At 32.9% G+C, this 144,179-nt stretch overlaps 1 protein-coding gene across 1 annotated transcript; it reads right to left on the minus strand.

Annotated features, from left to right (window-relative positions):
- Positions 1-7,011: 7,011 nt before the first annotated feature.
- Positions 7,012-97,384, minus strand: Helz (Helicase with zinc finger). The gene is made up of 35 exons (XM_080151450.1): positions 97,200-97,384; positions 96,752-96,886; positions 95,963-96,037; positions 95,438-95,495; positions 94,396-94,510; positions 93,568-93,722; positions 92,892-93,098; positions 91,952-92,074; positions 90,575-90,694; positions 83,505-83,651; positions 82,738-82,810; positions 79,292-79,385; positions 78,822-78,997; positions 75,242-75,408; positions 67,204-67,295; positions 66,618-66,680; positions 66,436-66,514; positions 62,143-62,195; positions 56,493-56,581; positions 46,401-46,466; positions 44,633-44,763; positions 29,141-29,284; positions 28,626-28,701; positions 27,374-27,461; positions 26,519-26,623; positions 25,883-26,031; positions 24,225-24,952; positions 23,728-23,917; positions 23,370-23,539; positions 22,840-22,934; positions 22,357-22,505; positions 21,449-21,498; positions 19,718-20,100; positions 19,196-19,387; positions 7,012-8,378 (listed from the first exon to the last, which is right to left on the minus strand). The coding sequence occupies exons 1-35, from the start codon at positions 97,298-97,300 to the stop codon at positions 8,342-8,344; spliced, it is 4,875 nt and encodes a 1,624-aa protein (XP_080007576.1). The 5' UTR covers positions 97,301-97,384; the 3' UTR covers positions 7,012-8,341.
- Positions 97,385-144,179: the final 46,795 nt, after the last annotated feature.

Consider the following 144,179-nt stretch of genomic DNA (forward strand, 5'->3'; position numbering starts at 1 on the left):
ATAGACCACAAACACACTTTATGAGGGAAAAATCGTACTTTTCAGGCTTATAATAAGTTAGTGTGTGAATTAGGAAGGCCCCGCCAGGATAGGGACCCATATGGATTGGTACTGTAAAATGGAACAGAATAGTTATTTCTCGCATCGTATTATAAACGGCTTTCCGCTGATATGGAATGTACAAAAATGACCGAAGGCACCGGCTAAAAAAACTGGTTGTAATCTTATGATTGTACATTTTTATATTCGTAGAAAGCTGGATATAATACAATGCTAGACATAGTTTTTTTTCTATGGATGAGAACCGGTTTCTATCCACCGGATTCGAATGAATACGAGAAAAAAATTTCCAAGTTGGGTTTAAAAATATACTGAAAAATCATGTATAGCATCATATCACCGACAAATTTCCACGAATATTGATATAACAATTATATTATTAATACCAGTTTTGGTGGCCCGAGGGAATCTGCACTAGAAAAATCAGACCTCTATCTTTCATAGCAGCTGAGATAATCTCATTTTCTTATGGAGTGACGGACGACCAAAATTTTGTAATAGAGGAGCTGCGCTTCCATCAAAAGGTAAAACACTTATGCATATAATGCACACACAAAAAAAGATATATATATATTGTACTTTCATAGTCAAATATATTATGGTTCATCATTTAACACACCTCGTCTTAATTTCTTTTAACATTTTAAGTGTTAGAAACAATAGTCATCATATTATTGATGAATTTTATGCAGGGCTTTGCAGCCTTGCATTCTGTAAAAGAAAGAAATATGTAACTCTCCCAACAGAGTGGGGACCCTGTTCCAATTTTGTATTGGGCCTTTGAAATCAGTAATATCGTCGGAAATATAAACTAAATACAAAATAACAGAAATCAATTTGTTGGGGGCAGACGGAGAGGATCTCCACCACTTGGACCAGGTAGTTGTTTGATTATACATCTATACTTATGCATACATTTATTTCTTGGACTAAGGATCTTAGAAGGTTGGTGTACATATTCAATGATGATAAACAAAATAAACCCCTTCTGTAGAATAAATTATAGGTTGAAGAAATAGGACACTCCTTATTTGGAACCAACCAATCAATTTAAATTAAAGCACCTAAACTTTTTGAGCCAACGATTACCGAAAATGTGGATATAAAATTTTAGGTACCAGAGTGATTTTCTATGCAATGTCTCCTCCCTCCCTAAATTGGTAGGTCAAATATAGGAATAGTAGCTTATGCAGTAATCCGTAAAATTATGAGCAAGCTTCCAGTCAAATGGGCTTATTAAGTCTAACTGATCTTAATGTTGACGAAACGCATAGTATGATTAAACGCATATTTAAAAACAGTTTGACCTAATAAGTGCATTTGACTGGAATCTTACTTACAACTTTACGGATTATTGTGTAAGCTACTATTCCCTTTATAAGCTGTTAGAAAGAGGTGTGTAATATAATATGGTTGAATTATGAATATAATCAGGGAGGGAGGAGACAATGGGGTGTTTGTTTATTACACTAGTCCCAAAAGTGTTATAACAATGTTTTCTTATTCGTTGGGTTAACAACTTTATTTAATCTTGATTGGTTAATTAAGTTGAGTGTTCAAACATTTCAACCACTTATTTTAATCTACTGTAAGGGTAATTATGTGTATTATCATTGAGGATGTACATCAATTTATCAGCCATTGTCTTATCCCTTTATATCCCTGGAATATGATGTATAATAGTGTAATATTACAAGCAAAGGACACAAACACCAGGGGTAAAGAAAACGATAATAGTTGTTTATCGCATCGTATTTTAGACATTTTTCCGCGGAAATGAAAATGAAAGATTAAAACCCGTTTCGTTAACCGCAAGGAGACAAAGGCCCGGTCTAACATAACTGGTATTAATTTCAAGATCTTTATTTTATTATTCGTGGAAGATTGTCTGTAATACGATGTTGCACATGATTTTAGTGTATGACTGTGAACCGCTTCTAATCCAGCGGATATTAATCGGTTTCGAAGACATACTGGAAAAGCAACTTTAAAGTTTGCAATATGTAATTACTTAAAGAAATTTTCTAAGTTTCTCTAAAGTTCATAGTCAAGCACAGAACGCCTCTCATATTTTAAAATAAATCAAAATAAGGTTGGGTGGGAGTATGTGTGCGTTTGTCAGGTTAGGTGATGGTAGTAGACTGGTGGACTTTGCTGGTAGCTCTGATGTTGACTTCCAGGTAGTTGAACCTCGGACAGGCTCCACCGCGACAACCGTCAGGTTAGGTTATATTGCATGGTTACTCTATAGCCACGCAGGGTTGGGGCCCATGCAGGGTTTAGAAATAGAAGAAAAGCCTTCTCCCCCCCCCCCCTCAATAATTTTTGGCCTATCTATTCTTATTGGGCATACGAGATCTTGAGAGATAAATGGGAAAATTTATGTACACCCCCAATTCTGAAAATCAAAATTATCCCGTATATTCACTAAAATTATGGATATAAAGTTGTATGAACCAACAAATCAAGATTTATAAAACTTTGGGTACCGGTATAATTAAAAGTCCAGTATTCCCTTGAACTCTGATGGTACATTGTATGCATATGATTTATACAAAAAGATGACGATTACAGCATATAAATAGAAAATATCAATATACAATAGAACATCATTTACCAGGACATTTATTCATAGTGTTTGCTTTCCACTGATCTGAATTATGGATTAGACAATGGACGAAAAATTGATGTTAACACAAGCCTGTATATGATAGACAAAATTTACCCTTCTGTGGATTGCAAATAGTGGTTGAAACGTTTAAACACTCAACTTATGAACAAATCAATCGAAATTTAAATAAGTCCCTAAAGTTGTTAAGACAATGAGTAAGAAAACGTTGTTATAAAACTTTGGGGACTAGTGTAATAAACAGCCCATTGTCCCCTCACTCCCTGGTTTGGTTTCCAGGGATCTCAATGGATAAGACAATGGAGGATTAATTAATGCACTTGTACACAACCCCAATTTATTATGATACACTAAAGGTACGGATCAACTGCAGCTCACGATAAAATATTCCTGGTGAATATTTCCAAAAATCTATGAATTTTAATGGCTGCTAGCTGCCAAACGGCTGAACATGCCCGCACACCATTTTAAGCGGCATAAGAAGCCCTACACATAATCTGGAATAGCCAAGATCCAATGATGCACAGCGAAAGCTTCACTGAAGAAAAAACGCGTAAAATATGTATTTTTCGCGCATTTCTCTGCACTGTGAGATAATTGTGCATTACTGATTTATGGCTATTCCAGATTATTTGTAGACCTTCTTATGCCGCTTAAAATGATGTGCGGGAATGATTCAGCCGCAGGGTTGGTTATAAGGGGAAAAATTTTTGGGTACTTGCTTACATGTGGTAGACTGGAGCACCGAAAACCCCCCCCCCCCCCCCCGCTTAGTTTTGACAAAAATAAAAAATAAGGGGGGGGTAGTTTTTTAATGTCTGGAAAACGGCAAGGAGGCAAAAAGCACCGCAAGGCAAAGAATTAACCCCCCCCCTTAATTTTGAAGAAAATCAAAAATAAGGGGGGGGTAGTTTTTTCACTGTACAACACGCCAGAAAGTTGAGTGAGGTAAATCAAGTAAATCCAGTATACCAGAGGGGAAACCTTATTACGAGATATTCATGTTTTGGGGCGTAATTTCCTTATTTATTGACTTTGGCCAGTAAAAGGTTTTAATTTTGCGCAAAATTAAAACCTTTTACTGGCCAAAGTCAATAAATAAGGAAATTATGCCCCAAAACATGAATATCCCTGTAATAAGGTTTCCCCTTTGGTATACTGGATTTTCTTGATTTACCTCACTCAACTTTCTGGCGTGAAAAAACTACCCCCCCCCCTTATTTTTGATTTTCTTCAAAATTAAGGGGGGGGTTAATTCTTTGCCTTGCGGTGCTTTTTTCCTCCTTGCCGTTTTCCAGACATTAAAAAACTACCCCCCCCTTATTTTTGATTTTTGTCAAAACTAAGCGGGGGGGGGGGGGTTTTCGGTGCTCCGGTCTTCACATGTAAGCAAGCACCAATTTTTGAAAAAAAAATAACATGGTCTCAAATGATTCCAAATTGCCTAATTCGGCGAGAAATGCAAAAAAAAAATTTTTCGGCGGCGGAAAATGGCGGTGAACCATAAAAAAAGCAAAATTAATGTACAGGGTGGCCACAGACTTTTTTTCAAAATAGCATAAAATAGTATGCAGAAAAAAAGTGAATAGTATGTACAAATTCCATAAAATAGTATGAAATAGCATGCATTTAAAACAACTTAATGCCTTAAAATGCAGGCAGGGGAGGAAGGGGGTTGGGGTCATCAGGTGTTGATTCTTGCATAAACTATCGCTCATGACTCTGACAGCTTTAGTCCAAAAAAACTGCTCTGATGATCGAATGGTTTAAGAGATACCTAACTAGGGTTAGGTTAATCTTAAGGTCTTTTTGAGCCACGGAGGGCTAGGGGGGAGGGGGCATTAGATTGACTTCTAGACTAAAAGTTGGTTGATACCAATGAAAGCCAAAATATCTGCATGGTAAAATAGGGGATTCCAGGTCATTTTTAGAGTTTTAAAAAGCCATAAAAGGCTGGAGGCATGGGGGGGGGGTCAGGGGGAATGACTCTTAAACTTAAAAGTTATTTTATACAAATGTGATCCAAGAGAAAACTAAGGTTTGGTCAATTTTTAAGGTTTCATAAAGTCCCAGAGTGCTAGGGGGATTGGGGCTAAGGTGTTGCTTCTTGCTAAAATTATAACTGATGCCTCTGATAACTTAAATTTTAAAAAATCTGCTTTTATGATTAAATGGCTTGTGGATAATAAGGGTCAGGTTCATTTTAGGGTTTTATTGAGCCTCGGAGGGCTAGGGGAGGGGAGAATGACTTTTAAACTAAAAGTTGGTCTGCACTAATAAAAGCTTAAGTCCAAAATATCTGCACGGTTTATTAAGTGGTTTTAGAGAAAACTGAGGTTAGAGGTTTTATTGAGTCTCGGAGGGCTAGGGTGTGATGGCTGGGTAATTGCTTCTTGCTTAAACTATATATCATACCTCTGATAGCTTAAGTCCAAAAAAATCTGCTCTCATGATCAAATGGTTTATGAGATAGTTAAGGTTAGGTTCATTTAAAGGCTTTTTTTAACCCCCGCGGCCCGCGGGGCTAGGGAAATTGGAAGTGGGGTGACATCTAACTAAATGTTAATTTTCCAATAAAAACTTAAGTCCAAAAAATCTGCAAGGTTCATAATTTTGGTTCCTGAGACCCCCCCCCCCCCTTGATCTAATAGGCACCGAGTGACTTAAATAATGGGTCTGGGTATAACACTTAAGTGAGAGTAAGAATTTTATGTATGTATATCTCATTCCTAGCGGGTACAGGATGCCAGCAAACCTGGCAGGATCATCCAGGTAAACAGAAAAAATATTTAAGTTTAAGAAAGCATTTTATATTACCAAAATACTAAAATATCATATATATGTATATAGGCAACAATTTAAGGTTCCAGGTGTCCACATGAGGTAGGTATAAAAATTTCATAAATATCCACCGTCGTTTTCCTGCCGAGCCCCGGCTGGCAGCTGCCAAGTACAGCTTCCGCTGCTGAAATTTATGTTTTGAGATTCCTAACATAAAATTTACACACACAAAAACATTTTCTGAAAAAATTGGTCTTTTAGCTTCAAAATTACAGCCGTTTAAAATTGTTATGTGAAAAAGGACCTAAAACAGAGGATTTATATTAGTTAAGAGATAATAAACCTCAGTTACCTATAGGATCATTTAATAATAAAAGTACTCCTCAATGCCATTAAAATTTAAAAGGAGATATCTTTACATTGAATGTGGAAATACCAATAACTTTCAAAAAAGGTACAACAATCTGAACTGAAGAACTACTTTCTTCTGGAAACATTTCTAAAAAAAGTTTGCCGTATTTTCACAGTAGCATTTGATAAGTTATTTTAGGTTAGGTAAGTGGTAATGATTGCCCCGCAGGGTTAGAGCCCCCCGCAGGGGCTAGAAATAGGATAAAAGATGCTGTGAAAATGCGATAAAACCCACTACTTCGCTTTCTTTTCATGATCTAAAAAAATCTGTTCGTTTGAATTACCTAAAATATTGAAGATTTATCCGACATACAAATAAATAGTGGAAAATAGTAGGTATGCAGTTTTTGGAAAATAGTGGAAATAGTATGCAGTTTTGTACAATAGTGGAAATAGCATAATTTTTTAGAATAGTTTGCATAGCATGCAAAAATAGTGGAAATAGCGGAAATAGTGGAAATAGCATGTTTGTGGCCAGTCTGAATGTAAAAAGTTATGGGGTAATTTAAAGGAAAGTAAAGTGAGGCACTAAGCGCCGAAAAAATCTCACATCAACTACTTGAAAAAACATCTTAGTTATGCAAATTTTTTTTGGAATTTAAGAAATAATGAAAATACTGACTCATGAAAATTTCCAAAAACTGAAAAATACTGAATAAAATTTTCAAATACTGAATATTCAGTATTTACTGAAAATACTGAATTCCCAATTTCCAAATACTGAAGAATACTGAATATTTTCAGTATACTGAAAAATGTGGCCACGCTGTAGATTGGATCCAACGCATCAACATTCAAGAAATACCCAAAATTTTCAAGCCTACGATATTTTAAAACTAGAGGTTTAAATGGCCCCTCTACACCGGTTCTAATCTGTTCTGAAATAGCATTATCGTATCGTTTTGAACAATTCTCTACGAATAATAAAATAAAGATCATAATATTTCATTATTTAACTATCCGCAGAAAATTGTCTTTATTACGACGCAAAACAAAACTGTGATAATGCATTTGACAATGAAAATAAAATCCGATAAAAAGAAGGCTAAATTATGTTAAAACAGGCAGACACAAATACATCTATTACTATGGCAGATACTGAACTATTCAACAACATAAAACAACAAAGATATTATTTTTATATTTATTTTGTCAAATTTTTAGAACTACAAGGGAAAACCTCATCTCCAAAGCTTATAAAAACAAAACATGTTAGTATATACAAGAAAAGTTTTAAAAAAGGGGATAAAATATAAAAATTCTATAAGAAATATGGGTTAGTGTGTCTCTATAAGCGTTGTAGATCGGGACAAAAACCTCGAGTCCTTAATACATTATTTTTAACATCTAAAAAGCTACAGTAATACAATATAACATGGATTAGTTTTTACAGATTATCAGTTAAATGCAACGGTCATTAAAATATTTACAGTCAAATTTAGGATACAGTATTTATGGTAAATGATAAAATGTATGATTTAAAGTTTTGACTTTACGTTTTAGATCATTTGTTTAAAGACAGGCTGACAAAAAGCTTGCTTCAAGATAAATTTTTCATTGCTTGACTGTTTTAAATCTACTTTACTTTTGCTAAAAATGATAGGTTGTACACGTTTGCAGGGATCTTAAGGGATAAGACACTGGACGATAAATTGATATACATCCCCAATAATGATAAACAAAATTACCCCTTAAGTGAATTAAAATTTTTGGTTGAAAATTTAATAACCAGTTTTTGAACTAACAAAAAAGATAATATGGTTTTCTACGAATATTAAAATGTACAATCATAAGATTAAAACCAGTTTTTTAGCCGGTGCCTTCGGCTACTCGGGGCTAAAAAAACTAGTTTTAATCTTATAATTGTAAATTCTATATCCGCGGAAAGCCGTTTATAATACGATGCGAGAAATAACTATTAAAAACTTTGGGTAATTTCCAGTCCAATGTCCCCTCCCTCCCTCTTTGAACGAATGAATATGAAAGGATGAAAGAAATTATGACTTGCAGAAAGTACAAGAAAATAAATCTGATAAAAATCTTTTTCACTGCAGTCAAGTTCAAGGTTTAAAGGGAGTGATAACAGGGATGATAAAGTATAATATTTCATACTAGAAATTGTTAAAATTTTACAATTTTAGATGAAAAAATATTCATCTTTGTCTAGGTATAATTTAATTTTTTTTTTCATTTTTTCTTCAGTTTTTTACGGATTTTTTTCGATTTTTTTCTTTTTTTAAATTACATGTAAATTTTTGGATTAAACATTTATACATTATTCTCAGTAAACTTTTTGGATTTTATTCTTTTCTTCATTTTTTTGGCTTTTTAAATTCTTTTAGTTATTTTTCTTAGTTTTTAAATTTATGTTATGGGTTAAATAGAAGTTTAAAAACTAATTTAAAAGGATAAAAAGATTATTCTGTTATAATTATATATTAAAAGTTTGTTGTTGGAAGTTTATCCAAGATTCTGGAATCCAAAGGTGCCAAGATTTCTAAAAATTGCAATATTCATTCATCTTTCTAATAGAGTTATCCAAGAGACATATTGTCTTATTCCTCCAATAGGAGAATACTAAAGGAACATACACGAGATCTCATTGGTTTAAATTGTGTACACATTTTGTTACGCAAGGGCATAATTTAATCATTTCGTTTGTATTACCAGTCAGCTATAAATTTAAGGATTAAGCTTTTCTAGGGTAAATTAATTCGTGTAAAAAAATTCTTCCCTCGTATAATTTGAAGCATATGAAGAAACATATATTCAGTTATAAAATTCTTTTAATAAAGTTAGCTTTCTAAAAATGATATTGTGAAATAAATTCGTGTAAAATTTCGTCGCCCGTATCTAGTACAATTGACAAATTAAAAACAAAGGGTATGTCTGCAACAATTCCATTTTTAATTTTGACGAAAAATGGGGTCAGATGGGCTATCTAAATATACAACGTCTTTTACCTTTCTTAAGGCAAGATTTTGCACCACAGATAAAACTTGATTTAACACTATTTCTAGTATTTTGGCTTCCAAACCGACTAATATCCGCTGGATTAAAACCGGTTCTCAGCCTTACTGGTAAATCATGTATAGCATCGTATTACAGACAATTTTCATTTATATTACTTTTTCATCAATATATCCGTGGAAAGCTGTTTTTAATACGATGCGATAAATAACTATTTCCATTCTTATAAAATAGTTTGTAAATTAAAGCTTTTCTACAATTAGGGTTAGTCCGTCAATTTAATACTTTTAATATCTGTTTGTTTAACCCATTAGTGCCGAACCGGGTTTTAAAACCCGGTTCCAGAAAATGTAAAAAAAACGGTTTCCGGCTTCATAATTGCATCATTCTCAGTATGAATCCCCCCTCTACTACCCTGGCTTTCATTTCACCCTGGAGCAGGCAGTTTTGCTTACTTCCGTTTGCCGGTATAGATCAACAAAGTTTGAAAATCATGAAAATTCAAAATACCCCATCTAACTTTTTTGTTTTTAAAGTAAAGTCGCTGATTTTTTTCGTTAAATCTAAAGTTTATTGACAAGTACATCTATTTGTGAATTCGTTTTATTTAAATTATTATTTTTTATATGATTTTTTTATCGTTTTTTTACGCCCTATATAGGCCCGGTTCGGCATTTCCATTTGGAGTCTGAAATTTTTATTACCCGGTTTCACTAATAGATCTTTTTTGACAACAACAACAAAACAGGGTTTTTTTTTCCCGAAATCGCCGGCTAAACACGAAATTTGAAATAAATCGCTTCGATTATACTTGTAGCTCTATAGATTACATGAGGTTGTGTAGTTTTCAATTGCGGATCGTATCAAAGTTCTAAAAAGTGTTCATCTCACTTTTGGCGTTCAAAAATTACATTTTTCGATTTTTGGTCAAAATAACCGGGTTTTTACAGGAAAACCGGGTTTTAACGCCAGGGGAAAGCACCAAAAACGGGTAATAATGCCTGGTTGGTATTTATGGCCGAGCCGAACCGGTTTTTTTTGCAACTTTCCTGTGCACGCCAGCAAAACAAAAAAATACAAATTCCGTTTTGACCATTATAAAGCTTCCCTGAAACTTTCAGCTCGATCGAACCGATATGGTTCTCCTTTATAGGGTAGCATCTTAAAGGTCCTGGGAAGGTTTAAAACTATTTTTGGGAAAGGCAACACCACTCTCCCTCCCGAGAGAGAGAGAGGCCTCTAAGGGCAAAGCGCTAGTCTTATATAAAGTAGTATGGTGCTTTGCCTGAAGCTTACGATTTTGACAAGCACTACGCCAAAAAGAGTTATCCATTTTAGTGAAGCTTCACTTTAGTCCAATGATGGTTTTATGCTATTTTGTTTTAAATTTAAGTCCACAAGTTGAGTTTTTCTGTCCTTCTAAATCCTTTTGAAAAAAAGCCCTTATATGTTAGAGATGCAGCCGCTAATTATGTATATATACAAAAAATACATAATTCAAAGAGAAAAATTTTATTGAGTGAAAAAAAGAAATGAAAAGTAAAGTAATAGCAAAGCAATATATATTTTGTAGATATAATTTCTATATTTTACAACAAGTTGTAAACTGACATATTATGTCAAGTAACAGATGTGGTTAAGCAAGAATACAAATTTTCAAAGCTTTAAACGTAAAAACTCAGTACAGTGGCGTGCAGAGGATTTTGCCCGGAGTAGGGATGGCAATCCGTCAAATTTTTGGACCGGATTCGGATTCTTAGAAAGAATCCGTCAAAAAAATGGCGGATTCTCCGCAGAATCCGGATTCCAGCTATTTTTTAAAATTACATTAGTACATATGTCCTAAAAATTAATGTTCTTGGTGTTCTCTATAATTAACTTCCGAGAATCGAACCAGATTTTAAAAAATATTATATATAATGATGATAATCTTTGCCTTCAAAAAGAGCTAGTTGAAAGAAAACGGATTCCGGATTCCAAAATTGGCCAAAAAATGGGCTGATTCCAGATTCAGATTCGGATTGCCATCCCTAGTCAGGAGTTTGTCTTTATATAGGGGTGTATCAGGAGGGAGGGGTGTATCATCCAACCCCCATGCACTGAAAAAAATAATAAAGTAACTTTTCCAATAGAAAGTGCATTATGTACATTCTATTCCTAAATGATGATTGACAAAATAATAACCTTTTTCTTAGATCAAAATTAATTGTCAAACAGTTTGAGCTATTTCAAGATTTTAGTTTTAAGAATACGCCTCCCTCCAACATTAGAGTAAAACACTAGAGGGGGAAAGGGTTAAATAACTATTATGTCCCCATCTCAAGGACCTTGTTCTGACGATCAATTAGGTCTTTGAAAATCAACCAATAGTGTCGGGAATATTAACACAGCCAAGTAGCAGAAAACAATTTGCTAGAAGACAAAAAAGGTCATTGGAAAAGGTGGGCAGATGGTTATCTCTATATACATCTATACTATAGATCTATTCCTCCAACCAAAACCGCCGCTGTTCATTGAAAATGTCTCGAAATTTAAAAACTTAGGTAATTTAATAGAAGCTGCGCTTTTTGAAATAATAATAAAATGTATAAAATGAAAAATCATCTTGGTTAAAGTGAGGCAAAGTACAAAACAATAAATTAAATCCTTCATAAAAGCAGTTATATCATATATATATGCAAATTTTTTTTTATATAAATGAATACTTTGTTTTAAAAAGCAGAGGGGTAAAAAGAATTTAAAAAGAATTAAAGTAATACTAGTTTTCTATAATTATGATCCTCTTTAATTAAAATCTTCAATAATCCATTCTAATTCTTAATTATTAGGAACTAAATATTAAAACTTGTAATTAAGTTGGAAGGAAGAGATACTGAAAAATAGGTTGGTTCTCCATCCTTTCTGAAAATACGACAAAACGTTTTATTTTAAAATAAAAGACTTTTTTCAGTATTACATAATTTTAATTCGGGTTGATAAAAATACGTGCCATCGCCCTACAGCAAATTAAGTGATCAAAAACAATTCTGACCCCCCCTTTTTATTATTTAACGCCACGCCCCAAGAGTATGGAAGTAATCTTTCAGTAATGGAAATAGCACGGGATTTACTTTACCCCAGGGATATAAAGGGATAAGACAATGGTCTATAAATTGATACACATCCCCAATTATGCTACACAAAAGTATCCCTACTGTAAATTACAATTAGTTGTTGAAACATTCACTAAAAGTCCCCAAAGTTTTTAAACAAATTAATAAGAACATGTTAATATAAACTTTGGGGACTAGTGTAATAAAACAGGCCAATGTCCCCTCCCTCCCTCCCCAGAGATATTTACTAGAAAATAAGAAGACTGGTGGTAACAATGTTCCCCTCCCACCCTTCCTGACTCCTCCCTCCCCAGAGATATTTACTAGAAAATAAGAAGACTGGAGGTAACAATGTCCCCTCCCTCCCCAGAGATATTTACTAGAAAATAAGAAGACTGGTGGTAACAATGTTCCCCTCCCACCCTTCCTGACTCCTCCCTCCCCAGAGATATTTACTAGAAAATAAGAAGACTGGAGGTAACAATGTCCCCTCCCTCCCCAGAGATATTTACTAGAAAATAAGAAGACTGGTGGTAACAATGTTCCCCTCCCACCCTTCCTGACTCCTCCCTCCCCAGAGATATTTACTAGAAAATAAGAAGACTGGAGGTAACAATGTCCCCTCCCTCCCCAGAGATATTTACTAGAAAATAAGAAGACTGGTGGTAACAATGTTCCCCTCCCACCCTTCCTGACTCCTCCCTCCCCAGAGATATTTACTAGAAAATAAGAAGACTGGTGGTAACAATGTTCCCCTCCCACCCTTCCTGACTCCTCCCTCCCCAGAGATATTTACTAGAAAATAAGAAGACTGGAGGTAACAATGTCCCCTCCCTCCCCAGAGATATTTACTAGAAAATAAGAAGACTGGTGGTAACAATGTTCCCCTCCCACCCTTCCTGACTCCTCCCTCCCCAGAGATATTTACTAGAAAATAAGAAGACTGGTGGTAACAATGTTCCCCTCCCACCCTTCCTGACTCCTCCCTCCCCAGAGATATTTACTAGAAAATAAGAAGACTGGTGGTAACAATGTTCCCCTCCCACCCTTCCTGACTCCTCCCTCCCCAGAGATATTTACTAGAAAATAAGAAGACTGGAGGTAACAATGTTCCCCTCCCACCCCTCCTGACTCCTCCCTCCCCAGAGATATTTACTAGAAAATAAGAAGACTGGAGGTAACAATGTCCCCTCCCTCCCCAGAGATATTTACTAGAAAATAAGAAGACTGGTGGTAACAATGTTCCCCTCCCACCCTTCCTGACTCCTCCCTCCACAGAGATATTTACTAGAAAATAAGAAGACTGGTGGTAACAATGTTCCCCTCCCACCCTTCCTGACTCCTCCCTCCCCAGAGATATTTACTAGAAAATAAGAAGACTGGAGGTAACAATGTCCCCTCCCTCCCCAGAGATATTTACTAGAAAATAAGAAGACTGGTGGTAACAATGTTCCCCTCCCACCCTTCCTGACTCCTCCCTCCCCAGAGATATTTACTAGAAAATAAGAAGACTGGTGGTAACAATGTTCCCCTCCCACCCTTCCTGACTCCTCCCTCCCCAGAGATATTTACTAGAAAATAAGAAGACTGGAGGTAACAATGTCCCCTCCCTCCCCAGAGATATTTACTAGAAAATAAGAAGACTGGTGGTAACAATGTTCCCCTCCCACCCTTCCTGACTCCTCCCTCCCCAGAGATATTTACTAGAAAATAAGAAGACTGGAGGTAACAATGTCCCCTCCCTCCCCAGAGATATTTACTAGAAAATAAGAAGACTGGTGGTAACAATGTTCCCCTCCCACCCCTCCTGACTCCTCCCTCCCCAGAGATATTTACTAGAAAATAAGAAGACTGGAGGTAACAATGTCCCCTCCCTCCCCAGAGATATTTACTAGAAAATAAGAAGACTGGTGGTAACAATGTTCCCCTCCCACCCTTCCTGACTCCTCCCTCCCCAGAGATATTTACTAGAAAATAAGAAGACTGGTGGTAACAATGTTCCCCTCCCACCCTTCCTGACTCCTCCCTCCCCAGAGATATTTACTAGAAAATAAGAAGACTGGTGGTAACAATGTTCCCCTCCCACCCTTCCTGACTCCTCCCTCCCCAGAGATATTTACTAGAAAATAAGAAGACTGGAGGTAACAATGTCCCCTCCCTCCCCAGAGATATTTACTAGAAAATAAGAAGACTGGTGGTAACAATGTTCCCCTCCCACCCTTCCTGACTCCTCCCTCCCCAGAGATATTTACTAGAAAATAAGAAGACTGGTGGTAACAATGTTCCCCTCCCACCCTTCCTGACTCCTCCCTCCCCAGAGATATTTACTAGAAAATAAGAAGACTGGTGGTAACAATGTTCCCCTCCCACCCTTCCTGACTCCTCCCTCCCCAGAGATATTTACTAGAAAATAAGAAGACTGGAGGTAACAATGTCCCCTCCCTCCCCAGAGATATTTACTAGAAAATAAGAAGACTGGTGGTAACAATGTTCCCCTCCCACCCTTCCTGACTCCTCCCTCCCCAGAGATATTTACTAGAAAATAAGAAGACTGGAGGTAACAATGTCCCCTCCCTCCCCAGAGATATTTACTAGAAAATAAGAAGACTGGTGGTAACAATGTTCCCCTCCCACCCCTCCTGACTCCTCCCTCCCCAGAGATATTTACTAGAAAATAAGAAGACTGGAGGTAACAATGTCCCCTCCCTCCCCAGAGATATTTACTAGAAAATAAGAAGACTGGTGGTAACAATGTTCCCCTCCCACCCTTCCTGACTCCTCCCTCCCCAGAGATATTTACTAGAAAATAAGAAGACTGGTGGTAACAATGTTCCCCTCCCACCCTTCCTGACTCCTCCCTCCCCAGAGATATTTACTAGAAAATAAGAAGACTGGAGGTAACAATGTCCCCTCCCTCCCCAGAGATATTTACTAGAAAATAAGAAGACTGGTGGTAACAATGTTCCCCTCCCACCCTTCCTGACTCCTCCCTCCCCAGAGATATTTACTAGAAAATAAGAAGACTGGTGGTAACAATGTTCCCCTCCCACCCTTCCTGACTCCTCCCTCCCCAGAGATATTTACTAGAAAATAAGAAGACTGGAGGTAACAATGTCCCCTCCCTCCCCAGAGATATTTACTAGAAAATAAGAAGACTGGTGGTAACAATGTTCCCCTCCCACCCTTCCTGACTCCTCCCTCCCCAGAGATATTTACTAGAAAATAAGAAGACTGGAGGTAACAATGTCCCCTCCCTCCCCAGAGATATTTACTAGAAAATAAGAAGACTGGTGGTAACAATGTTCCCCTCCCACCCCTCCTGACTCCTCCCTCCCCAGAGATATTTACTAGAAAATAAGAAGACTGGAGGTAACAATGTCCCCTCCCTCCCCAGAGATATTTACTAGAAAATAAGAAGACTGGTGGTAACAATGTTCCCCTCCCACCCTTCCTGACTCCTCCCTCCCCAGAGATATTTACTAGAAAATAAGAAGACTGGTGGTAACAATGTTCCCCTCCCACCCTTCCTGACTCCTCCCTCCCCAGAGATATTTACTAGAAAATAAGAAGACTGGAGGTAACAATGTCCCCTCCCTCCCCAGAGATATTTACTAGAAAATAAGAAGACTGGTGGTAACAATGTTCCCCTCCCACCCTTCCTGACTCCTCCCTCCCCAGAGATATTTACTAGAAAATAAGAAGACTGGAGGTAACAATGTCCCCTCCCTCCCCAGAGATATTTACTAGAAAATAAGAAGACTGGTGGTAACAATGTTCCCCTCCCACCCCTCCTGACTCCTCCCTCCCCAGAGATATTTACTAGAAAATAAGAAGACTGGAGGTAACAATGTCCCCTCCCTCCCCAGAGATATTTACTAGAAAATAAGAAGACTGGTGGTAACAATGTTCCCCTCCCACCCCTCCTGACTCCTCCCTCCCCAGAGATATTTACTAGAAAATAAGAAGACTGGTGGTAACAATGTTCCCTCCCTCCCTGACTCCTCCCTCCCCAGAGATATTTACTAGAAAATAAGAAGACTGGTGGTAACAATGTTCCCTCCCTCCCTGACTCCTCCCTCCCTCCCCAGAGATATTTACTAGAAAATAAGAAGACTGGTGGTAACAATGTTCCCTCCCTCCTTGACTCCTCCCTCCCCAGAGATATTTACTTGAAATTAAGAAGACTGGTGGTAACAATGTTCCCTCCCTCCCTGACTCCTCCCTCCCCAGAGATATTTACTAGAAAATACGAAGACTGGAGGTAACAATGTCCCCTCCCTCCCCAGAGATATTTACTAGAAAATAAGAAGACTGGTGGTAACAATGTCCCCTCCCTCCCTGACTCCTCCCTCCCTCCCCAGAGATATTTACTAGAAAATAAGAAGACTGGTGGTTACAATGTTCCCTCCCTCCCTCCCTCCTCCCTCCCCAGAGATATTTACTAGAAAATAAGAATACTGGTGGTAACAATGTTCCCTCCCTCCCTGACTCCTCTCTCCCCAGAGATATTTACTAGAAAATAAGAATACTGGTGGTAACAATGTTCCCTCCCTCCCTGACTCCTCCCTCCCCAGAGATATTTACTAGAAAATAAGAAGACTGGTGGTAACAATGTTCCCTCCCTCCCTCCCTGACTCCTCCCTCCCAAGAGATATTTACTAGAATATAAGAAGACTGGTGGTAACAATGTTCCCTCCCTCCCTGACTCCTCCCTCCCCAGAGATATTTACTAGAAAATAAGAAGACTAGTTGTAACAATATCCCCTCCCTCCCTGACTCCTCCCTCCCCAGAGATATTTACTAGAAAATAAGAAGACTGGTGGTAACAATGTTCCCTCCCTCCCTGACTCCTCCCTCCCCAGAGATATTTACTAGAAAATAAGAAGACTGGTGGTAACAATGTTCCCTCCCTCCCTGACTCCTCCCTCCCCAGAGATATTTACAAGAAAATAAGAAGACTGGTGGTAACAATGTTCCCTCCCTCCCTGACTCCTCCCTCCCCAGAGATATTTACTAGAAAATAAGAAGACTAGTGGTAACAATGTTCCCTCCCTCCCTGACTCCTCCCTCCCCAGAGATATTTACTAGAAAATAAGAAGACTGGTTGTAACAATGAACAGGATATATAAATGGCCACCAGGATAAATTCAAAGATTTGAACATCATCAAAGGACAAATCACCAAAAATTAGAGTAAAATACTAGAGGGAGAAAGGGTTATATACTGTATCTCCCCATCGCACTGTCTTTGTACCGACTCTCAATTAGGTCATTGAAAATCAACCAATGCATGGTGTGGTGTGTATTAACACAGCCAAGTATAAGTAAACATATTGCTAACAGACCAAAATGGTCGTTGAAAAAGGGAGGGAGGTAGTTATCTGTATATATTTCTATACTATAGATCTGATGTTGGGGAGGTGAAAGGCCCAATAAAATTAATAACTTAAAATGAAAAAAGTTGTACCTACTGCTACTATGTCAGATGCGAAACATCAATATTTAAAGTAAGGGTGAATGCCTTAGCCCAAAACAGGCGCCACTTATTACTATGTACAGTTAGAATTCGTGCAATAAAAGTGTTAGCCGGTATCTTCAACTTTTTTTTTATTAACTTTAAAGACTTCTTTATTCCACCTGCAATACGGCTGTACATAGTTTGAAAGTACGTCTTACAAATACGAAAAGAAAACTAAGTTCAAGACCAAATTTAATCTAGCTTTAATAGAGTTTATGGGTCAAGTCTGCAGTAAGATTATATTTACAATACTATAGCGGCAGCACCCCTAGCATCTAGCGGCTTTGTATTCGAATGGGAAGAATAAAACCTTCCTTAAATCATAACAGGACTATACCAGATCAATGGTTAGCGAGATCTTTTGGGACAACAATATAAATCTTACTACTTAAAAACAAAACATTTTTTGCATGAAAATCAAATGCATTTTATATATATTTTATATATTATAGAATATATGGTGGTTTATTTTTAATATTCCTTTGTAAATATCTGGCGGCTATGTTTCCTATAAATATTCGAGTACCATCAGAGAGAAAGAGGGGACAATGGCCTGTTTATTACACTAGTCCCCAAAGTTTTATTATTCGTTGTTTTAACAACTTTGGGGACTTTGATTGGCTGATTCATTAAGTTGAGTGTTCAGACGTTTCGACCACTAATTTTAAACTACCGATGGGGTAATCTGGAATATAAATCAATTTATCAGCCTTTGTCTTATCCCTTTAGAACCCTGGAGTACTATCCACATAAGGATTTGTTTTCTTATATTATAGAAAATTGTAATAAGTAAGGCTACTCTTCAAATTAATTTGTCTCTTTCATATCAGTCCCTTAACCTGATATCCTATTATATAAAGTAGTAAGGTTTTTTTTTGTCTGAAGCTTAGGATCTAGCCCATTTATGACCATCTTAATAATAAAGAGCCTACAGACGCTAGGGGCTTAGTCGCTAGTTATACCTTAACAGTTTGTTTTTTCTTTGTACGTTAAGATCTTGCTAACCGCTGAACCGACCTATTTCTCCATTATAGTGAAACTATATAAAGGCCCGAGATGGTTTAAGTCAATAATGGGGAGGGTATCTCAACCCTCTTAAAACAAATTGCCCCTACGGAAAATTACAACTCCCACGACTTTCTTTTATCCTTCTCTCGAGTCTTATAAATTGCCCCTAAGAAGCCTCTAGAAGCGTAGCCGCTAGTATCTTTATAAACAGAAAAATGCAGAAGGAAAATGAAGAAAAACTTTGAAATTCTTTTAAACTATGACTGGGCAAAATAGTTTTTATTTTATTGCAGAATCATTCTACTTCTTGGAGATTAGATTTTAATTTAATTGAACTTCAAGAACTGGCAGCTTCGCCTCTAACCTCGCGGGAAATTGGTTACAATTATAGTTAATTGTTTTTTTTTGAATAATATTTTAGTAATTTTTCTCTATCCCTAATGGTTTTTAACGTTAAATAATAACATTTACGTATCCTTCAATATAAAGTAGTAAGAATTTTTTGTCTGAATCTTAAGATCTTAACAATTACTGAATCGATTTTAAATAAGCTTAATAAGGGTCCTGTGATGGTTTTAGGCTATTTTCAGATTTTAGTCTTCGGATGGTTTTAGGATATATTTCTGCCCTTTTCCTATCACTTTAAATTCAGACCCCTAGATGCTGTGGGCGTAGGTTAAAAAGTAAATGTTTAAAGATAATTTTTTATAATGAATATTGCAATTTCCTAATCTTAGTGAGTGTGTCCTCCTCCTGGTTTCTGTGTGCTGTTGTCTGTACCACCCTGGCATAGGTGGGAACCTGCTCCTGGTGCTGAGCCTGCCAAACTCTACCTGTATCCTCCGGGGCGGGTGCCAGCAAATCCAGTCGTTCCCCGGAAGGTTGGGGCGAATCTTTCCAGTCAATGTTTGTTGCAGGTCTAAAAGTTCAAGTAATTCATTATTACCTTCCCAAAATTAAATTTTGTTTTGTTACAACTTCTTACTTTTATTAATAGCCAGCTGATACGCCCTTAAAGACCTCTAGATGCACTTGAAAGTTTGGAAAGAAGTCGTCAATTTAAGTTTTAGAAAGTTGAGTAAAAAAAGATACCCTCCCCCATATTAGTTAAAAACCTTCCCATGACATATGAGAAACTACATTGAAAAGGAGAAACATATCGGTTTACCGATTAGCGAGATCCTTCGGTACAGACACACAGACACAGATCCTTTTAAATTTACATAAGGATTGTCATTGTTTCCAATACCTGAAAGTGGGCAGCTGATAAATATTTGCTTCAGCCTCATTACCATCATCAGCATTGTTGATAGCATCACTACCAACAGCAAGAGGCAGACCAACATCTCTTCTGTCCCAATTCATCCTACTGATGGCTTTCATCTCCCAGGAGTCCTCAGTGCTCCCCTCCTTCGAGTCCACCTCCCAATTAACCCCTGACGTTCGTCGCATCTGCCAGTTGTCCGCTGTTGAGCAGATCTGACTGCCCCAGGCCGCCAGGGAGGAGGTGGTAGCTGTCAGGTTGAATGATTGTTGCTGCTGATGGTGAATGATGTTGTTTTGTTGCATTTGCAGCAGCTGTTCTTTTATGGCTTTTTCGGCAGCTGCCGCCGCGGCCATTTCATTTGAAGCCTGAACACATTTTAAAGATATATCGTTATTTATACTGTTATATAAAGTAATTAGCTTTTTGTATGTAGCGAAGGATATCACTCACTAACCACTGAACCGATATGGTTCTCCTTTAAGGTGAAGCTTCTTATAGGTACATGGAAGATTTTCAACTATTTTTGGGGAGTCTATTATAAAACTTTAGGGGCTAGTCTAACAGCCTTCCCTCCTCCACCCCTCCCTGACTGATCCAAACTGCTGGAAATATGTTTAGACCGAACAAAACATTAATCCAAGCAGCTATTGTATTTCTATTTAAATTTAATTACACAAGCTGGGCCCAAATTGAATCAATGGAATTCAGAGAGAGGAGATAGAGAGTGGGGAGAAAGAAAGAGAGAGAGAGAAAGATAGAAAGGGAAGAGAAAGAGAGAGGAAGACTGAATGCAAAATTAGAGAAATGAAATAAATTTGGTTTAAGCCTTTAAGTTGATACCAAATGCATTTAAAGATTTCAGAGAAGAGTTATTTATAATAATGAAATTATTTGCAACACAATCTTCAATTTTCAATTTTCTTTTTTATTTAAATTTTTAACAGAAGATGTTTAGAACTTGATTATGGAAAAACGCCGCTTATAACATTGTACTATGTAGTCCTAGAAATCAGTAGTTCAAAAATCAGATGAATATGGTAATTAGGCTATAAAAGTTTTCCGGAATTTTAATAAATATAATAGATTTGAAATCTGCATAAAATTTTAAGGATTTTTTATAAAATTCGTTTTTTATATAATTGAATTCATTATTTAAAAGCGCAAATCCAATTTTAGTTAATAAATATTGACCAATAGGATAGGTGGATTGGAAACTACCTGCGCTGTAATTGGTTGAATGATGTACGTCACTTAAGCTTCTCCAATCAGAGCGCAGATAGTTTTCAATCCACCAATCACAGATGTCAAAATTATTTAACTTAATTTGTATTTGCGCTTATAGATAAAGAATTATACAAAAAACGAATTTTATAAAAATTCCTTAAAATTTTATGCAGATTTCAAATCTATTATATTTATTAAAATTCCGGAAAACTTTTATAGCCTAATGGTAATAGATGAAATATTACATAAAAATTTATTGCCATAAAGTAAATAATCAGCATGATTAAAATGGACGTACGGACTTTCTGGTACCTAACGATTGTGAGTTGCTACGCTTTCTTAATTGTAAATGTTTAAGGAATCATCCTGCAAAGTTTGAAATCAATAGGACATTTCTAACATGTCTAAATTAACGAAAAAAGCATACCGTTACGGACGGACGGGTCGACTCTAATTAAAGAAAAGCTTCGCTTTGTAAAAGATTGTCACCTGAATTTGTTTTGATCGTTCAGCAAAATATTCCGTTGTAAACTGTGGCTCCTAGTTTTATTTTAATTAGATTTATATCATTTTAGGTCAGTTCGTTCATTCAGTAGGAGGAGAGGGGATGGAGTAAAGGGGTTACATGATAATCCGGTGTAAGATCCAAGTAATAATTGGTTAAAACATTTTGGGGTAATTTCCTCTTAGGAATTTTTTTTATCAATTTCGAAAATTTGGCCCCCCCCCCCCCCCCCCAACAAAAAAATAATATTTTCTGTAAAATATTTTTATGTTGGACAGGAAGGAAGGGAGGGGTGGGAGGGGGGTAAGTGGAGTCATAAGCCTCATTAGTCTACCATGGCAACTGGTGAACAGAAACATAGTTCTTCACCACAAGCCGCGGAGGACTGCCATTAAAATCATCCATTCCGCTTATTTATATGCATCTAAAAAAGAATCTGCTTTGCTTTGTACCAAATTTTCAAACTTGATATAAAATGTCCTAAGAGGATAACGCCCATTTTGGAAATATGATTTTTACTTGGCCGTTATTCAAGATAAAGGGCTATTTTATTTTTTAGAATCCTCTTGTCAATTAGCATCTAGTAGACTAGTACACAATTCATTTAATTGGGGGGTTAGCTAAATAATAGCGTACCTACTTGATATCAGGTTAGAGTCTGGTCTACACTTCATAGAGACGCTAAAAATTGTACCTACTGCTGCTATGTCTGGCACGTGACACTAATAATTAGAGTAAGAGGAAAACCTTTATCCTAAAACAGGCGCAACTCATTACCCTGCCAAGTTAGAACTTCCAGACAAAGCCATGCAATCAAAAGGTTTAGTTGTCTGTTGTATGTTACCCCACCTAATGTTCTAATATTAAATGTAAATGATCTAATTAATCCATCCCTGATTATCCTTGGTTGTTTGCGCCACACTGTACAATAGACTAGGATTATTAGCCAGTATCATTTCACTCATAGTGTTGTGGAAACTATTTATATTCTGATGTTGTGATTGCTGTTGAAGTTGTTGTTGTTGTTGGTTGTTGGCCCGCCTTTAAGGTGAGTTTTCAAAAGATTTTCAATAGGTATGTTTGTTTCTGCTTTTTTTTTCTTTCTGTCGTCTCAATTTAAATCAATCAGTTTATTAGATTCAGTTTCTAAACCAAAAAGCGTTTGATTAACACGTGCATTTTAACATTTATCATTAAGTTGCCAACTAAAAATCAATAACGAGTAATAATTTAATACCCCATAATTTAAAACTATTGAAAAAATGATATATTTTGATTCTTAGTTTGGCAACTTCGTTATGAAATATAATGTCGTCGTTTTTAATTGTGCGAAAATGCCGCGAATTCTTTTTTTAAAAATCTCTTAAAAACTCGCCTCAGATAGAGAGGTTTATTTTCTTCCTCGTCCTGTTGTTCCGAGCCCGCCATTATATTCTCAAACATGGCAAACATCGCTATCTTATCAGACTCCTATATATAAAAAAAGTTACATTGAGAGTTTTTATAATGTTTATTACTCAAATATCACAGTAGATAGAGATTCTATCAATAAAATGATCATTTTTAAGAACCATCCAGAATAATTTAGTTTTATATGAATTTTCTTTTCTGCTAGAAATTTTGTAGATTATTTTCATTGATTTTTGTCTGCTAGGATCATAACAAATTTAGCGGCATTATGTGCGCTAGACCTTAAAGTCTTTAAAATTAACCAAAATAAGAAAAGTTGCATTAGTTCCAATTAGTTATAGTACCTAATGTCCAAAAAAAGCCAAGAAAGTGAATTTTAGATCCGTTGTACCATCCCTATATCCCTGGGTAGTTTTGTTTATCATCATTGGGCATAATCTTCTGGTCCATTGTCATCATCCTTAAGATCCTTTACTAAAACTAAACCTTGCTAACCTGATCATCTGCTTTAACAAGACCATTATCAACATGATTCTGACCATGATCATTATTCATATCATCAACCTTCGCATTATCATTGAACTCCATGCCGCCATTACCATTTCTTTCAGCACTGTCCCTGGCAACTTGTTGTTGTATACTTGGGGGAGATAGGGCCGACCCACCTTAATTAAAATCTGAATTATTGCTGTGAGGGATATTAGACTGTAAATTACTTTAGATCCCAAAGTTTTATAACTTTGGTTACTTCGGTGAATTCATTTCCTTCCGCATAATTATTATGCCCACAAATAACAGAACTTGAGTATGAAAATATTGAAATATATTTAATATACCGAAAATCTGAACTAACCTTCAGAAAGTATAAGTTCTTCAAATGCCTGGGCCTCCTGTAGCTTGCCAACAGAGCAAAGGAAGGTGAACCAGGACTCCTGCGCAGTTCTTCTCTCCAGGATGGTCTGCAAGTCCATCCCCTGGGGCAGGATACGCTCTGTAGCGTTCTCCAGCTTCATAGGCTTCCGTATAGCCAAGGATCTTTCAGCCTACAAATAAAGGGTGTTTCAAAACAACCTAATCATTCCCCACAGGGGCTAGGTCTCAAGATATGAGTAGATTCAAAGTTCAATATTTGTTTTCTTATTGCCATTGCATGAGCATAAATTAGTCTATTTTTTATTCAATTTTGACCAAAACTGTAGGATTTATATTGAAAGTCCCCTAAAATGTTAAACCAACGAATAAAAAAAAGTTAATAAAAAACTTTGGGGACATGTGAAATAAACAGCCCAATGTCCCCTCCCTCCCTTCGTTTTACCCCTATATTATTTAAAATGTGCTGTATTCGTTTACCTGATGGTTAAATTGAAAGTTGTCCTCTTGTCTGATCGCCAACTGATTCTGTTGATGCATGTTGGGTGGGGGAGGTGGCAGGGGAGGTATACCCGGTACTCCAGAAACAGGAGCCCTCAGGTGTCCTAAGGCCGCAGCCGCGGCTAGAGATATTGGAATCTCTCCATGGTGACTTAGCATGGGCAGCATTGGTGTCCTTAGGGGGGCGCCACTAAAGGGGGGCATAAAATGATGAGGTACAGTGCCCCCGCCGGGCAGATGTGGTGGGGGCGTGGGTGACAACATACCCCCGCCAACTCTTGCCGCCATGGCAGCTCTGAAAGGGTTAGGATTAAATCCAGCCGCATACAGCGCTGGACTTAAGATTGGATAGGCAGGACCTGGTCCTGCAGGCAGTCTTGATACAGGCAGCATACTAGTAGCTAAACTGGCAGCAGCAGCCGCGGCGGCAGCTTGTTCATGATTACCAACAATAGGTGCCAATGATGGGCGTGTTGAGCGGGGTAAAGGCGGGACGCCCAACAGGGAATGCGGTAAGGATACAGGGCGTTGGTGCGGATGATGGCCTGGGACACCTGCCATCAGTCCAGCAGACACTGGCACAGGTAGGTGGGTGGGGGGAAAGTGTGGGGGGCGCTGCAAGGGATGGTGAAGGGGAAGACGGGGAGGTGGGGGTGCATAGAACATGGGTGGCGGCTTGTAGCTTACCAACTGGGTAGAAGTTTGAACTAAAAAAATTATTAAATCTTGTAAAACCTTTATGTAGTGCAAAATATGTACAAAAATAAGCTAATCTTAAATTTATGTTCAGCATCCCTAATCAATAAATTTTCATTAACACTATCATAAGATAATGTAAGTATGATATTTACAAAATATCATATTACATCGCATAAATTATCTTCAATAAATCCTCAAGGCTTCAACCAAAACTTTTTATATTTTTAAGGGATAGGACAATGGACAATAAATTGATACATATCCCAATGATGTTCAATAAATTACCCTTTTTGCATATCAAGATTATTGGCTTAAAAGTAAAGACACTACTAGTTTAAGAGAGAGTGGATAATGGGCTGTTATTGCACTAGTCCCCAAAGTTTTATAATAAGTTGAGTGTTCAAACGTTACAACCACTAATCTTAATTAACAGAAGCGATAATTTTATGTATCAAAATTGTGGATGTTCATTAATTGTCTTATCCCTTTAGATCCCTGACTAGTTTAGAACAAAGCAATACAAAAACGAATAGATAACGTTGTTTTAAAACTTTGGGTACCAGAGTAATTTACAGTCCAATAAAACTTCCCTCCCTGGTATTTACAAATATGAAATTAAATGAATGAAAAGTGCTTCAAATAATATTTACCAAACTATATTATATTTCATGAATATTTGTGTAAATTGATATTGAATTTAAGTTTAAAATCATTCATCAACAATAAAAATAGTATATTTTTTGAAAGTACAAGTTTTTAAAATACTATCGGTCTTTGTTTTGTTAGCGTCAATACAATAAGGAGCAGAAGGCCTTAACCATCAAGTCTGATGTTGCTCTAATTGTGAAAATTTGTCCACGATACGAAACATACTGTTTCAGTATGGCTCAGAACCGGTTCTAAACTAGCGGATATTAATCCAGCGCAAAAAATCTTACCTCTCGGGATAAATTCCTTAGCCAAAGGATTGAGTCCATAGATATTCTTGAGTTCAATAGCGGCCAGGTTTGAGGCTAGTTCTTGCCAGGTGTAACCAAACAAACTCTCATTCGCAGAACATATCTCAAGATATCGTTGCCAGAGTGTTCTAAAATAATAATTAACTTTAACCCATCTACCTGGATAACATATCAGGGATCTAAAGGAATAAGACAATTGGCGATAAATTGATGTACTTCCCCAATGATTATACACAAAATTCGCTCCTCAGTAGATTACAACTATTTGTAAAAAACGTTTGGAAACTCAACTTAATGAATGAATCAATCAATATTGATTGGAAGTGCCCAATTCATACGAAAAAGAAATTGTTATTAAAAACTTTGGGGACTAGTAAAGTTAACAGCTAAATGTCCCCTCCCTCCCTGGTTGCTGGAGCAGGGGACGAGAAAAAGCGAAAATAATAAGGCGGTTTTCGGCCGCCATTTTTCACAAATCTACGTTATACCACAATTACCAACTGCCATGCGAAATTTTAGAGTTCTATATAAAGTCTTAAGAACCTCACCTTTAATAAAAATTCGCGAAAAAATAACCCACTTTGTTACAAAATGTACAAAATATGAAAAGTAGACCTGCAGCGTCCCACTGAGCACATAGTAACAGGATCTCCTACAACGGCCACCAAGCTTTGGGCTCGAGTCAAGGCTGTGTTCAATAACTTGGCACTTGACAAAAATCTAAACAAATTAAGGCTTGAAGGGAGAAGAGTTTTTTTTTCGTACAGATCCCGTAAAATAAGATATTAAAATGACACTTAAAAACTAAAATTTCATACATGGCTTTTTAGAAACCTAGACCCTCAAAAATAGCCACCTCGGTTATGTAACCATATGTTGCTAATAAGCTATGTATAGGTATAACCACCAACTATTTCGTTTCTTCAGCTGTTTTTGGGATACTACCTTAATAAATACTAAGACTGCATCCCAAAATCAGTTGAAATCACAATACTTTTTTCTTCAAAATTAATTAACTTATTAGTTGCAGCTTTTAATAGGCATTTGCGATTGTTAGTGGTCAAAGCATTCTCCCATCTACTAGTATGAATATATCCCCCACAGAAGATAGCATTTTAATAATCATTAGTATTAACTTACTTAAAGCCAATCTAATGAGTAAGTTTTTAAGTTTCTAATAAAAAATAAAGTTAAAGTCACAAAATTATCATCAAATGTTAAGTTAAAGTCAAACTGATATAAAATAAAATTTAAACTCTCAACACCTAACAGGAATTTTAAAGACAATGGACGATAAATTAATATGCATTCCCAATAATGATAAACAACATAATCCTTTTTTATAACAAAATTATTGTTTGAAAAGTTTTGAAAAAAACAATCAAAATTCTTTAAAGTATTTGAGCCTCAAAAAATAAATTATTGTGTTTATAAAACTTTGGGTACCCTTCTCTTCCGGGTATCACTTACCCAAAATCAGTTCTTCCCTTCTCCTCTCTCTGCATGCACGAGTCTCTGGTTCTAACAATTGATATGAATATTGCTCTGTATTGTTTACCCTGATTGCAACAATTAAATATTAATTTATAAACAAATTAATTGTTTTATGCATATACAATGGCGGATGCCTCCCTAGCCTAAAACCATCCCATTAATAACCTCGTAAAGGTGAGACTCTTCTTCGATTTTTAAGTGATCATCTAAAGAGTCCGGAACATCATCCACTTCTAATGGAATGCGATACACTAACACCCAAGGATATTAGGTTAAGTAACATTCAACAGACAAAAACTTATTGAGTCACGGTCGCGGGTATCTACATTCTACAATCTACATAGCCTAAAACCATCCCATTACTTATGTGAAGTTTCCCTAAAATGGGAAACCTTTCTACTTTAAACTACATATAAGCTTCCATTATAAGCAGCAAAACTTAACTATGCATGGGACATGTAAGTCTTTAAGTCTTAACTTTGGAAAGAAAAAGATATTAATTTCTTACTTACAAAGTTCATTGTTCTATATATTTCCTAAACGAATTCTTTTTATTCTATCTTTATTCTAGCATATTGTTCTTCTTAGCGTATTAAAGCTAAACTTGCTAAGAAATTAATCATACTTGTTTTTTAATGTTTCCTTAAACCTAAAGCAATGAAACTTTCATTTATAAAGAATTTAAAAGAAATAACTAGGGTAACAAATGTTGCAGATAAAAATAGAGAAGGGGGGATCTACTTAAATCTACAAATTTTTGAGAGCTTATAGTTAAATCATATAAAGCCAATTCATACATAGCTTCAAATTATTTCGAGTGAAATTTTTCCTTTGATAATTAGTAGAAAAAGAAAGGGCTGTAGATTAATTTGGGAGCTATTGTCCCATCCCTCCTTCCCTGTTAATTACACATAAAATTCATTATTACTCTTTCTTCCTAGCCTACATTATTTATATTTATTACAAAATTCAGGGATATAAAGGGATAAGACAATGCAATGGCCGATAAATTAATGTACATCCCCAATGATGATACACAAAATTATACCTTATGTAGATTTTAATTAGTGTTTGAAGCGTTTGGACACTCAACTTAATGAACCAACCAAACAAAATTTTAAAAGTCCCCAAAGAAAAATAAAAGTTTGGGGACTAGTGTAATAAACAGTCCAATGTCCCCTCCCTCCCTGCTACCATTATTCATGTTTTATTATAAAATTAATACATTCCTGAACATTCTGAACTCTTTCTACTGAAATATTATGCAGTCTCTTCTTTCTTAGCTCATTTCTCAGTCTTTGCACCTAATAACAAAATTTACATAATTTTGCAAGATTTTTTTCAAAAGAAATAAGAAAATTAATCATTCCTTTCAAAAATAGATTAAATTATACCTAGACGATAGCATTGTATTGTTGTGGAGTAATAAAATGTGAGAAAACATGAAAAAACTCTTTATAGAAAATACATTATAGGTTTTAAGTAGGTACATACATGAATTTTTAATGTTTATTCTCTTATAGTGCCTATTGGAGGGGGAGGGGGGAGGGGGAGTTTGGCACATATTGATTGAAAGCACCATAATTGCTGACCTAATAAATCTATAAATAAAGATTTATAACCAGACAATTACCTGGATCCCCTGTTTCATATACCCAATTGAAAATCAGCACAGGGTCCTCTGGGTGGGGATATACAGTTATCAAATCCCTTACCCCTTTATTATTCTACTCTAATGCTGACCTGATCATGGTAAGGGGTGACAACCCCAACTTCTACTTCCTCCTTCTTGCCCCAGACCTCGGGCCAGGTTTTCTTGAGCTCCATCAGCCTGTCTGCTATCTCTGCCACCTCGTAGTTGTTGTAATACGATGTCGAGTTTGGGTCCTAAAAAAAATAATCCTTATAATAAAGTAATCGGAAGTTTGCCAGTCTGTCTTTTAACGAAGGATCTGGCTAACCGCAGAACTGATATGGTTCTCATTACAGGGTAGCTTCTCATAGGTTCTGGGAAGGTTTATTATTATTGTTCTCCAAAGAGAATCCCCCCTAGAAAAAAATGACCCCCACCCATCTCGAGGGCCCCTAGAGGCCTCTAGGACCATAGCCGCTAGTTTCTAAATAAATTGTTATGAAGTAAGTGACTTTTAGAACATATTCTTCTAAGGAGGATACATTGGGCTACTTATTTTACTGGTTCCCAACATAATCTCTAATTTGTTGGCTTAAAAATTGATTGAGTCAAACAGCTGATAGAAATATAATATTTTATTATAAAAGTAACATGATGTCTGTCTTTCTGTGTGTAGCAAAATATCTCACCAACCACTGCACTGAACCGAATTTTTTTCACTTACAGTTCAACTTCTTATGGTTTTAGGAAATGTTTATAATTTGCTTACTAGATATCTTTCTCTCTTATTCTAAATAAAATATATGATGTGAAACCCAAGCCAAAATCTTGATATTTTCAACCTATCAGACATCCAAATTGCAATTTAAGAGGAAAAACACATAAAATATTTGCAAAATAGAAATTGTGCTGAAATAATATCTCCCGCTGAGAAGGTAAGACAGGGATCTAAAGAGATAAGACAATGGCCGATAAATTGATGTACATTTCCAATAATGATACATAAAATTACCCCTACAATAGATTACTATTAGTGGTTGAAACGTTTGGATACTGAACTAAATAATGCAATCAAATTTAAATAAAAGTCCCTAAAGTTGTAAAACGAATAGTAAAACATTATTATAAACTTTAAGGACTAGTGTAATAAACATCCCAATGTTCCCTCCCTTCCTGGATGGAAGGTAGACTATCTAAATGTGTAAAGATCTGCGAACTATTCAGTTTTTAAGCAGGGCGTACACTGAATGTATAAACCATACCATTAGGTACTAAATAAGTGATTTTTTTCAGGGATCAAAGGGGATAAGACAATTTATTATATATCAACAAATGTCTAAATAAAAAATCATTCTGTAGATTAATATTATTTGTGGAAATGTTTAGTCACTGCTACTTAGTACAACCCAAAGTTTTAAGCCAACAAATAAAAGAATGTGTTTGTTCATAAACCAACATAATTTTAATTCATAGTCTATGTCCCCTCCTTTTGAAATCTCCCCATGTTAACGCCCGAGTCTGAACCTAGAGTGGCTGCATTAAGGATTCCTCAGAGGCGTTGCAAAAAAAGTTGAGAATGAGATGATTTGGAAAATTGTTAAAATTCTTTTATTGGCTGCAAAGTTTTGGCATAAAATCATATTACCCTCAAGCATAATTGGACTGATAAAGGGCACAGGGATCTAAAGGGATAAGACAATGACCAAATATATTGATGTACATCCTCAATAATAAAACACAAAATTAACTCTTATGTAGATTAAAATAAGACGTTGAAATGTCTTGTGTAAAGGGCAGCAGTGCAAATTTTCATATTTTAATTTTTCCTCTATTAAGATTTTTAAAAAGCTGTCTTTTGTTTCCTTAAGAACATAGAAAATTGTGCCCCATAGCACATCAATTATAAAGTAATAGGATTTGTCTGCAGCTTAGGATCTCGCTGACCACTGAACCGATATGGTTCTTATCTATTGCAAACCCACTTTTAGGTCCAGGAAAGGTTTTTTGACAATCAAAAGTGAAATCGCCCATAAAGAAAAATTTCTTTTCATTTTTAAATTAAAAATTGGAGGGTTGGCTTAAACCCCCGCCTCCCAATTCTTCAAGTGCCAATAAAGGTCTTAAAAGGTTGGGGGGAGGGTTGAAGTCGACCCCCATTTTATTTTTTTTCTAGACGAATCTCTTGTAAGGGTAGTTTTATCCTTACCCAATAAAGTTATAATTCTTCCATGAACCCATTAGAAGCTACTTTGCAAAGGAGAACTATATCGGTTCAGTGGTTACCGAGGTCCTTCGGTACAAACAGAAAGACAGACAGACACACAGCCTCACAGACATCCTGTTCAGGATAATGAGATACATGAAATTCTACATGAATTTAATCTGTGTCAACAATATTCTGCGTTGAATGTGTAATCTGTGAGACAATACTTGGGACAAACCATTCACTCTAATCCCTTCCACATTTTCAATTCACATTTAGTATTATACACAATAATACATTTATATAATAGAGTATCTTTAGAGTTATATTTTTAGTACAAGTCTCATTTTCCCTGATTTATCATTATGCACAATAATAGATTTCTTTAATAGAGTAGGTATTTTTTAGAATTAGTGAATCTAATATTAACTATACAATCATATTAAGTCCAGCCTCCTATATAATATTATTACTCTATTGTTATATATATAATATTAACTATACAATAATATTATTGTATCTAAGTCTAGCCTCCTATATAATATTATTACTCTATTGTTGTATATCTAATATTAACTATACAATCATATGATTGTATCTAAGTCTAGCCTCCTATATAATATTATTACTCTATTGTTGTATATCTAATATTAACTATACAATAATATTATTGTATCTAAGTCTAGCCTCCTATATTATATTATTACTCTATTGTTGTATATCTAATATTAACTATACAATCATATGATTGTATCTAAGTCTAGCCTCCTATACATTATTATTACTCTATAGTTGTATATCTAATATTAACTATACAATCATATTATTGTATCTAAGTCTAGTCTCCTATATAATATTATTACTCTATTGTTGTATATCTAATATTAACTATACAATAATATTATTGTATCTAAGTCTAGCCTACTATATTATATTATTACTCTATTGTTGTATATCTAATATTAACTATACAATCATATGATTTTATCTAAGTCTAGCCTCCTATATAATATTATTACTCTATTGTTGTATATCTAATATTAACTATACAATAATATTATTGTATCTAAGTCTAGCCTCCTATACATTATTATTACTCTATAGTTGTATATCTAATATTAACTATACAATAATATTATTGTATCTAAGTCTAGCCTACTATATTATATTATTACTCTATTGTTGTATATCTAATATTAACTATACAATCATATGATTGTATCTAAGTCTAGCCTCCTATATAATATTATTACTCTATTGTTGTATATCTAATATTAACTATACTATCATATTATTGTATCTAAGTCTAGCCTCCTTCAAAATTAGAAAATATTCAACAGGATTAAATTCATACAGAAAAATAGATAAAAAGGGATAGAAAAGGACAATTCTGATTACTTTTTAATCAAAATTCCAAGTTACAAAGAAAGTTTACTACATATGTGATTTAACTTCAACTAGAGGATGCGCTCGTAGCATCTAGGGACTATACTCAATGGAATATTGAGGGCAAAAATAGCCTAAAGCTAAACCCATCTTATTTATAAAACAAAATGGCCAAAAACCATTCTGGGACATATGAGAATCTACCCTGTAACAGAGAAACATATAAGTTCAGCGGTTAGCGAGATCCTTCTCTTCAATAAATAGTTATAATCCTTTTCTATGAAAAGATCAGCAGCGGTTAGAGAGATCCTAGGGTACAGACAGACATTCTATTTCTTTTTTATAAGAATTGAATAGTAAAATAAATTCAAGATGCAAAAGACTAATCTGGAGAGATTCTTAGTGTATTTTTTTAAAATATCTTTTTGCATAATATTTGAAATTTTAAAAATTTCAATCTGCAGAAGGGGTATTTTTTTCTTTATCCTATCTGTACATCAATTCATCCCATAAGATCCTTAACAGCTAACCAAAAGTTGAATCTCCGTTTTTATGTTCTTAGAACCATCCCAGTTTTGTAATATGCTTTGCAAAAGTATTCATTGAGAATGCATGGAACAAAAAGCCAAGCTCACCAAAGCCATTTTCCCAGGGATCTAAAGGGATTAGACAATGGCCGATAAATTGTTATACATCCCAAATGATGATAAAAATAATTACACAGTCTAGTGATTAAAATTAGTTGTTAAAACGTTTGGACACTCAACTTAACGAATAAGAAAACGTTATCATAAAACTTTGGGGACTAGTGAATTAAACTCTCTGCATTTTCCAGTCCTATCATATCAGGAATCGTGATAGGACAAGGATAGTCAAAAAAAAACTTTCCCCAAAATAAAGTCAAAAAAATTTTGTAATAAAATGATAAATCTGTGGGTGGGTAATAGCATTAATATTTAATTTGCATGCCATTGTCCCCTCCCTTCCTGAATTAGATAAATTTCAACTAGGGATCATTTAAATTGCGATTGGATATGGAAAATTGGGCAATTCAATTCAGTTTTGCTGGAGTTTTAGAATTATTTTATCTTACTGGAGAAAGATAATGATTCTAAATTGTATGGGGACAATTAGATTTCATATTATGAAGGGATTGAAAACATTGATGATTTTGCATTGATGACGTAATTACCATAATCATTTTGGTATCACAGATTTTAAGTTTAAGACAATAACTTAACATTTGACTATAGAAATGTTTTACTCTTGTCAAAGATATAACTGTATATTAATGGGGAGGTGGTTATTTTGTTTAATAATTTGGATTAGTTCAGGCTTTGTTAGGTTAGGTACTGGTTAGCCCTGCAGGTAAAAGCCCCTAATGGTTAAGGCCCTCCGCAGTTGTTAGGTATGAAGAAAAGGCCACACACCCCCCTCTAAGAGGATGGGGTCAGTGTTCGTTAGGGAAAGTATAACACTATCGATAGCTTAATATTACTGGGTTAATTATGCACCTAATTTTCCTTGTTAGAACAAAATCAATCTTATACAACAACCTTTATATGATGATAATGCAATTATTAAAATATTTTAGAATCCTAATTGAAGAGGGTTTATTTGAGCTCCATGGTTTAGATCAAAGTGAATGCCTTAACATCCTTCCTTGGAAAATATTTCATGGTCAGTTAACAAACAAACAAAATCAAAACACAAGGCCGACTACATCCACAGAAGCAAAGATTGATAAACAAGTCATAAGTAATTTAAAGCAAACACTCTCACTTTATAAAGTTTTATGTGTTAAGAAGCAATACAAATGACGAAAATTGTTATAGTCGGAATAGACATAAAAGATGGTATTTTTTTTTACATATTTCTAAAAATTTTGGTGTTAGGTTGTAGTCAAATGCTCTTATTAAGTCACAGTGTTCTATATTTTGACAAAATATATCACTGTGGGCTACAATTAAATCAAGACAAAAGTAAGTGCCGAGCCCTGGGACCTATGTAGGGTGAAAATAGACATAAATCCTTGATGATTCCAGGTGGAGACAAAATATTTTAGCGGGGTCTTTTGTTTTTTTTTCAATTTAAAGTTCTGAAAAAAAATTGAAAAAAATATGAAAATCTTTAATAAAAAACAAACAAAAAATAATTTTCAATATTTTTTTTTACTAAAAGATACAAACAACTTATATAAATACTATAAGCTTTAAAAAAATCACAATTTTCAAATTTAGACTTTCAATATAAAGATTTGTAGAAAAAACCTAACAACAAATTCTAACATATTTCTGATCAACATAGCAATAAAACGTCTTTTGCAAAATCTTTATAATCAAAAATAAATAGCACTTACTAAAGACTTTTTTTCATTTAAACTTATACTTTTCACATTAATTAACTTTAAAGATTGATTTTTTCTAAAAGAAAGGTTGCGTGATTTTTTTATTCATAATTAATTGCCTAATTTTGAGATTCAGATAAAAAACCTTACTGCTTTATATCATTGGATACTCTACTAGCAGCGGCTACGCCTCTAGGGGCATATAGGGACGCTTAGGTTGGGGGGGAAGACGAACCCCCCCTTAAAATTACAGCTTTTTTTAATGAAAAAGTTAAAAACATTTATTTTGGAGAGTTAATTCTCTTGGGATAGTGATGGTACCCTTCCCCAAAATAGTTATAAACCTTACCAGGACATCTGAGAAGCTACCATGTAAAGGAGAACCATATTGGTTCAGTGGTTAGTGAGATCCCTTGGTGCACAAAGACTCACATAGAACGTGTTACTTTATTATAAAGATACATATATACACAGAAACTCTACAATCAGAGTATGTCTGTTTGTTCATCTGTCTGTATAAAAACATTACAGAATATATTTATTTGGTACTAGCGGCTACGTCCCTAGAGGCCTTTAGGGGCACTTGAGAGGGGAAGAAGTGGTTGAATTCTACAACTAGATTTTTATTTTAGACTTAAAAAGAAAAAGTTATTTTTTTGTGTGTGAAATGGGGTCCTTTTTTAGGGGTTGATTTCTCCTAGGATGGTGGAGGTACCCTCCCAAAATAAGTTATAAACCTTCCAAGAACCAATGAGAAGCTACATAGAAAAAAAAAGAACCATTGATCATTTTTAATTACTATTCAGGGATCTACAGGGATAAGACAATGACCGCTAAATTGATTTACATTCCCAAATATGATACATGGATAACCCTTCTGTATGTTTCAGTTAATGGTTGAAATGTTGGGCACTTAATTTAATAATCCAACCAAACAAAAATCGCAACAGGTCCCCTAAGTAGTTAAGCCAACGAATAACAAATTCCTATATTAAACTATGGGGACTAGTCTAATAAACAGACCATTGTCCCATCTCGCTCTGATTAATATATTTTTGCATCTGTATGTTACAATTGCTATTTTCTTTATTTGTATTCTTTTAAACTTAAGAGCTTTACTAATTATGGATGTTGTCTTTTTCCCTTGTTAAATCCAATTACCTAATTCTGGATATTCTTTGAGGTTGATAATTACAATTATATTTTATTAAATGGAAAAAGAACAATTTAATTATAATTTAAGATAAAAATTATTTTATCACTAGCGGTTTTGCCCCTAGAGGCATCTAGGGGCCCTTGACAAGTGGGGGGAAGTTGACCCCTCCCCTACTTTCAGTTTTAGTATGTAAAAGAAAAAGTTTTTTTTAAATGTTGGGTAGGAACTAATTTTTTCTAAACTCAAAACTTCTCAGGACCATGAAAAACTTGAACCAAGAAGAACTATATCAGTTAAGCGGTTACAAAGAATCTTCGGTACCGACAGACACCCTCACACACACAAACAGACAGACACAGTAACTGTTACTTTTATATAAGGATTAATAGACACTAAACTACTCCTTAATATGTTGACCCTATTATCAGTCTAAAAGATAGGTCAATAAAGAAGAACCAAATTGGTCCAGCGGTTAGCAAGAACTTTAGGCACAGACAGAAAAAACACACGGACATCCTATCTTTTTTATACAGGGATATAACTTTTAAACGATAGGAAAATTTTTTTTCCCAGATGATATTTCTCTCCCTACTTTAAAGCACTATTTATGATACAAAATAGATTGATGTCTGTTTGTCCATCTTTCTGATGCTTAAGAACTGATATGGTTCTTTTTTTACTTTACTATGTAGCTTCTCATTGGTCCTTGGAAGGTTTATAACTTCTTTTGAGAAAGAGAAGAGAAATCGCCCTTAAAAAAGGACCACAACACACAAAAAAAACGTTTTCTTTTTAAGCCTAAAATAAAAATATAGTTGTTGAATTAAACCCCTTCTTCACCTCTTAAGTGCCCCTATAGGCCTCTAAGGGCGTAGCCGCTATAGCAAAATAAATATGTTCTGTATTGTTTTTATACAGACGGATGAACAAACAGACATACTCTGATTGTAGAGTTTCTGTGTATATATGTATCTTTATAATAAAGTAACAGGTTCTATGTGAGTCTTTGTAAACTATGGTTCTCCTTTACATGGTAGCTTTTCATATGTCCTGGTAAGGTTTATAACTATTTTAGGAAAGGGTACCACCACTATCCCAAGAGAATTAACTCTCCAAAATAAATGTTTTTGACTTTTTCATTAAAAAAAGCTGTAATTTTAAGGGGGGGTTCGTCTTCCCCCCCAACCCAAGCGTCTGATTGTAGAGTTTCTGTGTATATATGTATCTTTATAATAAAGTAACACGTTCTATGTGAGTCTTTGTGCACCAAGGGATCTCACTAACCACTGAACCAATATGGTTCTCCTTTACATGGTAGCTTCTTAGATGTCCTGGTAAGGTTTATAACTATTTTGGGGAAGGGTACTATCACTATCCCAAGAGAAGTAACTCTCCAAAATAAATGTTTTTAACTTTTTCATTAAAAAAAGCTGTAATTTTAAGGGGGGGTTCGTCTTCCTTCCCAACCTAAGCATCCCTATATGCCTCTAGAGGCGTAGCCGCTGCTAGTAGAGTATCCAATGATATAAAGCAGTAAGGTTTTTTATCTGAATCTCAAAATTAGGCAATTAATTATGAATAAAAAAATCACGCAACCTTTCTTTTAGAAAAAATCAATCTTTAAAGTTAATTAATGTGAAAAGTATAAGTTTAAATGAAAAAAGTCTTTAGTAAGTGCTATTTATTTTTGATTAAAAAGATTTTGCAAAAGACGTTTTATTGCTATGTTGATCAGAAATATGTTAGAATTTGTTGTTAGGTTTTTTCTACAAATCTTTATATTGAAAGTCTAAATTTGAAAATTGTGATTTTTTTACAGCTTATAGTATTTATATAAGTTGTTTGTATCTTTTAGTAAAAAAAAATATTGAAAATTATTTTTTGTTTGTTTTTTATTAAAGATTTTCATATTTTTTTCAATTTTTTTTCAGAACTTTAAATTGAAAAAAAAACAAAAGACCCCGCTAAAATATTTTGTCTCCACCTGGAATCATCAAGGATTTATGTCTATTTTCACCCTACATAGGTCCCAGGGCTCGGCACTTACTTTTGTCTTGATTCAATTGTAGCCCACAGTGATATATGTTACTAGTGGTTTCGCCCCTAGCCTCTAGGGGCTTTGCCCCAAGAAGTATAATTACATCTTCTATTACCTAATACCTACCCAGCGGAAAAAAATGCGAATGAATCGCAAATTTTCGCGAATAAAAGATTATTCGCTAATTACTAATAAATAAAAGCTTCGCTTTAAGCAAACAAATTCACATCGTAAAACATTTAAAAGAATTTATTGAAGAAAGTTTTATTTACTTTGTACTTTTCCTTTTTTAGTTTTATTAGGCATTAAAAACTTGTAAACTTGAAAAAAAAGACCAATAAAATAGTTAATTAACCCAGAGTTCAATGTTAAGATTGTTGCAACAAATCATAAAGTAAGACATAAGTAAATATTTAAAAAGCGAAGCTTTTCCATAATAAAGGTCGATCCTTTCGTACATCCATCCGTAACGGTTAGCTCTTTTCATTCATATAGACATGTTAGAATTGTCCTATCGATTTCATGATGATTTCTAGGTACGATTTGGGAAACGTAGCAACTCAATTATCGTTACCAAAAAGTCCGTAGGTAAGTTCATTTATAACAAGCTGATTTTTTAAATAATGATTCCTAGGACAACAAGCGAAGAATCTCTAAAATCAAATGTAGTAGTGATGATGATGTAGTAATCCTTGTAGTAGAATTAAACTTCTAATAAAAATACTACAATGATTTACTAAACCTTGTAATTACTTTAACTGTCTGATAAATAATTCCCAATTAAACAAATTCTTTGCAAATAGGAATGTTGATATACTTATCACTTTAACCCAACAAATACTTATATTTAAAACATAAAAGGCTCCGTTATGCCTGCATGAAAAGTGCATTGCCGCGTTAATCAGTAAACTTTCATTGTAAAAAAAAACTTAAATTAAACAACATGCAAGTAATTAGATGTGTTCTGATTGTTTGTTTGCTATTTCCTTTACCTATACACAGGGAGTAGGGAATGCTATTTTGACAAACAAGTCTAAGTGAAAATTTCCCCACAACCCATTATATCTGCCTTGATTACCCACTTCCCTTCATTCAAAAGTCATAGAAGGTTTTTAAAAGAAAAAAAATGCAATTGTAAGCACATATGTATTTTCTTTGTAAAATAATACATATTTAAATTCTTTAATGCTGAAATATGATGAAAATTTTAAAAATGCATTTATAAGAAAATGTGTTGGTAAACTAAGATTTATTAGCAGAATTTCTGGTTCTTTCCCTTAAAATGTCTATTTAGCAATGAATCCGACCCCCTCCCCCCTCCTTACACGAGAATTGCGGGTCAGCTTATAACGTATCATAGAATACATCCAGCTATGCGCAAAGCTTACCAATCTATGATTGGCCAAAGGATTCTCACCTCCAATCTCCGTGTTCATCTGAATCCTAACTTCAGATAATCAGGGCTACAAACAACAACCATCCAACCCCATTTTGGCATTTTTGAAATTAAAAAAAATAGGGAGGTTCGTTTTCTTGTTTATTACTTTAGGTAAAGTTATTTTATTTTCTAAAAGCCCTTGCTAGCCCCACAGGGTTAGGGAACCGAGGGTTAGGCATAGAATAAAAAAAAACTAGACCTCCTCCCCTCCTTATTTTAGTTTTTATCAAAAATAAGGAGGGGGTTTCAATGCTTGATATGCACTATAAGAGAAAGAATCGAAATTCTATGCTAAAAAATTGAAAAGCTGGCTAGATCCAATTTTGTTGCCGCGTTGTGCTAAATCTTGAATCGACCTGATTTTTGCAACAAATAAATATGTAGGTAAGTATTTATCTTTATTTTTTAGATTAGAAGAAGCTACATGTTTTTATAATTAGAGTCGGTCCGTTTTTAGGCATGTAAGTTAGAATTGACTTATAAACTTTATGTTTGCATGATAATTCCTAAAGCAATTAAGTACAATTTAGAGAGAGTAGCAACTCTATAATAATTACCAGAAAATAATTAAGTTCATTTAAAGAATGTCGATTTATATCTTTTTCAGTGCTATAATTTTCCTGTTCCCTAATATTATAAATTTTCCATTGTACTACTGGCTTTAAATAAAATTGTTCTTGTTTCATATCCCGTCAATATGGCACGTTTTACAATTTGTGAAATAATCAATCTCCTTGAAATTGAGTTTTTACACTTATGTGTATGGATATAATACATTATACATATGTTCCTTCCAAATTCTAATACATAAAAGAATTTGGAAATATGGTAGTTCTAGGGGCACTCAAGGGAAGTAGGATGTGGTCTCCAAAATTAATAACAAAATTTCCATGCACCTAAAAAGCTTCAAATCGGTTCAACGGTTACCTAGCGAGATCCTTCACTACAGACAGATATCCTATGACTTTAATATGAGGATATAAATTTTCTTGTCTATATAACAGCTTTTCTGTATTAGAGGATTTTCTTCTGATGATCGTATTCTCTATTAGCTAATAACAACACAATAACTTGAATTAAAAGGTAAATTTGATGTGTTACCAATTTAGAAAAACGTTAATTTCATCTCAAAATCATAAAAAACTACCTTTACTAATTTTTGTCTAGTTTTTAAATTATTTAGACATTTTTTTTTACATATTACTATTTAAGACTGTAAAAAAAAATCCGCAAAAGAAAGATATAATAAAAATGGTGGAAAGTGAAAAAAGAGAAATGATGTAAAGTCTAAATGTTTGGTTAGGACACTTATTGTCAAGATTATAGAATTTGGCGGGGAGGAGGTATTCCTAGCTTTTCATGGATACAGCGATAGGTAAATTTATTCATATTATGTCAGGGAGGGAGGGAGGGGACATTGGGCTGTTTATTACACTAGTCCCCGAAGTTTTGTCGTAACTTTTTCTTATTCATTGGCTTTGGAGTCTTTTGGGAATTTTGGTTAGTTGGTTCATTAAGCTGAGTGTCCAAACGTCCTAACAACTAATTGTAATCTATTGTTATATTTCTGTCAATACACATACAGCCAACTTCTTTGTACTTACTTTTTCTTTAAAAAATAAGAGAATGGAAGGGAGGGACACTTGACTTAATATTTCTTGTTCCAGATATTTTTTTACATTTTTAATGGGTTTTAAAAACAAGTATTGTACACACTTTTCCATTGATAATTTTGTTATTTATAATTGAGGGTGTACTACATTTAGTCTTATTCCTTAAGATCCCTATTAAATGGTCTAAAATAAAAACATGTTTTAACTAATAATTCCAAACTTGTATCATCATATTCGTTTTTCCCTGGAGATTAGCGAAGATTAATTATTGTATCTGAAAGCTGAGGTTTCTTATATACTAGAGCAGCATAGCATAGTACCTTGTTCTAGTTAGTATTTAGGATTCAATTAAGTCTAATATCTAATAATAATCTTCTCTAAATGGATCTTTCCAAAACATTCATTCTCCTCTTGATTAAGGTTAATATAATATGCTGTATTCAACATCTAATGGCGGTTCGCCCCTAGCTTCTATTGGAGGGGGAAGGGGAGGTCGATTAAAAAGCCTAACACAACCCCAAGATATATACAGTGTTTTTTTAACGAAACAAAAGTATTGCTTAAGTTAACCCACTTAACATTTTTTTTTTAAAATATTTTATTCATTTAGTAAAATTATGCCTCAAAAAAACCTGTTTTTCCATAGCATATGATTTGGAAAAATTAATGGATTAAATCAAAAAAATTCCAAGGTCATTATTCTGACTGAATTACTTTATATGCAGCTATCCGGAATTGAAAGTTCTCAAACCAGCATGGTTGTTTGTTTAAAGAACTTTAAGATATTTAAAATGTCCTAAAGGTAATGCTTTCTAAAATATCAATATGTTTTGACAATTACAAAGAATACAAACTACCCAGCCTCATAAGTAGGTCAAAGTGTCATTATACAATATTTCTAAATAAATGTATGTCGCAGGATCTTAATGGATAAGACAAAGAAAGATAAATTGATATGCATCCCCAATGATTAAAACAAAATTACCCCTTCTATAGATTTAAATTTTCGTTTGACAAGTTGGAACTTATCAATCAAAATTTTAAAATAGTACCTATAGGTACCAACGAATAAGATAATTTACATGATTATAAAACTTTGGGTACCAGCGTAATATAAACAGTTCATTGTCACCTCCCACCCTGACCCCTTTCTCAGGCCAAGACTCGACTAAATTTGACATTGACGCGGATATTATTATTCAGCCATCTGGGCTAATATTACCCTGTCAGGAAAAATAAGTAAAAATAGTAAAAGGAAATGTGAAAAGTGTATGGTGCTTTCCCACCAAGCGCCGTTCGAGCCTTGGACCCCTCTTATTTGATAAATAATAAAATTAAAGAGGAGGTAATTCCTATAACTTAACCCTGCGGGGCTAACAATACTATTATATAAAGTAATACGTTTTTGCCTGTAGCTTAAGATTTCAATAACTACTAAACCGATTGTGTTCTCTTTTTTAAGTAAGCTTCACAAATGTCGTGTGATGGTTTTAGGCTATTTTATTTTCAGATTTTGGTTTTAAGCTATATTTCTAGCCCCTAGATGCTAGGTTTATATCCATAACTTAACCTAAAGTAATCAACAAACAAACAAAAAAGTAATGAATTTATTTTTAATATTTAAAAAAGATAAATTAAGGAAGGGAGGGGGGGGGGGTAATTATGCTGAACAAGACCCTTGAAGGGAAAACGCCAAGAATGTATACATCTAGAGAGTGGATGTAAGATAAGGGAGATAGGGAGAGAAAATAGGGTAGGCCCCTCGATTTCTTTAAATGGAGCTATATTTTTCTTTGCACAGATGACTACAATTACGGGAACAAGTGCAAAACATTTACAATATTGAATTGCAGATTTTATACCAATATTCAATTTGTAGAAAATTAGCTTTTCAAACATGATTTTATCTAAACAGAGAGGCATACAGATGAGAAAAAAATTGACGAAAAATAGATGAAATATACATGCCCAATTATGAAATACAAAATTACCCCTTCTGTAAGTTGAAACTATTTATTAAAAAGTCCGGAACATTGAAAGAAACCGAAGTGGCGGGTTTCGTCGGGGCAACCATTAACATTTACCTAACCTAACCTATCTACGACTACTGTGAAAATACAACGAAACCCGCTCCTTCGTTTTCTTTCCATGATCAAAATATTCTAAAAGTCAACTAACATTACAAAATGTAAAAGTACCCAAGTGGAAAACTTTGGGTGCCAACATAATTTACTTTCCGATGTCCTTTCTCACAGAAAAATTTGTTCCAAAAACTTAATGTTGAGAGCATAGTGTAAAAGTTATTGAAGGTGAATGCAATGAAAATGTTTGTCCAGATGTAAGTGCAAATGTTTTTCAGATCTTTACACACATACCAAGGGAGGGAGAGTGCATTAGAAGAATGAAAATGTTTGTCCAGATAGATATAAGTGCAAATAATTTTTCAGATCTTTACACACATACCAGAGAGGGAGGGAGGGTGCATTAGAAGGTATATTAATGCTACCCTGAGATATATAGAAACTCTCAAACGAAATGAATTGAGAAGAATTGAATAAAGCGAAATATATAAATTTTACTTAAAAATTTTGTACTTATTTGAGTTGTATAGCTCTATAGCGTTTTTTTAGACGAAGATTTAAAGTCTTAGTCTCTCATTCGCTGGCTTAAACTTATGGTTCTTTTTATTATCTATTGTCTTATACTTGAAGATCCCTGCTTACATACAGATAAACAAGGATCTAGGAAAAGGTAATCTTATCAATAAGGTTTCTTCACACATTGATAATTTGGTATCGGAAAGAGGGTTATCTTTTTCGCGTATTTTCTGTAAAGTTGTGTGTTAGCGTTTTGTCAACTGCGCTTATTAAGTCAAAATTTCTTAATTTTGACCAAACCATGACATTAAATCAATTAACATTATTTCATAGTTTGTTCTATAAGTAACCCATCCATATAATACTACGGACATTTATACAATTAAAATAAAAATATAAGTCCTGTAAGGAGGAAGGATTACTTTTAAAACCTAATACATTCCTATCCTATTTGGTGTATGTAGATTCATGTCATTTAGGCTTCAGTATTAAGGGGTAAGTCAATTAAACCAAATAAAAATCAGTGATTCTCCTGCTTTTAACATACTTTAATATAAAATCAGAAATAACCAGAGAAAGAGAAGACAATTGGCTGTTTATTACACCATTCCCCATGGTTATATAATAACGTTTTCTTATTGGTTTGCTTATCAACTTATGTGAATTTTGAATGTTTGGATCATTAAGTTGAGTGTTTCATTTTGACCACTAGTTTTAATCTACTAAAAGGGAATTTTGTGTATCATCATTGAGGACGTACATCATTTTATTGACCATTGTCTTATCCCTTTAGATCCCTTGAAATAACACAATTATATGCTAACCTGGATATCTTCTCCCCTCGCCGTGAAGAATGTAAGTGAGAACCATTTGGGATGTGGCGGCTGTTTGCCCGAGGAAACTAGTTTCTGTTCATAAAACAGCTGACTTGTAAAGTCAACTATTCCCTCGTGGCTCCTGTTTCGTTTAAACATAAATAAAAATAGGGTAAAAATATTTAAAAACTGTGTTGTGTATTTAATATTTCAATTCGAATCTTTAATCACATAAAATTAAATAAAAACTTATTACCTAATACCTAAAATCTTATAATGAATTGAGAACAACTCATAAAGAAAAACTTTTTCAGTATAAATTCGAAACAAATTAATAATCGCTGGAATATAATCGGAAAAATCTTATTATAGAAATAATTAAATTAATACCAGAAATGACAAACATGGGGTTTTAATATTAAACTTTTTCAATGTAATAGCCGCGGAAAGCTGTCTAAAATGTGTACAGTTTAGTTCCCAACCTAAATATGTTATATGTGGAGTGGGAGTATGATTTTCAGAACTACTTACAAGGCGCTTTTGCATAAATTTACTTGTAGAGCCCTGGCCCCTCCCTCCCCTCGACACTATTTCTAAATAATTTGAAATAATGGGGGGGGGGGGGGGGGCGTGTAGTTTTTGTTTTGATTCTTATTTTTGGCGGATTCCGGATTCGGATTCAGGATTCTAGCAATATTTTAAAGGCTTTTCTAAAAACTAAAAAATTTAAGTGATACATATGTCCTAAATTTTAATGTTCTTGGTGTTCTCTATAATTCACTTCCGAGAATCGAACAAGATTTTATAAGATTTTATATATAATGATGATAATCTTTGCCTTCAAAAAGGGGGAGTTGAAAGAAAAAACTGAAGACGCTAATTTTAGCCTACCAATTAAGAATCCGGATCCGCTATTAAAAAACGGATTCCGGATTCGGATTCCAAAATTGACCAAACATTGGGCGGATTCCGGATCCCGGATTCGGATTGCCAACCCTAGTAGGTACTGAGTTTAATTGATTTCCCTTCGTAGAGGTTAAGCATTGTAAAAAAAACTACCCCGATCTCACTCTTTTTTCCAATTGAATTGAAAAATAAGGGGGTAGGGGAGTTGTCAGTGCTCAACATGCACTTTATGTGAATTCACCACTTATACTTTCAACATTCTCAAGTGTTTGGCTTATTTAGGGATATGGTTCAATTTTACAAACCATTATCTGTTTAAAATCAACAAATAAAACAGTCCGCCCAAAATTTGTAACAATTGTAAATAAAAAATCGTATGACCTATCTTATATTTATATCCACAAACCTTTTTAACCAAACAATTCCCTTAAGTATGATACTTTTTCAGTTCATTTTTCTCCTAAGATACCATTTTTAAAGTGGGAGTAATATTTAGGCCAAATGAATAATGAAAGATAGTGAGAACCCTTTACATGGGAGAGAAAGTTACACTTGACAAATCCTTAACATTCATTTTCAAGGTGAGCCATCTGAATCAAAAAGCTTTTTTAAAAAGTGGGTAAAATGGCAATCCACTAAAATCAAATGTTAAGTAGGTACAGTTAGCAACATCCTAAAAATGTATTCATATGTAAAGCTTGAATCAAAATATTGATTCAATTTTCGTAAGCCCGACCCTAAAGTCCCCCGAGCCAAACAAAACTAAATCAAATTAATTTTATATTACATTATTTATTTACTATCCGCGGATAACTATCTATAATACGTAGCGATAATAAATAACCATTAGAATTTTTTTTAAATTATGTTTTCCTGTAGTTTTCACAGAGGAGAATCTTGCAAGGATGATTGCTGGGATAGTGGTCGTACAGACGTTCTAGTTCATTTTTATGCATTTTAGAAGCTAGTTAAATCAGAAGCTGATAACTTCAAATTTCTAATAATCTTCATCCTATATGCAACAATAGCGAATAAGCCACTAGAGGCCTCAAGGCACGTAAAATGTTTTTTTTTTCAATCTATTTTAAGATTAGCAGTTAGCCAAAAATGGGATTTATATATTTTTTTCGATTTATCTTGGGAGGTTGGTGGTATCCTCCCCCCAAAAGAGTTACATGTCTTCCCAGGAACAATGAGAAGATACCCTGTTAAGGAGAACCATATTGGTTCAGTGGTTAGCGATATTCTTCGGTAAAGACAGGGATCCTGTTACTCTTTATATAAGGATATCATGAGAGTATGCACATTATTACAAAAACACACTTCAATAAAATAATTGCCAGCCTTACCAAGAGAACCTTTAACAATGATAACAACATTGCGTTTTCTAACAGACAGACATTTCGAATTATAGAGCAGCTTCGCTACTAAAAATCATTATTGTTTATTGATCACTTTAACTTTTAAATCCTATTATTCGAAGTAGTAAGGGATTTTTGTCTGGAGCTTAAGATCTCAATAACTACTGAACCAATGGGATTCCCTGTTTTAGGTAAGCTTCAAGTAGGCCCTATAATGGTTACAGGCTATTTTTAAAGCCCCTCTATGCCCCTTCAGAGCCCCTAAACTCTAGGGGCGTAGACATATAAGGTCTGAAACATTAACTATTCATTCCAATTTAAATTTTATTTTCAACAATAATTTGCAACACCTTTTCCTACAAACTTTCAACAAAATATTTCTCAGCCAGAAAAAAAAACTTTTGCAATATTTTGTTAACCAACGAAGAAAATTTAGAATTTTCAAAGGTAAAGTTTTGAAAATTAAAATCAAGGAACAACCATTACTTTAACTAATGGCTCATTAAGAACTTTCTTTAAATAAACAAATTCATAAAAGCTGGAATATTGCGGCGCTGGGTTACACCGCGACAGAAGCAAAAGTAATGCAAAATACAACATAAATAAAATTTGTTTTTATCATAAAATGTTTCTTACACACGACCAAAACAAATGTTTTGAATGCAAATACTAAACAGGATAATTCTTAAGGGGGGAGCGGACATTGGAATGTAAATTATACTAGTACTCAAAGTTTTATAAACACCAGGGAGAGAAGGGACATAGCACTGTGAATTATACTAGTACCCGACACGCTCTCTCATTAGTTAGAATTAGGCCTCTTAGGCAGGGAGTAAGGGAGGGGACAATGGGCAATTAATTCAATTTAAGAGGGTTCGCTGAAAAGCAACGAAAACCAGATTTTTCAAGAAAATTTTACCAAAATTGTAAAGGGATCATGGTAACCTAATTTAGAACAAAATTAGTTCTAAGAAAAAAATCATTTACTTGAAAATTAAATTATCAACACATCACAATGTAGTAAACATTCTGTAATTAATCACTAGAAGAATCTTGTTCAGAACTACCCCAACCCTTATGATATATTTATAACTGACCCCAAAATTCAAGCGGTTCTTAGATTATTTAATACATAAATATCACAGTAGAGTTTCTATACATGAAAAGACATTTTCTTGGGAAAAAATATTTGTTAAAACCAGCGATAAAAAACAAACTTTTCTGTCTGCATATTCAAAACTAGCTCAGCTAGTTAGCGGGGCATTGATGCGCAAGTCCCCAAAATCAGTAAGAATCTGCTGTATTCGTGCACATTCCCTTTAAGCCAGTCCCCAAAGTCTGAGACTCCTTAAAAATTGAATATTCGATCCATTGTCCCCTCCCTTACTCCCTGCCTCTTAGGTCTAACAAAACTGGTTTTAATTTTACAATTTTTTATTTTAATATCCAAGGAAAGTTGTCTATAATACGATACGATAAATAAATATTATTATCCATTTAAAGTAATTTAGATTAATAAAATTAAGCATTAATGCCAAAAACAAAGTTTTTATTGCAATTAATCTATTATTTACTTTTCATTTGTTCATATCTTTATCAGGGATCTAATAGGATAAGACAGTGGCCAATAAATTGATGTACATCCCCAATGATAATACACAATATTACCCTTTCTATAGAGTACAACTAGTAAATGAAACGTTTAGACACTCAACTTAATAAAGAAATCAATCAAAATGCATTAAAGGTCCCCAAAGTTGTTTAGCTAACGGATGAGAAAATGTTATTATAAAACTTTAGGGACTAGTGTAATAAACAGCCCATTGTCCCCTCTGTCAATGTATCTTAATAGCTATTGTATTGCTTTCTATTGGTTACATCTGGACATGTAATATCTATATTTTGGAAGGTATCCAAGCACAAGATTTCTATCTGATTTTTGTACTTTTATGTAAGCAAAACCATCTCTAGAAAACTTGTTATATCAGTTCTAAGAAAAAGCTATGTATTCAAATAAAAAAGTCTACAGTAAATAATGAATGTATGAGCTGAGAGGGAGGGGACATTGGGCTGTTTATTACACTAGTCCCCAAAGTTTTATAATAACGTTTTTATTTGTTGTCTCAAAAACTTTGGGGACTTAAATTGAATTTTGATTGGTTGGTTTGTCGAGTTGAGTGTCCAAACGTTTCAACTACTAATTGTAATCTACAGAAGGAGTAATTTTATGTAATGTACATCAATTTATCAGCCATTGTCTTGTACCTTAAGATACCTGTTTCTAAATTGGACTTGACATATTTTATCATTATTCGAATTAATATTTTACTATAGTAAATCGGAACTATATAATGTTATTTTTATACCTACCCTTTTTGGTGTCTCATTGATTTATGGATTATCTATATAACATATACCTATATATCTGATAAAGAAGTTGTATCAACTTTTTTGCTTTTTATTTAAGATAGCTAGCCGGTCCTTTCAGTAAGTAGTAGATGTAAAATTTTTCATAGAATTCAGATATGCAATCGGTTTTTTTGTAGACCTCTTATTTTTTAAGTAATTTAAGTTTTTTAAAAAAATAATTAAGTCGGTTTTAAGGTACTAAAACGCAACAAAATAAAAGAAGAAAATGGCCAGTATGAACAAAAATAGTAAGATCTTTAATTTGACACCTTACTTTTAAAATTCTGTTGAGTAATTATTGAAAAAATCTATTTTTTTAACCTCGGTTTAATAAAAACTTTAGACCTAAATATTTTCTCAAACAGACATAAAAAACATGGGTTCATATATACCTTTAGAATCAGAAAAATATTACGAATCTATTCTAAGCAAAATTGAAAAAGTTTTATAAAACTATAATAAAAAAAATAAGTTTATTTTAAGAATCATAATTTTCGGCTTTAAAGGGTTAGCTTGAACCAAACCTGAACCAAACCTAAACAAAAGACAATGCAATGTAGCAGATATTTTTTAAACACAAGAAACAATAATGTATTTTTAACTGCATTGTTTTGAAGTTTATAAACAGACTGATGCATATTTGTTCATAATTTTTCATTCTTTACATGTTCTTTAATATCACTATATTTATTGTAGTATCTATTGTATATATTGTATGAACGTTCTCCTTTTTTTCTGGCAATTCTATAGGTTAATTTTATAGATTAAGCTTCCCGATTCGTCAATTTTTGCGATTTGTGATTGGCTAGTTTAGTAGTTACAATTCTTAAAATAACTTTTTTATTTTTTCTATTTTTTATTACAATTTTTTTAAACTTTTTCAATTTTGCTTACAATGGATTCATATTATTTTTCTCATTCTAATGGTATATATGAACCCATATTTTTTATGTCTGTATGAGAAAATATTTAGGTTTAATGTTTTGATTAAACCGAGGTTAAAAAAATAGATTTTTTCAACAATTACTCAACAGAATTTTAAAAGTAAGGTGTCAAATTAAAGATCTTACTATTTTTGTTTATACTGGCTATTTTCTTCTTTTATTTTGTTGCGTTTTAGTACCTTAAAACCGACTTAATTATTTTTTAAAAAAAACTTAAATTACTTAAAAAATAAGAGGTCTACAAAAAAACCGATTGCATATCTGAATTCTATGAAAAATTTTACATCTAATACTTACTGAAAGGACCGGCTAGCTATCTTAAATAAAAAGCAAAAAAGTTGATACAACTTCTTTACCATATACATATGAAAACCGGTTCTGTCACGGGGTGAAAAGTAAAGATTGGTAGGTATTGTTATATGTAGTGATGGGAATCCGGATCCGGAATCCGAATCCGGAATCCGCCCAATTTTCGGCCAATTTTGGAATCCGAATCCGGATCCAGAATCCGTTTTTTATAGCGGATTCCGGATTCTAAATTGGTAGGCTAAATTTAATTTAAATAGGTTAGAAAATACCAAGCACATTTTTAGGACATACGTAGCACTTAAATTTTTAAATTTACTAATGTGATGTAAATGTTTTAGTTATGCTGGAAGTCAACACTTTAAACAAATCAAGGCTTCAACCAAGTAACATAGTGATAAATTAACGAAAAAAGCTATCCCTCTGTGACGGACGGCCTTTTAAAATACTGCTAGAATCCGGAATCCGAATCCGGAATCCGCCAAAAATAAGAATCCGGAATCCGCAAGAATCCGTCACTTTTTTTGACGGATTCCTTCAGAATCCGGAATCCGAATCCGGCCCAAAAATTCGACGGATTCCCATCCCTAGAACTTATATGTATATTAAGTGTCCACGTAAATGTAAATAAAAATCATAAAATTGCTTTATGTTCTTATGCAGCGTTTCGAAGCCGTTTAATTTTTATGCTGCTCCGGCTCATACCTTAAAATTAATATATCAATTTTTGTTCATTATTGAATTTGATAAAATAAAATAAATAATATAAAATATTTTGCTTTTATTTGATTAAAGCTATATAAAAGTAGAAGGATGTGTGTCTATTTGTTAAGTAATAATAGTTTTTCAGTTTATTATATGGAAATAGAACGTTGCCAAATTATACTTTAAAAATCATGTTTAGCTAATCTGGAGCTGGAGCCGTTTTTAACAAAAAATACGGCTCCGGCTCCACCAAAAATGTTGCTGCTCCCGGCTCCAAAACGCTGTTCTTATGCTTTAGGCCTTTTGTACGAAAGAACATTTTAATTCAATAATTTAAAACTTAAATATGTGTGGTCAACAAAAGACTTATATATAAATATGTAAAATTGAAAACCCACTTCAATATGTATATTGAATCTGAGAATAGTTATTTCTCGCATCGTATTATAAACGGCTTTCCGCGGATATAGAATGTACAATTATAAGATTAGCCCCTATGTGCCGTAGGCACGGGCTAAAAAAACTGGTTTTAAACTTATGATTGTACATTTTTATATTCGTAGAAAGCTGGATATAATACGATGTTAGACATAGTTTTTTCGTATGGATGAGAACCGGTTCCTATCCACCGGATTCGAATGAATACGAGAAAATTGTATACGTTGGTAAGCTGATTCCTGGGATCCAGTAGACCAAGAATGTAGGCAAGTTTGTACAGAGGAATTACAGAATGAGTTGTTCTCAATTTTAGGGAATCTTCAAATGGGCACAGGGTGGTTTTTAGGCTATTTTATTTAAGATTAAGGTATTCTAATGGTTTTAAGCTATTTTCATTTTTATAGGGATGATAGTATTCTATATAGTAAACCTTTGTCATAATGTTTGTTAAGCTTTAGGAAGAGCCTTATTTTGAATAATATTTTCTGTACAAAATTGGGCTCCAAATTTTCTTGTCATCTGGTAGCCACTAGTAAAGTAATAGTTGTCTGTATAGTGCATAAAATAGAATTGCGGAGAGGGAATATTCGTCTGAAGATAAGTTTTAGTTAGTGTCTTTTAAACATGGTAATTTTTTTGTTTGCAACATAATAGACATTGCATTGTATGAATGTCACTACAAATGAGAATGACGAATGTATAGTTATACACATTAGTGTTCGATGTATTTATGACTGTTATTTTAAATATTTTCTAAGCAGAGGTTTACACATTTTAACAGAATCCCCTATCCAGCTTTATGTCAGTTGATTATAAAATAACAGCAGTCCAATGTTTCTTTAAAGATGAAAATTGAACAATTGAATAGAACATAGTTTTTTTTACTATTGAAATAATCTTGTGAGAATAGTGCTTTCTAGTAGACAGAAAGAACACTTTCCCCTACTAATATTCATAATTATAAACGGTAATGAGTAGCTTAGACTAAGCAGGGATGTATTCAAATTGAGAAAACACAGAAAATCCAAAATCTTTGTAGTAAAACAATAGAGGGACACCGGTTAAGTAACTGTATGTCCCCTTCCCAAGGACCCTGTGCTGACTTTTAATTGGGTACTTGAAAATCCACCAATAGTGTAGGGAATATTAACACAGCCAAGTCCCTACTAAAGAGCAGAAAGCAATTTGCTAGCAGACAGAAAAGGTCTCCAAACAGGGAGATCCAGTTAGTTGTCTAGTTAATATCTACATATACATATTCATAGATTTATTCTCTTAACTAAAGTTTCTGTGAAGTAAAGGTAAGACTTTCTAACCAAGTAAATAATTAGAAAAGTCCGATTGCATCATCATTGTGGATGAACATAAATTTATCATCCATTGTCTTATCCCTTAAGATCCCTGTACTTAAACCAAAACGACTTAGACGGCTATTAGTATTCCGCCATGTTATTAAGTCAAATAGGGAGGAATATTGGTGCAATTTTTTCACACAATTGAGCAGCAACCACTACACTGAGTAGGTGCTTCATTTTTAGAACTGCTTTTACCACGGACGAAGGGAACATTGGACTGTTAATTACACTAGTACCCAAACTTTTCTAACCACACTAATTTTGAGTACTTTTAATAAATTTTGATTGGTAGGTATCAGTGTTGCGGAGCCGGAAGCCGTCATAATTTGCTGGAGCCGAAGCCGTAATTTTCGTTAAAAAACGGCTCCGGCTCCGGAACAGATTAATCGAGATTTTTTAAAAATTATCATTTGGTAACTCTGTTTTGTCATGTTTTTTTCTTGATTTTAGGTCGGAGCCGGAGCTGGAGCCGCCATCATCACAGATGGCTCCGCGGAGCCGGAGCCGCACCAAAATCAAACGGCTCCGCAACGCCGCGCTGGTAGGTATGTTACAAACTAAAATTTTCCAAACTTTTCAACCAATAATTATAATCTATAGAATGGATAATTTTGACTATCTTATTTGGGAATGTAAATCAATTGTCGTCCATTGCACTATTCCTTTTGATCACTGACTTTAAACAGGGATAAATGGAGATATTAAATAAACATTTTTCACATTACGTTTGGTAAACCATTTTCCTTGCAGAATCATCACAAAATAAATTAAGCCGCATATCCAAGATTTAACAACCAAGTAAATCAAATTCTTCACCTACAGACATCTAAACTCCTTGAATTGCAATACTAACAGACCAAGGGACCGATGCTGTATTTAGGGGGAAAGAAAGCATTGTAGAATATGTTAACCCCTATCTCTCTGAAATATACCAAAGATCACGTTCCGTACTTTTAATAGTAATTTGAAAATCAGGCCAATTGCCATCTAAAATTTAAAGTCTAGCATAAATATGAATGGTGCTTTGTGAGATTATACTTAAGGAGGCAACATCGTCTTTGAAAAACTTACGTTATCCGTATGTAAAAGTAACAAGATTTCTGCAATGTCTGTCAGTGTGTAAAAAGTGTCCCTAGAGGCGAAGTCACTAGTCTTTTATCTATAATACAAAGTAGAACGATGTCTGTCTGTTTGTTTGTCTGTGTGTCTGTTTGTTTGTAGCGAAGGATCTCGCTAACCGCTGAACCGATTAGGTTCTCCTTTACAGCGTAGCTTCTCATAGGTCCCGGGACTACCCCCCCCCATAAAAAAAATTCCCCCCCCCGAAGAAATTTTTTTATATTCATTTTTAAAAATCTAAATTACGAAAAATTGGTTTGATCAAACCTCTTAGGGCAAAGCCCCTAGAGGCTAGGGGCAAAGCCGCTAGTATATTACAACTGGTTAAGGGGGTTTTCTCCTCGCCTAAATATATCATTGCTTAAATAAAAAAGCATTTTCATGGGGATGGGGTGAGTGAATGATTCATATTTGGGGTTGTCAAATATCTTCATACAAAAAAGTATAATGGACAATTACTAAGATATCCTGAAACATATTAAAGGATTGATTCAGACGTTTGCTAGATATTTTCAAGACAATCACATCCCTCAATTAAAAATATCTATTTATTGAGTAGGATAAGAAAGTATACAAAACGTACTTCTGGATTGAAAGTTGACTTTAACACTTAAATACAGTGAATGCACCTTGATGTGCTGTATACTGTAATACAGAGTGGACCAAATAAAACCTTGTCAAGCTGTATACTGTAATACAGGGTCGACCAAATAAAACTTCTTTGTACTGTACACTGTTTACAGGGTTAACCAAATAAAACCTTGTCGTGTTGTACATTGTAATACAAGGTGAACCAAATAAAACCTTGATGTGGTGTACATTGTAATACAAGGTGAACCAAATAAAATCTTGTTGTATAGGTGGACCAAATAATACCTTGTTGTGCTGTATACTGTAATACAAAGAGGACCAAATAAAACCTTGTTGTCCTGTATACTGTAATACAGGGTCGACCAAATAAAACTTCTTTGTACTGTACACTGTTTACAGGGTTAACCAAATAAAACCTTGTCGTGTTGTACATTGTAATACAAGGTGAACCAAATAAAACCTTGATGTGGTGTACATTGTAATACAAGGTGAACCAAATAAAATCTTGTTGTATAGGTGGACCAAATAATACCTTGTTGTGCTGTATACTGTAATACAGGGTGGACCAAATAAAACCCTTCTGTGGTGTAAACTGTACCTACTACAGAGTGTACCAAATAAACTTGTGTATTGCAGTATAGTGTAAAATGTAAAACCAAAAACATTGATCTTTAAGGAATTGCATCCAATTTTCACTTGCTCTGAGGCCATGACTTTTTAAACTTGTTGTTCGTCTAGTCATTTAAGATAACTTAGCAGACAGACAGTTAATACGTCCTATTACTTTAGTATCTAGAATTATTCCGCAATTTGTAATCAAAATAATAGTGCACTCTGTATAGTGTATAATACAGGTTAAAGTTTACAAACTTAACAAAGTTGAAGCTAAGTCAGAGGAGGTGAGAAGAGATTCATTATAAAGATTATAAACTATTGTTGCTTTCAAATTTGTGCATTCACAAACAATTATAAAATTATACTTTTAAAAAGAATATGACTAAAGAACAATTACAATTAATTCACCCAAATATAGTTAACATGAATCAGATTCAATTTGTGTACTTTAGACTTCAACAAGGCATTTGACTGACTAATAGATTTAATAATATTTCCGTTTAATTGAAAGTTATCCCTTTTATATTCCTGTTTAGAGCACTGTTACAAAATTAATAATATAAATTTTCTTAACACTTTTAATTATAATCGATTAGGTAGCTATTTCATTTTAAGTCATTTTAAATTTTGATTTATTCTGTAGAAAGAATATTGTCAGAGGTATTAGCTGTCAATAGGATTATAAATCTCAACAATATAACAAGGACTATTATGTCCATATGTACTTCAGCGCAGTATTTGAAGTCAACAATAGCTTGAGAAAAAAACAGTTAACTCTTACTATAACAAACTGGAAGAAAACATATAAAGTAGAATTAAATACCTAGGTGTATAATATGAATAAAAATAATAAACAAATCTCATAACATCTAAGCTACTTTTTAAAATTTTACTTACAGATGAGCGGGCACACCAAAAAGTTGTAATAAACCGTCGCGTAGCACGTAGCACATCCACTTGTTTTCGGGAAGATGATAGCGTCATAACTGAAGATGTTAAACATAGTGCGTGACATAAAAATATAGAAAAAAAAACAGGCGCAACTCATTAAAATGCAGTTAGAACATCAATACCATAATTACAGAGTAGCTGCGCATTGCTGCTAAAAATGCATAATTTCCTAGTAGAGAAAGATTAAGCCGTTTTTCCAGAGCAAAGCTGGAAACTATCTCAGGTTCTAGCTGCATGTGATCACCAGCAAGCACGATCCTGAAATAAAAAAAAATAGTTTTTAAAAGGGAAGCTTTTTATAATAAGAGGCGTTCCATTATTTAAGTAATGTAAATAGAGTTAATAGAGGGGGAAGGAATTAAATAACTGTAAGTACTCTACCCGTGGACTTTATGCCGACTTTAAATTGGTCCTTTGAATATCAGCCAATGGCGTCACAAATATTGATACAGCCAAGTCGATAATAAAGTGCTGAAAGCAACTTTTTAGCAAACGAAAATGGTCCCCAACACTGAATCCAGGTAGTCTATACATTTATTGGTCTGTTATTATTTCCAGATTTATCCTCTCCCTCTTTTATGATTTCTAAAGTATGGCCTTCATGTAGCAGGTGTCCTACCTATGTAGACTATAATAGATTAAACTCTAGAAGCTAATGAGGTTATGAGTCCCATATTTGTTTCTCTTTTCTTGGATATAGTTTTATTTTTCGCGTTAAGTAAACAAGGAAAGGAGAGTTACGTTGTTCCTGCCTTGTCTGTACCATGATAAAACCATTCACACACATACACACACACTCACACACACTAACACATACACACAAACACACACAAACCCCGGATATTAGAACAATGCAACATGAAAGTTGTCCCCTTGACAAATTCAAAGGCCAAAGTTGTGTGGAAATAAAGTTTAGTTTCCAGGTGCTCAAAACAGATACACAGAGTGAGCAGGAAAAAAAAATACCAGGGAAGGAAGGGACATTAAGCTATTAATTACACTAGTCCCTAAAGTTTTTTAATAACGTTTTTTATTCGTTGGCTTAATAACTTTGGGAACTTTTATTGAATTTGATTGGTTAGTTCATTTAGTTGAGTGTCCAAACGTTTAAAACTTTGATAGCAATCTACAAAAGTGTTAATTTCGTTTTATCATTATTGAGGATGTAAATCAATTTTTCGGCCATTGTCTTATAGAGTGTTTGCAAAATAGACAAGCTACCAAAATCTATGTTCATATTTTTTACTCATTTCTCGGACACCCAGTATTTGTATAATAAATACATTAAGATAGAAACACTCTTCCTTTCTTTATCTATATCCGGAATATAAAAGGAAAAATCAGAGGAAAATGTTTTCCAGTATAGTATCGAAACCGATGAATAACTTCTGGGTTAGAACTGGCCTTAGTCATACTGAAAATCATGTATAGCATCGTATTTCAGACAATTTTTCAGAATTTTAAAATAAAATCATGAAATTAACACCTGTTTTGTTAACCGGGACCTTAAATTCCTATGGGGCTAACAAAATTGGTTTCAATCTTATAATTTTTAGTTTAAATATCTGTCTATAATACGATGCGATAAATAACTATTATTTGTATCAATCATAATGGTTGAAACAAATGGCCTTAGTACAATTTGGTTAAAAATAGAATCTAAATAGTTTAGATTTTTTAATGAAATAATGATTGGTGCTACATTTGTATTATTTATTTTGAAGTGAAATTAAACATCAGTGTTTTTTAACAGGGATATCACAATGTCAGATAAACCTGTTCTGTTCTTCAGAAGGTAGTTAATTTTTACTTTGGGTAGCGTAACATGTGGATAAATCCTTATATAAAAGTAACAGGGTATGTGTGTCTGTCGAAGGATCTTGCTAACAGCTGAACGGATATTGATCTTCTTTACAATATAGCGCGCATTTTTTCACTCAATCAATAATTACATTACATTATCGGAGTTGTGCAGCATCCATTGTTTTAACCCTCAAGATGCCTAATTTTTTTATATAAAAATCAACGCGACTTTTATGATGTATCAAAAATGGTTGCCAGTGCATAGAGTACAAAAATAGCACTTTCCATTCTAATAATTAACACTTGAAGAAGAACTAACAATGTACCCTATAACCTACTTGAACATTGAATAGAATAGTGTGTGTGTGTGTGAGTGGGGACAATATGCTGTTTATTGCACTATTCCCCAAAGTTTTAAAATAACGTTTTTTTACTCGTTGGCATAACAACTTTGGGGACTTTTGATTGGTGGGCTCATTAAGTTGAATGTTCAAACTTTTCAACCACTAATTTTAATCTACAGTAGGGGTAATTTTGTGTATCATCATTGGGGATGTACATCAATTTGTCTGGCCATTGTCTTATCCCTTTAGATCCATGGGACAATGTATAATAATGCATATTTATTGAAAATAACTAGTTAAATGCACTTTCTCCTAGGAATATTTTCAAAGTTAGATGATGTATATGAAAGTGTGTGTGTCACTCGTAAAGGGATGACCAATAAATGTAATAAACATAGATGTATGTACATATATGCCAGACATCTACCTGACCCGAGGACCTTTTTCGTCTGCTAGCAATTGCTTTCAGCGACTTAGCTGTGTTAGTATTCGCGATGCCATTGGTTGATATTCAAAGACCCAAATCTAATTTAATTGACATAAAACAAAAAATAAATTTAATGTTTTATATCAATTAAATATTTGTTTTTTTTGTAACTTTTTTCATCTACAACATAAAGATTTATGCTACATACTGTTTAAAATCAGTTTTAAATATAAAAAAATTGGGTATAGTCCCTTTCGTGGCAACTCCTCTTAAGGGACGTGGCGTTTCGTCGTATTTTCACAGTAGCTTATTGATAGGTTATTTTAGGTTTGGTTAAGTTGGGTTAATAAATTGCCCTGCAGGTTTAGGCAATTGGCCCCGATGGGTTACAGCCCCCAACAGAGGCTAGAAATAGGGGAAAAGCTACTGTGAAAATACGATAAAACGCCCCTTAAGAGGCATTGTCACGAAAGAGACTATACCCAAATTTTCTTTTCAAAATACACCAAAATTTAATTTTCTATCCACTTACAAATTCTGCCAACCATGGTAACGCCAGGCCAAGTAATAATAAAGTTTGGATGAACTCTGGTTTACTGTTATTGTTTCTCAAGGTCCTTCAAATTGATTTTAAAGTTTGGGGCCACCATCATTTTACTTTCACACTCTTCTCCAACACAATGGGAATATTCTTATCACAGGAGCAGCAAACAAAAATATTACAAAGATACTCAGGTAGGGGAAAATGGGATGTTTAATGTTTATTACACTAGTCCCCAAAGTTTTATAATAACATTTTCTTATTTGTTGATTTAACAACTTTGGGGAAATTTTTATAGGTTGGTTAATTGAGTGTTCAAATTTCAATCTAGAGAAGTGGTAATTTTGTATATTATCATCATGGGGGATGTACATCAATTTATCGGCCATTGTCTTATTCCTTTATATCCCTAAAGATACTGCAACATAAAGAGAGAGAGATGGGACAAGGGAATGGAATTGATTATTCACCCAATAGGTACATTTAAAACTCATTCTGCCATGGGTGTAGGAAATATGAATCAGAAAAAAATGGAGAAGAACTTAGGAAGGGAAACTTGGACTGTGAATCATACTTTATACCCACGCTACCTTATTCGTTGGTTCAAAGAATTTGGGTACTACTTTTATTGAATTTTGATTGGCTAATTCAAAACTAGAAGGGTCTATCTAAACTTTACAACTAATAAAATTGATTTACAAATTACATATGGGGTTATTTTGGAAATCTTAATTGGTTACGCATCAATTTATCGGCCATTGTCTTATCCATAAAGATCCCTGAGAAAACTTTACACAATTTAACAGATGAGTAATTTAGTTTATCATAATTGGAGGATGGATGACATTAATTTGCCCGTTCATTAACTTCTCCTTATATCCCTGTATTACAAAGCAGGGTTAAAGAGATAAGACAATGGCTGATAAATTGATGGACATTTACAATTAACATTAAATTTGCAATGAGTTATTTAAGCAAACAAAATTTAGCATAAATGGATATTTAAATCCCAAGGTATTAAATGATCGAGCGTTAGCTCATCATTTAATACCGAGGGATTTAAATATCCATTTATGCTAAATTTTGTTTGCTTAAATAACATTCTATTGCAACAAAAAGGTGATGTTAGCAAATAATTTCTTGAATAAAATCATAAAACGTTTTTTCATTTAATTTTCATTTTTTTTACTGTTGTGTTTTTATTTGACATAAAAAATAAAAATTATAAAAAATCTTCCAAATCAAAGAGAAAAATCTTTGAATTATTGGTCAATTTAAGTTCAAAGATTTTTTTATTGTAAAAAGTTAATTTTTTAAAAATATTTTAGAAAAAAAATCTTCTAACAAAAAAAAATTATCATAATCCAAGATGGCGTCAATACATGTAAAATAATATTTTCAAAACAAAAAATTAAAACTTGATTATCTTTTTTCACAGATTGAATTTCAAAAATCGGTCTGACAGTTTTTCCAAAGTCAGTATGATCTATCGAATGAAAAAGGTTTGAAACTGATAGAACATTTCTTTATACTAAAACATTTTTTTTCTCCCGTTTTTTCCCACACTTCCAAAAAATGAAATTCAATGAAAATTAAATGGTTCCCACGTTAAAAAAATTTTCTCACGGGTCCAAAAAATGAATTTAAATGAAAATCATATGTACCATTTAAATCAAAATAAATGGTTCCCACATTCTATAAATTTTCCCACGCTTGACATTCTTCAAAAATGCTAAATAAATGGACATTTAAACAAACCAAAGATCGCGTTTTTTGCAATGGAATGAACATTTACAATGAACACTAAACTTAATAAATCATACAATCAAAATTCAATTAAAGTCCCCAAAGTTGTCAAGCCAACAAATAAGAAAACGTTACTATAAAACTTTGGGGACTAGTGTAATAAACAGCCATTGTCCCCTAGCTGCCTGTTTATAAAGAGTAATATTTTAGGAATCTTGTTATATCATATAAAGGTTTCATTGAAGAGCTAATAAAAACTTAAAATAAGTCCTGGAACACTTTACACGACCTAAAATGGTTTAACCTAGATAACATTTCAGGGGTGTTTATTCTGCATCGGATCAACCAGCCCCCCCGGCCCCCCCTCCCCTAAAGGGAGGGGTTGGATGAAAAAAAAATAAAGTGTACTGAAAAGATCAGCTGATGCTATTATCCGAAAACACGAAAGATATGGGGAAATATTCAGCAAAATTTTCGGCAAAAAACTACTTATCATCTCATCTACAGACACAAAATTCCGTTAGAATGATGGGAAATTTAATTTTAACGATTGGGGGGGGGGGGGGGGGGGACAAATAATATATTTGTGCAGTATTTTTATTTTGTACAGGTATATTTTAGGATAATAAAATATGCGATAAATTGATGTACATCCCTAAGAATCAAAAACTAAATAACTATTATTCTACATAAAATTTTTTAGTTGAAAAGTATTAGTTTGAACTAAACATTAGTATTTAATAAAAGTATTTTAAGTTAAAATGTCCCTTCCTCCCTATGTTTTTTAATGGTAATCACAGGGAGGGAGTGGACATTGGACTGTAAATTACTCTAGTACCCAAAGATTGATAAACACGTAATTTTCTTAACTCCATTGGAGATGTACATTAATTTATCGCACATTGTCTTATCCCTTAAGATCCCTGGACAATCTAGACAATACGTGCTTAATACGTACCTTGTTGTATTTGTAGCCAAGATCAGGGGTATAATCGCTTCAGTCTCTAACGCCTAAAACATTAATTTCAAAATAATGAGAAAAAATATCAAGGAACATAAAAAGAAAACTTTGCTTTTTTAGGGGATTTTTCTGTGGGGGGGGGGGTTCTTTCTCTTTCCTGTTCACCTTTACATTGCAGCTTGTCATAGGTCCAGGGAAGGTTTTGGGGGAGTGTACTAACACCCTTCCAAGAGAAATCGCCCTTGGAATAAATGCCCCCCCCCCCACTATTTCTTTTTTACTTTTTCTTTTTAAAACTAAAATTAAAATGGAGGGGTAGAATTCAACCCCCACCACCTCAAGTGCGCTTAGATGCCTCTAGGGGCGTAGTCGCTCGTTCTACATAAAACAAATTAAGGTAAGGCATATTATATTTCATAATCTGTACACTGTCGCCTTCTAATACCCAAGAAAGTTTGATTAGAAATTTTGCGACTGCCACCACCTTACATAACAAGCATAGAGAGAAGGGACAATGGGCTGTCTATTACAATAGTCCCCAAAGTTTTATAATAACGCTTCTTATTCGTTGGCTTGACAACGTTGGTTGGTTGATTGGTTGGTTCATTTAGTTCAGTGTTCAAGCGTTCAAACCACTATTTTAAATATAAGGGGTAATTTTGTGTATCATCGTTGGGGATGTGCATCACTTTATCAGCCATTGTTTTATCCCTTTAGATCCCTGGATTCCCAACCTTGAAATATTGAGATGGAAAGGCCATTCCACTCTCACAACAAAAAACTGGAAGAAAAAGTTTTGCCACACCAAGACTTTCTTGACACATTAAAACACTCGCACTCAGCTAATTTGAATGATTGAGATACCACAACATTTGACACATAACCCACCTTTTCCCCCACACACCAGATTCAACTAACATTTTAGTTTAATCAGGGCTTTGGGGATGTGTATTGTGTAATACAAAGTAAAAATATTTGGTAGTGACATTTTTTATAAATGTAATCCTATTATATAAAGTAGTAAGCTTTTTCAGTCTGTAGCAAAGGATCTCGCAAACCCCTGAACAGATATGGTTCTCCTTTACAGCAAAGCTTCTTATAGGTCATAGGAAGGTTTCTAACTAAATACTTTGGAGGTGGGTATCTTCAGACACCTAAGATAAATCTCCCCTAGAAAAAAGTACCTGTCCCCCCTTACATTTAAGAACTAGAATTGAAAATGGAGGGGGATGGGGAGTGGGGCAGGTGGACTTCATACCCCCTTAAATGCCCCAAGATGCTTCTATCTTTTAAAATTCTATTCTGTCTCAAGGAAATAATTTTGCATTTATATACTTTACCCTTAATCCATAAAGTTTACCTAATCCCTTGAGAAAGAAAGGAAGTTAAAATAAGAGAGGTGGGGGAGAAGTTAAAACCAGGGATCTAAAGGGATAAGACAATGGCCGATAAATTGATGTAAATCCCCTATGATGATACATAAAATTACCACTTCTGTAGATTAAAATTATTGGTTGAAACGTATAAACACTCAACTTAATGATCCAACCTTTCAAAATTCACTAAAAATCCCCAAAGAAAATGCTATCATAAAACTTTGGGGACTAGTGTAATAAACAGCCCATTGTCCCCTCTATCTCTGAGTTGAGTCTGAACTTAAGCTGAATTATACATCCTGCCTTGAAGCTAGAGAAAATATTATGCCTACCTACTTTATGTAAAAAGTTTTATTCAGAAGGAAATAAAAAGTCAATAATAACCTTCGGGCTTTGACGTGATAAAAATTCAAATGTAAGAAAACTAAATACTCTTTAAGTTATGCTATAAAAAATATCTATCTATCCTTTGATAAAAGTAACATGCTGTCTATGCGTCTGTCTCTGTGTGTGTGTTTGTAGCGAAGGATCTCGATAATCACTGAACCGATATGGTTTATTAAGAGGTCCAGAAAGGTTTATAACTGTTTTGGGTAAGGTTAAAAAATGACCCCATCCCATTTTCTACTTTTTCTTTTAAGAGCTAAACATAAAAGTTGAGGGTGGACTCCCCCCCCCCCCCTTCCACACACACAACCATACCTATAAAAGTAATAAATGTGTACTTCATAATAAAAATATTGAAAGGTTTGGGTGCCAAAATATATTTCAATAGTGTAAGTACAAATTTTATTTTGATAGATAACAAACTTATGTACTTTACAGAATTTATATTAAAATGGTGTATATGTACTTTTATTTTCTGAAATAAAAGTAAAATGCATTAGGCAGTAGTTTTAAAAGATGTATTATACCTATGTTTTATTTGATGAAGTAACAGTGGCTTCGGGTTAGGGAGGTTTACCCTTTTATTTTTTTTCATAAATAGGGGGTTGATTTTTCTTGTGGGTCAACAGGACCTATGCTAAGCTTTTAAATAAAATATTAGGCAATCGGACCAACTATTGACGATATCTTGCTGAAAATACACACTAACACACTCACTCAGTAATACATAAAAATATTTTTTTTTTAAATTGGGAAAAAATCTTCGCCAAAAACACAGTTATACTTAAAGTAACCGCCATCATAAATACATCAAACACTGACATTTGTACTCCCAATATTGTCAAATATATATCTGTTTCTTGCCAAATTTGCATCTAATACTTAATAATTAAGGCTTTAGGTTTTAAAAAGTAAAAATTTAGAATACTTTAATTTATACTAAGAGCTGCGCCCCTAGCATCTAGGGGAGTAAGAGCAGAAAATAGCATAAAATCAAACCCAGACTTATTTATAAAAAACATCTCAGGACCTATAAGAAGCTTCTCTTCTCTGTAAAGAAAACCTTATCGGATCACCGGTTTGTGAAATCCTTTGCAACAGACCAAAAAAATGCCTACTACTTTATATAATAGGATTCAAATATTTGTAAAAGTGCACATTCAACATAAAATAAGTTATACATCTCTTATTTACATTTTCTAACTCTACATATTCTATTACATCTAACTTTCAAACTTATTTATACAATATATATTTTGCAAAGTGACATTACCTGGCAGGGAGGGGACATTGGACTGGAAATTATACTGCTACCACAAGTGTATATTAAATGTTTTAAATTTATAACATTGTCTTCTTATTCGTGGTTTTAAATTAATTCTTGATAGTTTGATTCAAACAACAGATCTATAGAATAGATCTATATACAGATAACTACCTTCCCCCTTTTCCAATGACCATTTTTGTCTGCTAGCAAATTGTTTTCTGCTACTTGGCTGTGTTTATATTTCCGACACCAATGGTTGATTTTCAAAGACCCAATTGAGAGTCGCCATTGGGATAGGAAAATACAGTTATTTAACCACTTCCCCCTATACCTAGTGTTTTATAGGGTCGGGCCGGATTTCCGGTCATTTTCAATATCCGGCCGGATACCGGGTATTAAAACTATCCGGTTACATGATATCCGGCTTATTTTTGACGGATAACCGGCATTAGAAATCAGCCGGATATCCGGTATCCGGCCAAAAAAGTATCCGGCCCAACCCTAGTGTTTAACAATATTGTTCAAACTAGAAATGTCTAAACTTAAGTTGTAAAAAAAATAATTTCAATCTTGAGATGAAATAATTTTGTTTATCATTATAAGGAATGTATATCAATTTATTTTCCATTGTCTTATCCCTTAAGATCCCTGGATATTACTATTTGTGTCATAGTTACTTGCTTAACTTATATTGACAGTTTGTGTCTGTCTGGGCCTCCCTAGACTGAGGCCCATATAGTCAGGGAGGGAGGGGATATTGGGCTGTTTATTTCAGTAGTCCCCAAAGTCTTATAATATATTTGTCGGCTCAATAAGTTCGGGGACTTTTATTGGATTTTGATTGGATGCTTCATTAAGTTGAGCGACCAAACATGTCAACCACTAATAGTAATGTACAGAAGGGTTAATATTGTGTATAATCATAGGGGATGTACATCAATTTGTTTTTATCGATTAAACCAGTTTTGTTAGTATTAAATCTATTGTGAGATTCTTAGGTACAAACATACAGACAGACAAACAGACATCCTGTTAATTTATTATAATGATTAACAACAACAAAACTATAATACCTGGGCAGCTTCATCCAGAAGTATGTGTGAGAAGTGTCCAGGCTTGAGTATCTGTGCCAGGCTCCTGCTGGTGGACAGGGTTGCAACAACAATAATATAATACCTGTGCAGCTTCGTCCAGAAGTATGTGTGAGAAGTGTCCAGGCTCCTGCTGGTGGACAAGGTGGCCACAACAATAATATAATACCTGGGCAGCTTCGTCCAGAAGTATGTGTGATAAGTGTCCAGGCTTGAGTATCTGTGCCAGGCTCCTGCTGGTGGACAGGGTAGCAACAACAATAATATAATACCTGGGCAGCTTCGTCCAGAAGTATGTGTGAGAAGTGTCCAGGCTTGAGTATCTGTGCCAGGCTCCTGCTGGTTGACAAGGTGGCCACCACGAGGTCTACATCCTCCAAGTCGGAGGGTTGAGGACTACGAAAGTATCGGGTACCTGTGTAATTCAAGGATTGTTAAAATTCGGTTGGAAGATAGTGTTTATTGTTCTAAATGGATAATGCAATGGACGATAAGATTGATGCTCACCCCAAAATATTTTGAAAATTTCCAGTCAAATGCGCTAATGCTGTTGTTAATTTTGACCAAATGCATAGTATAATTAAACGCATAATTAAGAACAGTCTGACCTAATAAGCGCATTTGCCTGGAAGCTTGCATATAACTTTACGGAATTTTGCGAAAAAAATAACGCTCTTTATGGAGAGAGGAAACACTGCAATCAACGAATAAAAGAACATGGAACCAGTGTAATTTAAAAGTCCAATGTTTCTCTCCTCTTCTCAATGTTTCTCTTTAGATCCTGATTGGTTGGTTTAAACTAGCAATTTCCAAACTATTGAACTAATAAACTAATAAAAAAGAAGGTGTAACTGGTATTTTCCTCTGTAAATCCTGATTTTTTAAATTTCTATTGATAAGCCTGAAATACTGTTCCAACCAAATAATAATATTCATTCCTGTGACGTCATCAGTAGCAATGAGACAGTATTTCTGAACAGTAGGGTGCACAGTTGTTACCCAACGGTTGTGATAGTAAATCCTCAACACCTGAAATAAAGAAATATTTTAAGTTAGATTTTTATTTAGCACTTGCGGTTATGCCCCTAGAGGCTTCTAGCTGTTTACCAAATAATATTTTTAAAGTCGCTAGATGGCGTTAGTAATATTTTTTAGGTTTATTTTAGTAATTTTTCTTAAGAAGGTGGTGGTACCTTCCCCAAAATAGTTATAAACCTTTATGTGACCTATGAGAAGCTATCCTGTAAAAGAGATCCATTTCAGTACTCACAGACAGAAATCCTTTTACTTTATTACAAGGATTTATAAAATACAATATCTGTTTGTCTATCACAGTCTGTATGAAATACAAAATCTCGGTAATCGCTGAACCGATTGGGGTCTACTTTCCAGGGAATGTAGTAATATAGTCATACCATAGTTTTAAACATAGTCATGGGACATCCAATTGGGGCAAATGTACTAGATTCTAGGGGCAAAGAATGCCCTTGCTATGTTGCTAAAAGCTACATGGGAAATTCCGCAATGAAATCAAGCATTGCGTATATGTACTGCATGAAATATTTTTGCATTTAAAATGCAGAATGTGCATATATATTATAACTATATAGGTATATAAAAATATACTAACAATGATGACAACATCCATAAAAGCGAAGCACTGAAACGGTAGGACAAACGGACACTAACACTTGTATAGTGTCAGAACTGAATAATCAGAATATAAATGTATAAGAATCGAAGCAAAATTGTAAGTAACATTGTTGAAAAACTGCTTCATACAGAATAATGTTTATGGGCATACTTAAATTTTTAGGACTTGATTATAGAGTTGCTCCGCTTATAATATTGTACTTTGTTGTCCCAGGAATCAGCATACCAAAAATCAGATCAATCGGATTATTAGATCACATAAAAATTTGTTGTTAAAAAAGTAAAAAAATCAACATGTTTAAAATGGACGTACGGACATTCTGGTAATGATTATAGAGTTGCTACGCTTTCTAAATCGTATCTAACTACTACAGGAATCACCATGCAAAGTTTGAAATAAATAGGACAATTCTAACATGCCTAAATTTGCGAAAAAAGCTATCCGTTACGGACGGACGGACGGACGTACGGACCGACCCTAATTATAGAAAAGCTTCGCTTTTAAAAAGAAAGATAGGTATATACCTATCATATTCATAAATACAAATAAAAGTTTTGGTCAAAAGAAAAACCAAAGCATTTTCTCTTCTTGAGGTAACTAAAACTTTAACTAGAATACAGAGCCCCTTAATATAGGGGCGTTGCCGCTAGTTATAATATATAGAAGCAAGGTATTTGGGCTAAAGCTAAAGATCTCTAGATCTATTGGTCAAAATAGGTTTTACTTCTTTATGGAAGCTTTAGAAATGTCCTAAGGTGGTTTTAGACTAATATCCATGATTGATTGATAGTCTTATAATCAGTAGGTAGGGTTACAGAAAATGGACCGACTTTTAACAGTAAAATTTGGATTAGTTAGTATAAACTTTAATACCAATAATTTTAACATACGTAAGGGGTAATTTTGTCTATCCATCTTTGAGGATGTACTTAAATTTATCTTTCATTAGCTTATCCCTAGCATGTATATAGCCAGGGAGGGGACATTTTGTGTTTATTACACTAGTCCCCAAAGTTATACAATAACGTCTCTTTATTTTTTTGGCTTGACATCTTTGGGGACTTTCATTGAATTTTGTTTCATTTATTTAATAAGTTAGAGTTCAGGTTCATAATTATGTTCAGAGTCCAAACGTTTCAACCACTAATTGTAAACTACAGAAAGGGCAATTCTATGAATCATCATTGGGGATGTACTTCAGTCATTGTCTTATCCCTTTAGATTCCTGGTATCATGTATGTAGCACTGTATAGAGTAAGCAAATGCATCCTATTTAGGAACAATGCTCAACATATATTCTTCAACTACCCAGCTACAATGCAAGCCATTCTCTTTCCATCTTACCAATTTATTAACTAAAAATACACACCACACACATTTACATTTGTATCTTCAGTTTAGAATAAACTAGGATGGTGATGAAAATTTGGAAAAATATTTAAATGTTTTATTTAAAACAAACAAGAAATGTGTGTCTGTCTGCTGGGATCCAAAGGGATAAGACAACGATCGATAAATTGATGTACATCCCCAATTATAATATATAAAAAAACGTTCTTTAGAAAGGGGGGGGGGGGGGTTTAATGCAACCATCTCGTAATCCATGTATAAATGGCACTTAGAATTCGAATTTTGATCTGAAATGTTGCATGAGTAATCCTTGGTAGGTCTATTTTCCCTAAATCGAACAAAAAGTTGGAAAAGTAGCGGCTAACGGCTGGCGGCTCAGCCGTGTATCCATTTGTTGGGTATTTTCAAGGGAAATCCATCACGAAACCTCTCTCCACATTATGCTTTTTTTTCCCTCCAAAACGTTTTCAAACGGTTCTAGCCGGTAGTTGTTGGTACTAGAAATCTAAAAAATGTTTTTTTTGTATCATTTCACATGATTTAAAGCAAAAATATGTTTCAAAAAGTTGATTTCTACGTAATTTATGACAGATTTGCCCTAAAAATAGCCAAAAAAACGGCTAAACGGCTGAGCCGCTAGCTGTTACTTTTTCAACTTTTTGTTCGATTTAGGGAAAATAGACCTACCAAGAATTACTCATGCAAAATTTCAGATCAAAATTCGAATTTTAAGTGCCATTTATACATTGATTACGAGATGGTTGCATTAAAAAAAAAACCCTTATTACAATACAATTAGCGGTTGAAAGGTTTGAACACTCGACCTAATAAACAAACCAATCAATATTCAATAAAGAAAAGCCCCCAAAGTTGATAAACAAACGAATAAGAAAACGCTATTATAAAACATTGGGGACTAGTGTAATAAATAGCCAAATGTCCCCTCCCTTCCTGGTCTGTCTATCAGAAGGTATAGAAATTGACATTATAAAGAGAGGGGTAGGTTTCTGATAGAATCCGTAAAGGTGTGTGTTTTCAGGCTTAAAAATAGTAGTAGAACGATAACATTCACTAAATATGTGTATTTCTTATTGAAAAGAACTATAGACAAAAATTTTTGTAAAAGTTAACATAAATTTTTATCGTTCTACTACTGTTTTTTACTTATAACATATAACCTTTATGGATTCTACCAGTATCCTACCTAGGGTTGGGCCGGATATCCGGTGTGGCCGGATATCCGGCCGGATATCCGGCCATTTTCAATATCCGGCCGGATACCGGATATTGAAACTATCCGGCCGGATATCCGGCTCTATAATTTTTTATACTTTACACCAAAAATCTCTGCTTTTTAAATTTTAAATGGCTATAATTTTCTGTTTATTGAAGCTAGAAGTACATTTTTTCTGAACAAGTTTAACTTTATGTAAATTTATGTAAGATTTCTGATGAAATTTTTTTTTGCTTCTTTAATATCTGGTAATTTGGCCGGTTATCCGGCCGGATATCCGGTAATTTGGCCGGATAACCGGATATTTGCCGGATATCCGGCGTTGGCCGGATATCCGGCCGGTTACCGGATATCCGGCATTTGAAATAGGCCGGATATCCGGTATCCGGTATCCGGCCAAAAAAGTATCCGGCCCAACCCTAATCCTACCCCTCTCTAACTCTTTATCATCTGCCTCCCCTCCCCCTAAATATTTCAATGGAGGCATTAGGATTTTCTAACAGGTCAAAAATACCTATAAATTTAAATAAACACGATTTTTGGTGTCCTTTTTGCACTTTTTTAGATTTAAAACCATCTTGAGCATAAAATTTTTCATGGGGACATACAACTAACCTTGTTATTATTCTATTCGATTATTTGTTGACCTATTCTATATGTAGCTAGCCCAGTGGCATGCTAGGCTTGAAATTCACTCATGCATCATTCTTATAATTATATTTACCATACAAACTTTTTATTTCTTAGTGTATACAATGTCAGGGAAGGAGGGTTATTATACTAGTCCCCAAAGTTTTTTAATAAGTTTTTCCTATTCGTCGGATTAACAACTTTAGGGACTTCTATTGAATTTTGCTTCGTTGGTTCATTTAGTTGAGTGTCCAAAGTTCAAACGTTTCAATCAGTAATTGAAATCTACGGAAGGGGCAACTTTGTGTTTCATCATTGGGGATGTGCTTCAACATATCGGCCATTGTCTTATCCCTTTATATCCCTGGTAGTATGTGCATATAAAATATGATATAAAAGTACATTGTAATTTAAAGAAGACAAAATATAATGCTGAAATGCATATTTAGGTAATTTTTTTCTTCACATTTTGTACTTTTTGCATCTTTTTCAGTTAAAAAAAATAGTTTGGCTTTATAAAGTTTTTCTTTTAGATTTTAAAATGGAAAGTTATTATATCTTAGTAATTAGGTTTAACCAACAAACTAAATGAAAAAGTAGAAATGACCTGTTTACTGGCATTTATGCTTCACAGCTATCCTCAACAGTTTAGCGGATTTATAAACAACACGCTCCAAGCGGTCAATGGATCTTAAAAATAGACATACTTGCTGAATCATATCTGGTTTTACTTAAATTATACCTGCTCCTTCTTCGGGACTATGGGCTTTTAAAGATTTTCACTTAAATTGCCCTATTATTTGACTTAAAAATAGCGTTCGACAAGACATCCTGTCGCTGTTTATTAGTTTTAATACAAAAAAGATGTTATTATTTTCTTTTAAGGCCATCCAAAAGTCTTTTATTAGATTTAAATCTAACCGATATAATTGTTAATGGTTCCCTCTGCCGTTTCTATCCATATTTCATGAAATTAAAACCATGAGAAAGAGTTGACGAGAAAATAAGAAAGTGTTGAGAGGATAAGTAAAAACTAAGTTAATGATAGAGGTATAGTATTAAGACTAAAGTAATTTTATCTAATATAAGGTTTAACAAGGTTAACCTCAAGAAAAACGTAAATATAATGGTGGGACAAAGTAAATTATAAAGTAAATGATCAGTTAAGTTGTCATAATAAATAGGAAATAGAGGAATAGAAATAAAGAAAAGAATGATAGGAGAATATATAAGAAAACCGAGAAACCCTTAAATATCAATATAAAAAATGTAGCATGACCAACAGACTGACAGACAAAGTAAGTTGTATGCTGTTACTTTTTGTTAAGGGATATCTTCACAAAAAATGACTTATCTATCTGAAATAGTATTGGTTAAAATTAAATTTTACCATATTGTTATGGACTGACAGACAAGATGAATTATAAAGTAGTTCTGCTACTAATCCGCAACTATGGCTCGTCATGTAGCGCAGCCGCTCTTCGTTGGGGATGTGATAGGTTCGCGGTACAAATAAAGAAGTTAAAAATAGTTCCTACTGTTACTATATTAGGGGTGCGGCATAAATAGTTAGAGTAGGGAGACAGGCATCTAAAGAGATAAGACAATGACTTATAATGTGATGTAAATCCCCAATGATAATACACAAATTTACCCCTTATTTAGCTTGCACTTAGTGGTTGAAAAGCTTGGAAACTCAACTTAAATACCAATCAATCAAAACTTAATAAAAGTCTCCAAAGTTGTAAGCTAACAAATAAGAAAACACTATATTAAAACTTTTGCTACAGCCCAATGTCCCCTTTCCCTTCTCAGACAAAGTGTTGGTTGTCTGTTGAATGTTACTTAAATGAATATCCAACAGTGGGCGGTAGAGCTCCCATGACAAGCGCGCGGATTTTGTAATCGAAGGATAAACTCACCCCAATTAGGTAATATTTTCGCTATTAAAAACTTAAAACACATAGATGTATTTATGTTAAGTATACTCTGCTAACTTAATTTGAAGTCAAATAAGCTGATCATATTTCTAACATTTTCTTATATTATGCCTGGAGTAAAACTTCAATTATATAGGTAAGTACTCTAGCCTATAACTTTTCCTCAAGATAAAAATACAGTTAATCTTTTAGATGATTGTAAATTTCTTTGCTATTAATTATAGCATACTATTGAAAATCGGTATGCAAAAGATAAATTTCTTGTCAAGTTTCACAATTATCATTTTTATCTTTTGATATGATAAAAAGTAATGCATAATTTAATGTTCTATTTTTATCATTGGTGTTGGGCGTTATATACCAAAAATATTTGATGCAGTTATCAGTAAGTATATAAACAGCAGGTCAACAGTCTTTAGATTTATGAAATAATATTAAATATGTATTAGATGGTAGTTCACAGCACAAAAACGCGCGAACAGAGGATAGTGGGTTAAACTAAGCACTACTTTTATTCCTCAAAAAATAAAAATCACCTTGTGATAAACATGCTGCTACTTTTGTTTTCCATAAATTGTTACATGTCTTTTATTACTATAAATAAACATATGGTTGCCCTTTAACATCCAGGGGATTTGTATTCAAAATGGAAGGAAAAGGCAGAAAAATAGCCTAAAACCATTCTGAGACCGATTTAAATTTTCCATTATTTCGAGAATTCAATCAATTCATTAGTTATTGAAATCTTAAGCTAGCTACAAACAAAAAAAACCTTAAAACTTTAAAAAATATAATAAGTAGGTATAAAATACATTTACATCTGTGCCAATAAAAAAATTTGATCCTGAATTCATGTTAGTATATCATACTGTAATCTTAGGCAATATAATTATTTTTTAGGAACCGCTATTCTTGACTAGCTGGAGATTTAAACGCACACTAGATCATTTTCTAAAAATATTTTTCTTACTGCACTGTAATTTACTAATTACATTTCATATTTTGTTTTGATATCTATTTCAGCTTAAAACTGTAGTCATAATGTCACCAATCCTACTTCATAAAGTAGTAAGTTGTTTTGGGTCATGCGAAGGAAACGAAGTTGCAGGTTTCGTCGTATTTTAACAGTAGCTTTTGAAAGGTTATATTAGGTTAGGTTAGGCGATTGCCCCGCAAGGTTAGGCAATTGGCCCCGCGGGGTTAGAGCACTAGCAGGAGCTAGAAATAGGATAAAAGCTAATGTGAAAATATAACGAAAACCGCAACTTTGTTTCCTTCACATTAGCCAGTTTTTTTTATAAAGCTTAAGATCTGAAAAGTTGTTAGGTTGTACTATTCAAGAAAGCACAATAAATTTTTTTTAGTTATGGTAGGCTATTTTCCTCCTCCCCCGCCTTCCCTAGAGGATCAGGTTGACCAATTAGTAATCTTATAATGTTAAGTAGTAAGTTTTGTGAATGTATAAATTAACATTCTGATATTTGAATGGTAATTTTGTATAAAAACAAACACTGTAAATAATGGTAGAAGAAAAAGCTGTTAACAATTTTATCAATATATTAAATACAAATGACTCCTTTTTTTGTAATAAAACTTATAAACAGCTACAGGATGTCTTGTCGAACGCTATTTTAAGTCAAATAATATGGTATTTTAAGTGAAAATCTTTAAAAGCCTATAGACCCGAAGAAGGAGCAGGTATAATTTAGGTAAAACCAGGTATGATTCAGCAAGTATGTCTATTTTTAGGATCCATTGACCGCTTGGAGCGTGTTGTTTATAAATCCGCTAAACTGTTGAGGATAGCTGTGGCTTAAGTTTTATAATATTCTCGTTACTTTTTAACAACAATTTTTCTCTCGAAAAATGTACCTAGTATTGGCCAAAGTAAAATTACTATTTTTTATCTACTTTATAATTAAACTAGCGACTAGGAGGGGGGGGGGGGGGGGGGGATTATTTCTACAACTTAATTTTTATTTTAGAATTTAAAAAAATTGAGGGGGTGATTTCTTTTGGTGGGGAAGGGTGATTTTTTTCTACAGGCGATTCCAGGACCCATGAGAAGCTACCCTGTACAGGAGAACCATAATAGTACAGCAGTTAGTGAGATCCTTCGGTACAGACAGACAGAGATCTAGTTAATTTTATATAAAGATTGTTTAACCTTTTTATTAATATCTCCTCTGGTAATAGCAGCATGGACATAATCCTTGATGTATAGATCTGCTGCGCTGTTGCTATGAGTACACACCAGAATTTTGCTGGCTGTATCCCGTAGCAACATCTGTAGCGCCGCTCCGATGGTGAAGGTCTTCCCTGTTCCGTATGGGCCTAAAAGTTTCATGATTATTTTTAAGAGGCGGGCATAGGTTTTTGAAGGGAGGGTCTGACCGTAAGGATAGCATTGATCTTCACTCATTATCTCTATAGTAATGTATATAGAATATTAATATATGGGGATTAGGGTGGGTCCATTTCCCCCTTTTTTTAGATTTTACTGTTATCATAAGTTGTGGAAGTCATATATATGTATGATAAGCCACTTTCAAGTTTCAAAATTGACTTGGCTCTTATGTTTGCCGGCGCGCGGGGGGTATAAAAAGTGCCCACCCCCTTATAAAACCAAAAATAGAAATTCCTTCAAACACAGGCATGTTGCATATCAAAATGACCGTATTGAAATGCTGATTACGAATCTGAAAACCGTTTTGAAAAATATTACTCCTAGTTTGAATAAGATCTCATTAAGTACCTAAAAACAGCTGATTTAGTCAAAATTGTTCATTTTGGTAGGTTATTTGAAAATCATTTCAGACTAAATCAGTATTCTTAAAACGGTTTTCAGATCTGTAATCAGCATTTCAATGCGGTCATTTTGATATGCAACATGCCTGTGTTTGAAGAAATTTCAATTTTTGGTTTTATAAGGGGGCAGGCACATTTTATACCCCTCGCGCGCCCCACAGTGGTCTAAGGCCGGACATTTCGCCAAAAATCAACATTGGAATTCCTCAAAATTAATAATGTATTTTGAAAATATATACCATATCTCATATAAAACCGAAGAGTTTTTGTCTTTTCAACTACTGGTTGATGAATTATGAACTTTGAAACATGAAGGTTCATGATTATTTTCACGTCATGAATTTTACCTTTTGAATTTTCACCATCTTTGGAAAAAATATTTTTTTTCAGTGTTGCATTGATACAATGAAGTTTCTTCACCTATTTATATTCATAATATTACATGATATATTAGGAAACTGGGGATTTAGATTTATTTTTTACTTTTTTCATCAATTTTATAGTTGTTTTTAAAAAAATTTTATGTCATTTCCTAAATATTTTTGCAATAAATTTTGGCAATAATTTTACGTTTTTTAAGTTTTTGACCAAAAACCGGGCCCCGTAACACACCAAACCATATAGTATTCTTAATAAGTTAATATACAGGTATAATGTTATAGTTTGATGTTTAGTTTAGGTTGTTACAGGGCCCGGTTTATTTCAAATTTTAACTTTAACTTTATAGGGTAAACTCTAAAATTGCAATATATGAAGAAGAAAAATTTTTTATTCTTTGTTAATTTTAATCTTAAATGCATTTTAACTTATTTCTTCTCAATAACATAATAACATTAATGTTTAAATTTGTGTGTTTGTTATGTAAGATATCTAAAACAGATTTTCGAACAATAATTTGATTTATTGTTAAACTAGTAGGTATAATATCAATAAAAAATGTCTTGTTACATTTATCAATTCAAGGGCAATACAATGCCTATACTCTAAAAGTAACGTGCCTAACAAAGCTGCAGCCTTTTTTAACGTCTCTAGTATGATTACGTTTTACACAAAATAAAAACTAGCAAACGCATTACCCTTTATGCTATAGCCTCGGGTCCATGCTAGACTAATGGATATAGAATATACGTGGATATTATGACAGGGGAAAAATTGTTGTCAATTTAGCTTGCTAACATGTTTCTCGTTTATTGGCTAGTTCATTTATCGAGTAGAAGATGGGATGCGGTAAATGAGATGGATTAGGGGGTCATGTTATTTTAGTCCGCTGAGAGTTTCCCTTGCTAACATGGAACTCGTTTATTTACCAGTTCATTTATCGAGTAGGAGATGGGATGGGGTAAAGGAGGGGGATGGGGGTATAGTTATTTCAGTCTACTGCGAGTTTCCCTTTTTTTTGAGAACATAAAAATCTGGTGTAACATTCAAGTAATAGTATATCCAATGCTAGACTAAAACCATCTGGAAATTTTATTTTCGTCAAAGATATGGCATCTAAGGAACAAAGCCTCAGACTTTTCAGTTATCGAATTTAATCATTTTCCTTCCCATTTAAGTACTATTGAATAAGTAATCTAAAGGGATTAGGCAATGGATGGTTAATTAATAATGATATCCATTCCTAATAATGATGAACAAAATCATCCCTTTTATTATTGGTAAAAAAAATTGGACACTTCTAGTTTGAAACCAACCATTCAATTTCAATAATAAGTTTTTGGGCTAACAAACAAGATAACGTGTTTATAAAACTTTGGGTACCAGTGTAATTTACGGTCGTATGTCCCCTTCCTCGTTGCAATTGCATGCTGTATGAAACTTTCTTTTGGAGCCAAAAAGATTGTCTTCAAGTAACATATCCCTGTGTATTTATTTCGTGATAAGAAGCAACAACTTGGGTTACCACAAAAACAACATTTTTAGATAAATTCCTTTCCAATAAAATAATTTTTGCCAGTAACCTATCCTTGTTTTTTATTACTAGATTACATTAAGTATTATTAATTCTCTAAGAGAAAATAACTTCGTAAAATAAGGGTGAAGAAACTTCAATTAGTTGTATCAAATGTATGTTGTACAAAGTTTGGTGATAGATCATTTACCTTTATATAATCATTTCTACACTAATAATTATTCATGCTTCAAGGTTTTTAAATGTTTTTTTGCTTTAAAACATCGAATTTAGGCTCTCTAGGACTTAAGAAAAAAAATTAAAAATATGAAATTTTAGCTAAGTTTCAAATTATTTTCTAGGCCAGTTGGCTTTTGTTTTTCTTCTCTAGATGCATATACGAGTTGTATTAGGAAATAATAAGGCGCACAATTTTATTTTGAACGATTCTATCAACTACAAGCTCCTGAGAAAATTGACTTTGAGTAGAGGTAGGTGAAATGTCCACCAAAAGGCCAAAATAGACCACTGTGCGCCCGTTGTTTTTGGATTAAGAAACCTCTTTCAAGTTTCACAGGGTTTTATATTGGCCTAGTAACCCTTGCCAATGTCTACTAATGTGAAATTCCAAAATCGACCCACCCTAATGGGGATATTCTAAAAGGGGAAAATTGTTGTCACTTTAGTATGCTAACATGGACATCACTTATTGGTCAGTTCGTTCATCCAGTAGGAAGGTAGGGGATGGGGCAAAAAGGGCGGATGGTCGTTATATTAGCCAGCTACAAGTTTAGTACAATGATAATCTGGTGTAAGATCCAAGTAATAATAAATCAATTTTTTTATATTGTCTTGATCAAAAAAAATCTTTACGTCCTTTCTTCTTTAGGTACTATTTGACATAATTTTACAATTTTTTCTCCTCAAAAGGAAAGTACTTCTTGCATTTAAAAACCTGATTAACAATCCAGTTTTGTACAGTCTTTATTTCTTGATAAGTATTGTGAGTTATTCTAAAATATCAAATCTTTAATAAACAAAATTATACCTATAATTAGGATAGGTGGTAACCGATTGCCCAGAGGTGTTGTAATTGCCAGCACAGCTTCTTTCTGTTTCACATTTAGTTGTGGGTCCAGGGTAGCCCCCCACTGGGTGCTAGGGGACCAGGGTATCTGGGGGGTGGATATCAACGAAGGGTACACCAAACTGGGGTCTTGAAGTCTAAAATAAGAAAAGCATGAAACTATTTAGTAAGATATAAAATAAAAACCCCAGGTAATATGCTTCTTACCCTACTATACTTTATCTTAACTTACCCGGACGGACGGATGTACTATCATTACCATTTAGTAAAACCATTCTACTAGCTTTACCTTAACCATTGGAGTTTTTTTTTGCTAAATTACTTAGACGAAAGGACGTACGGACATACGAATGACAGGATGCACACGGGATATCCTAAGGTACAGACAGATGGACAGATAGACATCCTGCTACTGTGATAATATAACATACTTGTCAACGGCATAGTGCATCTCAACCAGTGCGAGTCTGTTCAGCTTGAACTGGATGTCTCCGAGCAGCTTCGTGTCCTTCTTCAACTCTTGCTCTAAATTAAATATTTATTTATAGACTTCTTTCTCAGGGATCTAAAGGGATAAGACGATTGTACAGTTACAAGAATAACGAGCGAAATAAATCTAAAATAATGTTTGGGGGTCAGATAAAAAAGTCGTCAATTCTACTAAGTGTTGCCTCCAAACGACAGCTGAAAATCACGAGAAGGTTTAATGATTTTTTTTCGAATTAATTTTGTTGTTGGTATAAGCTTGTACAGTCCCAATTAATTAAGATTTAACAAAATTACCCCGTGAGTGTATTAAAATCAATAGTGGAAAAATTGCACACTGATACTATGTAAGTTGCATCCAATTAATAATTTCAAAGTTTTAGAGCCAACGAATGAAAGCTCTGTAGATTAAAATTAGTGGTTGAAATGTTTGGACACTTATTTTAATAAACCAACTAATCCAAATTCAATTTAATTCCCCAAAGTTGTTAAGTCAACGAATAAGATATCGTTATTATAAAACTTTGGAGACTAAGATAATAAACACCCCAATATCCCCTCCCTCCCTGCTGGCAATCCAAAGACCAATCAATATTTTGTAAAAGGAGAACTTTTTTTCTTAAATGACATAAGGTAAAATGCAAATAAGGCATTAAAAATTTATCTAACAGAGATTGATTTTGCAAGAAAATAATGCCTTTTCTTTCAATCTATTATTATGCAAAACTTTTTTGCGAATTCGCCAGATTTAGGAATCAAAGGGGTAGTTACTAAAATTAAATAATGTCATACGTCCGTACGTAATGCCGTCCGTCCTGAACGGTTATTTCTTTTTGTTAATTTAGACATATTATAATTGTTAATTCCTATAACAATTTAGAAAGCACGGCAACTCTATAACCGTTATCAGAATTCCTATTACACCAAGGTACTATGTAATAAGCAAAGCATCTCAATAATCAATTCCTAAAAATGTAAGCATGTTCAGAGTGACCACTCAAAATTTACAAATATATAGTACATTTATAGTACATAAAAATTTTCATATAGTACCTGATATAGTACAAAAAATTTAAACTAATATAGTACCATATAGTACCAAAATTTTAACTAATTATGTAGTAATACCATATAGTACCAAATATTAAAAAATAGTACCTATATATCTTATTAAATAAAGTAGTAAGGGTTTTATGTCTGAAGCTTAGGATCTCATTAACTACTGAGCAATTGGGTTAGCAATTTTAGGTAAGCTTCACTGAGGTCGTATGTAGGTTTTGGGCTATTTAATTTTCAGAATTATGTCCTGGGATGTCCTAGAATCTAGGTACTTAGCTGCTAGTCTATAATACAAAGAAGCTTGATGTCTGTCCGTCTGAAGATTAAGAATTTGGTAACTGCTGAACTGAATGGGCACTACTCTCCAGGGAATATACATACTGGTCATTTGGTGGTTTTAAGCAATTTTTGTGGGGTTGGTAAATCCTAACCCCCTCAAAAAAAAAGAAAATGATATCCCCCACTAAATTTTTTCTTGTAAGTAAAAAGTAATTGCTGAACTAATTGGGCTCTACTCTTCAGAGAATATTTGTACTGTTCATGTGTTCATGTGGTGGTTTTAAGCACAGTGTGGGGCGAAGTCGCAGAGAAAAAAAAACAAATAAAGGTGATAGGAAATCCCCCTTAACAACCCACCCCTCCGCAAAAAAAAAAAAGAAATTTCACCCAAAAAATGGTATATTTCTAGTAATTTTAAACAAAAATAGTTTTCCTTAAAACTGAGGACTTTTTAAAATGAAATAATAAGGTTTTTGTGAAATGATGAGGGAGCATTAAACAATTTTTTTAATTGGTGGAAGAACAAACACTAGAAGACTTTTAAAAAACTCAAAATCTGCTGATTTTGCTAAAACATCCAAAATTGTCAGTCTTTTGAGGATAGCCCTTGCTATGATCAAAATCTTTAAAAATCGTTTTTTTAAATTCTTTAATATACTCTTCAAAGCAAATTCAGGAAGGTGTATAAAGCCATAACAAAAATTCTTTTTTTTATGAAAATCAAATTGACATATTGCTGAAAGAAGCTACCAGAACACTTGTTTTGGTGTCAATTGTCATTATATCATAAAAGAAATGGGTTAAAATAGTGCGCCAATTTTTTTTGCATTTTGAGTCAGTCTACTATACATACACCTCCAAGGTCCTACCATAACCCAGCAGGGCATTCTTTACTTAACCTAACTTGGTCATCTAGCAATATACAGGAAAATCACTAATTAAAAATTTAGCCTATGTATTTAGCCGCTTCAGCAATCATAAAAATATGAAGAACAAAAAGAGTTTTATATCTTATAAGAAATAATAAAAATCATTGAAGCAAAAAAATATATGATCAAGGTGATTTTAAGAGTCATTGCATATTTCAAAGCTTATAATTTTACTTCACATACCCAAATCACTACTCTCTATATTAGTATGTATTAGAGCTGAAAGTACATTGTAATATTACAAACAATATTATAATACTTAGGTTGGTAATAAGTTTTAAAATAATATTAAAAAAATTTCATATAGTACCAAAATTTTTACTCATATAGTACATATAGTACCTAGTTTGTCATATAGTACCATATAGTACAAAATTTTGACTATATAGTACATAAAGTACATATAGTACACAGTGGTCACCCTGCATGTTATTTAGCCTGTATTCGAGCACTTTTGCAACAAATTTACTTTCAACTTTGTTTTGATTTATACATTTTTATTCTTATTTTTCAATTATGACACTCTACAAGTCATTCAGTTACATGGTACGTAACATTCCCCCTAGTCGTAGCTGAATGCAATGGTAACGCACTAAGTTACGGTGATAAAGGTCGAGTTCCAGCCCCATAAGATAACTCAAATTTCTCAGTTGCAATTCATTCATGCAACTTCTTTGGATACCTATTTAAGTATTTTAAAATAAAAATTGCAGATTATTTTATTATCTCTTAATCCACATGAGTTATAAAATAAAAGAAGTAACAAGGATGACATTATTTACAAAAGTGAAGCTCAAACAATAATACAATCAAACATTCAGTCTCTATAATTAATCCATAAAAATGTAAGTATGTCCTTTATCCTGTATTTTCGCAGTTTTACAACAAGTTTATTTAATATTTTGTTCATACCTTTAAATTATGATTATCAAGCTTTGACACTCTAAGAGTGTTAATGTTTGTTTGTGAATTCGGAGCTTCGCATTTATGGATGTTGTCATCCTTGTTCAATGGTACCTTCTAGTTGAAAGAATAATAACGACTTTAACATGCCAAAACAGACGTTCAGATCAACTCAGAATGCAGAAAAACTTGGATTTAAAAAAGTTAATTAAGATGTTAACCTTGAACAAGGGAGGCAGGTAGTCTGACATATATCACAGATTTGGCAGTGTCCTCTATCAAACATTCCCACGCCTAAACAAAATAAATTAAAGAATATTTTCATAGAAAGACGAAAATAGTTCCTAAATAAGAACTTCAGAAGCGACCCTAGCTATAAAAACCACTAGTCTTTAAAACTTCCATCCATATCAAAACCTTTTTTTATGATGTACCTACAATTTTTCTTAACTTAGCAACTTTGCTTTTAGATGAACTAACGGATTGTCCTCTAGCATCTAGGGGCGCTATATTTAGAGAAGTAAGAAGGAAGCAAAAAATATGCTAAATCCACCCCAAGGCTTAATTCTAAAACAATAAAATAGCTTCATACCATTCCAGGACCTACAGTGAAGCTTCTATTAAAAGGAGAACTCAATCAGTTATGTAATTATTGAAATCCTATGCTTTAGACAAAAAAAAATCTACTTTATATAATAAGATACTCAGTATTTCAGAATAGTTATTTCTCGCATCGTATTATAAACGGCTTTCCGCGGATATAGAATGTACAATTATGAGATTAAAACTAGTTTTTTTAGCCCCGGGGTGCCGAAGGCACCGGCTAAAAAAACTGATTTAAATCTTATGATTGTACATTTTTATTTTCGTAGAAAGCTGGATATAATACGATGCTAGACATAGTTTTTTCGTATGGATGAGAACCGGTTCCTATCCACCGGATTCGAATGAATACGAGAAAAAATTATATTGGCATTGGCCCACCAACCTTTCTGTCATCATTCTCTTGAATTTTCTTCTTCATCTTATTAATTTTCTTTCCCTTGATTTTCTTCTTGTCAAATTCATTCTGTCTCGTCACTGGAAATAGTTTCAGCAGAACACTGGTGCACTTCGTCAAGATCAGCCGGCCAGCCTGCAATAAATGTATAAATATAGATGAATAAACAGACAACTACCTGGATCCCTACGTATTATATGAATAGCTATCGCATATATTACCTTGGAATTCAAATATATTCATATTTAGCATAAAATAACTCATTTATGCTAAATATTGAGAAATACAAAAAAATAGATTTTTGATGATATATCATCAAATGTTTTGTTCAGGTCAAAATGCAAAATAAAATAATCATCAAATGCTGTAAAATCCAAAAAGAACATTAATCAAACTGTTAACATTATTACGATTTACAACCCCTTTTGCTAAATATATATTTTTACATCAAAAAAGTTAACGTTTATATGTCAAAGAAATTGACTCAAATATAAATAAATGTTCAATAATTTTTGGCAAGACTATGGTAGGCCTTAACTTTTTTCATTCAATTACCCCTATAGAACAGAAACCAAGTTTTATCAGCCAAAAAAAAATGCCTAACATCACTGATGAAAGGTGCTTGAACTCACTTGCTCTCGTTCGTACATAGTCCCCCTTAGAGACTCGTATATTTTTTTTCTTTTTCCTTGATAATGATAATGACATTACCTAATAATAATATATACTAAAATATAGTTTTGAAAATATTAATACCTCAAAAATAAATTCTTATGAAACTTTGCGATTCTTGGACACTATTCCTTTATACAACCAGATGAGGGTTTAGTAAAAAAAAACAAATTTTAAAGCCCACAAATGAGAGAATGTGTTTATAAAACTTTGAAGTTCAGTATAATTTACAAGCTAATTCCCCTTCTTCCTTAGCCTGTGTGTTAAGGTAATGCTATAATTTATCTCTCTTACAATTCGTCACCTATTTCAAGAAGGGAAAAAATCAACTTACATAAAGTATTTTCACTATTTTTCCTTGTAATTTCAACTTTTTTTGTAACCAAAATGGGTTTTTATATAAAAAATGATGCAGGAAACGAAGAAACACCTGCAGTTTTTAAATTAAGTTTTGTTGATGGAAAGAAAAATTAATGGGGGTTGCTGTGTCACGGAAATGGGGAGTAGTTATGAAACATAGAAAAAGGGAAAAGGTTAACCAATGCAAGGAATCAAAGAATTGGCCATTTGGCACCTAAAATTATTCAACTGAAAGAAGGTGTATCAACTTTTTCACTTTTTATTTAAGATAGCTAGCCGGTTCTTTTAGTAAGTAGTAGATGTAAAATTTTTCATAGAATTCAGATATGCAATCGGTTTTTTTTGTAGACCTCTTATTTTTTAAGTAATTAAAGTTTTTTAAAAAAATAATTAAGTCGGTTTTAAGGTACTAAAACGCAACAAAATAAAAGAAGAAAATGGCCATTATGAACAAAAATAGTAAGATCTTTAATTTGACACCTTACTTTTAAAATTCTGTTGAGTAATTATTGAAAAAATCAATTTTTTTAACCTCGGTTTAATCAAAACTTCGAAGTAAAATATAATCTTCCACAGGCATAAAAAATACTTATATAACCTTAGAATCAGAAAAATATTATGAATCCATTGTAAGCTAAATTGAAAAAGTTTTATAAAACTATAATAAAAAATATAAGTTTATTTTAAGAATCATAATTTTCGGCTTTAAAGGGTTGAACAACTTGAAAACTTGAAACTTGAAATAAACCTAAATAAATATACATAAAATGTAACAGATATTTTTTAAACACAAGAAACAATAAAGCATTTTTAACTGCATTGTTTTGAAGTTTATAAACAGATTGAAGCATATTTGTTCATAATTTTTCGTTCTTTACATGTTATGTAAGTATCACTATTTTCATTATAGTATCTATTGTATATATTCTATGAACATTATCCTTTTTTTTTGTCAATTCTATTGGTTGAGGTTTTGAGGTTAAGCTTTTTACTTCAAAGTTTTGATTAAACCGAGGTTAAAAAAAATTGATTTCTTCAATAATTACTCAACAGAATTTTAAAAGTAAGGTGTCTAATTAAAGATCTTACTATTTTTGTTCATACTGGCCATTTTCTTCTTTTATTTTGTTGCGTTTTAGTACCTTAAAACCGACTTAATTATTTTTTTAAAAAACTTAAATTACTTAAAAAATAAGAGGTCTACAAAAAAACCGATTGCATATCTGAATTCTATGAAAAATTTTACCTCTACTACTTACTAAAAGAACCGGCTAGCTATCTTAAATAAAAAGTGAAAAAGTTGATACGCCTTCTTTCAAAATTATCTAGAAATAGTTATTTATTGCATTGTATTACAGAAAACTTTCCGAGGATAGAAAAATTATAGGATTAAAACCATTTTTGTTAAGCCCGATGGACCGAAGGCTCGGGACAACAATACTGTTATTAATCTTATAATTATTTATTTTAATATATTCCTGGAAAGCTGTCTTTATGCTATAAATATATGATTTTTCAGAATTGATGAGAACCGGTTCAATCCAGTGGATATAATCGGTTTCGAAGCCATACTGGGGGGAAAAATTATAAAAACACTAGGTCCCTATTTAAAATTGGGCATTTTAGTTTGTTTGAGGGAACGACAATGGGCTGTTTATTAGACTAATTTTATAATATCGTTTTCTTATTCGTTGGCCAAACAACTTTGAGGACTTTAAATGAATTCTGATTGGTTGGTCTTGGAACATTAAGTAAAGTGTCCAAACGTTTCAACCATTAATTGTAATCTACTTAAGGGGTAACTTTATGTATCATCCTTGGGGATGTACATCAATTTATCGACCACTGCCTTATCACTTTAGATATAACTGCCAGGAGGATCTCTAGAATAATGTTGTATCAATAGTTTTCAGAATTAACTAAATAACTCAATTTATATTTGAACATTGGATGTGTACAAAAAAACTTATTTTCACCTCAATTATTTTCTTCTTCAACCCTGATTGTGAATGGGAATGAGGAGTTGCATTTTTAAAAAGGAAAGGATTAGAATAAAAGAAGGTGGTTCCTGGGGCAAAACAGTTCAATTCTAATCACAATACAATGTTTGGTTAGACAAAGCTAATATTTTACGGTGATATTACAGAAAAGATGGCCAAGAACCACATAATGTGTCACACACTCATAAAAATCAGGGATCTAAAGGGATAAGACAATGGTTGATAAATTGATGTACATCCCCAACGATGATACACAAAACTAACACATATGTAGATTACAACTAATAGTTGAAACGTTTGGACACTTAACTTAAAGAACCAACCAATCAAAATTAAAAAGTCCCCAAAGTTGTTGCCAAAGAATAAGAAAATGTTATTATAAAACTTTGAGACTCCTGCAATAAACTTTCCAATGTCCCCTCCCTGTCTGCATAAAAATGCATTAATAAAATATTCAGATAGGGATGTAACCTATCCAACATAATAATTCTAATTTGATCTTGTGTTAATGTTACAAAATATAATAATTATTCCGGAAGTAGTGGTTTCTATTATAAGGTTTGTTTACATGAATGCCTTTTTTTATAATATCACACCTTGACCTTTTTTAGAAAAACTTCATTCCTTGAACAGTCACAATTTTTTTGTTTAACAAAAACTTAAATGGGAACCTACAAATTCTTATGGAATAAAGCGCTATTCATTTTACCATAAACAAGAATGACAACATCCATAAAAGATCAAAATATCAGACCCTAAGACAGACAAACGAACATAAAGAATATAGAGTAATAATTCAACATAATTTAAAAGTCTGAACAAAAATTCTGTATAAATCTATAAAAAAGGATTTATGTATAAAAATGGTTCGCCTATAACATTGTGCCTAATAGTCCTAAGAATAAATATTACAAAATGAAAGTAATAATGCTTAAATAAACATAAGTCCCTTCTTGTAATGATTATGGAGCAGCTACGCTTCATTAATTTGTGCCCAACTGTTCTAGGAATATACAGGAATCATCATAAACATTAAAGAACAGCTTTGCTTTTAAAAATGATTTGAAAGAAAGAAGGAATAATAATGAGATAAAATTATGCAATGCCTATTATATGAGAGAGAAGAGATAATATTAGTTATTTTTAGCATCGTATTATAGACAGCTTTCCGCAGATACTAAAATAAAAAATTGTAAGACTAAAACAAGTTTAATGAACCCCGAGGGGCCGAAGACAAAACTGGTTTTGATATTAAGATTTTCATTTTAATATTCATAGAAAATTTCTGTAATACGATGCTTTACATGATTTGTCAGTATGACCGAGAACCGGTTCTAATCCAGCGGATATTGATCGGTTTTGAAGCCAAACTGGAATAGAGATAATATATACCATATTACACCCAGCCATCCATTTACACTTTTTAATGGCTATTACAGATCAAATCTGCTGCAATAAAAGGAACATATCACAGCAAAGAGCACAGAATATCAACACAACAAATGGGGGGATATGTAAATGTTCAAAATTAGGTTAAACGTTATATTATATTCTTCTTTTTAGAGGCGCAGCTTTTCACTATCAGAGTCGAGCAACCATCCGTCCGTACGTTACGGACAGTTAGCTCTTTTCGTTAATTTAAAAAGGTTAGAATTATCATATTAAAGGACGCCTGCAAGAAATAACACGCTTTAACTGCTGAAAGACTGCCACAAGAAGACCCAATACCCCAAATTATAAGCCTTCAGCTTCAATAACAAAAAAGTTCTAGGCATTTCAAAATAGCATTTTATGTACAATGGAATTTTTGAAAGATTTCCAATGCTCATAAAAGAAAAAACAATATTAAATTACGTTGCCTAGACATAAAATTATAACCTTATCTTTGTCAGAAACTTAGATTGCCTGTAACTGATTACATTTTTACAATAAAAACACCACATTTCATAGTCAAAATCTATGAAAAAAATTCGATTTAAGTTGCATTTTTAAACGAAAATCATAGCGGAAACAAAGGGGTAAACTAATACAAGCTTAGCTGTGATTGGTTGTTAAGCTGATTCAGCCTTCTGATTGGCTACAGTACATTCGGTACAACGCAAGTAAAACTTAATTTTTTAAAATGATTTTGACTATAAAAATGGGTATTTTTATTGTAAAAATATGATTAGTTACTGGAAACCTAAATTTATGACAAAAATAAGCTTATAATTTTGTTTCTAGGCCACGTAGTTTAATTTTAAAGTTTTCAACATGAGCATTGCAATTCTTTCAAAATTTCCATTGTACATAAAATATCATTTTAAAATGCCTAGAACTTTTTTGTTATAGAAGCTGAAGGCTTCAAATTTGGGGTATTTGGTCTACTTGTGGCAGTCTTTCAGCAGTTAAAGCGTGGTATTTCTTGCATGCTTCCTTTAATTCCAAACTTTGCATAGTGATTCCTGTAGTAGTTAGGTACGATTTTAAAAGCGTAGCAATTCTATAATCGTTACCAGAATGTCCATACGTCCATTTTAAACATGTCGATTTTTAACTTATTTAACAACAAATTTTCATGTGATCAAATAATCAGTTCCGACACTTTACAAGTGTTAATGTTCGTTTGTCCTACCGTTTCGGAGCTTTGCTTTTATGGGTGTCATCCATGTTAATAAGCTTTTCATTTAATCTGCCATTTTTCTTAAAACTGTGTAAGACTTTTAGAAGTCAGTATGTTCATTTTAGTTTATGAACTTTTTTCATTTTGTGGATAGAAAATGAGAATTTTTGCTTTTTTGAAGACTTAAGAAAATCCGACAAACATTTAAATTGTACTCAAAAATTATGTACGACCATAATCAACTTGTTATTCTGTTAAAATTTTTAAGTTGTCACGTTTCTTATAAATATGAAAACATAGAATTTTTGGAGGGAGGGAGGTGACATTGGACTATAGGTATATTATACAGATAACCAAAGTTTTTAAACATGTTTTTATCGTGTTTGCTTAAAAACTTAGATAGAGGACTCTTTATTAAATCTTATACAAGGTCGAAAAATGGTAAATTTACTTACACTTTTATCCATACTTTACACCAAGGTTGCTAACATAAACACAAAACCAGGAATCTTAAGGGATAAGACAATGAACGATAATTATAAATAATATATACAACGCAAATTATGAATACCAATAGAACGTCTTCATTAGAATAAAATATTCAGTGAAAAAGTTTGGTCACAAAAACAAATCTAGATTTAACAAAAGTATTTAAAGTTTTAAATAAGAAAAACTTTTGGTACCAGTAAATTTTACAGTCCAATGTCATCTCCCTCCCTCTGTCCCTGTAGAGTACAGATAAATCCTACAAAATTAAATTGAAAAGACAAACAATGAGGAGAAGGAAGGCGGAATAAAATAAAATCAAAATAGTGCATTTTCAACGCAAACACACGCGGCAATTCAAAGTGTGATGTTTACCACCTTTATTAAAAAAGAAAATACATAGGTACCTACAATACCTTAATCTAGTGACATGCAGGGATCTAAAGGGATAAGACAATAGCCGATAAAAGAATGTACATCCCCAATGAAGAAACACAAAATTACCCTTTCTGTAGAATAGATTATAATTAGTGGTTGAAACGTTTCTACACTCAATTCAATGAACCAACCAATCAAATTTCTATAGAGGTTCCTAAAGTAGTTGAGCCAACGAATAAGAAAACATTGTTATAAAACTTTGGGTACTAGTGTAATAAACAGCCCCATGTCCCCTTCCTCCTTGAGTGAAATGTCGGTATATAGGGAAATTAACAAGGTTATACATTAAAAAAGAGAATAGAATGAAATTAGTTAAATGTTTACTTTAATTGTTTGATATCATTTTTTTACACTTAATGTAAGTTATTAAGTTATGGCTATGAGTGAAGCTACTAGCCCTTTAAAATTGTATAAACTTGGTAAATGGAAGTTTATTTTAGGTTAACTCTATCCGAAAGTTTCGATTCCAGCATTTTTTTAATGTAAACTGCAAGATTTACCTTAGAATCATCTGCCAACTCGTTGTTGAGGTCAATCCTGCCAAACAGTTCTCCAGGCCTGGCATACTTGGCTGTAGAGGCTACACTTACAGATCCTGCTAGCAGATACCTCTCTGTAGTCTAAATATATAATATATTATGCATACTTGGCTGTAGAGGCTACACTTACTGATCCTGCTAGCAGATACCTCTCTGTTGTCTAAATATATAATATATTATGCATACTTGGCTGTAGAGGCTACACTTACAGATCCTGCTAGCAGATACCTCTCTGTAGTCTAAATATATAATATATTATGCATACTTGGCTGTAGAGGCTACACTTACTGATCCTGCTAGCAGATACCTCTCTGTTGTCTAAATATATAATATATTATGCATACTTGGCTGTAGAGGCTACACTTACAGATCCTGCTAGCAGATACCTCTCTGTAGTCTAAATATATAATATATTATGCATACTTGGCTGTAGAGGCTACACTTACTGATCCTGCTAGCAGATACCTCTCTGTTGTCTAAATATATAATATATTATGCATACTTGGCTGTAGAGGCTACACTTACAGATCCTGCTAGCAGATACCTCTCTGTAGTCTAAATATATAATATATTATGCATACTTGGCTGTAGAGGCTACACTTACTGATCCTGCTAGCAGATACCTCTCTGTTGTCTAAATATATAATATATTATGCATACTTGGCTGTAGAGGCTACACTTACAGATCCTGCTAGCAGATACCTCTCTGTAGTCTAAATATATAATATATTATGCATACTTGGCTATAGAGGCTACACTTACTGATCCTGCTAGCAGATACCTCTCTGTAGTCTAAATATATAATATATTATGCATACTTGGCTATAGAGGCTACACTTACTGATCCTGCTAGCAGATACCTCTCTGTTGTCTAAATATAATATTATATTTTTGGAGAGAAAAAAAAAAGGAAAGGTGGATTGTTGTAAATTGATTGTAATCTTCTACTTAGGTAGGTATGTTTAATCGTTGAGCTTTGAAAATTTTCTAAAACTAAAAAATACATGTATTACATCCTGAAAAGAGGTAGGTATATGATTCAATTTTACTATATTTTTACTAAATATAGGTAGAATACCTAGTTATTTCGCGCATAGTATTATAGACAGCTTTCAGTGGATTTCAAAATTAAAAATTATAAGATCAAAACCAATTTTGTTAGACCCGAGATGTCGAAGGCACGGGCTTTAAAAACTGGTATAATATTATTGAACATTTAAATATTCGTGGAAAACTGGATATAATATAATACGATACATAATTTTTCAGTGTGGCTGAGAACCGGTTCTAATCCAGCGGATAATAATCGGTTTCAAAGCGATACTGGAAATGTCTTACCAGAATATTGAGGGTGGCATTGAATCCCGTAATTTCCTGGTATTGAGCCAACTCCTCCATGTAGAGCAGGCCATGGAACCGTTCTCTGTAATTGTCCACTGAAAGGCTGCCGTCCACACAAACCTAAATTCAGATATCAGTTATGATTAACAAAATGTAGTTTAAATTGTTGGTAAAGGGTTTTGAAGCTACTATTTTGTATCAACCAACCATCCACACAAATTTAAAATAGGGTAGTAACAATAAAACCAAGGGAATTTAAAATGTAAGACAATGGATGAGTTATCAGTTATTATGAACAAAATTCCCTGTTTTCGTCAGAGATCTAAAGAAATAAGACAATGGCCGATAAATTAATGTACATCCTCAAAGGTAATACACGAAAATACCCCTTTTGTTGATTACAATTAGTGGTTAAAAGCTCAGACACTCAACTTAACTAAACAACCAATCAAAATTCAATAGAAGTCTCAAAAAAAAACACTTTAGGGACTAGTGTAATTAACAACCGATTGTCCACTTCCTTTTTGCTTTTTCATAGTTTAAAATTGTTGTTAAAAGGTTTTGATACTGATATTTTGTATCAACCAAACAATATTTAATAAAGATATCTATAGTTTTCAGGCCTAAGAATAAGAAAACGAAATTATATAACTTTAAGTACCACTGCCTATTTATTTTACAGTTCAATGTCGGTCCTTTTCCATTCTGCGTTTTCACTCAAGGATCTAAATGGATAAGACAATGGCCGATAAATTGATGTACATCCATAATGATGATAAACAAAATTATCCCTTATGTAGATTACAACTAGTGGTTGAAACGTTTGGACACTCAACTAAATCAAAACCTCAAAATTCGAAAATAGTCCCCAAAGTTATTAAGCCAACGAATAAGAAAACGCTAGGGGACTAAACAGCCCTGGTTTTCATTGGTGTACCTTGGTGAGTTGAAAAGAATCAGGTTGTGGGATGGGATATGTATCCAGCAGAACTTGATCATCCGCCTGTACAGGGGCCGGGGCAGGGGAAAACTTCTCAATTACAGAGTTGCTTTCGTCCCAGACAGGAGCACTCGTTAGGATGGTTTCTTTCGCGGATTTTAGGTCGTCTTCCGCAGATTCTGGTGCCACGGTAACTGATACACTCTGAATAAGCATTGTTATTGTATTTAGTCATGTCAATTAAGCTTTGGGATTACTTAAAGGGGTTTAATATAATATCATCTTATAAATTACCTAGCAAATTTAAATATTGGGAAGCATAATTTTGGGCTACTTTTTTAATAGTTTTAGCCCTTTTCAGCCTTTCCCTCCCTCTTCAACTAAAGAACATCTAGGTATTTAAATCATGAAATAGATTTTTCGTTAGTCTATTTATCTAAATAACTATCTAATCCTATTATATCAAGCAGTAAGGTTTTTTTTGTCTGTATCTTAAGATCCCGATAACTACTGAACTGATTAAGTTCTTCATTTTATGGAAGCTTCTTATAGCTCCTTCAAATACAAAGCTACTAAATGATGGATTGCAGCCGCTAGTAACTATTATAGTAATAAGGTATATTTTAGTTGATTTACACATTCTTATCGAATCATTTAAAATGCAAATTCTTACCTTTGCAAGTAGTGGTTTAGTGCCAAAATCAAAGATGAGAGTCTGTTTGAATGCTCCAAAAACTTTAGTGGCAAAGTTGAGCTTGAGCCTGTAGTTGTAAGCAGATACGCCTGCCTTCATTTCTCCAGTTTTTACCTCGTCACCCTCGGAATCTTCTTAAAGAAATATATTTCAAGTATGGCTTTAAAACCGATTAACATTCGCTGGAATAAAACCGGTTCTAAGCCATACTGAAAAATCTTATATCGTATCATATTATAGGTATCCAGTTTTCTAAGAATATAAAAATGTACAATCATAATAATAAAACCAGTTTTGTACATTTCTATATCCACGGAAAGCTGTTTATAATACGATGCGATGAATAAATAATTTAACACTCGTACATAGGTGTTAAATTCGACCAATTATTGTTAATAGTAAGTAAAGATCCATAGCTAAGAGTTTAAACGTTTACATGGCTAAGAAGTATCAATACCCCACCCCCTCCCTTTATTCTTAACATAAAATTTAGGGTTAAGGGGAGTAGTCTTTCCTTATCCCTGCGGGGGCCCTAGCCCTGTAAGATAACCTAGACTCATAACCTTACTTAAAGCAGGTAAAAACAACCAAATGAATCAGTGCACAACTGGGTAGGTACCTAGTAGACTTAACAAGTTAACAACTATGGGAAATTTTTATTGGTTGGTTTAATAAGTTTAGTTTTAAACGTTCAACCACTATTTGTAATCTAAAGAAGGGGTAATTTGTGTATCATCAATGGGGTTGTACATCAATTTATCATCCATTGTCTTATCCCTTTATAAGCTACGTTATTTTTAAACTCACCTATAGCACACTCTTTATCATTGGATGGTAATTCAGTTATGTTTCCATTCCTCACTCGAGTCACTTCAGTTATTGTAAAATGCTGTAAATTTTCAACCTCTAGCATGCTGATACCCTATATTAAGGACAATCAAGATATGTTATAATAGTAGCGAAGCTATAGATTAGATAGTCTATGTACTTTGTACGTACGTCAGTTTAATGCAACAGTCAAAAAAATCATGAAAATTACTGGAACATTAGAGTAAAAGAATAGAGGGTAACTCTACCCACGGGTGGGGACTTCCAACTAGGTCTTTGAATATCAGCCATAGCGTATAGATAAAAATACAGCCAGAAGGAAAATGTCCCCCACCACTTGGGCCAGGTAGTAGTCTGGGTTATAAATATACATCTATACTTATACCTTTACTTAATACTGGAACTTATTTGTTTTAACTTAATTGGGGAGTTTTAAAAAACTCAGTGATATAAATGGCATATATTTGTAATTTATCAAAATTACAAGTCAAAAGTTTTCAATAATGGTACTGTATAATACAAAGATGTTTATCAATTTAAGTAAACAAAACTAACTTTTTTTGAGAAAAAAAATTACCTCATTTTAATTTTAAATAACATTTACAAAGTGAAAGTTAATTACTGTAATAAATAAACTAACTTCCCATATCGTTAGAATCGTCTTATCGGTTTTAAACTTCAAACTTTGCAAAATTATTATTTTTTTAACAATTTGGCATGATTTGGAAGGCGTAGGGAGTCTGTTTGCCCAATTTTTTCATGTTGATATTTGAAATTAATGTTCTCATTTTATAAATAGTGTCGTTCTTGTTTCACATGTATTTACGTATGTACATTACATTATAGGCATTTGAAATTTGATTACATTAATAGGTAATTTTTTTAATGAGTTTACATTTTTGTGGACGCAAAAATTCCTACCTATGTAAATATTGGTATTTCAGAAAACGGAATTAATTCTTAATAAAAATTAGGTATCTAGGTATTTATATTTCATAGAAAAATAAACTTAAGTACCTACCTTTAAAAAGAAATTTGAACTGAGAAAAATATTCCATGTATTTGTAGCATTCCTCTTACTAAAAATTAAATATAATTTATAGAAAATAAAATCAATAAATGGATAGGTAAATTTTTGAATTTTAACCTTAAAAAAAAACACGTTTTGTTATTTTTTGATTTTATAGAAAGGTACCTAGGTATGTATGTAAATGAAATTGGACATCTAGGGAAACATGGGGAAGAGGAAAGAAAAAGTCGACACCACAATTTCAATCTCAGTTTAAATAAGAAATAGCCAAAATAATTTTTAAAGAGAGAGAGGTTAGGTATTTTTTTTTATCTTTTTTCTCTTGGAAGGTTAGATTTACCTTCCCCAAAGAAAGTAATAAACCTTCCCTGGACTTATGAGAAGCTTCATTCTATAAGAAACACCAAAAAAACAGTCACACACACACTAACATCTTAATACTACTTTTTATTGATTGATTGATTGATTAGCCATAACCTCTTAGGGTTTACTTTATATAATAGGATGATCACAAACCTGAATTTAATTGTTTCACCAGGGTTTATATCTAGTTTGACACCAGGCAGCTCCGATGTTGTGGGCGGAAGCGAGCTGAAAATATAAAAATATAATCATTCATTAGCAATCAGAAAAACATTAGAGTAAAACAATAGAGGGAGAGAGGTTTAGTATGTCCCAATTCCCGAGGACCCTGTGCCGACTTTCAATCAACCAGTAAAGTCGGGAATATTTTAACAGCCAAGTCGATCAAAAGGGCAGAAATCAATTTGCTAGTATACGAAAAATGTCCCCAACAGGGGGATCAAAATAGTTACGGTGTCTTTATACAACAATATGTATAGATTTATTAGACAAACTATGTTTATTATTAGGTATAGGGTAATGTAGGCTAAAGACTGAGTAATTTCGGACAGGGACAAATTATAAACTTTTGTCTACTTCTGTTCTAAATATCATAATGAGACATGATTCTATATAACAATGCAATGTAGAAAGAAATTTTTGTTAGAAACATAATATCTCGGAAACTGCTGGTCCTAATATTGATTTTACTTTTCAGAAAGGCTTCATAAATGTCTCTGGGTGGTTAATGTTTTTTTTCTGACCTTTTTCGTCCTACCCTAGATGTTAGGGTTAAAGCAACTAGTAGACTTACAAGTTATAAAGTAACTTTAGATCAGCGTAGTAGACCATAGCTAGGTTAAAGGAGTAGACCTAAGTTCTTTTGCACAATCCAAATTAAAAGTTTGGATAACAGTTTAGTTTACAGTCCAATATCCCCTCCCTACCTGGTAAAAATACTACCTGGATTCCGAAAGAACTGCTTTTAATATTCTATCCGAGTAGGTTCCATTGTCCATCTGCTGTTTCAACAACAGGCTTTTTCTTTTCCTCCACTCTGCCAGCTCCCTGGAGGAGTGGGCCAACACACACGTGTCGCCTGAACCATTTTTGTTCTTTGATCGTACGAAAAAGGGCAGAAAAAAAGCTTTTAGAGTTGTTTATTCTGCTCGGGATCCCCGGCTAAAGGAGAGGAACAAAAATATGTGGGAAATAAAGAAAATTGAATAATTTCTTCCCTTCCTTCAAAGAAAAATCCAGAAATATATATTCGTTAAATTAAATAGAGGGAGCTCAAGGGGGGAGGGGGGCATAAATAACTAACCTCTTAATACTTTTTTAGCATATATAACTTTGATTATAGTTATTATGTCTACATAATTAATGATTATTGATAAAAACAAAAACAGTTCCTAGACGGCAGTTTAACGGGGTGGCACACATGTTTAGATCGCTCTCCGCCTCTCCGGCGGGGGGAGGCCGAAACTCCCATTTGTGCGGCGTGTCCGCCATTATCTCTGCTGTACAGAGATGGTGGGCTAGGGTATGCTAACATACATACTGTCTGAAATAGTTAAATCGATTATTAATGAAATTAATATAGGGTTGGCAATCAGAATCCGGAATCCTCAGTAATTTATTGTTTCTTTTCACAGCACCTTTTCATACTTATTTTAGGCTAGGTTAGGTTAACTAAAGGTTAGAATATGACCACTGTAGGGGCTAGAATTATTTTATTTACAAAGACCTTAAGAATTATTGCTAGAATCCACAATCCGAAAATCCACCAAAAAAAATAAGAATCCGCAATCCACGATTAATCCGCTATTTTTTGTGGCGGATTTTTGTAAGAATCCGAATCCGACCCAAAAATTAGATGGATTGCCAACCCTAAAAATTAACGATATATTAAATAATAATCAGTGATCTAGAGGGATAATACAATGACCTATAAACTTATACATCCCATATGATGATACACAAAATAACCTCTTCTGTAGTTTCCAATTAGTGGTTGGACTCAACTCAACTCAACTTAATTAACTAACCAATCAAATTCAATAAAAGTCCTCAAACTTAAGTCAAACCAATAAATATGAAAACGTTGTTATCAAAATTTGAGGACTAGTGTAATAAACTGTAAATACAATTCATATTATACTAAGATATATTAGTGTGATCAGTATTACAAAATAAGTAAGGATGACAACATCCATAAGTAGCGAAGCACAAAAGCATCTTGGATGCTGAACATAAGGACATGAAGAGTGAATTATAGAACAGAAATTTAACGGCCATAAATCAAAAATAAATTCGTAGAAAAATTAAAATTACGAATCCTTACACTTAATATTGCCCGACAGACAAACGGAATAAGTATACGTAGGTAATAGTACTTATGTGGAAACTTCACAAAAAAATCAGTCTTCTACATGGAAATTATAAGGAGCACAGAGAAAAAGAGAAGCTGACAAACGTACAGACGGATATACATTTCCAATTAAAGTGTAGCCTCGCTACAAAAAGAGGTTAAAACCCAATATTTTACGCTTTAACTCATAATCAATATTACACGTGTATCACAACCAAAACTGAGGCTTTCCAAGTTTTACTTTTCATTAAAAAAAACCATAAATAGTAAATTGTATATGCAGGAGTTGATATTGGGCAGTAAATTATACTAGTACCCAAGGTTTTTTAATGCACGTTCTCACCACTAGTTTGCTTAAAAACTCACAGCTTCATTAGGTAGTTTATGTTAGCCATTGATTTTAATCTTAGAAAAGGTATATTTGGTTGATAAAAATTGGAGAAATACATAAATTTATCATGCATTAAATCTTATCCCTTGAGATTCCTGCAATAATGAAATTGCCATGCCCCATTCTCAATAATATTATCATATTATGCAATACAAAAAAGTTATAAAGTGCGCCGCCCCAACCCCTTCCCATCTCTCTCTGTCTCTCTCCTTCTCTCTCTGTCTGTAAAACTCAGCTGTTTTATATTTTGGTGTTGTTGTTGTTAGAAACAAAAACAGTTCATAACAACGGTTGCCAAACAAAACATTTGTCAAAGTTGCCAAACGTTGCGTTTTTTTGTAGTTTATTTAATTTAATTGCAAAACATTATTAAAATTAATTATTTTTCTATGAATTTCATAATATATTGGTTTGACTAAGTTTCACTTTTCTATTTCAAAGGTAGTCTTTGTAGTATTTCATTTTATAAAAGACTATAATTCTGTATTCAAAGGTCGTCTTTCACGTAGTATTTCATTTCATAAAAGACAATTCTGTATTCAAAGTTGAAGAAATAGACAGAAAAATAGCATGAAACCATGCTTAGATCGCATTTTAGAATATACTAAAACCATTCAGGAACTAATTATCTCAAGGGAATCTTGAAATATAGGAAAAATAGCTAAAACCCTGCCCTATACCTTGAAATTGTGTTAAAAATCGATAGTAAAATCGTAACAGGCAGACGAAATATCCTTACTGCTTTATATATCAAGAGGGGGAAGATCAATATTAATCTAGATATGTTTTTGACCGCATTTTTCTTTTCGTTGTATTTGTCAAATTGTCTTTAATTTGTCTATCATAAATGTTTTTCAAAACTGAAATAGAAAAAAGGTTTTCTTTTTTTAGCTGTTCTTGTGTTTACTATAATTTTCTCAGGATTGAGATATCTCAGATAATCACCACAGTTAGGTAGACAAGACATAAAATGAGATTCATTTTTAATTAGAAATTAGTCCTGTATTCCTGGCCTTTGTATGCCAGGTAATCTACTTTACCCAAGGACAAAGGAAGTTCTTTCTGGTCAACAATTCTAGGAAAATCACGAAACCTACTTTGAAAACCTTCTAGGGTAAAGAGCTAAAAAGAAGGTGCAACATACTTGTATTTTGTAGTATTGTTCAATTCAGAAAGTATAAATCATAAGCTATCACCAAACCTCAACCGTCTGTTTACAGAATCAAAACAAAGGCTTCTTACTAAACAATTTAGAATTAGGGAGATTTTAAAAATATTTTATAATAATTCCTGAAATTAAAATCTTTACATTTTTTTCTAATTCATGATATTTGTACATGTTTACAAACAAAAACAAAATATTTTAACAAATTTTTAATTAAAAGCACTTTGATTAACCCCTCGAGGCAGGTTAAAGCAAAAGTTTCAAAATGATTTAATAACTAAAAAATATCCCACTATATGAATTTATAAAAAATGAAATTGGACAAATTCAACACTAACGAATTGGAAATTTACAGAAAAATTGAAAATAATTAGAAAATAATCTAACCTATGCCTAAAGCTTAAAATTAAATTCATTGTTCATTACTTATTAAACAAGGATGACACCATCTATGAGAACAAAGATCTGAAACGGTAGGACAAATGGACATTGACACTTGTAGAATGTCAGAACTGAATAATCAGAATATAAATGTATAAGAGTCGAAGCAAAATTGTAAGTAAAAATTCTTGATACAGGATAATGTTTATGGACATACTCACATTTCTAGGACATGATTATAGAGTTGCTACGCTTATAATAATGTACTTTGTTGTCACAGAATTCACATAAAAATTTGTCCATGTTTAAAATGGACATACGGACATTCTGGTAACGATTATGCCCAGTCAAACATTTCATTTTTGTAATTTTCCCCCAAATGCCAGAAAGATGAAAAGAATGTTTTTTTCATTGAAAATGAAAAGTGAATGACCAGCATTTATTTTTCATTTTTGTAATTTTCCGAAAAATGACCCGGCATTAAATTTTCATGTTTGACTTTTTCCAAATTATGAAAGAGATGAAAAATAAATGCTGGTCATTTACTTTTCATTTTTTTCATGAAAAAAACATTCCTGTCATCTTTTTTTCATCTAAATGACTTTCATTAATTTTCATTCCATTCTTTTTTTCTATATTACATGGTTAGAAAAAATCCCGCTAGAGGTCTCAAATTTCAATTCTAAAAGTGGGAAAAGTTAAGTAAAAATAAATTTAATTAAAATCGAGTAATTATTATGTTATAAGAAAATATAACGGAAATATTTTTGAACATGAAAGGAGTTTTTAACATTCATTTAAAATAAAGAAATCTTATTTGAATTACAATTTCAATTAGTCATATAAACGACTAAATTCAGTGTCAACTACAACACATTATTTATTTTAGTAATATCTTTGGCCATCATACTTAGGTACATGAGGCAAGTCCTTGGATGCTGCTTTACATTATATATTAATTCCGTAAAATGATGACCTGGCATGTAAATTTCATTTCTCTACAAACATGACTGTCATTTAAAAGTCAGGTCTCCACAAAAATGATTGTCATTTAAAATTCATTTCTATAATCATCAAAATCGGTGCTATTTTAGAAAGGAGTTGATTCTGAAATATCCCTGATTTTCATTTTTCTGGCATGATGATTTTAAATAATAGATGTAAGCGAAAAAGATGAAAATTAAATGAATTTTAATGAAAATGTTAGCTGGATGGAAGTGCTCCGCTTTCTAAATCATACCTACTACAGGAATCAACTGAAAAGTTTTAAAATGATTGGACAATTCTAACATGCCTATGGACTGACCAATCCTAATTAGAAAAGCTTCTCTTTGAAAAAAAAATAACCCTAAAATATAAAATACTAAATTCAATTTGAAGATCGACTTAATCTAAAATAAGCATAAAAAAGCATATATTGGGGCTTTACCACAAAGTTGCCTATCAAGCACTGTTCCCCTCCTTTTCATCTTTGAATTCATGAAATCTAAGATTAAATTTCAGATATACAGGGTGCGTCACATAAATCGGGACATTTTTTAAACGGCCATAGCGCAAAAACTACTTGACCAATCAGGACGTTTGACCCCACTATAGAAAGCTTAGGTAATGACCTTTTAGCACAAAAAAATCTTTGGACGAAGATGGACGTGTACACCGAGCTGGACGCGTATATGTTCAACAAGGCAGATTCCAAATGCGCCGGTGGTTAAGTGCGCAAAATCACAAAACGTAGGGCCCGATAGGGAAGGAGTTGGAATCTTGACCCCAAATTTTGTGGGTGTCTTAGGCTCATTGAGGCACACATTTTGCCGTGTTTAAATCCAGTTTAGCTCAATCCTAGCCGAAATGAGGTCGATTTTTCAAGATTTTGAGCCTTAAGAAATCACAAACAGTAGGGCCCGACAGGGAAGGAGTTGGAAATTTGACCCTAATTTTTTTGTGTGTCTTAAGCTCATCGAGACACGCATTTTGAGTCCTTAAAGTCCACTGAAGCTAAATCCTAGCCCAAATGAGAGCAAAAACATGGATTTTGTCAATTTGGCGGTTACTCATGATCCTAAGGAAATGTGGCCTCCCAGTAGCCCGATCTTAATTCAATGGACTTTTGGGCCTAGGGCTACTTTGAAGCATGCACCAATAGACGTGCCCATACCACAAAGACCTCCCTCATTGCCACTATCAAGGAGAACTACGCCAGCTTGGACAGGTACCTTTTAACCTGGACCTGCCGGCGGTTGAGGAGGCGGGTAGAGACGGTGATTGAGGCTGGCGGCGATTTTATTGAATAATCTACTAGTCATATACCTATTTTGCTTCCCAGTTTTTAAAATTCAATAAAATCTTTAAAATTGACGATTTTATGTTCATTTCTTTAAAAATTACAAAATGTCCCGATTTATGTGACGCACCCTGTAGAACCAGAACAGGACACATTCATAATCAAAATTGATGTTCAGGGCTTTGAATGTAAGGTACAAAATTTTATAATTACATTTTAAATAATAGATATTTATTTCATATTAACATTATCTAACCAAAATAGAGTATCAATGAATTTGTATTACAGCAAAATAAATATTTGTTTTTAGTAAAAAGAATTATTTTGTACTTTATTGGTTGTCAATCAATTCCAATGAGAAACCAGTGAAATTATATTGTATAGAAAATAGAGGGATTTTATGACAGCTAAAAATTGTTGTCAAATTAGATTGCTGACAATGATATCATTTATTAGTCAGTTCTTTTATTCAGTAGGAGGGGAGGGGATGGTGTAAAGGGTGTGGATCGTGAGATTCGTATTTTAGCCAGCTACAAGTTACACTTTATCAGAGTAAATGATAATCTGGTAAGTAATTAAAAATCTATTCGTTGTTATTTATTTCAAAATCTTAAGCTTTTCAAATTTTTTAGGGAAATTTATTTTATTTTGAAAATTAAAGGGCATAATAACAAAATAAGACTTGATTTAATTCAGAGAAAAAACACTAATTATACTTACTTTTTTAGTATGGTTAAGCAAATGTTTTGCCACATGTAAGACAGAATTTTTACCCCTGATTGAGAAATCTGGTTATATCCCCCATGTTCCCTGGCCTGTCACATTTCAGGTTTGTAGTTTGTAGTTTGTAGTTTGTAGTTCAAGTTTAGACAATTTGAAATGTAAAGATTAAATTTTTTCATACATTTTCTTGTCTGATTTTTTTTCAAGGCTATATAAGATTTTCTACAAATTCCTATGCCAAAAGAGCATTTACTTCAGAATTCCATCATAAGTTCATAAGTTTTGATGTTGTCATTTTTTTTAGATTGTGTAATTACAAATTATATTCAGTACTGAAAGGATTTTAGTAATAGTTTTCATACTTTCTAATGATTCTAATTTATTATTTTCTATTGAGTCTAATTTATTCAGGAAATAATAGAAACGTGCTATTTTGATGTTCTGTTTGTTCACAAAGATGCCAAACCATTTCCATACTGGGATAAATATTTGTCCCAATACAGTTTTTTTTGACAATTTGCATAGAAATAAATGAATACATAATTAAATAAATTATTTTTTGTTGATCTATTTATAAATGTTATATTTATGTTTAAGCTAAATTAGTTGTATTTTTAACAAAGAAAAAATCTTATAATTATTAAGAAAATAATTCTGACAAAATAGAATTTCTAACAACAATTTTATAGAAACTTTGAATTTTGATATATAAATTTACTCAGAACAAGGGTATAATCAAGAATATTTAAAGCACTGAGTCCCAACCACAGACCAATAGCACTTCCAAAATCCACAACCAGACCAAACTCATCATATGCAAATATATCAGTATGAACAATAATATCTCTTTTAGGTTTAAAACTAAGGCTACTGTACCTAGGAAAATTTGTCAGATGTTCTGTTATCCTCAAGTTTACAGCCATTGACATACAGGGTGGCAAACAAATGTTTAAAGATTCTAACTCCCTACTACTTGTTAGTTCCCAAATATCTTGAAAAATCTCCTTGTATAATATTTGATCCTGAACAGTAACGTCCTTGTCAACCTCACATCCTTCCTCAGAATTACCAGGAAACCAGAGTGGGATACAATAAAAACATGTGTAAAGCCTTTTTCTCATAACATCTTTAATACATTGGCCATAACTATAGTTCCTTTTTTCATAATCAGTGCAGCTAATACCATCTCTAATTCTTTTATCATACAGGCTAATTCTTGTCTCAAAACTTAGGTAGTCAAACATGTTGTTAGCAAGTGGGCCAAATGTAACTCTAGCATCTTCCATTTCATAAATAAACATCTCATTAACTTTATATGGATCAACAATGACAGCTAAAGATTTTCTATCTGTAGTTATGTCAGCTATAGATGTATTTTTTAGATGCATGCAGTAGCCAAGGTTAGGTGAAAATATTTTCTTGTAAGTACTGTTTTTGACAGTAAAGTTTCCAAATTCTTGATTGTAAACATGTCTTAGTATATCCTCAAAAGTCAAATTTTGATGTATTCCTTTCCATGAAGTCTTGTCAGAATTTTTCAAATTGCCAGTCAAAAAAGAAGTTTTGTATTCATATCCATATGCAAGAGATGTAATTATAGTGACCATCAAGACAGATGTAAATATCAGGTTGTATGATTTCATCAATGGAGATAGTTGCTTGCTTCTGAATAATAATGCCATCGATGTATTTCAAAATTGAATTGTAGACCTGAATTAGAAATATAAAAAATGTCAGGAGCTGAAATAGCCTTCTGGTTAAGCTTGTCTTGTCCATTTGAATCCCTAAAGTACAACAATTATTTAAAATCTATTACACTTAAAGGGTAAAACAGAACTGAATTTATATACATACCAAGCATTATGACTACACATTTTTTACTATACATAGTGTTCCAAAAAAACTTTGTTTACAGATTTGAGATACAACCAATAGGACCATAAAAAAAGTACAAAATCTCTGTAAAGATATGCACCAAATTTATAGCAGGTGTTCTTTAACATTTTTAAAAAAACATAATTGGCTTGATCAAACCTCTTGGGCCAAAGCCTCTAGAGGCTAGGGGCAAAGCCGCTAGTATAATAATAAATTGACTATTTTAGTATTTTTTTGATCAACATTTTAAGTATTTCAATTGATTTTTTTAACACTCAACATATTTTTTTAAAAATATTGTATGATTTGGCACAAAACAACAACACATTTTAAAAATTCTATATATAATGCTTATGTGCGCTATTCAGGGTGTTCAACCCCAATAATTAGCCTCGAGACCTTTAAAATTAGGTGTGAAATTTAAAATCCCCTATTACTAGGTCTCTCAGGCCCGGGCTATTTGATACCTCGCTCGATTAAATCTAATTGTTATTACAGATTTGGAATTTTTTTCCCTATAGTTACTTATCAGTACAAACATAGTTTTTAGAGATATTTAATACAACTTATATAAATTTTTGCAGAAAATTTATTTTATCATGCTCCTTCTGGTTGAATCTTAAAACTGAAAAAAACAATTTTTTTCGGAACACCGTGTACTTTTCAACAAGTTATACTAACACTTAGTAAACACTTGAGCCCAAGCATTTTAATTAATTTATGAAAACAAATTTGCTTATTGGACATTAAATGCAACATTATTTGACATAAAGTAAACTACATCATACTTATTACTATAGAAAATATGAAAAAATTATTAATTTTAACATTAACTCTGAGGTCATCAAGAGTCTCCTTAGTTAACACCAAACAAGGATGACAACATCAATAAAAGCGAAACGGTAGTACAAATGAACATTAACACTTGTAGGGTGTTAGAACTGAACAATCAGAATATAATGTATATTAGTCAAAACAAGACTGAAAGTAAAATTTCAAAACCTGCTTAAATACAGGATAATGTTTAAGGACATACTTACAGTTTTAGGACTTGAATATAGAGATGCTTCGCTTATAGTATTATACTTTGATGTCCTAGGAATCAGAATTTCAAAAATCAGAGATTGGATAATTATATCATATAAAAATTTATCGTTAAAAAAGTTAAAAATCAACAAATTTAAAATGGACGTACGGGCTTTCTGATAACTATTATAGAGTGGCTACAATTTCTATTGTGTACCTAACTGTTATAGGAATCATCATGCCAAATTTGAAATCAATAGGACAATACTAACATGTCTAAATTAACGAAAAGAGCTTACTGTACGGACGGGCCAACCATAATTATAGAAAAGCTTTGCTTTCAATAAGTAAGTTAAAATGAAAATGATGTACATATCTTCCAAAAAAAATGAAGACTTAAGAGATATCCTACACTCAGGGATCTAAAGGGATAAGACAAAAGCCGATAAATTAATGTACATTCCCAATTTTGATAAATAAAATTACCCCTTCTGTAAATTAAAATTTGTGGTTGAAACTATTGAACACTCAAGTTAACTGACCATCCAATCAAAGATCAATTAAAGTCCTCAAAGTTCTTACACGAACGAATAAGGAAACGTTAAAATAAACTTTGGGGACTAAACTGTAATAAACAGCCCTCTGTCCTACACGTTTGTTTGAATACTCTGTTTATTCAGATAGGGAATGGATAATGGACTTAAATTTATCTTTTTCGTTTGCTCAAAACTTTGGGTACTTTTTGAATTTTAAGTTTTGACTATTAGTGTAAAAGCTTTGATATGTTACTACTTAGATGTTGCACTAGATTTCTACGTAATAATGTGATGCTCGCAGCAGCTGGCTACAAACGATACTTCCCATCCATCTCCTAGCCCTTTCCCTCCCTTCCTACTGGATGAACGAACTGACCAACAAATAACAAGCTAAATTGCTGATAATTTTTTTCTGTCAATATATCTAATCCACATATATCATATATCCATTGAGACGAGGATTGCAGTCCTATGCGCATTTTGAGATGAAACTTCAAAATTCAAGATGAAAATTTCAAAACTATTACTCAGCTATAGTTCATGTCACGAATTAGAAGAAAGGAAAATTATCTTAAAACTAAAGTATTATTAAAATTGTTTAAACTTCAATGGGTAACTTTTGAAAGTTAGAAATCTTTATTATTTACGAAGCTTCTATACATATTTAAGTAGGTGCTTCGCCCCTAGAGGACTTAAAAAAATAAAAAAAAATATTTTTTTTGAGGGGGTGAGGGATGGGGTGCCTCCCCCCCAACACCATTTTTCATTTAGGTTTTTTTTTAAATATTAAAAAAATTTGTTTCAGAGGGGGAATTTTTTTCTAGGGGTGATTTCTCTTGGGAGTGTGGCTGTACCCTACCCCAAAATAGTTATAAACCTTTCCGGGACCTATGAGAAGCTACCCAGTTAAGGAGAACCCGACCGGTTAGCTACAAACAAATAATCAGACTGACAGACAGACATATTCGTTCTACTTTGTATTATACAGTTAGGGAGTTGAATCCATTTTTATAGAAGCAGAAATATAATCTATGATTATGGTTTGGACCCTCTAAAACTGTAATCTACCTTTCCACTTTCCCCTCTCATGGTGAAGATATCTTTAACGCCGATACGATTTTTGAAATGTAAGATTCTACTTTCCCTTCTCTTGGTGAAGATATCTTCAACGCCGATACGATTTTTGAAATGTAAGATTCCACTTTCCCCTCTCTTGGTGAAGATATCTTCAACGCCGATACGATTTTTTGAAATTGAAGATTCCACTTTTGCCTCTCTTGGTGAAGATATCTTCAACAAGAGAGACAAAAGTGGAATCTTATATTTCAAAAATCGTATCGGCGTTGAAGATATCTTCAACAAGAGAGGGGAAAGTGGAAGGGTAGATTACAGTTTTATAGGGTCCAAACCATAATCATAGATTATATTTCTGCTTCTATAAAAATGGATTCAACTCCCTAACTGTTATAGGTTAAATTTGTCAGTCAGTTAGTCCTTAACAATATGGGAAAATTTTGATTTTCTCTACTACTATTGAGGATTGACAGCTGAAATTTGCAGGGAATATTCCTAAGATATATGCGCTTATAGTCTATACATTATTTTATCCGTCCGTCTGTTGGTCAGGCTTTTAAAGACATATTTAAAGGTTTCGTAATTTACTTTGAGTTTTTAAGTATTCTTAATAATTATTGAACATCTGCTTTTTTCTGTTTGTCAATTCAATGTTGTTTTTGCTTCGCTACTTATGGATATTGTAATCCTTGTTTAGGTTGCTATATCGTATTGGTCATTTTGTTAATCCAGTAGGAGGGGGGGGGGGATTTTTTGTTACATGGTGCTTAAAGTATTGCATCTTTATGACTGCGTTACTTGTAGGAGGGAGGGGACATTGGGCTTATTATTACCTAAATTTTAATAATAACGTTATCTTATTTGTTGACTTTACAACTTTGGGGACTAGAGTATATTTTTTGTATTATCATTGAGGATGTACATCAATATATAGACTATTGTCTTATCCCTTTAGATAACTGTATTATATATCTAATACCTTTCCTTAAATCTGAGAAACCATTACAGAACTGAGAGGTCTCATCAATGGATATAGAATATACGGGGATATTATGACAGGGGAAAAATTATCAATTTAGGTTGCTAACATGGACATCATTTATTGGAAAGTTTGTTCATCCAGTAGGAGGGGAGGGGATTGGGTAAAGGTGAAGAATGGGGTGTATTTTTAAGACCCATGTAATAATAAATCAATTGTCTCATCCCCCAGGCCATATGAAGGATTGTTTTGGACAATTTTTGCAGGTTCAACGGTTAACATTTGGCGGATAATTTCGGACATCAAAAATGCATAGGGTACAATAGGGGATAATACACATATGCCATTTGGGTTCTGACATTTCAAATGGTAAAATCAAGTTGAGTGTTTAAACGGTTCAACCAATAATTTTTCCCCACCGAAGGAGTAATTTTAGTTTATAAGAACACAATCACGAAACCTATCAACGCGCTATAAATATTATCTTTTATTTAAAAAAAAAATATTAAACTAATAGAGCTGTTTTTGTTCCTTTGTCTATTGTCTTTTAAAATTCTAGGGGCATTGTCCCTAGCTTCTAGGAGCTTTGTATCAAGAGGGGGTAGGGTGGGAGTTAGAAATATACATTTATTCTTTATTAGAAGGGTTAATTACCCACCCTGAAATCTGTTGGCAGGGGTAAATTTCCCCCCCCCAAAAAAAAATTTACCCCCGGGGAAAAATTTTTAGCGGGTTATTTAAATTTTATTAAATATTTAGTATTAAAAATTTTTTTGTTAGAGATTTTTTATTTTGGGGGGGTATTTACCCCTCCAAAATTGTTTAGGGGGGGGGTAATTATCCCCCTCCAAAATGGTTGGGGGTAAATTTTAAATGGGGGGGGGGGGGGGTAATCGCAACTTAACCCCCCCTTGGACGACTATGAATAATAAATACAGGAATATATCAATGGAATATTATTCTATGTTAATCTAGTATAAATAAGCCAATGAAATTATATTTATTATTTTAGGAAAGCATCCTGTATAGATGTATGGCCCAGCCAACTACCTGGCCAAAGTGGTTTGTCTGCTACCAAATTCCTTTTGTTCTTATTTTATAGAAATGTCGCTGTGTATATATGTCCGGCACTATTAGCTGATTACAAAGACCCAATACAATAATAATTATTTGCTTTAAAAAAATAGTATCATTGAAAGAACACGTTTAATCATAGCTTAATAATTTACATATAAATCTGATTGTTAATTTTAATATATAAATGTCAACAGAGAGACGAACGGACTGACGGACGGACGGACTGACAGACGGATAAACGGATGTGTTGCTGAATAAGATAAAGAAAATAAGCAGGGATATATGGGATAAGACAATAAACTATAAATTAATGTACATTCACAATTATAATAAATAACAATACTACTTTTGTAGATTTTAATTATTGGTTGAGAACTTAGAACACTACATTTTGAAATCACCTAATCAGGATTTAATTCAAGTACCCAAAGTTTTTGAGCTAAAGAATAAGAAAATATGCGTATGAAACTTTGGGTACCAGTACAATTTAAGACCAATGTCTCTCTCCTATTTTGAAGGATCTCAAGGAATAATTGATGGAAAAGTTTAGAAGCTGATTGTTTGTACAATGCAATTGAGTTTTAAAAATACACCCATATAATTTTAAATATTTTTGGGGACCGTATAATTTACATTCTATAATGTCTTCTCCGTTGTTCCCTGTCCATTTCTAAATATGATGAATTCATTAGGCATAAAGTTCGTTTGTGAATTTCCGCATTTAACGTAAAAGGGACATCCCTGACTTTCAAATCCTCTGCAGATGCCTGAAGGTCAGCCGCGCGGCTTTACTAGAAAGCCTATGCCGCAGCAACCTTGAGCCATGTTTACTGTTTAGCCTTAGTCACCTCTGAAAAATTGGATTCATACACAGCATTACGGTTGAGGGTTGCAGTTGCCCAGCCCTAGTTGAAATAGAAATGATCTAGGATTTGGCCTATTAAAAAAAACTAGATATTTAAAGGGAAAATATAAATAAATCATTAAATATCAAAATGCTATCTTTACAAAAAAAGAAATAAAAGCCGTAGCTTTAAATACCGCAGAAAATTACTTTATCGTAGATTAATAATAGATGTATAATCCAGACAACTACTTGGCCCCAGTGGTTGAAACCTATTTCGGCTGCTCGCAAATTGCATTCTGCAATTTTGTTGTGTTTATATTTCCGGCGCTATTAGCTGATTTGAAAGACCCAATAAAAAATCGGCATGATGTAACTTTACTTGTTTTAAAATCTAAATTGTGGACTGTCCATTGTTGGTAGATATCTAGAAGTTGCCATGTAAAATGTCAATTTGCGGCACAGTTGTTGCTCCTGTTTGATCATGTCATATATAACAGGGATCTAAAGGGATAAGACAATAGCCAGTAAATTGATGTACCTCCTCAATGATGATAAACATTAATTACACCCTCTGAACAATTTGTGGGTAAAACGTTTGGACACTCAACTTAATGAATCAAACAATAAAATTTAAAAAAAAGTCTCCAAAGTTGACAAGCCAACGAATATTAAAACGTTATTATAAAACTTTGGGGACTATTGTAATAAACAGTCCATTGTCCTCTGCCTCCCTGTATATACTACACATTTCAATGAACAATCAATTGATATAAATCCCCAAAAGTACTTCTTCTTTAGAGCAAAAAGTTCGGACATAATAGTTTGGAACCAACCAATCAACATTCAATACAGGTTCAAGGTATAAGTATAATTTCCAGTCTAATGGCCTCTCCCTCCCTGGACAAAATCATAATTCATCGCTATAGAAAAACGTTGCATTATAAATTTAACCAAAAGGTTGCTTCCATGTTAATTTTGTAAAATGTCTGATGTCTGTCGGTATAAAGATTTCAGTAACCGCTGAATCGATTGGATTCATACCATATCTTACAATGCAATGGTTATAAGACTTTGTTCAATTTCTAAATTTGTTAGACCCCCTACAAAACTCTAGAAGCGAAGCCTAAAAGCAGCTTTCGCCACAAATTATTTTTAAAAAGCTGCGCTTTAAAATAATAGGCAACATAAATTATTTTATTGATTCCAAGGGAAGGAGGGGATATTAGACTTTAAATTATACAAGTACCTAAAGTTTAAAGATATGCTCTCTCATTTATTAACTTATCAACTTTGAGTACTTGTATTAAATTTTGATTAGTTTGCTCAAACTAGCGGTTACCATTTTTTTCAATCAATAATTTGAATTTACAGAGAGGGATAGTTTTGTTTATCATCATTGGGGATGAACATTAACTTACCTACCCTGTCTTATCCCTTATGGTCCCTGTGCATGCAGCTTCCTCAAAGTTTATAGATTATGCATGGGAATCTATTTACGTGAATTTTATTGTAATTCAAAGATGCCGAACATTTAATTGATTTGAAAGTAATATTATTGAAAATCAAATTGTTTTGTTGCATTCGTAAAGGAAGTTTACAATAGGTATTTATTGTATCGTTTATTATAGACAGCTTTCTACGGATATTAAAATGATTTAATTAAGTCAAAACCAGTTCTGTTATCTACGAGTTTCCGAAGGCATGGTCTAACAAAACTGGAATTATTTTTATGACTTTTAACATTTTTTTATTAATCATGGAGGCCATACATGATTTTTCGGGATATAGCTGAGAACCAGTTTTAATTTAGGGGACTAAATAGTTTTTGAAGCCAAACTAAAAAATAATTATAATGAGAGCATATGTTGAGTGGTGATAATTCAAGAAGAGATGTATTGAAAAAAATGTCATGTAAACTTTTTTTCCTTTTATGTTTCAATATTTATTTCATGACTGAGAGATTGTAAATTTTAAACTGGATGCATGCTGATTGGCATAAGGATACTTTACAGAACAAATTTCAGCCAGTGGCGTGCGAACCGAAGGGGGCATTTGGGGCAATCGCCCCCCCCTAGCGACCAAAACGCCCCCCCCTGCCCCCCCCCTAGCCACCGCCCCCCCTGCCCCCCCCTAAATGTTGAAAAATGCCCCATTTTGCCCCCCCCTGTTCAACAAAAATGCCCCTTTTTGCCCCCTACCCTACAAAAAGCAAAACTATCCCAGTTTCCAAAAAAAAAGATCAAGAAATACTCCAAAAAAAATTTTTTTGGCGCTTCACGCCAACCAGACAGTTACTATTCGTTTAACCTTACCAAATTTTTTAAGTAGTGTAAAAATTAGGTTATAATCTTTTTTCACTGAACATAACAAACCAGGTAATAGGAAGTATTTTATTTTGTATAATATAAACTTTTTACCAAAGAAATTTTGTACATCCCCAATGATGATACACAAAATTACCCCTTATATAGATTACAATTAGTGGATGAAATGTATGGAAACTTGACTTAATTAACCAAGCAATCAAAATTCCATTAAAGTCCCCAAAGTTGTTGAGCCAACGAATAAGAAAATTTTATATGAAATATTGGGGACTAGTTTAATAAATAGCCCAAAAACCCCTCCCTCCCTGTATATTTGAAGAAAAAAATTTGCGCTTCGCGCACTTCCAAATGGATTCTGCTTTTTATCACATTGTATATTTTGTTTTTATTTCTATAAAAACATGTGTAAACAACAAACATTTAATCAAAAAAGAAACAGCGTTGATATTTATCTAAGCCTTTTTCTCAACACTGTATGTCTGTCTAAATGAATAACTATATATGATGTCATATTATTTTCAGGATAAGTTTATCATTTTTTTTTTGTGTGCATACCATTACAAAAAGACATGTTTTTTTTATGGCAATTTTCATTAAAAACCCTTAAAACTAACTACACTCTATATTCCTAACTTGATTAAATATGCCACTCTTGTTGTCTTAATTGATTTTAGTTCAAAGGGGGAGTAAATATTTTTAGGTGCGCTTCACACACCGCCCTTATAAATCCTTGGAAAAACCACTTAATCAAAAATTAACATAGTTTTAAAGTGCCATTTAAAGAGGGTAGGATATGTTGATATAACTTTTTAGCTTCTCTTTAATTCACTATGGCTGTCAGTACGTAATGCTATGGGGGAAATGTGATTTTTTCAACTGCAATTAAAGATAGAAGGCTAAAACATTCCCATCATTATGAAATATAATTAACTATTAAAAATTCATGGAGGTCGGACTGCTTTTCAGGACGTTTTTGGCTATTTTTGTATCTTTTAAATTTCGGGTATAGTCCCTTTTGTGACATTGCCTCTTAAGGTGCATTTCGTCGTATTTTCACAGTAGCTTTTCACCTATTTATAGCTCCTGCGGGGCCAATTGCCTAACCCTGCGGGGAAATCACCTGACCTAACTTAACCTAGAATAACCTATTACAAGCTACTATGAAAATACGACGAAATGCCCCACAAGAGGCGTTGCCACAAAAGAGACTATACCCCAAAGTTTTCCATATTTCTAAGAGATTTTTATATCTGTAGATGAAAGGACAAGTAATTTATTTTTTTACATAGTTCTTTATATCTTTGGTTTTTATGGTACGATAAATTTTTTTGTGGATTATAATATTAAAAAAAATAAATTATAATATTAAATTAAAATAAATTTCTCGCTGTTTCGAGCATCCAGTATGTAATTTACTTTGACTGTCATCACACAACATACAGGAAAAAGGATTTGTGACTTTTTCTACCTAAAATATATATTTATTTCAGCAGATGCTCTTTAAATCTACTTGTCTGTATTCTTATTAATGATTTTTTGTGCTTTGCTACTTAAAGATGTTGTCATCCTTGTTGTCATAAAATAAAGAAATATTTAAAATCAGTTTTACATATTAAGTTAATTTTTGGTAAATTATTTCCAAAATAAGTGTTTTTATCTCCCCCCCCCAAAAAAATTTTTTAATGGGGTTATTCATCCTTCCTGCTGAGATTTTATAACATCCCCTTCCACCCATAAAAAATGTTAAATTATCTTCTGTACTTTTTTTTCGAAGATGCTTTCTAGCTCCCTTCCCTTCGGTCATTGCAGGGTGGGGAGAAGGGATGGGAGAGAAGTGATGGGGGGGAAGAGATGGGGGATATAAATGGGAAATAGGGATAGGGGAAGGGATGGGGAAGAAGGGATAAGGACTAGAAGGCCCATAATCAAATAATCCCACCCCTTAAAACGCCCTTATTTAAAATTAGTATATATAATCAAAATGCCCCCCCCTAAAGCAAAGTGCCCCCCCGGGGCACTTTGATTTAGGGGGGGGCAAAATTTTACAAAATCTTCAAAATGCCCCCCCCTAGACAAAGTGCTTCGCACGCCACTGAATTTTCAGCTGTCTATCCTAAATATCAGCTGAGAAAATCACCGTTTCTTCATTGAGTCATGACGTACGGAAAGACAAACAGACTATGTAAATCATAGAGTGGGTTAGCTATTACCAAAACACCTCAATAAATAAATAGTTGCTCAGTTTATTAAATAAAACAGATCTTAAAATCACGCAACCTTATAAATATTTTTTTCAGCATATATAGAAAATGGATTCAATAAAATTGAGTGTAGAATAATTGTGAATATTATGAAAGGGGAAAAATCATCTTCAATTTAGACTGCAAATATCAAACTTATTTAATGGTAAGTTCGTTTATCCGTAGTAGGCCTGGAGGGGATTGGGTAAAAAGGTTGGATTTTGGCATGCTACGAGTTTCACTTTATTAGAAAACAGGAAAATCTAATGGAATATTAAAGAAATTATATATCCATTTGAATAATCACATTACACATGTTTTCATGCATATGAAAACACCTATAAATCTCTCTAAAGGAAATGCTTAATATAAACATAACTACATTTTAAGACTTAATTATTGAGATTCCTATAACATTATACCTTATCCATTAATTTTACAATAAGATTCAGTTATCATAAATATTTTATTCAAAATATTCTTTGTTTAAACAAGGATGGCAACTTAATTAAAAGCGAAGCTCTAAAATAAGAAAGAAGTACACAGGAACGATAACCTTTGTGGAGTGTCAGAACTTAATAAGCTGAACATTAATTTCTAAATCTAAACAAAATTGTACATAAACTTTATGCAAAAATACTTATAAAATGTACCTTATAGTCCTAGGAATTATTATTCCAAAAATCGGATGAAAAGAATAATTATATCATATAAAAAGTTTAAATTGGCATGTTAAATTGATGTTTGGACATTTTGGTAACGATTATAGAGTTGCAACGCTTTCTAAATCGTACATAACTCCTACAGAAATCACCATGCAAAGTTGAAAATCGATAGGATAATTCTAACATGCCTAAATTTACGAAAAAAGCTATTCGTTACTTACGGACGTACGGACCGACCCTAGTTATAGAATAGCTTTGCTGTGAGGGTAAAAGTGCAAGCGAAAGCACGTATTAATGCATAGTTCACATGTTGAAATAATCACACACACACACACATACACACACACACACACACATGTTCAAATAATCCTATATTTCATGTTTTTTTTCTTTACAGGTGTTCCTTTATTGTAAACTAACGGCTATGCCCCTAGAGGCCTCTAGGGACACTTGAGGAGGGGCGAGTCGAATTTGATAACCCTATTTCTTATATCAGATTTTAAAGAAAAAGTTAAAAAAAAATATGAGGGGGGGATTTTTTTTTTGGGGGGTGGGTGGGTTTCTAGGGGCGATTTCTCTTGAGAGGGTGGTGGTACCCTCCCCCAATATAGTTATAAATCTTCCCGGGACCTATGAGAAGCCGATCGGTTCAGCGGTTAGCGAGATCCTTAGGTACACACAGACAAACGGATAGACAAATAGACATCCTGTTACTTTATTATAAGGATTACATTTTTACCCAAAGTTTTATGAACACATTATCTTATTCGTTGGCTTGACACTGTGCTTTATACCATCCAATTATTTTAATCCACAGAAAGTTTTTTTTCAATTTCATGATGCATAACCCCTGCGGGCTACCCAGTACTGAGCTGGATCTTTTAATGTGTAGCCGTTGCCATTGCCGCTAACAGAGATACAGCCAGTAACTTAATAGCGATCTTTAAATCAAATTGGCTACGCGTGGCCACGGCTATATGCGATCTTAAAATCATAACTACTTTTTGAATTTTCAGTAAAAATATGAGAAAAAAAAATAATTATAATACATAAAAACTTCAAACATTTAAAAATCCATGTTTTATTGGCAGCACTGGCAGTGGCGATGGTCACGACTACGGCCATGACTACTGATATGTTTTCTCCCAATTCTAATAAAACATGCCAAGTTTCAGAACAAGAAGAGAATACCAACCAAGTTGAAGCCAATCTCCAACTCATATGACAAAGCATAAACTTAGCTACCAAACCGAATAAGTTAAACGCAATATTGTCAAAGTTTACAACATTTAGCTGGTTAGGCTAAATTGATTCAAGTGATAGATGTGATAAACAATTCAACTTTGCCAAAGAAAAAGCAGTTCAATTCAATACTTTAAACTTAGATTTTAAATTATGTTATGAAGTACTTATAAGCTATAATTTGTGAGAATATTTAATAAAGCTAGATTTTCCAAGAATAAATAAATAAAGATTTATCCAATGCTTAATTAAACTCTAGCAAGCTACCAGATGTATTTTGCTTTTCTTATAACAATAGAAACTCAGAGTAAACTGCATAGCCGGCTTATACAAGTACAACTTGATGCGCTACCGTACCCTTACTCCTAGAATCCAAGCTATTAAGCTACAGAGCTGTACTAATCAGTGTCCCAAAATCTAATTCAGCATGTATTATACAACTTAATATTTCTTATCAAGCATCCTTAAAGAGAGGTACAACTATAGAGGTTCCCATGTTCCGGTATGCTCCAGGGCCTCTGGAGTGTCAACCGGTGCAAGTGTCCCCCTAGGGCCGCGACCAATGGCCACAAATATACTAGCATTCTCTAGGGCCTCTAGAGTGTCATCTAGTTGCAATTGCTTGTACACAAGGTTCTCAATTGCATTTGTGTCGTGCGTTTCAGTCCCTAAAGCTCCAAACGCCTACAGATAGCTGTCCTTTAATCTCTAGTAATTTAGCAAAACTTAAAATATTTGTATCTACTATATATGTAATTGCTAACCACGTTGATTCCTAACCCTCAACTAAGAATGATTCTATTTTTGCACTTGAATAATTCCTAATCAAGTTGGAGGAAAGAACTCCACTCTTTACTAACGTTTTCCAAAGGTACTAGGGCTTTCTAACAAGCTTTGATATTAGCAACTACTTTGAATTTCTAAATAAAAGGAATCATCAAAGTATTTTTGAAGTTACTTTATACTTAGACAATATAGTAGCAAAGGTCCTTTAATAAGTTGTACATGTAGACTATCATAACCTAATGAATATCAACTATATACATAATCACTAATCACGCTATTCCCTCCGCAGGAATAACTCCGCTCTTTACTAATCGCTTCCAAAGGTACTAGGACTTTCTAACAAGCTTTAAATTAGTAATTATTTTGCTTTCTAAGAAAAAGTCTATTAGATAAAGAATATTTAAATAATAAACATTTACCAAGATAATATAGAGGCAAAGGTCCTTTAGTAAGTTATGATATGCTTATAAGTTAAGTTTTTAAATTAGCTTTACTTTTACTCTTAAACTGCTTAAGTAATGGCAAAATTAATACAAAGACCTAAGTGTTGTAAACACTTCCACGCGAAGATCTCCTATTATTTATTAACTTTTGTGCAATAAAGAACTGTTGTCTCACAACTTCAAGTTCAAATTATTCAATATATATACCAAAGTGAAAAATGTACTAAGTGTTTATTGTTTATACTTTATTGTTGATTAAATGTGAGTATCATAGTTTAGTATTGTATTCTAACATAAGTATAATAATGTTTTTTAAGTTGTTTTCAATTATTTTATATAAGGTTAAATATGTTTTATGACAGTTAAAACATATCTTTGGATTTGCAAAGTGTAAACCATAAGTTCTTAATAAGAAAGTAAACTTTAAACTTATAATATTTGATTCTTTAAGATTTTCTTTACACTTGACATGTAATTGTTTGTTATCCAAATACTTTGAAAAATAATCATCAAACTTCATTATGTTTTGTAAATTTACAAGTCCAAAGATATAATAGTTAAACTTAGATAAATTTGCTAAAGATAGATTTTTTAAGCAGCATAAGTATATGATTTTTCAGAACTTAGACTATTTCTCTAGTTTTGAGCTTCATTTGATTTTCACAAGTCCCAACAGGGAACTTGTAAAATTTCTATAAATCTCAATAAGAGCAAAACAGAAATTAAGATAAATGAAAAATTGATACACATAAAAATAAACACCATCCTTATAAAAACTAACAGAATGGTTAAGAAAAGAGATAGTATACAGATAAACACATTAGATAGGTTAAACATTAAGAGATACAGAGGTTAAATAAAAGATTACGAGTGAATGAGTGTGCAAGGCTCATTGAGAACCAAATACTTTGCTGCTCTATTTATACTGAGATCTTAGAATGTTCTAGAATTTAGTTAATGGCATAATCTGATGCAATCCTAGCTTTTTGTGCAATAAAAAGTATAACAAAAACTTCTACATCAGTTTTTGTCATATAATAAAGAAGATTCTGGAAACTTACACATGATGCAATATTAGCTGTTTATGTCATAATAAAACTTCTACATCAGTTTTTGTCATATAATAAAGAAGATTCTAGAAACTTACACATGATGCAATATTAGCTTTTTATGTATGACAAAAACTTATTCATTGGTTTTTGCTTGTATAATTAAAGTGTTTCTAAGAACATTCTAGTATCTATATACAATTACATAATACAAAATAATGATGAAATTATTGAATCACAGTAAATAACTATACTCTTGTTTCCTACAAAAAGTCTAGAATATTCTAGATATAAAACACAATTATATAACTTTGAATTGTTGTGCAATCCTAGTTTTTGCTCTTGTAAAATTGTAGCAAAAACTGCACTTTCTGTGGGAAACTCAAAATATACTAATACTTGGTTTTTTTTTATGTATTTTAAAACTACAATTCTTTTTATGTTTTTTTTTATTTTTAGAACTTTTTTATTTAGTTTACTGGACATTAGTCAAATTGATTTTTTTTTGTATTTTTTAATAAAAAGTAAATCACTACAGCCACGACTACGGCCACGGCTACGGATACGTTAACGGCTACACATTTAAAGATCCAGCTCGGAACTAAAGTAATAAACAAACAAAACGATAATTTGACGTATATCCCAATAATGATACACAAAATCACCCTTCTGTAGATTACAATAAGTGGTTGAAACGTTTAGACACTAAACCTAACGAACCAATCAATAAATATTCAATAAAAGTACCCAAAGTAAATGAATAAAGAACGTTATGAAAACTTTGGGGATTAGTATATTAAACATCCAAATATCCCCTCCCTCCATGATTTTGAGACTTTTCCTTCTGGTCATTCTAGAGCTTTTATTCTCGCTAATCATTTTCTCATTTTCAATATTTTTTTGTTACAATGTGGAAAAACTCAAATATTCGCTTTTCTTGACCTTTACATCATTCTATGTAAAATTAAAATGAATATACAGCATATGAAACCAGGGAGGGAGGGGACACTTGGCGGTCTATTACATTAGACCCCAAAGTTTTGTAATAACGTTTTCTAATTCGTTTCTTTAACAACTTGGGGCACTTTTATTGAATTTTGATTGGTTGGTTCATAAATTTGAATGTCCAAACGTTTCAACCAATTCTGAATGGATAATTAGTTATATCTATTATCAACAATGGGTATGCACATCAATTTATCGGTCCTTATCCCTTTAGATACCTGATATAAAACAGGTATGATATGTTCCAGTAATGCAACAGCAATATAAAAATAATATTTTTAGCAACATAATTTCATGTCTGTTTTTGTAACTGGACAAAGTGTCTCAAAAATCAACCATGTGACGTAATAAAATGAGGGAGATGAGAGAAGAAGAAAAACCCCTAAAAAGAGATGAATAATCCCTCATTTTTAGAACGTCACGTGGCTGATTTTTGAGACACTTTGTCCAGTAACCTGTTTATCAGTTCTTCCGTCTGATTTTTATATTGTAAAAAGCTCTTATTGGAAAGTATGAGAAAAAATTTAAAAAAGGAAAACAAAGTACATTTATCATTATTTGCATTGATGGATATAGGATATACGTGGATATATTGACAGAGGAAAATTTGTGGTTAATTTAGCTTGTCTCATTTATTGGTCCGTTTGTTCATCCAGAAGGAGGGGAGGGGATAAGGTAAAGGGAAATAGGGGGAATCGATATTATATTAGAGTTAAACACTAGAGAGAAAAAGGGTTAAAAAACTGTATCTCATCATCGCAACCGCCTTGTTAAACCTTTCTATTGGGTCATTAAAAATCGACCAATTGTGTCGCTTATATTAACACAGCCAAGTAGCAGAAAATAATTTAGAAGCATAGAAAAAGGTCTTTGAAAAAGGAAGGGAGAGAGTTGTGTCTGTATATACATCTATACTATAGATCTGTTGATATTATAGCCAGCTGCGAGTATTACTTTATCAGAGAACATGAAAATCTGATGCAACACATAGGTAATAATATATCAATTAATGCAATGAATTTAAAGAAAAAGGTTTTTGGCTATTTTCATCTTTTTTTGTGGTTTCATATGCTAGCCATGCCTATGATTTCTATCCATATATTGTAAAAACAGCTCAACAACCAATAACATCAACATTACCATAAAGCATATTAGGACAGGGAGGGAGGGGTCATTGAACTGTAAATCATAAAGGTACCCAAAGTTGTATAACTAAAAACTTTGGACACTTTTATAGAAATTTGATTGGTTGGAGTAAACTAGTAATGCCCAAACAACTCAACCAATGATTTTGATCTACATAAGGGGTGATTTTGTTGACCATCATTAGGGATATATGTACATTAATTTATTGTCCATTGTCTTAACCCTGAAGATCACTGGTTACATATAAAGTTAACCTAATAAACTATGCTAGAACAATATTACATGGATGGAGGGAACACTGGGTTGTTTATTGAATTAGTCCCCAAAGTTTTGTGATAACTTTTGCTTATTCGTTGGCTTAACAACTTTTGACTTTAATTGTTTGGTCATTAGGTTGAATGTCCAAACGTTTCAACCACTGATTATAATCTACAGAAGGGATAATTTTGTTTATCATCATTGGGGATGTACATCAATTTATCGACCATTGTCTCATTCCTTTAAATCTTTGATAATATTAACATTAGGTCTAACATGCATAAAAATGTATTTGAATTTGGGGTTAATCTATAGGTTACCAATTTAATGGCTATATTTTAACTTTACATAAACAGGGTGTTTAAAAATATAATTTTAAAAAAAAGTAACAGAATGTCTACCTGTCTGTCTGTTTAACCGCTGGACCGATTTGGTTCTCTATTTTAGGCAAGCTTCACATAGATCCCGTAATCGTTTAAATCTATTTCATTTAAAGTCCTTAAAGGGTTTTAGGCTATTTTCTGCTCCCATTCTCAACCTTACAACACAGGGTGCAATCTTAGGTGTAAAATCTAAATCTATTGATTAATAGCAGGGAGGGAGGGGACATTGAGCTGTTTATTACCCTTGTCCCCAAAGACTAGCTTAACAACCTTAGGGACTAACGTTTTGATTGATTTTTTTCATTTAGTTGAGTGTCCAAACATTTAAACCACTGATTATAACCTACAGAAAGGGTGTATATTAATTTTTCCTATCATTGTCTTATCCCTTAAGATCTCTGAATTTCTAGAGAAAAAAAATTATATTTTCTCATCTCCCTGTAAGGATATTATCTAAATCTAATTACTGGATATTAAATAATCGTGAGACCTTTGCAATAAAACATACTTGTTTAATCATGTTATGGTTGTTTATCACATCGTATTATAGACAGCTTTTCGCGGATAGTAAAATGAAAAGTTTAATTCCAGTTTGTTAATGGCCCGGACCGTTGAACTGTAAATTACACAGATACACTTAAAGTTTGTTAATCACGCTAATAAATTTTAAAGCTTTTCTATAATTAGGGTCGGTCCGAACGTCACAGGTCACAGATAGTTAGCTCTTTTCGTTCATTTAAGCATGTTAGAATTGTCCTATCGATTTAAAACTTTGCATGGTGATTCCTGTAGTAGTTAGGTATGATTTAGAAAGCGTAGCAACTCTATAATCGTTTCAAGAATATCCGTACGTCTATTTTAAACATGTTGATTTTTTACTTTTTTATAACAACTTTTTATGTGATAAAGTTATCCGATTGATCTGATTTTTGGAATACTGATTCCTAGGACAACAAAGTACAATGTTATAAGCGAAGCATCTCTATAATCAAGTCCTAAAAATGTAAGTATGGCCTTAAACAATATCCTGTATTTAAGCAGTTTTCAACAAAAACACTTACAATTTATTTCGATTTTATTTATCTATGTTCTGATTATTCAGTTCTGACTCTCTAAAAGTTTGTTTGTCTTACCGTTTCAGACCTTCGCTTTTATGGATGTTGTCATCCTTGTTGAATCTACTTAGGGAAGTTTATCATCATTGAAGATGTAAATATAAATTTATTGTCCATTGTCGTATCCCTAAATATCTCTGTGATCGTCCATCAGAATTCAAATTAGTATTTGAATGGAATGACCCAAAATTTCACGGCCACCAAGACATAAAAGGTCTGTCCATGTATTTTTTTTTATAAATTATGCCATAAAAAATATTAGGATTAGAGTAAAACACTGGAGGGAGAAGGGGCTTAATAACTGTATCTCCACATCGCAAACGTCTTGTGCAACCTTTCTATTGGGTCATTGAAAATCAACCAATGGTATCGCTTATATTAACACAGACAAGTAGCAGAAAATAATGTTGAAGCTTACGAAAGAGGTCTTTGAAAAATGAAGGGAGGTAGTTGACTGCATATACATCTATACTATAAAATTAAACACTTACTAAGATACTAAAATATATTTTTTGTTGGTATAAGTATATTTGAAATTTAACTTAACGTTTTATTTAAAAAATCTATGAGTACAGTCTTTTTTTCTATATGTTATCAATCCAATTGATCAGTTTTAGGAAAAGTCCATCTAGTCACTATGGACATGGATATATTATTACTTGGATGTTGCACCAGATTTTCATGTAATCTGATAAAGTGATGCTTTAAGCTGGCCAAATAAGATACCCACCATCCACTCCCTTACTCAATCAACTTCTCTTCCTACTAGATGAACGAACTGACCAATATTTGAGGTCAATATCAATTTCTATACAATAGAGCTAAATTGAAGCCTCTTATTACCCTGTCAATATATCCACGTAACATCCAAGTAAAAATATATAAATGTATAACACGAGAAATTTTCTTTCTAACACTAAAATACATAAGTGTGTAAACCCGTAAAAACACCATAAATTTGTAGTAAGATTTTAGCCAATCATAAAAACAGATTTGGTCAATAAATCTGCCATCACCCATACACAATTTTATTTATTTTTTGTTTCATTCTTGTTGTCTTTAATACACATCAAATAGCGCACACCCCGCTCAATTTTGATTTAAGGGGGTGTAAAAATGTGTGGGCATTTTCTTAATTTTTACAGTTTTCAATAAGTTTTTTTATAGCTTTTCTGTAAAAACACCAAAATTTCATATGCCCGACACCTTGCCCAAACCTGCAACCACACCTACTAGTCTACAATTTCTTTTCTGTAATATTAGGTTACTCAATATAACAGATCTATAGTATAGATGTATATACAGACAACTACCTCCCTTTATTTTTTAGGACCTCTTTCGTCTGCTTCTAAATTATTTTCTGCTACTTGGCTGTGTTGATAAAAGCGACACCATTGGTTAATTTCCAATGACTCAATAGAAAGGTTGCACAAGGCGGTTGCGATGGGGAGATACAATTATTTAACCCTTTCTCCCTCTAGTGTTTTGCTCTAATCTCAATATAACTAAGAATTGCAATGCAGAGACCTCAGGGGATAAGACAATGAACGATAAATTGACGTACATGCCAAATAATGAGGAGCAAAATTACTGTATGTATAATTATTGAATCAATACATGGTGTACATCAAATTATCATCTGTTGCTGCGCCCCTAGCCTCCAGGGGATAACTTAAATTTCAGAAAAAAAAGCCTAAAACCACTCCAAGACATACAGATTAACTCTCGAAAAAGTATTTTTTATCATCTGCAGCTCATATTTCTCAATGAATTGTTAAAAAATTTATATGTCCTTGTTCTCTATAGATTTCCACATAAGTAGATAAAAAAAATTTTATTATTTTTTTATTTTTGACGTGTTAAGGGGTCCTAATCCCCCCCCCCCCCCCAAGAAAACAGCTTAAAACCACCGCACTCCAAAAAATTGGACTCTAAAGAGTAGAGTCCAATCGTTTCAGCGGTTACAGAGATCTTAAGCTTCAAACAGACGGACGGATATACATCAAGCTACTTTGTATTATAGATATGTATTATATGTGTGTTCTTATATTACACAAGATCTCGAAAACTGCTAAATACAATAGATTATAATGGATTGACACATTTTCTTAGGGAGGAAAGGGACATTGAACTGTTTATTACACTAGTCCTAAAAGTTTTATAATTACGTTTTCTTATTCGTTGTCTTAATAACTTTGATTGAATTTCAATTGCTTGATTTATCAGATTGAGTGTCAAAACGTTTTAAATACAAATTATAATCTATAGAAGGGGTAATTTTCTGTATCATCATTAGGGTTGTACATCAATTTATCGGCCATCGTCTTATCCCTTTCGTTTCCTACATTATCTTTTAGTCTGAGACTCACTTTCCCTTGGTCTAGGTCAATCATTCAGAATTTTTTGTTTTGTTTTTAGAAGCACAACTACTCTTAAGTTATATTCATATATTTTTATGGAAATTTTCATAACTTAATTCTTGTATAAAATTAACAAGTAATATGATCTCTGTGCGTGTATACTGAATGATCTCGCTATTTAATGTACTGATACGGTTCGCCTTTGCAGTGTATATTCTGAAAAAGTGCTGAAAAGGTTATTAACTGTTTTGCGAGAGGGAACCACCGCCACCCTGCTAAGAAAAATTACCAATATTTAAAGTGCCACTGGTAGGCGACATATGTAGAGGTATAACCGCTAGTCCTTACATAAATTGATGATAGGGGGGGGGAATATTTTTCTAGGTGCCTTACCCCTGCGCGGGGGCCTTATTTCAAGAGACAAATACCTACAGTGCCGTTAACCTGCAAGGCTACCCTTTACCCAATAAAACCTAACCTAAACCGACTTAAAGTAAAAAATACTAATAAAATCCTCATGCGTTTTATTTTAGAATATCAATGATATCCAAATGTTCCTCTTAAAAATTAGAATTAAACGAAGACTTTGGAAATAATGTTTCTTGTATAATGAGAGTTTTTATCAACATTCATGACCAAATCATTATGCACTCAGTGCACAATTCAAAATTTCAAAATATTCTGAGAAAAAAATAAAATTTTGTTATACATTCTCTATTATCTCGTGGCTCCGTTTTACCCAGCCTCTAGAGGTATCAATTCTAGGTTAAAGATTTTTATATTTGTAACTTTATAATGCACCATCTCCAAATCCTTTTACAATGCAATGGATATAGGATATACGTGGATATTATGACAGGGGAAAATTTGATATCAATTTAAAGTTTTTATTGGTCAGTTCGTTCATTCAGTGAGAAAGGGGAGTGAATGAGGGGTATCGTTATTTTAACGAGCTGCTAAATAGTATAGTAAATGAAAATCTGGTGCAACATCCAAGTAATACTATATCGATTCTCTGAAATCCTTTTAGTTCATTTTGCACATTTCCTTTGATTCAGAATTATTCAAACATTAGCATTTTATATGCCTTTGTATTCTGATTGGAATTTAACTTAACATTAGAGCTGGTATAAGTATAATCTAGAGTAATCAACATTATTTTTTTCTGCCATTGTATTCTGATTGGAATGTAACTCAATATTAGAGCTCTTTTAAGTATAATCTAGAGTAATCAACATTATTTTATATGCTATTGAATTCTGATTGAAATTTAACTTAATATTAAAGCTAGTATAAGTATAATCTAGAGTAATCAACATAATTTTAACTGCCATTGTATTCTGATTAAATTTAACTTAATATTAGAGCTCTTTATAGTAGATTATAGAGTAATCAACATTATTTTTCATCCTTATTTAAACAAGGATAATTTTGTCCTTATTTTATAAGCCACAACCAGATTAAAACATGATTTAAACATGAGAGCAAACTATAACAGAGTAAAAATAAAGAATATCTTTTAACATATTTAGTAAATATAAATACAACTCGTTCTCTTATTCGTTATTAAAAAATGTTAGGAACTAGAAATCTATGGTTGGGTTAAACAAATAGTGTTTAGACTTTTCTACTGATAAGTATAACTTAAATTTACATAGGGGTTAATAACTTAATTTTATTACAATTTGCTGTGTAATTAAGGAGATATTGATTTGCTTTTATTAAAAAATACACCAAAATCAATTTGACTAAAGTCCAGTAAATTTAGATAGAAAATAAGTTGTCTAAAAAAAATTAACAAAAAAAAACATAAAAAGAATTGTAATTTTAAAATAAATAAAAAAAACAAGTATTAGTATATTTTGAGTTTCCCACAGAAAGTGCAGTTTTTGCTACAATTTTACAAGAGCAAAAACTATGTTTAAAAGATTGCACAATAGTTCACAGTTATATCTAGAATATTCTAGACTTTTTGTAGGAAACAAAAAGTATTGTTATTTATTGTGATTCAATAATTTCATCATTATTTTGTATTATATAATTGTATATAGATACTAGAATGTTCTAAGAAACACTTTAATCATACAAGCAAAAACCAATGAATAAGTTTTTGTCATACTTTTAATACATAAAAAGCTAGTATTGCATCATGTGTAAATTTCCAGAAACTTCTTTATTATATGACAAAAAACTAATGTAGAAGTTTTTGTCATACTTTTAATACATAAAAAGCTAGTATTGCATCATGTGTAAATTTCCAGAAACTTCTTTATTATATGACAAAAAACTTATGTAGAAGTTTTTATTATACTTTTTATTACATAAAAAGCTAGTATTGCATCATGTGTAAATTTCCAGAAACTTCTTTATTATATGACAAAAACTAATGTAGAAGTTTTTGTTATACTTTTTAATGCACAAAAAAGCTAGGATTGCATCATATTATGCCATTAACTAAATTCTGGAACATTCTAAGATCTTAGTATAAATAGAGCAGCAAGGTGTCTGGTTTTCAGTGGACTTTGCACACCCACTCACTCGTAACCTTTTATTTAACCTCTGTATCTCTTAAATGTTTAACCTATCTAATGTGTTTATCTGTATACTATCTCTTTTCTTAACCATTCTGTTAGTTTTTATAAGAATGGTGTTTATTTTTATGTGTATCAATTTTTCATTTATCTTAATTTTTGTTTTACTCTTATTGAGATTTATAGAAATTTTACAAGTTCCCTGTTGGGACTTGTAAAAATCAAATGAAGCTCAAAACTAGAGAAATAGTCTAAGTTCTGAAAAATCATATACTTATGCTGCTTAAAAAAAAATCTATCTTTAGCAAAATTATCTAAGTTTAACTATTATATCTTTGGACTTGTAAATTTACAAAACATAACGAAGTTTGATGATTATTTTTCAAAGTATTTGGATAACAAACAATTACATGTCAAGTGTAAAGAAAATCTTAAAGAATCAAATATTATAAGTTTAAAGTTTACTTTCTTATTAAGAACTTATGGTTTACACTTTGCAAATCCAAAGATATGTTTTAACTGTCATAAAACATATTTAACCTTATATAAAATAATTGAAAATAACTTAAAAAACATTATTATACTTATGTTAGAATACAATACTAAACTATGATACTCACATTTAATCAACAATAAAGTATAAACAATAAACACTTAGTACATTTTTCACTTTGGTATATATTGAATAATTTGAACTTGAAGTTGTGAGACAACAGTTCTTTATTGCACAAAAGTTAATAAATAATAGGAGATCCTCGCGTGGAAGTGTTTACAACACTTAGGTCTTTGTATTAATTTTGCCATTACTTGAGCAGTTTAATAGTAAAAGTAAAACTAATTTAAAAACTTAACTTATAAGCATATCATAACTTACTAAAGGACCTTTGCCTCTATATTATCTTGGTAAATGTTTATTATTTAAATATTCTTTATCTAATAGACTTTTTCTTAGAAAGCAAAATAATTACTAATTTAAAGCTTGTTAGAAAGTCCTAGTACCTTTGGAAGCGATTAGTAAAGAGCGGAGTTATTCCTGCGGAGGGAATAGCGTGATTAGTGGTTATGTATATAGTTGATATTCATTAAGTTATGATAGTCTACATGTACAACTTACTAAAGGACCTTTGCTACTATATTGTCTAAGTATAAAGTAACTTCAAAAATACTTTGATGATTCCTTTTATTTAGAAATTCAAAGTAGTTGCTAATATCAAAGCTTGTTAGAAAGCCCTAGTACCTTTGGAAAACGTTAGTAAAGAGTGGAGTTCTTTCCTCCAACTTGATTAGGAATTATTCAAGTGCAAAAATAGAATCATTCTTAGTTGAGGGTTAGGAATCAACGTGGTTAGCAATTACATATATAGTAGATACAAATATTTTAAGTTTTGCAAAATTACTAGAGATTAAAGGACAGCTATCTGTAGGCGTTTGGAGCTTTATGGACTGAAACGCACGACACAAATGCAATTGAGAGCCTTGTGTACAAGCAATTGCAACTAGATGACACTCTAGAGGCCCTAGAGAATGCTAGTATATTTGTGGCCATTGGTCGCGGCCCTAGGGGGACACTCGCACCGGTTGACACTCTAGAGGCCCTAGAGCACACCGGAACATGGGAACCTCTATAGTTGTACCTCTCTTTAAGGATGCTTGATAAGAAATATTAAGTTGTATAATACATGCTGAATTAGATTTTGGGACACTGATTAGTACAGCTCTGTAGCTTAATAGCTTGGATTCTAGGAGTAAGGGTACGGTAGCGCATCAAGTTGTACTTGTATAAGCCGGCTATGCAGTTTACTCTGAGTTTCTATTGTTATAAGAAAAGCAAAATACACCTGGTAGCTTGCTAGAGTTTAATTAAGCATTGGATAAATCTTTATTTATTTATTCTTGGAAAATCTAGCTTTATTTAATATTCTTGCAAATTATAGCTTATAAGTACTTCATAACACAATTTTAGTTTAAGTTTAAAGTCTTGAATTGAACTGCTTTTCTTTGGCAAAGTTGAATTGTTTATCACATCTATCACTTGAATCAATTTAGTCTAACCAGCTAAATGTTGTAAACTTTGACAAGATTGCGTTTAACTTATTCGGTTTGGTAGCTAAGTTTATGCTTTGTCATATGAGTTGGAGATTGGCTTCAACTTGGTTGGTATTCTCTTCTTGATCTGAAACTTGGCACGTTTTATTAGAATTGGGAGAAAACATATCAATATTTTGCTTCAGACAAAAAAATCTCTATACAGTATTACAGTATGATAAACGTAGAACTTTTTCCCATGTATTTCAAATTAGGCTTTTAGATTAGGCTTAGATACATTGCCATCACTGGTCGTTCTAGAAGTCTTAAAATTAGTAGAATGTATGTTTGTGTGTGTGTGTGAGTGTATGTGTGTGTGTTGTATATTGTGTGATTGAGTAAGGAAGTCTAAATACTATATTTATGTGATTATTGGATAATTTCATCAATGGATAAAGCAATGAAAATAAAAAAAATATAGTGCTTTCTCTCAAAGTCCTTAACAAGCAAATAACCCATCCCTTATTGTAAAATATTGAATATAAGACGAGGGAAGACGAGCCTCATGCGAAACATGCCTTATCCATGACTATACTATCTAATATGATTGGGATTTTGAGTTAGTATAAATGTAAAGATACTTTATGATCTTCTTCGTTATAAATGCTAATTTAAATATCACACAAACTAGCTATATAACTAACTTAAAATTTCCTTATTTGAACCGAAGCTACTCTATAATTCACTTTGTCTGTACGTCAGTCTGCTATTAAAGATAGACAGCTGACATTTGTTGTGCATCCAATCAATAGACGGTTTTGTCCGTCTGTTTGTTAGTAACTCTATAACACACTAAGTCTGTTTGTTCATTCCATGATTTTTTGTGCTTCGCTACTTATATAAAGTGTTATTCTTGTTTTGACTATTTCTAGTGTGGTTGGAACAAATTTGGTCTCACAGTATAGTATTAGGCTTATCTAAACTCAAATTATACAGTGATACTAATATGAAATTAATTCTTAGAATTGGACTTTTGGATCTACTGCAGTTCACGGTAAAATATTCCTGGTAACGAATATTTCCAAAAATCTATGAATTTTAAAGGCTGATAGCTGCCAAACAGCTGAACGTACAGATCATGCCCGCACACTTTTTCAAGCGGAATAGGAAGGACTACAAATAATCTGAAATAGCCATAAATCAATAATGCATAATTATCTCGCAGTGCAGAGAAATGCACGAAAAAGACCTATTTTACGCGTTTTTTCCTCAGTGAATCTTTCCCTGTGCATCATTGGATCTTGGCTATTCCAGATTATTCTTAGGTCGCTTAAAATGGTGTGCGGATATAATATGTACGTTCAGCCGTTTGGCAGCTAGCAGCCTTTAAAATTCATAGATTTTTGGAAATATTCGTTACCAGGAATATTTTACCGTGAACTGCAGTTGATCCAGACTTTTTATTCAAACAATGCTTCTTAAATTGTAGGAAGCTTATCTAAGATTATAATGGAGGTGGGTGACATTTGAGAGTAAATTATAGTGGTACCCAAAGTTTTAATAGAATGATCTCTCATTATTTGGCTTTAAACCTTTGGGTACTTTTATTAAATCTATATAGGTTCAAGCTAAGAATGTCTAATTTGTCATCCAATAATTATAATGTACAACTACAGAAGGGGAAATTTTGTTTATCATTAAATAGAATGTACTTGTATTGTATACAAGTCTTATCCCTTAAAACCCCTGAAGGGAAGTCATTTAATGAAATGTTTTTTTAGTACTTTCTCTCGTAATATGTACAATTAGTGGCTTCCCCCCTTACCTCAAAGTAAGGGTTAAAACCATTTTAAGATAAGATTTTTTTGTCGTATTCATTTAAAACCGATTAACATTCGGTGGATTAGAATCGGTTCTCAGCTATAATGATAATTTATGTATAGCATCGTAATATAGAAAATTTTCCGTGAATAATGAATTAAGATCACAAAACTAATCCAAGTATTAATTTGTTAGCTTGGTCCTTCGGCCCCTCGGTACTGAAAAATCTTATATATTTAAATTTTAATATTCGGGAAAGCTGTCTATAATACGATGCGATAGATAAATATTTCGATTTTTCTCTAAAACCTAAAATTTTATTATCTTTGTCATTGAAAGCATTACCGACTGATAGAAAAAAATGAATTTAAAAAAAAATATATGCCTATTAGCTTGAAGAATATTCAAAAAGGAAAAATAATATGAATCATAAAGGGGCTTCGCCACCTTCATGTATGTAGAAAATAAGATAAATTAGTGTAATTAGATTCACATGTACTTAATTCAACATTTTTCATTTTCATATAAATCATTTATGTACATATTTTACAAATAATATAAGTATGTTCATATATTACTTACAATATTCAGTGGTTACCGAGATCTAAAGGGACAGACGGACAGAATTATTCTACTTTGTATTTTTTGGAAAACAACATTTGGTGAATCTAGTTATCCATATTGGTTTTGATTCAAACTCATTAATGGAATATAATCACATATCTTTACAAAGGCCTAACCGTTTCTTTGAATATGATTTAGCTGATTCATTAGGCTTTAGCTGGCTAAAATATTAATACCCCCATATATATATAACCAATTTACTCCTTCACATCTCCTACTAATGGATGAACCAACTGACCACTAAGTGATGTCCATGTTAGCAACAATTTTTCCCCTGTTATAATATCCACGTATATTCTACATAAATTCCTTACGCTCGGCATTTTTTATATTTTAGAAGGTTGATAGGTTTGAATCTCAGTCCTAAATACGTCATAACTAAAGACATTAAGAGTTGTAATTTCTAATCCTATGCCCGACAACAATAGTATGAAAGGGGGTAATGTTTTCGCCCAAAAAAAGCATAACCATTACTAATATACAATTGTTGACGCTATCAAAATTACTTCATTTAATTATTCTTGATTCATATATTAACTAGGATGACAACATCCATAAAAGCGAAGTACTGAAACGGTAGGAAAAACAGACATTAACACTTGTATAGTGCCAGAACTGAATAATCAAAATAGAAATGTATTAGAGTCGAAGCAAAATTGTACATTTGTTGAAAAATTGCTTGATACAGGATAATGTTTATGGATATACTTACATTTTTAGGACTTGATTATAGAGTTGCTTCACTTATAATATTGATATTTGTGGTCCCAGGAATCAATATACCAAAAATCAAATCAATCGGATAATTAGATCACATAAAAATTTGTTATTAAAAAAGTAGAAAAATCAACATGTTAGAAATGGACGTACGGACATTCTGGTAATGATTAAATCGTACCTAACTACTACAGGAATCATAATGCAGAGTTTGGAATCGATAGGACAATTCTAACCTGTTTAAATTAACGAAAAGATTAAACAGTGACGGACTGACCGACCCTAATTATAGAAAGCTTCGCTTTTAATAATTTTGGGGGGCAGGTTCTGTGCTCGCTAGCTACTTAAAGAGGGGAATGCACCAGTTTATTTGTGTCGTAGTCATCTAAAAGGTTATTTAAAAGTAAATTTGACCAAAATATCTTTGTGAACCCGTGTACAGTATTAATATAGAACATTCTGTCGTCACGATTCTCTGTTTATTAGATTCTAATGTTAAAGTCCTCAAATTAAAGGAATGTCACAGTTTAATAAAGTACATTCAGAGCTGAAGTCCTATTGTACTATTATGGTTCTTCTAATTTTAGAATCGGAATTTGTGTTTATTAGATTACCCATACTCAATATGAATCTATCCAAGAAAGCTATAAAACTAACTGGACCCTTTCAATGCCTTTATAACAGTTGGGGATTTCAAAAAGATTTTTTAAATTTTATTGTAAGGACAATGTTGAGCGAAAGGGGAGTGTTGGGAGGTGTCAACACCCACCGAATCAAGATATTAGAAAGAACTGCAGCCCATTTTTTCACCTAATTAATCTTAAACAGTATGGTTCCTCTCGGGTAGGGGAGGGGGGTTTGTGGAGTTTATCATCATTTTTTTCACCCCATCAATGTTACACCGCCAGTTCACATCTTTGTGTTAGGATTCAATTGTTTTCCTAAAAATAGCCTTGAACCAGCTAAGGATCAAAACAATTATCTGTAAAATTCTAGAATAGTTATTTTTCGCATTGTATTATAAACAGTTTTCCGCAAATTTAAAATACACAATTATAGGATTAAAACCAGTTTGTTTATCCCCAAGATAATTGTTGCCCCTAACTACTAGCCCCTCCTAATCATTAATACAATCTCAATGCCAAAATTAATTGTCAATGAAGCTTTGAAACAAACAAAAGGGTTTTCATGACAGTTAGATATTAAAATTTAAATCTTTCTTTGTAGTATTAAAAAACTGAAAGCTATTTCTTGTGAAATATATTTGTTTTTATTTGATTGAATCGATTGCAAAATAATAAAAATAGTAATTTGTTTGAAGCTTCGATTAAAATTTAATTTTAATAGAATGATAAAAATAAAAAGGCAAATATTTTTTGTTAAATGAAATATTATTTTCTTTTTAATAGCGCATCTATTCTATAAAAAGCATATATTTTTTTCCATCGGTCATAATGCCCATGCAAATTCAGTGTTCTTGATTTTTAACGGACATCGAATTAGAGTAAAACACTAGAGGGAGAAAGCCGAAAGGGTTAAATAACTGTATCTCACCATCGCAACCGTCTTGTGCGACCTTCCTATTGGGTCATTGAAAATTACCCAATGGTGTCGCTTATATTAACACAGCCAAGTAGCAGAAAATAATTTAGAAGCAGACAAAAGAGGTCTTTGATAAATGAAGTGAGGTAGTTGTCTGTATATACATCTATAATATAGATCTGTTATCAAAGATTTAAATTTGTTTTGATACGAGCTCTACTCACAAGGTGGGGACCATGTCCTGATTTGTTTGGGTAATTGAAAATAGCTAATAGTGTTGGAAATATAAACACAGCCGAGTCTCTACAAAAGAACAGAAAAGGGTCTCCGCGACTTGGGCCAGATAGTTGTCTATAAACATCTATCTATAATACAAAGTAGAACGATGTCTGTCCGTCTGTCTGTCTGTCCGTCCGTCTGTCTGTCCGTCCGTCCCTTAAGATCTCGGTAACCACTGAATCGATCGGATTCTACTCTTCAGGGAATATACCTACTGGTCCTGTGGTGGTTTTAGGCTATTTTCTTGGGGGGGGGGGGGGGTGGGACACCCCCAACCTCCCCAAAAACAAAAAATCCCCCCCTCATTTTTTTTTGTAGGGAATTTCATTGGTCCTTTTACGTATTTCGCCTAAATTTTTTTCATCACCTCTTGGGGCAAAGCCCCTAGAGGCTAGGGGCGAATCCGCTAGTACTTATATATTTAATAACCACTAAAAGCAAATAGTTTATCATTTTCTTCTTTCCAAATCAATTTAGATATTTAAAATGTATAATTTACCCATAAGTGTATGTTTTTTGAAGAGTTGGAAAAGTATTTTAGGCTATGTAATTGTAAAAGTTCTAAGTAAACAACATTTCGTGTAGAAAACGAAGGAGCTTTTGAGAAGTTGCACTTTCAGTTTTTGTAAATAATAAATCGATACGTCGTTTGTATAATGACTGACACAATAACGGATCATAAAAATTGATGCTTATAGTTATAGGGAATATTCACAAACGAATACAGTCGGACATTTCAAATTATAAAGAAAGTTGGGATGATTATAGATGGCATTTTATTGACAAACTATCATAAGACGAAATTTTAATGGTATATAATAAAACTAGCGGCTTCGCCCCTAGCTTCGTAAAAATTCGCAAAAATAAAATGGAGGGGAATGTTTTTGTTTTGGGGGGGTTTGGGGGTGTACCACCCCCCAAGAAAATAGCATAAAACAACTACAGGACCAATAGGTATATTCCCTGAAGAGTAGAATCCGATTGGTTTAGTAAATACCAAGATCTGAAGGGACAGACGGACGGACGGTGGACAGACAGACAGACATCGTTCTACTTTGTAATTTAGATATGACTACAGTCTAATGTTGATAATAGTTATTTATCGCATCGTATAGTAGACAGCTTTCAGCGGATATCAAAAGGAAAAGATACAAGGTTACGACCAGTTTTGTTAACCCCGAGTAGCCAAATGTCGGTCTAACAAAACTGGTATTAATTTACGATTTTTAATGTAATATTCTTGGAAAATTTCTATAATACGATTCTATACATGATTTTTCAGTATGGCTAGGAACTAGTTCTAATCAACAGGATAGTTATCGGTTTCGAACAATCAGAAATTTTTTTTTTGTAGTCGATCTGTAGAAAATGGAATGAGTTGGTCATTTTGAATGTTTATTACCCCCGCAGGGTAATTGCAATTTTTCCTATAATATCCTATAGGCACGTTTTGTTCCTCCCATATTTACATTTCTTTCTTTTAGTATGAAAAGTAAACAAAATATCTTCAAATAAAAGTAATAGGATCTGTGTTTGTCTATCTCGCCAACTGCTGAATCGATATGGTTCTCCTTTACAGTGTATCATAAGGCCAGGTTTGGTTTATATCTACTTTTTAAAGTATATCTCCCCCCTCATGAGAAATTGCCCCTAGAAAAAAATTACCCCCCAACCAAAAATTTTTTTTTCTTCTAAATTTAAAAACTCAAATAAGGGGGGGGGGCAAGTGTACCTCTCCTCCCTTCATAAGTGCCACTAGAGGCTGGGGTTGTAGAGGCCAATAGTTATATACAATGTAAAAGGATGTCGTTCTGTCTATCAGAGTGTATGGATCGTTATGGCTCTACTTTTCAGTTAGGATTCTCATAATATCCACATATATATCTAATTAATGAGATAACTAATACCTTAAATTTTAACTTTTGAGGGGTTTAAAATGGGGGCCAATACTCGCATTCTGGGAAATCGTTGTGGTAATTACTCTAATTCCTAACCAAGGATATATGTTTATAATATTTCTTTAACTTTCTACACAAACACACATCTTCTAGTATGGCTTCGAAACCGATTAATATCCGCTGGATTCGAACCGGCTCACAGCGTATTAAAGACAATTTTCCACGATTAAAAAACAAAAAAAAATCTTATATTTATTATCAGTCTTGTAAGTCTGGTACTTTGGCCCAACGTGGCTAATAAAACTGGTTTTAATCTTAATTTTTCCATTTTTCTATCCGCGGAAAGCTGTCTTTAATACGATGCGATAAATAACTTTTCTTTGCCCGTCCTTAATGTTTGTTTAAGGAGTGTAGCTACTCTAGAACATACTAGAGACGTTAAAATGTTTCCTACTGCTGCTATGTCATATGAGTGACATCAATAATAAGAGCATGGGGAATGCCTTGGCCCATAAACAGGCGCAACTGACTACTACACACAGTTAGAACTTCCAGACGAAGGTCGTGCCATTAAAGAGTTTGTTGTCTGTTGGTTGTTAATCAACCTAAAACCAAGGGTGTTTGGACATAAAAGGAATGATTTGGTTATTTGACCTAACGTTAAAGAAACGTTACTTATAATAACTTAAATTATTTACTAAGTATATTTGCGATAACTTTTATTTAATGAAATCTTCCAATTTTTAACATGTACAAAACGGCCTGCTTACTTGCTTCAAGATCCATGTCAGATCTATATAGGAAATAAATGTCTATAAACAAGCTCAAGTTTTCCAAGGAATATATGACTAAAACTCATAGTGCTCCAATAATCCATAATAAACTCTCATTGCCCAGAACGATAAGACTCATTATTTTACTTTATTAAAAATAAATTCCTTTTTTTTATTTCATGTAGCTATTTACCTTATATTGATGTATTTAATTTCTAATCATAAAAGAGAAAATTTAAATTTATAATATAATAAATTTAAGAAAACTCTGTTTTAAAAGAATTCGATTGTGGCGACATTTTGTGTGGTCAAATATTAAACTAAAATTGTAATCAGCATCATTAACCCTTTAGTGATGGTTGAGATTTCGTTGATCCCTTTAGTGATGGTAATGTGAAGAAAAAATAAAATTTAAAAAATCTTTTTAAAATCATTTAAATTATTTAATATTTACTTTCTTTTAGATAGTAATGCCGGGTGAGGAAAATAGATTTATTGAGAAATAGATATGCATATAAAAAACTAGCCAATAGGGAGATAATTATATCGAGCCAACTCTAGTATTTATATAATAGCCTAAAACTTGTATAGGGTGTATGTAAAAAAATGAAATGGGTTTCAAGATCTTATTGGGCAAACAGTTGCTGAACATTCAATTCAGTTGCTTTAGTTTATTTCTGTATATTTATTCAATTTTTCCTATATAAAATTCACGAAACCTTTACTGTTTATTAGCAAACACTAAGCTATATTAGTTACTTATCGAATAGTATTATAGACAAAGACAGCTTTCCGCGTATAGTGAACTATTATAGAAAAATTATAAAATTAAAACCAGTTTTGTTACCACCTAGGTGCCGACGGCCCGGGCTAACAAAACTGGCATTAGTCTCATCATAGTACAAAAATCTACATATGAGAAGGAAACATATAAGGAAATGATTTAGATAAATCATACATAAGAAATATGTATAGAAATTAATTAATAATTTAAATATGGAAGTTGGCAGGTTTAACATGTTTATCTTCTCTTAAAATAACAGATATGTGGATATTATAACAGGAGAAAAATTTCGTTAATTTAGGTTGCTAACAGTAGGAGGAAAGCGGAGGGGAGGGGGTAAAGGGTTGGATGGGGAGATCGTTATTTTAGCCAGCTACAAATTTCACTTTATTAGGGTAAGATTCAAGAAATAATAAATCCATTTTAAAAATAGTAATAATTTCAACTTGTATGAGAGTCAAAACTGTATGGATAAGCTTATAATCATATTAAGATTTTAAGGTTTTTTTTGTATGTAGCTTAAGATTACTGAATCGATTGTGTACATCTTTATTGAAAAGATTCACATATGTCTTGGGATTTTGGCTGTTCCCTAGTCATAAGTTTTGTGTTGGTTTTAGGCTATTATTCTGACCATCCCATGATCAGTAAATACTGAACCCTTAGTTGTTAGGAGCGAAGTCACCAATGATATAGTTCTTATATAAAAGTACCATTATCTGAACCCAAGAAAAAATTGTAATGTATAAAAGGTAATATGTAACAATCTTATTGAATTTGCAATAATTTCTTTGTTGATTTTAGGAGAGGAGGTATATTTCCACCTCTGAACTTTAACAAATTAAAAATCAATTAAAACTATAATGGCTTAATCTGACGTAGCCGCGCCGTAATTGTTTAATCCCGTCTAATAATATTAGACCAATTAGTATAGAGTAATTGTCTAATCCCGTCTAATATAATATTAGAACAATTAGTATAGAGTAATTGTCTAATCCCGTCTAATAATATTAGACTGATTATTATTGTTGTAATAATACGAGAACGTGGATCTCGAATCGCGGCACAACACCTCGTAATAAATAAAGACATTAAAAGTGGTTTTACTACTGCTCTGACAGTAAGTATAGGAAAAATGCCTTGGTCCAAAACAGTTGTACTAATTACCATGCACATTGAGGACTTATTTGAAAAAGATCATGCAATTAAATGACCATTTTTAAATATAATTTCAACCGCAGTTTAGAGCCAGTTTCCAATAATAAAGGATATGCAAACAGACAGAAGTACAGACCGACACTACCTAAAATTGAGTAGCTTCTCATATAAAACAATAAACGTATGATAAAAATTATAGATGTATAGCCAAAATGGTGGAGACTCTTTTCGTCTGCTAGCAAATTGATTTGTTTTCTTTTGTTGTAACTCGACTGTATATTTCTGACTCTATTAGCTGAATTCGAAGAACAAATACTAAATCGGGACAGGGTTTCCACTGTGGATAGAGTTACATATAAATCATGCCCCCTCTGGTATTTGTTATATTTTTAAAAACATGTTAGAGTTGATATCTATATTTTACCTCTATTATGAGACAAAACATGCCTATTTTATATTAAAAGCAATGTTAGGATTTGGGTTGCTTATCAAATTCAAAATTGCGACATCCCAAATAAGGTCATGTTTCCAAAAAAGGCCAGTCCGTCCGTCTGTCCGTCCGTACGCACAGGATTAGAATGGACTGAAAAGCGTCGAAATTGAAGACATTCCGATCTAGATTGTGTCTAGGAAAACGGGCTCGGCAGTTGTCGCGTAAAACAGCAAAAAATTCATAATATCACTATATAAAGAAGTAAGATTATATTTGTCTGAAGCTTAAGATTTTAATAACTACTGAACTGATTGAGTTCTCCATTTTAGGGAAGGTCCACAGATGGTTTTTTATTTTTAAGGAAATATTTACATAGGAATGGTCTTAAAAACAGATCTATAGTATAGATGAATATACAGATAACTACCTCTCTCATTTTTTCATTAACTTTTTTCGTCTGCTAGCAAATTGTTATCTGCTACTTGGCTGTGTTAATATTGGTTGACACTATTGGTTGTTCTTAAATGACCCAATTGAGAGTCGGCACTAGGTCATTCTGATGGGGGGACACAGTTATTTAACCCCTTCCCCTTCTAGTGTTTTACTTAATCTATTAAAGGTACAGAATATAAATAAAATTAAATAAAAAAAGAAACAATTTAGTCTCCAACTTGTCTACCAATCACATAGCAAGTTGTTTCGTGACGTCATATGTGTAACGAAATTCATTAAAATATATGCTATTTTTTAAACATCTAAAAGTTAGTTGTCTCGTAAAAACTTCGTTTCTAAACAAATTGATTGAACTTCTTTATATTTGCGTAAAGATGCGTATATTTAGATTTACATAGATCTTTTTTATCAAGGAAGGAACAATTTTGTTCAGAGTTATGTAAAAGGTTTAGTTTTACTAAAATTTTAGCGGCTACGAGGAATGGGAAGGGGGGGGGGGGTTCCTTGGTCGAGAACCCTTCCCTAATCAATCATAAACCTTTTTTTTGGTACAAACAGAATTCAAAATTGTAGTGAACAATGGAATGTGTTAATTAAGATATGTGAAACATTATGGATTAATCAATTCACTAAAAAGTCGATTTAATATTTAATAACTATTTTTGTATAAATTAACATCTACCGTTGAAATAGACAGTGCAAAAATCACTAAACCTTTATATTATGTTTTTGTACCATATACTTAATAATCTAACCTTGCATACAAGTAGCAGGAGGTCTATACATACGTATGTTTGTGTGTATAAAAAGGATCCTTTTGGCTTATCCCTTAGGATCCCTGTTTTTTACCTACTTACAAATCTAAAACTTGTAAATATTTAGATCCAATTAAAGCTAAACTGTGTTAAAACTTGAACCTAAAAACCAACGTATTTTATGTTGTTGCATTAAGTGAAAAATGAAAAGAGGTCTTTTAATATATTATCCTTGTATAAAAGTAACAGGATATCTGTGTGATTGTATTAGGGTAGGGCCGGATACTTTTTTGGACGAATACCAGATATCCGGCTGATTTATAATGCCAGATATCCGGTTCCGTCCGGAATCTGGCCATCGTTCGATATCCGGCAAGAAAAATCAGCCGGATATCTGGTATCCGGATAGTTTCAATATCCGGTATCCGGCCGGATATTTTAAATTGTCGGATATCCGGCTCAACTCTAGTTTGTATCGATCTTTCTAACCGTTGAATCAAAAAGTGTATTTTCGAGGTGTGTGGGAGGGGGGATTACCTTCTCTAAAATAGTTGTAATCCTTCAAAGGATTATAAATAGTTACATTCTAACGGAGAACCACATCGGTTAAATAAGGAATTATTTTGTTTGTTGTGAAGATTTGCCTTGAAAAGAGACCGTTTATTTTTTTCGATATTTTCTATTTTTTGAATATTTTTTTTCCTTTTTTGCTTCGCTACTTAAAGATGTAGTTTTCCTTGTTCATATTTTAAGGGGTACAAATATAGACTAACACCTTCATAAACTAAAATTTATAAATGAAATATTCTAAAATCATCCAAGGAGCTATAAAAAGCATCCATAAAATGAAGAACTCAATTAGTTCAGTAGTAGTATAAGCGAGATCTTTAAGGTCAGACAAAAAAACCCCTAAAAGCAGTGAAAATAAGCAGTGATCTAAAGGGATAAGACAATAGGCGATAAATTGATATACATCCTTAATAATGATACACAAAATTACCACTTTGCTAGATTACAATTATTGGTTGAATCGTTTGAACTGTATGAATGAACTGACCAATAAATGAGGTCCATATTAGCAAGCTAAATTGACCTCAAATTTTCCCTTGTCAATATAACCACGTATATTCTATATCCACATTGTGCTATCCCTGTTTTTGTAAATGTAACCCAGAGGCGATATACATTATACACAACTTTAGAATATTCTACATTTTATTTTGGTAAGAAGATAATACAAAACTGCTTAAACGAACAAATAGCAACTTATTAAAACCTTCATTTCCTTTAAATGTGGATACAGAGAGTGTACAATTTGGACGATTTTCAACTAATTTTATCTATAATACAAAGTAAAATAATGTCTGTCCGTCTGTCTGTCTGTCTGTCCGTCCGTCCCTTAAGATCTCGGTAACCACTGAACCGATTGGATTCTACTCTTCAGGGTATATACCTATTGGTCCTGTGGTGGTTTTAAGCTATTTTCATGAGGGGTGGGACACCCCTAACCCCCAAAGAACAAACCTCCCCCCATTTTTTTTGTTTATGGGGAAGTTGGTTCACTACGGGCAGCACCAGTAGTACTTAATTTTTTTAAATTATCTCTTGGAGCAAAGCCCCTAGAGGCTAGGGGCGAAGCCGCTAGTGTGAATATATGGTTTTAGGGTGATTAGAAAGTATGTAATTAAGGTATCGGACTGTTTTTTGTCTATTTCCTCCCCCTTTTGAATGAGGATCCAATAGAAATAAATACAATCATAATATCATTATTAGAATACCTTCGGGAACAAGTCCTCTACACGTCATCAGGTTAAACATGCATTGCATCCTGGTTTGCGGTGTAACACCTCCAACAGACAACCAACCCTTTGATTGTACAACCTTTATCTGAAACAAAACTGTGCATGTATGTTTAGGCCAAGACACCTTTCATAGCAGCAATATGAACCATTTTTAACATTTTTAGAAATGACACAGTGGCAGTATCGTATGGACACTCATTGGTATGAATCTATCTCTATCATCCTTTTATGCAGATGTTTCCTTACTCAGGGAGGAAGGGGACAATTGGCAGTTTAGTACACCAGCCCCCAAAGTTTTATAATAATTGTTTACTCAATTGTTGGCTTAACAACTTTTTAAAAATTGAAATTCGATAAATAGATCCTTTAAAAGTTGAGTGTCCAAACCTGTCAACCACTAATTATAGTTTACAGAAGGGGTTATTAAGTGTATCATCATTGGGGATGTACATTAATTTATCGGCCATTGTCTTATCCCTTTAGATCCCTGTTCCTTACCACCACTGGGGGCATACTCAACAGTTTTATTGTAGGGGTGCGCGAAGCGTTCTAAAAATGTCAATTTACCTAAATATTGTTATATTAATGCAATTTACGAATTAGCAGCTGCGCTCCTAGTATCTAGGAGCTAAAGGGTGTGCAAAAATAATGCAAACTTTTTAATTGCGCGGCTTGTGTTAATAGTAGAAAAATACTACGCATACTGTTAGAACCGTTAAGAAGTCTATTTTTAGGAAATATAAAAACGATTTCTGAACTACTCATAGCTTAGTAAATTTTAGGACATTTTACCATCTGGCTCCTAGATTATTTGTAGCACCGTTTTTATATTTCCAAAAAATACAGTTCATAGCGGTTCTAACGGTATGCATAACATTTTTCTACTGTTAACACAAGCCGCGCAATTTGAAATTAAAAAATTTAGGCATCTCTTTTTTGCAAAATATCTTATCTAATTTTCAGTTATATTTTAAAATTTACTCCCAAGTCAAGTTTTACATCAGTTGGGACATTTTAACACGTAGCTCCGTAACTATACATAGCAGAGGAATCG

The sequence above is a fragment of the Acartia tonsa genome, chromosome 2, assembly GCF_053477335.1.
Source record: "Acartia tonsa isolate MP-2025a chromosome 2, ASM5347733v1, whole genome shotgun sequence".
Classification (NCBI taxonomy): domain Eukaryota; kingdom Metazoa; phylum Arthropoda; class Copepoda; order Calanoida; family Acartiidae; genus Acartia; species Acartia tonsa.

Coding starts and splice junctions, on each gene's coding strand:
- Helz (XM_080151450.1), bottom strand. CDS start 97,300: ATGGCGGACACGCCGCACAAATGGGAGTTTCGGCCTCCCCCCGCCGGA. Junction 56,582..62,142: donor TTGGCTACAAATACAACAAG/GTACGTATTAAG, acceptor TTTTTATTTCAG/GATCGTGCTTGCTGGTGATC. Junction 22,506..22,839: donor AATAAACCTCTCTATCTGAG/GCGAGTTTTTAA, acceptor CTCACCTTAAAG/GCGGGCCAACAACCAACAAC.